Source organism: Cryptomeria japonica, chromosome 2, assembly GCF_030272615.1.
Source record: "Cryptomeria japonica chromosome 2, Sugi_1.0, whole genome shotgun sequence".
NCBI classification, from domain to species: Eukaryota; Viridiplantae; Streptophyta; class Pinopsida; order Cupressales; family Cupressaceae; genus Cryptomeria; species Cryptomeria japonica.
In genome coordinates, this window is record NC_081406.1 from 676,241,215 (window position 1) to 676,385,393 (window position 144,179).

General features: G+C 37.1%; 1 protein-coding gene across 4 annotated transcripts; it reads left to right on the forward strand.

Moving 5' to 3' along the window:
- The first annotated feature begins 1,643 nt into the window (after nt 1–1,643).
- Nucleotides 1,644–75,002, forward strand: LOC131060597 (alkylated DNA repair protein ALKBH8 homolog). Of its 4 annotated transcripts, none has more exons than XM_057993888.2 (8): nt 1,645–1,991; nt 9,146–9,494; nt 22,112–22,207; nt 22,416–22,502; nt 27,409–27,537; nt 29,658–29,990; nt 34,100–34,165; nt 74,643–75,002. In XM_057993888.2, exons 2-8 carry the CDS (start codon nt 9,180–9,182, stop codon nt 74,712–74,714), a joined length of 1,098 nt encoding a protein of 365 aa, XP_057849871.1. In that variant the 5' UTR covers nt 1,645–1,991; nt 9,146–9,179; the 3' UTR covers nt 74,715–75,002. The 4 variants fall into 4 exon arrangements, with proteins under 4 accessions (XP_057849873.1, XP_057849874.1, XP_057849871.1 ...); XM_057993889.2 differs by having other exon boundaries at nt 34,100–34,160; XM_057993890.2 differs by lacking the exon at nt 34,100–34,165 and having other exon boundaries at nt 1,644–1,991.
- Nucleotides 75,003–144,179: the final 69,177 nt, after the last annotated feature.

Here is a 144,179-nt window from a genome sequence, read left to right on the forward strand (position 1 = left end):
ATATGTTTAGTACCCACTACAAAGAAAGATGAGTGCTTAAAGATAAATACTTCCACAACAAATGCAATAAAAGTAAATTTTTTCTCATTTCAATGTTGAAAAGTGGTGTAGTTGGAGAAAACCTAGAAAGAGAAGCATGCATTAAAAAGCCAAATCAACTTCTTTGTGTGGCTTGACAAATATCTTCAAGCTACTTAATTTCAAAGTTAATAGTATTGTATCGCTTTCCATATTCATAAAACCTATTTTTTAGTTAAACAATAATATTATTTATTTATAATTTGATATAATAGATTTTTTTTGGGATGCTATAGTAACACATTTTTAATTGTATAGAGTTTCTAAAGATGTATTATAACACAAAAATGGTGTATGCAAAAATTCACAATCCATAATCTATGCAAGGTGTGTATTTATGATCATATTGATCACTTTGGATAACCTCCTAACTAATAAGAACATAATCATTAGCTCGCCCATCATTAGTTTGCACTTTATGAGGAGATTGTCTAGCAACCCAAAGAGGATAAATAACCAAGAAAATAATAATGAACGCAATAGTGTGGTTCATATCAATAATATTGTTGTCACTTGCCAAACTCCCCAAATTGAATAAGAGGGTAGCCAATTCAACTTTCCATCACTTGATAGGATTTTTCCATTAGAACATGTGAATAGTTGGATTTTGGCTACTAAGCAAAGGCATAGTAAAATGTGTTGTTTTAAGTGCATGTCATCACTTTTGGAGCAAGGTAGATTTAACACATCACGATAACAAGTGAACAATATTTGATTTAATATAAAGAAGATTATCATCCATAGTGGGTGTTTGACAAGTTGAGATAAATGATCCTTTGAGTGTGACACATTTGGTTGCTTTGAATATGAACTGATTCCTTCAAATAGTATGGAAGATCTACCATAATGTATAAATATTTTTGTGCATGAGTGATTTTTTTGGCTAAATTCAACACACACCTAAGGAGGCTACAACAAGATCCAAAAAAAGGCCAACAAGGGAAAGATAAGCCAAGGAACTTGACCCAAATAGGGACCCACACGACTCTCTCCTTAAAGATGACAAAATCATAGGTCTAGGGTGAAAAAACTAGCATAAAGCTACACATATACCATGAGGCATGCTTGAGAATGACTTTAATATCACTAGGATCAACAAATCTAAAAATGATTTTTTTTTTTAGTGAAGCTTTGGATAACATCATGATATATCCCATAAGAAGCCTAAAACTTATTAGCCTTTTCAAAGAACATGCTTTTCGAAAGAACCTTCCCAATATTAAGCAATTAAAATAAAAATTTCTTTCTATTTACAAGTACTATCAAATTTTAAAATAGACAAAACTATATTACAAACGATTTAGAAATCATATTTATTGAAATACTATCAAAACAAACTTCTAAAAACAATTTTAAAGAAGAATTTTTAAAATACATTTTTAAATAAATAACATCAACATTAACTTTTAAACATTAAAAAATGGAAATCATTTAAAAATTAACAAACAAAACTATAATATTACTTAATAAAAACAATATGAAAAATACAAATAATGAATAGCAAAACTATATTATTTCTTTAAAAAACAATATGAAAAATAAAAAATTGCAAATATAGGAAAGCCTAACACTAAACCCTAGGAGAGCTCCAGAACTCCTTACCCTCATACAACAGAATTTCAATAAAAAGGATTTTCCGCCCACGTCGAGATCGCTAAGAAATTTATCAATGTGACAAGAAAGGCTTCAGCGTCTATGGCAGTCCCACTTGTAATTTTTGACGCCAGCCAACAGTTCTGATATAGTTTCAGTTCATTTCTACATATACAAATATTTCACATAATTGAACTATATAAACCATAAAACCAGTTTTTCATTTGTTGTCGCGGGGCATCTCCCCGTCAATCGAACAAGCTGAGTATCTTTAACAAGCTGAGTATTGGCGGGTAGATACAGATGAAGCATTGGTTAAGGTGAGTTCATATTATCAAATATTTATATTATTCCAATCCAATTCAGATTCCAAAAAATACCAAATGAATGTTTTAATGAGATCAAAAGAGTAACCAAAAGCCGTTTTACTTGGGAAAATGTTGTAGGACCTGTTGCTTCAATAACACCTTAAATCTCTTTTTATTTTGAGCGAATCGATATTTCTGCATTCTGCTTCTTGTTCATTAACTGCTCAATTAAATATGTCAAGAACCTAAATTATTAGGGTTTTTAAAATGCGACAAACACGGTCAATCGATCACACGTTTTCTATCCATTTGGGAACTCAAGTCTTGCAATTTGTTCAGACAATTAGGATTTTGGGTGTTTGTAATTAGAAAAGACTTTTCGAAAAACTGTGTACAAGTTTTCAACTGTTGTTTTTGATTACATATGGTAATCTATGATCAAGAGAATAGGAAAATGTATAAATTAGTAATAGCATTGGAAGGTTTTATCAAATGGTTTGCTGGGTATAAATATTTATAGTTCTACCGTTATATAGTTATTGTCTCTAAGGTTTGGTGGAGAATGCTATAAATATTTATGTGTATTGACCATTTGATAGCACTTTTAGAAGTTGTCACTGATATTTAAAATATATCACTCTTAAAACATAAAATAAATCATAAAGTTATTTTTTTTTGTTATACACATAATTAGAATTAACAGAGTTGTATTTTTTTCTTATGGCATACACATTGGTGGGTGTATCATTAGTTCTTGAATGCATTGAAAATTTAATGCTCGTTTATTAGCACAATCCATTATTATACAATAATGTGTTATATTGTATTATATGTCTTTTTCAATTACATGCTTATCAAAGATTTATTTTCTCCAATCAAGCCTCAACAACCACGTACAAAAGTCCTACAATTTATATCTAGGTTCAACATCTAAAAAAATATAAAAAACAGTAGTAAATAGAGGGATTTGGATAAGGGAAAATATCTATTAAGGGCTTTGTCATGAAAGCCTAATCTAAATATTTAGGAAATAATTGTACAAAATAAACCAAGTTGATTAAAAAATTGTGACATGCCTTCCATAAATGCGGTATCTTCTTTCCACAAGCCTTGACATTTAAAACAAAAACATATAAATTATAGAGTTATTCTATGTAGTGCTTGGCCAATAGAGTTATAAATATTTATGTCTATTTACCCTTCGATAGTGCCTTCATATGTTGTTATTAGTTTGCAATTTTTTTTTTTATCGGTGAAATTGGCTTTAGGGAGCCATACCCTTGTATATTGATTTCAAAATTCAAGTACAATGGTTCGGCTGCTCCACAAGAGGGCCTTTACATTATCAGAAGCTTGTAGGGATAATAGTGGGGTATTAACAGTAAACAAAACAAAAAAACAACATTCACATAATACCCTTAACTATCCTTTAGCCTGAACAGTTTTCCCACCTTCTCCATACCACCATCTTTTGAATTTTCACATTTAGACAACAGATTGAATGGCCAATTGACCTCTGACATTGAGGAGACAAAAGAGCTGACATAGAGAGAAATTTGAAATTGTAATCTTTTTGGAGCTCTTGGTCCCTTAGACTGCTTGGTCTCATGGACGTCTTTAAAATTCATTCATTCATATAGCTTGTTATTTTCTTAGTTAAGTATGATAATTATAGTTAGAAAAAATGATATATAAAGGATTACAAATTATCATAGGAAGTCCTTCTAAATACTAATCTGCCTAAAGGATACATTTGAGCTCAAGCAAAGATGATTTCAAATGATTGCTTGGGTAGCCTCACCTTTTGCCATTCCTTTTTTACATTATATGAGTAAAAGCATTACACCTAGCATGCTTATTAATGTCATACTTGTTTAAGCATGCGAATCACCACATTCTACCAACTAAACATTTAAAATTAGTTCATAATTAAGGCATCCTTTCATATAGAAAGGAATATGCTTGTATAAATGCTTAACACATAGGTTTGGCCATGGAGTTTTCACCAATTGTGAGCATCCTTCTTATACTTGTCATGAAGAGTATAAATGTTTTAACCATTGGAGTGTACAAAATCAGCCAACTCATTTGTGACTACATTCTCCAAATTAGGATTTAGGAAGAGTCTAGCAAATGCTAGCTTGTACCCTTTGTTGATGTTCACATCTCTGTACAGTACTACAGTGCAACCCTCCTTGGAAAAGAAATGATATTAGTGCTATGATATTTTGGAGTCCATGCAAAGGCAAAACGATATGGTGGGATTGTCATTTTTTTCCATCACTCAACACTTGTTTGAAGAAATTTTGTTCAAGATCTTGCTCTTTCTCGTTTATGACAGTTGTCATCTTCTAATCATTGAGTAATTGTCATTATATAGCTCTCCCATGTGTGGCTTATCTATGTTAGTAAAACAAATCACGCTCAAGATGAGCTTAGTGAAACTAAAAAGATATCCACAAGATCCAACCAAGGGTGACAATCCTCTCGGGATTTATTTTGAAATGACTTTTCCAATGTTCCCCTTATTCCCTTATGTATAGTAGGCTCTTCTTGGTGTGGGGCCAAAAATAGGTGGTTCACCACCACAATTTTAGGAATAGATGGGGAAGGAAGGGGCCTTATTGCTTGAGATCCTTTCCTTGTGAAAGGATGACTTGTTCTATAGGCAATTATTTCTTTCTTGTGCTCCAAATCTAATATATTCCAACACTTTAGATGTTGACATGATTGCATCTTTCTTGCCTAGGAAAAATTTGATGTTCATTTCAGGAATACCACACGAATGGGCTTTCATCTGATTGTATGAGCTTGTATATTTCACATCGTTGATCATATCCACTGCAAACCTAAACACATTCCTCACCACTTGGAACTTGTTGCATCATGTCAACATACTTCCACAATAGTGCATTTGGAACTTTTTGAAGCAAGGTTGGTCCATGGTGCTAGAACTGGCTGCCATTGTAATCCCTTTGGCAACAAGTCTGGAAAGCAACATATTCCAAACAAATATATATATATATATATATATATATATATATATATATATATATATATATATATATAAGGAAAACAAGAGAGTTTGTTTATAAAGGAAGACATGAAGAAAAAAACCAAAAGAACTTATCTCCAATCCAAAATCCTCCTTCATGATCTCCTTGGCAGTGAATATATATATATATATATATGGGGAAAACAAGAGAGTTTGTTTATAAAGGAAGAAATGAAGAAAAAAACCAAATGAACTTATCTCCAATCCAAAAAGCTCCTTCATGATCTCCTCGGCAGTGAATGGCTTCTTGCACCCATAGGAATAGCAATCCAACAATTTTGGAATCTTCAATGATCAATCTTTAGGGTTATTTGTGCAATGACAAGCAAGAATGAAAGTTCAGCATGTGTATTTGGTATATGAGTTTTGCTTTCAAAATGAGGTAAAATGAGTTTGATTTCTTGTTTCAAAGTATATAGAGGTAAATTTTAGGGCTAGAGCTCTGGTTTTTTTTGAGCAGTCAACCTAAAGGTCAAAAAAGAAAAAGAGAAGCACTAAATACCAGAGGGTTCATCTTGGGTTGTCTGCAGGTACTGCAGAATGGCCTCAAATTTGCTTGGTCCTGTTGCAGAGTGAACCCAAATAAATCTGGATCCATTCTGCAGGGCCCTGTCTGGATCCACAGGGTATCCAGACCGGGATTGAACCACACCCAAATCTAGGATTTTTCCTAAGTGTACTGGTAACTTGGTGAATATGAATCATCGATGTCAGGAGATGCAATATGTGGTATATGGTTCTCAAAGTTAAAATCACTAGTAGCTGAAGATGGGTGTATTGTAAAATACTAAATGGGACTTAATAATGCTATGATTTATAAATATTTCTGACACAGGGTTCTGCATTAAAGCATTAATGATATTCGTTGATAGTTTTTCACATAAGGGGGCCTACATTAAAGCATCGATAATGTTCAATCAGAGTTGTTACATACTCTGAAATAAAGATTTCTTGAAGAATAAAAGAGAAGAATGTAATGTCCACTTCTCCTCAGTGACCACACGAGAGTTGATTAGCCTATTTCACGTCATTCTGATAGGCTAATTAGGAGATATAAGGGATGATATGCTGCTCACGTCATTAATTTCTATTGGTGGAGAAATAAAAGGTGGAATATTATTTAATGGGATATTATATTATTATTTGGTGAGAAAAGTTACTTAATGTTACAAAATAAAATTATAAAAGTAAAGTGACTTTATTTATAAAAATGATAATAAAGTCATAAATTGACTTTATAAGGAGTAAATAAAATAAAGTGATTTTTAATCCCATATTGAGAGTGGAAGCTCACCAACGGTTTGGGAAGTCTTGATAAAGGAGCCTCGTGCTTCTCCAAGGGGACATTATGTGATTGTTTGATACTTGATATTTCTCCTTAGTTGCTGGTGTGACAGTGACAGCCATTTCTAAGGACGAAACCCCTTGGAGATTTGTCGGTTGGACGGAAACCCAACTCTACTTGTGAGGTGGATTCATTCAGAGTTCATCATTGAGCTTATTTCCAGAATTTTGAGCAGATTTGTGGAAGTTGCAGCTAGGGTTTGGACACAATAATGGAGCCATGTTGCAGGTTGAAGGTTACATGAATTTATATGATATTTCTAGCTTGGGCAACCCCTTGTAGGGCATGTTTGGAAATTATTGCAGAATTGGGTATGTGTTGCATGTATTGTTTGTGAAATTCTGAGTAATTGCAGCATCAAATGTTATTGTAATAATTGCCAAACTTCACCATTCCAATACATGCAACACATACAAGGGTTTACAGTTCCATTGTGGAAGTTCTGTTATTTATATTTATTGCATGTTCTTATCGTTGCATGCACAAGAATATTCAAGATATGAAATAAACACCAAGCATATCTAAACAAATTCATAAATTCCATCAAAATTCAGACAATAAGATATTTCAAAGAAGAAGGTTCAACAAGCCTACAAAAGTAAGGGGGATGAGACACTCTTGAAGAGGTTGCTCTATAAAGCTCCTAGTCTGGTTGTAACGGAAAAGTAATTGAGTGAATATTCAAAACAAAGCTCATCATCACTGAATAATGACTCATTGTTGAACACAATGTACCACTGAGAGGGGGGTGAATTAGTGGTTCATAAGAAATCTTTACCTTTTAAACCAAGCTTTAAGTACCGGTTAACAACCTAAACACTAAGCAATCAAGCCGGTAAGATATGTGAGGATATCAAAAAAGGCAAACACACAAATGCACAACTCACAACACCAGATGTACGAGGAAAACCCAATATGGGAAAAACCTCGGTGAGAAATGTTGCTGGAGTCTACTGCTCCAATCCAGCCCCACAATAGAACAATAGATTACAATGATTTAGGGCACCAACCCAAGGAGCACCAACCCCTGCACCAAGCACCAACTCAGTGTAATACAATGAAATACAACTTGATACAATAATACAACCTTGTTGCAAATGAGTTTTGCAACACCTGATCAACTGATGTTTGCCGGTTACCAACCTTCTCTGTTTCACTGGTTCTTCCACTGCCGGCTATCAGATTACTCTCTCTGATCACTTACCGGTTACTCTCTGCCTTTCTTCTCTTTCTTTGAACCTCACTTTGCACAGTACTACACTTGGATGCCTTCCTAACCTTTCAATCCCTACTGGTACCCTTGATTGTTAAGACTATAACAGTTCACTGGTCACTCTGTCTCTGCCGGTTAGAACCTTTCACTGGTGCAGCCTGCTAACACTCAGACACTTTGATTTTCAGCGAGATATTTCTCAAATTGACTTCTCTCTGCTTGCTCAGACACTCACTCTTCTCACCACTGGCATTTAGCATCAATCCTCTTTAGTCTCGAGTTCATATATTTATATTTGAATGTTCCTGCCAAAAGCAACATTCAAACGGTGGCGTGCTAGGGTTTTCCTCCACCAACTCAATCCGTATCAAATCTGATCGGATCTGCTTTTCTTGAATGATGATCTGCATCACATCAATCAACACCGCCATCTCTTTGCCTTCCAATGTGCGTTTTCTATTTTTAGATGTCTGCAACATGCTTTTCGGCGTTGCTCTGTCAAACACCATTAATGGCTTAGCTGTTTCCTTCAGCAAACGAGCACAAGGATCAAATCGTCTTGCAAGATCAGTTCAATCACCTTGCCACTTTGTCTCCCTCGAGCCGCAACATCCTGCCACCGTCCCATGATTTGTGGGCTCTCCATTAATGCTGACCTACTCGTCAAGTACCACATCGATAAACACATCACTGACCTCTGCGTGCTCACCACCTGGTATCCACCTGTCATCCTTGTCGACATCCACCTATGCTCAGACTGCAAAGTCGATTTGGCATAATATTCAGATTGCTATGTCGGTTTGACGTCCTTCATCGACCAAGACTCACTACCGGTTCAACTCACCTTACCGATATAACCTACTCTTACCAATGGACCTTCATACCTGCTAACCTCTTCTCTGTCGGTGGATCAAGTTGATCTTCCATCAAACATACTGGTCCATCCACTAAGTCCATTTACCGGTTGCATTATACTTCTCTTTGTATACCGGTGATCACATCCCCGTTATCCTTTACTGGCTTACCGGTGGTCCTGGTTACCGGTAGATGCTGCACTTCAAGTGTACCGGTAATCATACCTTTTCTGTCTACTTACACACTCCATCCTTAATACCGTTTGACATCACTACTTAACTTCACCAATACCGGTCATCACTACTTACTCATCAGTGACCATGCCTTACCGGTTGACATCAATGACAACCTAATGCCAACAATAATGGTAGCTGAAATTGTGGAATTAGAAGGAAAAAATTCTTCTTCTAACCACCTTTGAAAAATCTGTGCTAAGAATTACTAAGATTTTCACCTTAAGATATCTTTGGAAAACAGCTCAGTCTAATCTATTTCTTTTTTGAATCTTAAACTTTACTTTCCTGGCCGAAGCTACACTTTCAGCTTTATGTGTTTGGTGCAAAGAAGACCTGCTCTATCTGTCATGAGTGTATTTTACTAGTTTTAGTTTTAAATCTTTGACTGAAAAATAACATATTACAATTGGGATCTGAAGTTTGAATACTGACTGTAACCATGCTTTGCAACTCTAATTGCAGTGAACTATATAATTCAAATTATCAGAGGGTATAGATGGAGATGGAGAAATTGAAGTTTGTTCGGCCTAAATGTGTAGGTGGTCAGTCGGTTCCAACCCCACACCTGTATGTTGCCAACTGTGGACCAGCTCTCGGCCTGTCTCTTGAAACTATTGCAACTGCATTTGGCATATTTGGTACTGTGGCAAGTGTAAACACAGCTGATGAAACTGGCACTCGCGTGATTGTTACATATCACGGTATAGCTCCAGCTGAGGCTGCAAAAGAATCATGGGATGGATATCCCTGCAGTTATTTTGGTGGGCGTGTTTTGCACTTACAATATTCAGTACCGTGTGCACCATGCAAGGTATGGATTTATATTTGCACCTTTTCTGATATCATTTTGCTTGTTAACATTAGTTTTCTCTTTTTGCACCAAGCTTTTCAAATTTTAAAGCAAATTTCTTTGGCTTTTTTCTTTCTTTTTCTGATATCATTTTGCTTATTAACTTTAGTGTTCTCTTTTTGCACCTAAATTTTAAAATTTAAATTTAAAATAAATTTCTTTGGTTTTTTTCTTTCTACTTTTAGTTGTCTGAAATTGAGAAAGAAAGTAACCAATAAGGCTCAGAGATTGCCCAAAGTAATCGATAGGACTGACAAGTGCATGCATGTCCAAAAGACTAAAGAGCAGTGAGGGACCTCTGAATTAGATTAATGCATGAGTATTGATGCCTTATGTTTTTTAAGTGATTTTTTATAATATTTATTTTATTTTATTTTTGGTTTCAGGTAAGTCATTTTATCAAAATAAAGTATTCAGCTTAAAAATATAATTAATTAAATACAAATTGTCCGAAAATATAAATTTATATAACTAAATTTAATTAAATCATTTTCTCTCCGAATGCTTGGACCAAAAATGGGAACATTACATACATGACCTTCATATTCCATCCCATGATTTTTCATGTTTCTTCATGATTCCTCATGTCACTCACATGTCCCTTCATTCCCTAAAGCAAGGAAACTTATTTTAAGACAAAAGAGGACAATTAGAACATTGAGGCATTCCATAATGAATGTATTATCAAAAGAGGCAATTGGAGGCTTGAGTAACTGCTTAAAGTAGGATAATTCAGCTAGTCTTTGAGCCCAACGGAGAAGTTAAGGAGCAACATTGCATCCACTTTCTGTACTTGTTCTTGACCATAAATAATATATAACTAAACAAGCAATTGCTGCTATCAAGTTGGTTGACAAAATCTTACATTTTTGTGGTGACTTCTATCTATTTCCATTATTGTGTTTCTCTGTTCGAACAATATTTGCTCCTCTTATGAACTTCCGTCTGTGTAAACAAGTAGAACAGAAATTTAACTTTCATGTAAATTCTACATAGAATTCTGAGAGTTTATGAATTAATAGTGGAGACTCAGTAATTTTTGTCTTTCAAGTGCCCGATTTCTTTATTTTGTGAGTTTTTGAGGGATTTATTATTTGCTTGGTCAGAAATTCCTATGGGAGCCTCTTGGTCTTCTTCTGTTACTTCGACCGGATATGCTTTGGTCTGTTTCTTTAAGTGGTTGTGATCTTCTGGCATCGGATTCTACCTGAATCTTGCAGGTTTAGGAGATTGATTTTCATCCTTCAATTTACCCTTAGCTAGTGGGGTCGTAAAGCATTTTGCATCCTCTGCTGGTAGTGACTGAGATAAAAAGGTTAGTCAGGTAGTATCAGCTCCAACCAAAAGTACAAATATAATTCAATTAGATGGGATTTAATTGGGGAAAGTTGATAGAATAAGAATGTTTCTTTTCCATTCAGTACCCAAACTGATTTTTTATATTTTACTTTGTAAAATTAGAATAGGGGTTTGGGGGTGGCAGTCCTGTTGTGACCTTTTCACACATCATCCCATTGCAAATGGGGAGCCCCCTGTTTTTGCTTTGCAATCGCAACTGCTAATCACCAGTCTTTTTACAATGAGGAGTTAGAGTTTTTATGTGGTTAGCAAAATCAATCAAGGAGTCAATCATCATAACAGTGTTTGGATGCCATCGAAGTACTTAGAAAGCCCAAAGGATGAAAAACACAACTGCTTAGGGTCAATTTGGACAACTTCCTATTTTTGTGGGATTTTGCTTTTTTTGGCACTTTGGGACCAATCCGGGAAGCAGCTTTTTCGCTTGCTTTTTTGCCTTTTTTCAGCTTTTTTGAAAGCTGACCTAGGATTGGGTTGCTCAGGTCATGGCAATAGGGTTCGTATATTCGAAATGAATTTTTTTTTTCTCTGATGAACTGTGAGTACCAAACTGGTACTGAGAGGGGGGGGGTGAATCAGTATAGACACAAAGACTTTTCCTGAACCGGTTTGACTGCAAACAGTGAACTTAACTGGCAATCACTAACATCGGTTAGAACCAAATTACTACTGGTTAAGCACAATGAGACTGTGAAAGATATAAACCGGAAACACTTATCTTTCCACACAACCTATTCCCTCATTTCCACATTATCCTTGTGCATAAACAGGTAATCTATCATCAGAGATATAATAACTTGCTAAATCAACATGATTCATTGCTTAAACAGGAAATAACAAAGCATCACAGGAAAGAGGCATCACACATGACACACATATTTTTCACGTGGAAACCCAACTGGGAAAAACCATGGTGGGGATGAACACCCACAAGCCGTTTTTAAACTCTTTAGAAGTCCGCTCTGTTAGGAGCCTAGTCCGGTTAAAGACTGTTACAACAGGTTCTGTTAGGAACCGATCCTGTTAGGGATCGCCCGGTTAAGGGATGGCTAGAATACCCAGTTAAGGGTTATACCTGTTAGAGGTTACCTTGTTAGAGGATTTTATGAACTCAATGGCTTTGAGTCACCCTGTTAAAGGATTTACAACAAGCCGGTTAAAGCTACCCTGTTAAGGGATTTTCCAACTGTTGAAGTGGTTAGAGATCAACAAGTATTACAATGATCTGGTAACAGCACACAATGCCAATGCAGATCCGCTTTAGTTCCTTCCTTCTGCATACACACTCTGCAGGTATCACTCTTATCTAGTCTGGCAAGAATCACGTATCTTTGCACTTAGATACACACACAACATTTGCCAACAACTTCAACATGAAACACAACATCGACCTTATAGGAAACAGATAGGTCGGTAACATAAACCCTAAACCCTAAACCTTAGGTTGAGCGATTCAGTTGGTTCAATCCTGACCATTGAACACTTTGCCTTTGAATACAACGGTCTTGAATAGATCTCAAGACATTCTCCATCGTTCGTTCTTCACCGCTTCCTGGAGGTGATAACCCATCACGCGTTCTCCACCGTTTGTAGGGACTTTGCACATTCCCGAGGTAGATAGGATCAATCCCCTTCATGCAAGATCCTTCACGCGCACGAGGCTGACGTGGCAACACGATCTAATCTCCATTACAATGCTAACTCATCACACAATGCCATCGGTTGAATCACTCAGGCTCGAAACACTTCAACCGGAAACCCTGAGGCTGGAACTACCAACCGGTAGTCATACCATATTAAACCTTGATAGAGAACATTCCATATACCGATTCACTTGGACAAACGTACTGCTTCACCTTTTGCACATATACCGGTTCATAACGTTATATCGGTTCACTTTGCCAGTTGCTTAACTTCAATAAACCGGTTCACTCTTCAACATATTACCGGTTCTTTCTTTAGCATATTGACATCAATGACAACATAATATCATCATGTCAACATACTCTGCACATATGCCAACAGTCTTGTTGTGACCTTTTCACACATCATCCCATTGCAAATGGGGAGCCCCCTGTTTTTGCTTTGCAATCGCAACTGCTAATCACCGGTCTTTTTACAATGAGGAGTTAGAGTTTTTAGGTGGTTAGCAAAATCAATCAAGGAGTCAATCATCATAACAGTGTTTGGATGCCATCGAAGTACTTAGAAAGCCCAAAGGATGAAAAACACAATTGCTTAGGGTCAATTTGGACAACTTCCTATTTTTGTGGGATTTTGCTTTTTTTGGCACTTTGGGACCAATCCGGGAAGCGGCTTTTTCGCCTGCTTTTTTGCTTTTTTTTCAGCTTTTTTTAAAGTTGACCTAGGATTGGGTTGCTCAGGTCATGGCAATAGGGTTCCTATATTCTAAATGAATTTTTTTTTTCTCCAAGTATGAAAAGCAATGGAAAATCATTGAAAAATTCATCCAAGTGCTCATGGCAGAAAAGTTTTTAAATGGAGATGGACATGTCTCAAGCCGGTTCAAAGTTTGCCATAAATAGAGATGGCTATGTCCAAGACATCATGAACTCCGCCTAGGCATAAAAGAGAGAATGTCCAAGAGAACGTCCAAGAAAATGCCCAAGAGAATGTCCAAGAAAATGTCCAAGAGACGTCCAAGAGAATGTCCAAGAGAACATCCAAGAAAATGTCTAGGAAAATGTTCAAGAGAATGTCCAAGAAAATGTCCAAGACATCTCCAAGTCCGCCATGAGGAAAATTCCTTGTGCAAATAGCAAATCCGCCCAAGGGGAGAGAAAAAATTCAGAAAATTGGTTAAGTATTGATACCTTGGAAAAAATAAAATTTGAAAATTTGGTTAGTGTCAAGGAAACATCCCAAGACAAGTGCCAACTCCGCCCAAGGAATGATGCAAAATAGCTTAACAAAGTGCAAAGTCCGCCTTGCATACAAACACATCAAGTTTGCCAAAGGGTTAGAAATGGCGTGGAAACACATAAAGTCCACTCAAGCATGGCATCACAAATCCAAAGTCTGCCCTGCAAAGAGAAAAGATGTCATAAGCTAAATGAAGTCCACTCCTTCCAAAAGATTGTCCAAGCAGCCAACAACTCCGCCCAAGACGACATAAGCTAAGTGAAGTCCGACCTAGGCATAAAGGAAAGTGGCTTGCTGATGCTAAAGTTCGCCCGATGATCAAAATGGCTCGCTGATGCTGAAGTCCGCCATGCACAATGTCCAAGACACAACGAAGTCCACCTTGGCACTTGGTCAAAACGTCTAAGCAAACATGAACTCTGCCAAGAAATGGCTGGACAATCATCAACTCCACCTCCCAAACAAGAAGTCCGCCTTGGCATTTGGTAAAACGTCTAAACAAAGATCAAGTCCACCAAGACATGGCTGGACAATCATCAACTCCACCTCCCAAACAAGAATTTGCTTGCCAATGAGGAAGTCCGCTCAAGCATAATAGAAGGATGGCCACCTTTACACTTAGATAAAATTGGCATGATGAAAGGGTAGAAAATTCGCCAAGAAGAGAGAGAAATTGACATAATGAAAGGGTAGAAAAGCTGCCAAAGAGAAATATGAAATGGCACAACACATGACGAAGTCCGCCATGAATGAAGATTTGACCAGGTTTGGAAGTCAAGGAAATTTGTCCAACACTTAGAATATTTTTCAAAATTCGCCCAACACTTAGAAAATTTCCTAAATACATGAAGAATTTAAAAAGATTCCTTGCCAAAACATGGACAAGATGAAGACAAGGTGAAGTGGCACCATGGGACAAAAATAGAAACTTTCTTTTGAGGTCTTTTGAAGGGATTAAGTTGCTATGAGAAGGAGATCAGGTTCGATGAATCCATAAAAGAAGTAAAGATGCTAAATTGATCGAACTTTTTAACCTTATATCGATGTCAACATCACATTTCACTTTCATTCTTTCTCAAGTTTGGAAATTGAAGAGCTCTCTCTCCCAAGTTCAAGGAAGGAATATTTTCAAAGACATTAAGTGGATTTTTGAGCAAAGGAAGAATTTATCAAGAATTTTACCGAGTGTTGGACAGATTTCTTCCATTTTACAGTCTGATTTTTCACAGAAATTTAATCTTATGACAGGCTGAAGGTCAAATTTTAGGACAAAAAAGGTTCAAAATCAGGGTTAAAACTTTAAAGTTTACTTGAAAGTAATGTTAATTTTCCATGTTGCTTGCAGGTAGTAGTCCAAATGAATTTTCAAGCAAATAGGAACTCCCAACCTGAATTCTGAAGGCAAATCCACAGGCAAAGTTCGTCCGAGCATGGAGATGGCCAAAATTTGGCTAGGTATTGAAAGGTCCACGTGAAGGTGTCCGTGTGATAAAATGAAATTGAATAGCCAAAATTTGGCTATGTATGGGAAATACTTCATAGAGAAAATTTCAATTCCCTCCATTGTGGTGAAGGCACAGAGGAATTCTTCTCCAAATTGAAGGCACTTGAAAGAATTTCAAGGCATCAAGAAAGAAAAGTCCTCAGACTTGGTGAAAATATAGAAAGAAATTTTGGAATTCTTGGGGGATTTCATTTACAATCCCAGACCTTTTGAAGCAATCAGGGCAACTTTTTGAAGGATTTCATCTCCTGAAGAATTAAAGACAAGCTCCCAGTTAGAATTAGATGGAGATAAGAGGAGTATTCCAACAAATTTCCATACTTAGACAATTTCTTGACACAAATTGGAGAATTCAGAGGAATAACATCAATCCGGTTCAAGTAGGAGGAATTCCAAAGCAATTAGGAAAGAAAATTTTAATAACTTCCAAGTCTAGACATTTGCTCCAAGGGGAGACTTCCAGACCTCAAAGATTCAAATGCAGGTGAGAAGAAGAGATCAAAATCTTGAAAGGAATCCTAGATCAAAACTAGGAGGAAGCAAGTGCAAAGGACAAAGTCGTCAGCAAGGAAAGATATTCTAAGGCAAGTGCGTGGAAGAAGAGCAAAGTGACCAAGGAGGACATCCAACATGCTAAGGTGGCGCCTCGTCATCTTCCAACCAATTAGATTGTTCCATGTCAACATGTCCAGGTTCAATGAACCTAACTTATCCACAGAGGCTTCTACAAGGCACATTCCATAATGCAACAACTTTCTATTTTATTATTGGTTTATATTTAGCAAGAAGGACAAATGTCTCCAAATTTAATTTTCTCATTGTGAGTGACAAACCCTAATTAGGGTTTTATTTTGTAATCTCAACCGTTGATCGTGGCCATTGAATTGTAATTGAAGAGCCTATAAATTGAGCTTGCCCCTCATTTGTAAAACATGGGAGCATGTTACAAAACATGTTGAGATAAGCAAATTGTTGTTTACAACTGCCAAAAGTAATAAGTAATGCATTGTTCAAATTGATGATGATTACTTCTCTTATTTTGGAGTTTGCATGGTTCTTATCCCTCATCATAGTTTAGATTTTATTTCATGTATGTTAGACGAATGCAAAATTTGATAAGTATTGATTTATGGTGAATCTTCCGCTCATACTTTTGATGAACAAATGTTTTTTGTTCATTGTGTAAAGTTAGTCTAAGTTTACTTTGTGAATGCTTAACTTCTGTCTAGATAAATATTGTTCGATTTGATGGTAGTTATTCATGACGTGAAAATCATAAGCACACCCCTTGAAGATTGCATCCACTTTGTGTAGTTGTCCTGGCGTGGCGAAGCAAAGCGTGGTTATTGGTTTCACCTAGTCTATACTGTCTCTTGAATTCTTAGTAATAGAATAAACTTCTAAACCCTTATCTCCTTTTCAGTCTTCTTGAAGTCCATGATCCAAGACCCAAATGATAGAGCTTCATTGTCTAGACCTTCATTGTGAATTGAACGAGCCAAGCGTAAGTCCCTTTGTGTACTACTAACATATCACAACACCCATTGAGCTTATCCACACGTCAAGACCTGACAAAAGAACCTTGGAATCACCATATGATCTTCTCGCAATCTTAGCATATGCGGTGATTTTGTTCAAGAGAGGATAGAGTGTCTTTGGACATTTTATTCTGTGTTTGGTGGATAAGAAAATGCACACCAACAAGTCCCTAGAGGGGTTAAGGGGTAGCACCCTTTGCACGTTCGTCATGGGTTCAAGGGTAAGGTCGTTGTCATGCTTCCTATTGCACTATAGGGTAGGGTCGACGATGGAGCCCTCACCACCAAGCCCAAAGTAAGTCCTTCAAGACCACACAAACTTTCATGGTGCATACCATGTTTCATAATTTTATTGATTTCAACTGAGCTCAAAGAACTCAGATGCCACACATATATCAATTTTTTTGTGTATTCAAGACAACATATTCTAGCCTACCTTTATCCACATTACCCCAACTTATCTTGTGGTTTATATGAATGTTACCACATTATGGAAGTATGTTATAATATTTCTTATATTTAGTATTGCGCGTGGGGTTTCTCTTCCATGTTTTCAGTCCTCTTTTTGAGGATTTGCAAAAACAAACTTAAGATATACTTATTTAGCTCTAAGTAGTAACTCCTATAACAAATGGAGAGTCTATGTTTACTAGCACACAAATATTGATCCCTTACTTATGTCAACAAAGAGAGCATGTGAATTCTTTCCCCACATTCCACAAGTCTTCAAAAGTGTAGATCGAAAAGCTGTCTTTGCATAAGACAAGCCTTCCTTTCATCTTCAATCTTTTGGTCATATGTTAAAAAGAAGTTATACGTTGAGATATTGGGTTCGTGGGTCTAGGTGCTCATGTCCGGATTGGGTCTGCCTAGGTTCGGGTTTGTACTTGGGTTCATAGTGGGTGCGCCCTAGGGGCCCCAGGTTCTCTGTGGGTCTGTGTTCGCGGACCCACAAAGAACTTGGGGCCCTTGGGGTGCACCTGGGCGAACCCAGTAGGCCCCTACTATTTTAAAGCGAGTGCCCCCTATCACCCTTGCGTGTAGGGTACCCAGGTGCGAACTCAAGCGAACCAAGTGCGCAACTGGGTTAAGTCACTTAAAAGTGACTTTAAAACAATAAAAAAATATTTTTTGTGCCTTTTTTCATTAAAAAATCCTAATCCCCCCTGCCCCCTTTTAATACATTTGAAACCTAAAACAATTTCATTTGCTCATTCATTCTCTCTTGCTTTCATTTTGGCATTTTGAAGGGCAGGTGATTATTTTTGAAGGAGATCGTTCGTGGAGTGCTTGATGAAGGAGGAGAGCTTGCACAAAGGAGATTTAAGCATGTAAAGTAAGCATTTAACCATATTCTTTGATCTTTTAACGATTTTTTTAAAGTTTTATTTATTTATTTTTAAATTTTTTTTAGAAAAAAGGTAAGCAAGTTCTACTATTTTTATAATTTTTTTTATACTTCCATTAGCTTTTACATTGTGTAATCTTGCATTTTTAAAAATCTTTCTAATTTTAAAATGTTTAATTTCTTATAATAGCAAAAAAAAACAAAATGGCAACAAGTTTGAGTTCAGTGGGTGGAGATTACAAGACTCAAAACCAAAACTTTAAAGTTGATAAAGGATCTCGTATATGGAATTATACACAATACTTCAACAACTTCCAGGGGGTGGGGGATATGAATGGAATTGTATTTTTTTGTAAAACCAATTATAGGTGCTTGTATTATCACGTCACTTTTGTGGCCTTGCTGGGAAAGGGATTAAAATGTGTGAAGGGCCAGATCAGCAAGGGTTGTCTGCAACACAAATAGCAAGATTCATTAGAGAACAAGAAGACTCTGATCAAGCTATAGCAAGAGAAAAACTAAGAGCTAATTCATCTGCAAGCAAAACACCAATGCCTTTACCTAAAGATCATATGCTACTAGAAAAGGCCTCCCATCATCCTTTCTTGGAGATACTTGTCATGCAAGATGAAGTTCAAGTAGAAAATCCCTTTCTTTCACGCAAAAGAGGTCCATTGGACAAAGCATTTAAAATGGAAACAAGAGACATTGTAGAGAAAAAAATTGTATGTTGCCTCTATGCCAATGGTCTTCCTTTCAACTTGGTAAGATCACTGTATTGGCGGGAGATGGTGACGACAATCAATAATGCACCTTCTGGTTTCACAAGTCCTAGGTATGAAAAGGTGTGCACCACCTTATTGGCAAGAGAGAAGAATTTTGTAAATATATCATTGAAACCGATTAGAGATTTGGGGGTTGATTCAGGTGTTTCTATTGTTTTTGATGGATGGAAAGATTGCAAAAACCATCCATTAATAAATGTTATTGCAGTGTCCCCCAAAGGCCAAAGGGGCAATGTTTTTGAGGGCAGTTGATTGTGAGGGGTAGCTTAAAGATGCAAAGTTCATTTCCAGATTCCTCTTTGATTCCATAGTTATGGTGGGACATGAAAATGTTGTCCAAGTCATTATAGACAACGCAAAGGTTTGTAGGGCTGCAGGTGCTTTGGTTGAGCAAAGATATTCACACATTTTTTGGACACCATGCATCGTACACTCCCTCAACTTGGTGATGCAAGCAATTGGCACTCAAATAGAGTGGGTGTGAAGGATATCTACCAAGAGGGTGAGGAGATCCAAATGTTTGTGAAAAACAATCATGTCACAAGCCACTTTTAGGAGTTTCTTGAGGTTGGAATTGCTGAAGGTAAATTTAAATTATCTATTTAATTTTATTTATGCCATGTTTATTTTTATTTTATATTTTTAAATGTGTTATTTACACATCTTTTACATTAACCTAGGTTGCTGAGACCTAACTTGCATCACATACAATAGTGACAAGATGACTTTTGAAGGTCAAACAAGCATTGAGTGCCATGGTTATTAGTAACAAATGGGGAGTTTGGAAACAATCATATTCAGAAAGGGCCCAAAAGGTTAAGTCATTGAAACTGGAAGACTCTTGGTGGGATCATGTGGAATATGTATTGAATTTCACCGAGCCTATCATGAGTATGATCAGGTATACTGATACAGATGCAGCATGTTTGGGGGAAGTCTATAATGGCATGGACACATGATTGAAAAAATCAAAGTCATAATAGCAAGAAAAAGAGAATGACCCCGAAGAAGTATTTTTCAAAAGGGTGGAAAAAGTCAATTCTCCATTGGTGGAACAAGATGACCATGCTATTGCACCTCCTTGCATGTGCTTTATCTCCCATGTATTATAGCAATGAAGTACTTTCTTTGCTAGGGAGAAATAAACCATATAGAGATTCTGAAGTTGCTACTAGGTACATGCAGGCATTTGCTGGACTCTTCACAGATCTTGAAGTGGTGGAAAGTCTTAGGAATGAGTTTGGTTTGTTTATCTCAGGAAGAAATCATAGTCCTTGTGCCATTAATGACCAATCCAAAATAGATGGTACTACATGGTGGTACCTCCATGGTCAAGATTATATGTTCCTCCAACCTCTTGCAATCAAGATACTATCACAACTGCAAGTAAGTTTTTTTTTCTTTTAAATTTTAACATTTGTATTGTAGACTTTAGAATTTAACATTCTTTAATTTATTTTGCATTTTTTAATTTTAAGTTTTGTTGGTTTTCTTTCCAATTTCAACAGGTTTCAAGTTCTTCCATTGCTGAACGGAATTGGAGTACATACTCCTTTATCCACTCAGTGAAACGTAACCGGTTGGCTTCAAAAAGATTAGAAGACTTGGTTTATATTCATACCAATTTGCGTCTTCTAACACATAAGGAACAACAATAAAAGGAAGGGTCAATGAAGCATTGGGATGTAACCCTTTAGTGTACCGACTTGGATGCAACTATTGATGATTTGGCTAGAGTCACTATGGATGATGATGATGAGATACCTATAGCTGATGCACCTAGTGGGAGTGGGAATGGCACTGCTTTGGGTTCAAATGATTTTGAATTTGAACTTGGAGCAAATGATGATGATCTTAATCTAGATCCTTTTGATGATTGATGAAGATAGAAGATAATTATTATTTTTGATTGTCAATTTTGTAATTGTAATGATTTTCATTTGAATCGTGAACCTGAACATACATGAATCTATGATACATTGATATATATTATATGGCATATGACATAATATGATATTATTGAAATTCTGAACTATCAATTGACATTTGACATTGATCAATGATGAAGTAGCATACTATTAAATGTATTTAGATTTATAATTTTGTATATTTCTATAAATTTTTGCATATTTGTATGTGTGTGTGTGTGTGTGCGGATGAACCCAACCCACAAACCCAAAAGGCAAATTTTTTTTTGTCCAAACCCACGAACCAAGTTTGCGTCCCTGAACCTGAACTGGTAACTTAGGTTTTATAAGGTCAAGTGTACTTTTGATTTTTACTGCTTAGTCTGAGTCTGAGTCTGAGTCCGAGTCTCTTTTTTCTTTTTTTTTTTTAAATTTCTCATTTTTACAGCTGAGTGTGACTGATGGCTGAGTCCCAGTGATGGGATTTGCCAGGTTTGACAAGTATGACCAGACTTGCCAAGTACCCAGGTCCCAATTCCGCTGGTCTTGGATGGATTAAACTGGCTTGGGTCTCACCGATTCTAGGCAAGTTTCTGCAAGTCCTGTATGCCTGATTTAAGATGACATCTCACCTTTTGTGTATCATGAGGCTTATTTTATCATAGCTGTTATTATGTATTCCTGTCAATGTAACTTTATTAGGTTTATGTTAACTTGAATAATTTTTTGTTTTTAGTCTCATTGACCTATTTACTTCACCTGTGGCCAGTCGTAATTTTTTTATGATTTTATTTTATGAGATCTTTATCTAATCCAATCCTATTGTTAAATTAGAATATAGCAGTTAGATTTGGACTATAGTTTTTGATCATTATGGCTACTTTCAGGTGGAATATATTTTATATACAATTATGACGAAGACAAAGGCAATTTATGTTTTCAATACATGTTTTGTTGGCATGAATTTTCTTCAAGGTAATTGAGAGTTCAAATTTGCAAGCATGACTAGTCCTTTGAAAGTTCTAATCATGGTGCTTTGTGGTGCTTATTTTGGACTATTGACTGCCTCTGCTTCATAAATGTTCGTTTGCAATCTCTTTGTATAACCGTTTTAAGAGTTATATCATTCTTTAAAATTTTAGATGAAGTGAAGGGTATAAAGAAATTTCATGGAATTTACTGTCTTTTTTCTTTGGTGTCAATTGAAAGATTTAATTAGGAATTGGCTATCTAACAGATGCAATTTGATTTTAGGTTGAAGGAACATTACGAGTATTTACAGTGGCTTCAGAGATGGGCATTCCTGGGCTTTATTTAATTCCTAACTTTATTTCAAAACAAGAAGAACATGTAAGTTTAGGATGTCTGTAGAATGTTTAGATTTTTGTTATTCACGACAAGAATATGAAATTACTTCACTGGATGCTATGTTGCAGCAAAAGACTGCATCCTTGAAGTTCCGTGACTTTCCTTGGTTTGATGCATCATAGCGTGTTAGATTCTCTTATAACCTCTACTACTGCTTATTGATGCTATGTACTCTAATTGATTTCTTTAGAAACTTCTTGCAGCGGTGGATGAAAGGCCCTGGCAAGGGCTTTTGAAACGGAGAGTTCAACATTATGGTTACGAGTTCATGTATAAAGTGAGACATTGGCCTTTGACTTTTTACTTTGTTAAAAAATTCCATCTTTGTTAATTTATAATGTTAATTCAAATGACACAAATATGCCCATAATGCAGATAATTGCTTGTGTCACACCCAGTATTTACCTTCTCACATTTTAGTATTGAACAGTGTTACAAGATTTGTGAGCAGCATGAAATGAGTCCCAGGGACTTGGATCTGGTTCCTGGCTAGTTTGGTCAGAATTGCTGAGTCTGCCACACATACAGGACTTGTCAATTCCCGAGCCTCAGATTCAGCCTTTAGAATAGAGGTGGAAAAACAAAAAAAACCTAAAACCTAAAACTTTAAAAAGGACCCACATCACTTCTAAATTCTATATTCATTTCATTTGCAAACACAAACAAGTAGGAAACAAGAGCATTTGAAGCTAAAATACAATCTGTTGAAGCAAAAACAAAAAATTATATTGGCACCAAACATAGTTATGGCTTAATTACTACTCTATGTGTAATGTCCCCTACCAGGTTTAGGCCTGTTTCAACCATAATTAATCTATTTCAATATACTTATGACTTGAACTAAATTGATTAGGAGACAAATCTATCTTAACATGAATCAAATCTGTGATATTCTATAGTTCAATTAATTTATCAATTTTAATAAGTAAATTATTCATCTACCATACTAGATAATTAATTTTATCATCCATAATTCTTAATGCAAAGTTCAATCCTTGTTACTACTCCAGTTTTAAGGAAGGAGGAGATGACTATGTTATTAGAATATTGTAATGTTTCTTTAAGGTCATCTTAGTCGTCTTTAGTTAGTTTCTATTTTCAGCTTTAGTTTATGATTGTTTCTTTTAGAAACATTGTCTCTTGTAAATTCTTTATATAGAGCTATCGCTCTTTTGTTTAATAACATCGAATATTTTAACATGGTATTAGAGTGGGCCAATGAAATTTCATAAAATTTGGTGATTTTTTTTCCAAAAATTTGTTTTTTCAATTTTTTATAAATCGTTGGAGGTTTTGTTGAAATCTTTGCAGAATTTCGTGGGCTCTTTTGGAGCTATAATTCGAAATTTTTGTGGGTTTGTAGACCTGTGTTCATGGGCAGTTTGGGTGCTGTGTTTGAAGATCGTGGAGGTTTTCTTCTGTTTTTTCGTGCCCACGGATTTTTTGGTTTTTGTTTGTTTGTGACTGTGGTGTTTTAGATTTGCAACCCGCATTTGTATTCTGCATCTTGCGACCTAGGGTTTCAGATCCTCTATACTTGCGGTCGAGGGCTTCGTAGAGTCGGGCCTTGTTCGATGTCTTCATCTCCCTGCAACAATGCGACTAGGGCACACAATCTAATTCAAAACTTAAAATTTATTTAAAAAAAAAACTTTAAAGTTCTTAAAAAACTTGAAAAATCTTGAAAAATTGAGAAAAATGAAGATTCACCCACCTTTGGTGGCTAAATCTGCCTTCACCAATGATTCCTAAGCCTTTGGTGTGTGTCTCACTCCTCTGTAGACTTCACCTTTCAAGAAAAATGCAGCAACCTTCAAATAAGCTTGGAGGAAAAAATGGTGAAAAATGCAAGTTTTGTGATGAAAAATGAGTGAAATGATCAAAAGGAAGGATAGATAGGGCGAAATTAGGGTAAATTTCTGAGTGCGGGACCCTTTTTTGGGCACCCATGATGTCGGGTATGCCTGGATTTCTCTGGGTACACCCCAAATTCATCCAAGGTTCGACCTGGGTGCTTGGATTTGCTGTGGGCGAAACCCACAGCGAATCCGGGTGCTCGGGCTAGACCCTAGATGAACCCGAACCTAGATCACACCCGACTTCGAACCCAACCCTCCTTGCATGAATCCAATAACACAGATATAAATAAGTGTTTAAAAATATTCTTCAACAACACTCATATTACTAAATTTGTTCAGTATATTACTAATTTCCATCATATATAAATCAAAATTATAATTTAATGCATACCATAGACCAAAAAGCAAGTTCAACTAGTCATGATTCTTTTTTGAAAACTTACCATTATGAGTGACTGAAATGTGTCTTAGTGTCATTGGGCCAATATTTTGCCTATTTGTGCCAATTCTGATTAGTCCACATAGTCAACATAAGTGCATTGGACCAACATTTTATCCATTGGATTGTCAATTGGCATTTTATACCTAATTTTTTTGAAAGTCATAACTTTGTCATATTGACTCTTGATCCAATTTTTGAGCAGTTTGAAAGCTCTTTTCAAACTTGGTAGTGGTATATTGTTTACAACATTTACAACCTACCTCGGACAGTCTTAGTTTCTCTCAAGATGGAGATGGTTCTAGGGGACCTTGTGTTGATGGGACACAATCACTAGTCATTTATATCATCTATAGAGATAGCTTTGAAGTTTAAGGGTTTATTGTGAATTGCTTGTGGGACTAAAAAGACTCCCTCTACCAAGGAAGATAAGGATGTATTTTACAACAATGTAGATCAAGATGCTAGTATTTTATTGATGCTCATTTCACTTGATCTTCATGCTTACCTCAAAGACAATGATTCCTTGAATGATATATTGTTTAGAGGCGTTTGAAAATGATATTTTTCAATCTAAAAAATTGATTGATAGGTTGGGAAATCTCAATTTAGATATTTTAGAAATGTTTGTTGAGTATTGTTTGCGTACTTTAACTACTATTGCTATTCACAATCCTTGAAATATTATTAGTGATGAGCATGCTCATGTTGATGCTAATTGGGATGATATCATGTTGAGGGTCAATTTATGGTGAAGGAAACGATGTCTTTTAACAGTCTCTTAGAATACTGGCAAAGGGGGGAAGAAGAAGAAATGTTTTCACTTTGGCAAAGGAAGGCATTATTTAACTAAGTGCTTTAGAAAGCAAGAGGAAAAGAGACACTAAGTGTTATTGTTTGTCATAAAGAAGGGTCATTGAGGGATCCAATCATTACTTGGAGGATATAGGAGGCATTGTTGTTGTCAATGCATGCAATATAGAGCATGCATAAGTTCTTGAAGATATGATCACTAGAGATTTTAAACAATTTGGCTTTATTTGTGGTGGACTTACATGGGGCCATTTGGCCCCAATCATTGATGGTCTCCTCTACTATGGATGGTCGTGGGTGCCAGGATTTTAAAATTTGGCAAGTGCTTGTGTGTTTTTGTAGTAGTTGAGTAACTTGTGCATGATTCATGACATGAATCTGCTGCAGAAACTTCGTATTATTGCACTAACTATTTGGCATTTCTTTGCAGAGACTTGCTCAGACTTGTTAAATGTGACGAGAACTTGGCTGCTGCACAAAATCCTGCATACACCCTTATTTTTTTTTTCAATTATTGGCCTTTTTATCTTAAGCAATTTGGATCCCAGCAGTGTTAGTTAATTGTTAAATGATCGGAAGGAGTTGATTGACAGTTGGTTAAAACATAAAAATGATAAAATTCTGAAAAAAAGTTTCTGCCCCTAGACCTTCCTTTGGTTTTGAAAAGCAAAAAAAATAAATTTTCCTCCATTTTTATGAATATTTCAGCATTTTTAATTTTATCAAACTCCATTTTTATTTTTTATTTGCCAAGTAAATCCTCATTCTGAGCAATGCTACTATTATCAGTAGACTTGTTCTCTATATTCGTTCTTTACGCATATCATGGATTATTTAAATTTATTTTGCGAAGTTACCAATTCGCCCTCAAATTTGCTTGGATATTGGGTTGGCCTACCTGTTGATCTGCACAAGCATGTGGATAATACACTGGATTTGTCTTGGACAAACCTGATGGAACCTGACTAAATCCATAACAAACACACATGTAAATATGGAGTTTTTATATATTTTTAATGAAAAAATCTGATTTTTGTTGCTAACGTGGGTTCAAATCTTTAGAAATTTCTGTGACCACCGATCATTCGATGTTTACTGTTGGCAGGGCATTGTATCTGCCATGTTTATTTTTTCAATCTTTGTTTCACCAAAATGTTAATAGGGTGATGACTATTTTTGTGTCCAAGAGGCCATTTTCCAGTTCACTTAACATGGTTTCCCTGGGAAACAGGCTGTAAAACACCCAACAAACAAGGCATGTGATAGATCATGGTGCTGATGTTATTCCCCCATTTATTCTTTGCCACTCATTCTTTCGAAATCTAATCTTCTACAATTAACCTTCCCTCCTATTTAACTGCATTCTCTCTTATCCTTAGTTCAAGTACGCCTCAAATCTTCTTCCTTGCATGCCATTAGGCACCTTATAAATATGTAAATTTCATCTTTATTGGTAGTCAACTTTTCATGAACTTTACCTTTGTACAAAATTCTTCAGGCCCTTGTACAATGTTTCCCGGTCAATTGTAAAGCCTTCCTAGACAACTAGTCAATTTTTATGTCTTGTGGTGATTTCGCTGATTAAATTTTTATATGATGTTATGTGGTATTCTGCACTTAATTCCTGTTTTTATTCTGCAAATATGTTTATGATTTTAATTATTTATATGTTTTTTCTATGGATGAACTTAAAATGAACCAAACACCAATTCTTTTTATATCCATGAATCAAACCTCTGAACCTGAACTCGAACCAGTAACTTAGTTGTTTTGTGTATTAATGTAATTTATTTTATTTTCTTAAATTTTTGTTCAGTCCAAATCAAACTCTTGGGCTTCCAAGTTTTAGTGAATCTGAGTTTTTGAACTATTGCGTGTGCCTATGCCACCCCAAGGAGTCAGATTTTCTTTTTATTTCATCTTATTTTAGAGAATTGTCTTGAGAGAATGTTGGAGATCATTTAGAAAAAGAAGTCTTGATGTTGGAGGTCACATCTTCATTTTTCAAGTATTTTGCACAGGGGCAATGCAAATTTTTGATGGCTTTGGTTGGCTAATTGTTTTTTCTGCAGACACGAAATGTCGATAGGGAGCAAAACTTGGGTCAGCTTCCATTGTTTTTGTCGGATTTGTTAAACAGAATCTCATCTCTTCCGGAGGTTAATCAGGCAGAGAATTATCTGCCACTTGATCAGTTAACGGTATGTGTTCTGAAATTACAACATTATTGTGACACATTCTTTTGTTATGCTCAAAAAATAATGAATTCGAGATGATTGTGATTTTTTACAGTGCATTGGCTTCTTATTTAATTTTGATGTTCAAAGATTTTATTATAATTATACAACTTGAAATCCCCATCCCTTAAATTGGAATGTGAGGGATTTATTCTACTGCAGATGTTACAATTAGTTTACTTACGCTAGCCAATCACCTAAATGTGTAAATTTTGAAGTAATTAAGTCAAGATTCATGTTTGAACTCAACCTCTGTATTTGGTCTCGTCTCTGAATGTTGATTTATTATTTACACTTATATTTTTCAATTCTGGTGTAGTCTGAGAATTGCCTCACGATTTAATGTCAAAAGTCATGTGGAAAAAAAATGGTTTATTATGCTTGGGGGTTTATCTCCATTGTCCACTTCTGGAAGTATTCATTTCTTGGAATTTATATTTGTATTACTAAATTTAGAAAACTTCCTATTATTAGAGACAGAGAAAACCAAGAAGGATGCCGTTTCATCACCACTTGTTAGTGTCAATAAACATCAGTTAACTTGCCAGACCCTCTTGTGATTTGTTTTTGAGCTAATAAACCAAAGTCTAATAAATAACAAAGAGTCAAATTAAATCAAGTTCTAAATCATAAGAGGTCTCATATAACTATATTAGAACAAATCAAAAGGCTACACACCATAGCCTAATAATGGATAATAGAGGTCATTCCAAAATGTCAGGTAAATTGAAAATGATAGGAAATAGAGTGATGATATATCTATTCAAGTTTAACCTAAAAGTAACAGGGGTTTGAATAGTCATTTGGACTTTAGAAACCTACAAGAACATGCTAAAGATCTTGGAGGGTATGTTCAGGGATATAATTTCAGTGACAAATAAGATTCTACAAGATGTCTTATCTCTGATATCTTGGAGATCACTTGGACTGCACATGCATATTCAAGCAGACGAGTAGGTTGTTTGAAGGGAGAATCAGACTGGATATGTCACTTGTTTATAATATATATAGCAGATGTTCTATTTGAAACTGGTGAAGATTTAGTTGCAGCCTTGCAGAAGTTGGTATCAGCCTTAAAATTTTATATTTATGTATGCATAGGATTTTTTGGGTGTATTTTCTTTTCATGGCGTGAGTTTTAAAATTGGCCTGTTACATGATATAACCAGTCTAAGTACAAATAAGTAGGCAGCTGTTTAAGAAGGGAAACCAGGGGTAACTGGTAAGGGAGGCATACTTGTGTATGTTTCGGGAGATTAATCTTTGTGTTAGTCTCATAGGAAATAAACTCTAGCTGGTGGTTGCCTTTAATTCATTTCTAGCATGGTTGCCGATTGCAACTGTAATGAAACACTCCAAGTCTTGAGTCCCGAGACAAGAAGGCCTCGCCGAGTCGGGTCCGAGTCTCGAGTCCCGTTTCTTTGCTTCAAAGTATCAGCAGCTCACAGGACTTGCAAAAATTGAACTAATCAAATCAAAGTGATTTAATTGGAAGAATGGACTGTGCTATAGAAAGCAAAACTTTGCTATTTAATAAAAAAATATGATTGAATTTGAAATATGAGTAGTTCTATAAGCAACTCACTCGTAGGATATTATAAGTAAATTGCATTGATTGAAATATTTTTTTGATCATTAGCAAATTTTAACTAGATCTGCTGCAACATCAGTTTGAACGGAACAATCATTTGGTCATCTTGTAATTCATTGTTTCGGCTTAAATTTTTAATGTTGTGTTTATGATTTTTCTTGTGAGAATTCATTGTTTGAGCTTACTATTGTAGTTGTTGTTTACCTACATTGAAACAATTTATTGTCTATTTTGGATTTTATCTTTTCCACATCTTTGGTTCTCTATACAATTTCATTGTTAGAACCATAGTTGACATATTCATACTTATGTCCCATATCATTCATTCAATGTTTTCTTAATGAACTTGGCTACGTGATTTTACTTCTTGCTTTGATGTTTCATCTAGTTTGTGTGCAAACTGCAAAATTAGCATCCTGCTTTACTTTGTGGATATAGTTGCTAATGAAAACTTACTTGCATTAAACATACTTATTTGGTTGAATTTGTGCAGGTAAATGAATACCCTCCTGGAGTTGGTTTGTCTCCACATATAGACACACATTCGGCATTTGATGGATGCATAATATCTCTTTCTTTGGCTGGTCCTTGCATAATGGAGTTTAGGAAGTACACAAGTGTAGGTTGGGTTTCTTCTAAAGAAAATGATGCTGATCATGGACAACTAGATGTTGATATGAGCTGTACAGAAGATAATCTTGGCAATCAATGTTCCACAAAATGTCCGAAGTTTGAGAGGATGGCCCTTTTCCTTCCTCCAAGGTCTCTACTTCTATTGTCTGAGGACGCACGCTATGCATGGCACCACTATATACCTCATCACAAGGTATTGCAATTATTCTGTAATATATAGTGTATCTATTCATTTATGTTGCATGTTGATTCCATTAATTGGAGTGTAAATAACAGATATTGTGATTCATTAGGGTTCAGCAAAAATATGTTTGGTGGAAATATATAGGTCCTATCTTAACCAGATTTATACTTGTTGCCATTTCATACTCTCAATTTCCTTTCTTGTCAACTATTCTGCTAGCTTTTATGATATTACATGTGAAAAGGTCAATGGCCTTCCGCAGCTATGGTACCATTAATTTTTATTAATTGATGTATAGAAATATGTGTCATTGTCAACTGAGGAAACTTACTTAAATATTTGAAGAAATTAGGCATTGCATCAACCGATCAACATGTGAATAAATCAAGTGTATTTTAATGACCAATTCCCAGACCAATAAATGATCAATGTGGGATATCTCCATTTTCAAAAGGTAAGCACATGTTGGAAGCAACTATTACCAATAGTTTCTTGAGTTAGGGTTAAGGGAAGTTGGCTCTAGTGTTGAATTCATGTCAGTTGAATGGAATGAAGATTAAGAATTAAATTCTTAGTTGAAGGAAATTGAGTTCTTTAGAGCAATGAACTTTTGGGGATTCCTAATTGGGAGTTTTCCCTCCATATTTTTAGAGAAAAGGAAGGCCCTAATGTAGATCCCTATTTGAAATGAAGGCCCTCATGTGGTGGGTGTCTTGTTTTAACTTCCTTTGAAGGGGATTTTGGAGCTGCTACCACAAAGTTGGAGCTAATAGTTAATGCATCCAATTTCCCAGGGAATGGTGAGGACAAATTTCATACCTGTCAAGGATTGCCTTGGTAAGTTTTTGTGGTAGACTTACTTTGCTGAACACATTTGGATTCATTAGAAATTCATTTATCATTTACTTGTCATCCTTGAGCAGGGCTACACTGCAGGTTAGCTATATCACCAGAAGTCTTGTTTCAATGCATGTATGTAGGTTTGGGGAAGGTTGCTGACATGACGATAATACTATAGATAATGAATTAAGGTAACTGATTTCTCACTTTATTTGGGTTAACTATGCATTTTGAAAGGCACTGTATGTTATTTCAGCCATAAGGCACTTGCAGCAAAAAGAGTTATTTGAACGGTAAAGGAAAACAAAGAGTTGCTGGGGGAGTGAATGTAATGCTTATTTTCAAGGGCTACAGAACAATTCCACAAAAATGCCGATTGGAGATGTTAAGAATGTGAAACATCAGATTGCAAAACAGCATTGGAAAGTTGAGTTTGATGAAAATAAATATTTCCTGTAAAGACAAGAAATGACTTCGAAGATTCTGAAAAGGGTACAGAAGAAGGATGTCTTTAAAGACATACATCTTCAGTATTAAAGCAACAGCCATAATTTGTTAAAACCATCCAGCCTATACCTTCAAGCAATGACAAGATATAAGGACAATGACTGAGTATTATGTGTATTGCTGATTCATCCTTTCTATTAAGCGCATCCATGAGTTCTACGCAATAATAAATAGTCTATTTTTCAGGAAATAAGTATTTAATAATATTCAGTGAGGCCAATTTAGCAAGTGCAAGATCAATATTTGTTGTAGAAGAATAAAGGTATAGCTAAATTAAATGCATGAATACCTAAATCAAACTGAAAGCTAAAATTGTGTACTTCAGTTAGACAGCAGCTCTAACTTGTCAGTGCTGGTCAAAGCTGCAATTTTTGGTCAATTTCTTAATAAGTTGGTCAAATACACTAGAATGCTTCCATCAAACTTGTCAGAGCTGTCAAAGAGATAAATTTATCGAGTCATCTGCTGATCAATGCTGCTGGAAACTAAAAGTTAAGGTCAGTCCAGATGTGTTCAACTAAGCAATTTTAATTAATCTGCTGTTCTCAAATGCTAGCTCTGGCCTTGCTCCTCAATTTTGTGACAGGGAATTAGAATTTCAGTGAATTGGTGAAACTAGGCCACCTATTGACCTATGAATGTATATGGAAGTTTAAAACTGGTGATTTCAGATTACTGGCCCAGTAAGTATGCTTATTAAGAAAATTTTAGAAAATTCTGATGTCAATTTCTTGCAATTAGTTGATGATTGATCAATCCGGTTTCTGACATACATGACAAAGAAACTTACGATTGTTATTTAATAGTCCTTTTTTCTCATTTCTACAGGGATTTTTTCCTGATTCATTCCCTAACCATAACCCAATTTGTTCTGACTAAACCCAAATTAATAGAAATTTGGTTTGCCAAGATATTCCTGAGAAATTTTTTTGCTTCTATGAATAGAATGATGTGCCTGATCAAAACATGTTCTACAAAAGTTGTATGGAACATCACACTTAAAAATGATCTGAACTGGATCATGCAAGTTTAAGTTCAACTAGGCCGGTAATCTTACTTTCTGATTGCCTATGACTAGGCAATGCAGATTCAAACACCTTCAATACTCTTATATGACATGTTTCAACATGAACAAAGTATGACAGAGGTCACTTAAAGGTTTTTAAGGTGATCCTGACACCATGGGGTTATACTGCAATAGAGAAGAATCAAAGAATAGTCTGCATAGGGTCAAAACTGTGCAGGGTGGAACTTATATTACCATGAGATTCTGTTTGTGTCAGGGTGGTTTTTCTAATAGAGGTGATTCATGTTGATTAATTAACTAATATATATCTATGCTAAGTATGTATCTGGATCATTGAAGGATCTTAGATTTGTTTAAAACTAAAGTGAAAAAACAGAAGTTTCCAGTAGATATGCATATTTATGTATACCAAATAAAGGCGACACAACTTGGAAGCCAAGAGAAAGAATTGCAATTTTCCAGGCATAAATGAAGAGTTCAAAGCATATAGATTCCTTGATCCAGAAAAAAGCTACATACATATGGGTTGAGATGTTACCTTTGACAAGGAACATATGGAGGAAGAAAAAATATTCTTGCTGTGCTGTTGTTTGTGAACAAAAAATATGAAGATTGTTGAAGGGAAAGGTAAGGAGAGTGTCAAAGGAGAAGGTAGTCAACTTTCTGAAGATGAGTTTTGTTAAAGATTTGAAACTGAGACAAATAACAGTTATGGAATAAAGACCACTATGCTTTGAAAGTGTTTAAAGATTTATTTATGCAACAAATATGATCAAGGGAATTCAATAAATAGCATAATGCTTCATATCAGCTTACTTCATTTGAAGAAGCTTAAATAATTCTATAGTTATACAGAAGAAATGAGTTACAATTAACTGAATTACCTTAAGATAAGAATGTTAAATTTACAATTCAGCATTGGGTTTTATGTAATGAGACTTCTGAAGTAACGCAGACATCCAGAAAACATTATCTATAATTTTTCTGCAAATGTCCAAAACCCAGAAGATATAAAAATGTGGTTTTTCAAAATATCGCTGTACAAATACAGAAGGCAGTTAAAAATCAAACAATTAGAATTCAAACAGTTACATGATAGTTGATCACATGTATGTATATGTCTTTCCATTAATATGCTTTACAGATATGAAAGAGTAATGTTTTTTGGTGGTTATTTTGTCATTGTGTCCCTTAGTTCATTGTTTACTTGAACAGCTATAATTTTAGCAATCCTTTCATGTAGTTTGTTTAGGATGGGTAAGTATCTACGAACTCAGATGGTAGTGCCATGAATTTACTCTTTTCATTTCTGTTATATTCTTTCATAAATGTTAGTTTGTTTGAACTCAAGTTGGGAATGCCAATATGTCAAATTGTTTTTTTGTATTGCCAGCTTTAAGTAATAACAGAGTTTTTGAAGTTATTCTCATGTTTTGGTCATGAGTTCTTTATAACACTTTTATTATATTAACATGGTAAATTGGCACAACTTATATAATTTTATCAATCTTTTCATGTGGTTTTCTTTGATGGCTACAATATTTATGAACTCAGATGGCAATGCTATAAATTTAATCTTTCAGTTGCAGTAATGTTTGTTGTTTGAAGTTAGTATGACTTAGCTGAAGTTGTGAAATCCAATATGTCAAATTGAATTTTTGCAATGCCAATCCCTATTGTTATTTTAATATTTTCTCTCCTTACAAGTTTATTTTAATGAAAGATTATGAGTGATGTTCTGTAGGTGGATATTGTTAATGGAGAAAGGATTCCTAGAAGTTTGAGGAGGGTATCATTTACATTTCGTAAGGTTACCTTTCAATTTCTCAAATTTTATATTTTGCTCTTAATTTGACCAAGATTACGATTTTCTGAATTCATTGCAAAAATATTTTTACAGTTGTCATGAAGTAAAATGCAATTATCTTTATACTATCTATACTTGTAATGCTAGCGAATCATATGGTATTTCCTATTCATTTATGTAGTGATATTCATGAAGAACTTTGAATGTTTGTACAGTTGGCATGGAGTAAAATGCATCAATATGTATTTATTTTTGATAAAAAAATCTAAAAGAGGGAATAAGTTTCAATATTACATTGACATATGACAAAAGTCAAATATGTGGAGAAGGAGGAAACTACCTTTTAAAACATCTGCCTATAGGCACATGCAGGAATTATGATTGTACAATGCAAAGGTAATTTTCCTGAAATTATTTCTGATACCTTGCATTTGGTAATTTCAAAGGGCATGCGCACTCCTATAGAGGCTTGCAATTTATCCATATGCAGGCATGCATGAAAAAGCATGAATAGGGCATACTCTAGAAGCATGCAATTTGTCCATATGCATACATGCATGCAACAAGTGGGTATGCTTGCAAAAAGCAACTACTATGGTTTGATCCCATTTAGTGAGATCCTTTGAGAACACAAAATCCAGGGTGAGCATAGAGAAGCGGCCTGAAATCTATTTATCTTTGCAGCAATATTATTCTTTCCTTACCTCTTTTAAGACTAGGTAAACCAGCTATATTTTTGCTTAGCTTCCAACAAGTGAAGGTCCTTGGAAAACCAACCACAAGTTTAAGTAGAAAGTTTCTTGGAGAGAGACCTCTTGATGGAGCTAGATAATAACTAATTCTTCATTGACTAACCATAGATCCTTTTGTGCCTGCCAAGATATCATCTAAGTTGCTGGTTTGGGTAGGGGAACCAAATTTCGGTATGACGTTGCAGCAATTTTTTCCTTGGGTACAGGTATGGGTATATATATAACATGTTAAAAATTTATATTTAATTATAAGAAGTAGAACAGTGGTACTCATAATGCTTATAATTGCCAATAAATAGAATATTTAAATACCTCACATTTAAAATTTTCAAAAATGAAAATACTCTCAAAATGTCATTACATGATGAAAATTCAAATTACAATCAATATTTAATAGTCTTCATATTCCTCATCAAAAACATCAAGGTCAACATTTGATTCAATTTCATTGAACCACAAATCGAACCACAATCAACTGGAAGGCCTCTCCTATTAGGTGCGTCAAGTGTAAAAGTTGCCTCATTTATAGAGACTTTGACAAGCTGTTCAATTGTAGCATCTAAATCAGCACATCCACGGGTTAGATCCCAATTCTTTGTCACACCCTCAATCTATTCAGGTTTCTTATGTGACAAGAGATGAAGGTTGGAGTGTATATAGACCAAATCCTTTTCTTTTTTTGCACCCAAACAATTGTACTTGACCAATTGGATGGAGGAGTATGTACTCCAGTTCCACTCAGCTGAAGATCTTGCAACCTGTTGAGTTTACATAAATTATAAAATTATATTATTATAAAAATAATATATAGCATAATAACTTCGAATGAAAAAGGAAAAAATAAAAAATAAATGATATATATTTGGGAGAGTATTTTAATTACAAGAGGCTGCAAGTAAATGCAACCTTGACCATGTAGATACCACTACTCATCAACACATTTCCTATATTTGTCTAGAAGAGCGGAAACATCATGATTTTTTGAAGATATTTAGTGGCCAAACTCACTCAAGGAGTCAAGACAATACTTTGGATATGTGTATTTGGAAATATCTTTCTAAATGCAGTCCTATAGCCAATAATTAACCTCCCCATCCCTATATGGTGGCACCCTCCTTAACAATTAAATGACTTTTTTGCTCTAATATTTTGATGACAAAGAAATGCTAAGAGATGTAAAGGGGTGGTCATTTTGTTCCAATGATCAATGATAATCTCTTGCATAGTTTTGAAAAATGTTTCCATTGTGTCATGTTCCTTAGCTTCTATTATTGTTCTTCTTTTCTCTACCATGGAGTCCATGCCATCAAAAATTTACCCAAACATGGGTGATCGGTATTAAGATACCTAATCCTGCTCATGATGGGCTCAGTGAAATTCAAAACATATTCCACATGAGCCCACCACCTATCATCTTGGATCAGTGATTTCATTTTTTTGGTTCTTTCTATTAAAATAATATTGTAATGTTTTTATAATGGTCATCTTGATTGGTTAAGTAAGTTTCCTTTTTTGTTGTTTACGGTTGTTTCTTTTTAAAAACATTGTCTTGTCATCTTTTATAAATAGGGCCTTTTGTTTCTATTGTTTATAAATAGGGCCTTTTGTCTCTATTGTATATAATGAATTACCATTTCATGGTGTCAGAGCGAGTTAATTTTTTTCACGAATTTTCTTAAAAAAATCGTGGGCTACTTGGAATTTTTTCCATAAGTTTTTCGAATGCTATACCTCTCTTTTGCTGAGCGAGTAAGGTCTGGAATTTGTATTTCGAGATTTCCATTGTTAGAATTGCCTGCATATCAATAGAGTGAAATATGAGTCTTTTTGCAGACCAGTAAGCATTCTCCTAATGCCTTGATACATATCCTCATTCCTAGCTTTCCATAGAGCTCATAATTTATTAGTAGTCAATATAAGCCAAAATAAGTCAAAAGATTGATTTTAAACCATTGATATGACCCAAAGCAATTTCTTGCATATTAATTTTCCCTTTATTACTCCACCCAGCCAGATCAGAAAAGAACATCAACCAAATTTCTTTAGCTTATTAGTCAATAAAAATTTGTTTGATACTTCTAGGTTGTTTGCATATAAAACAACTTATAACATCATTAGAGGAATTAGAGATAGGAATCTTTTGAATAGTAAGTAACCATTTGAAACATGCAATTTTTGGTTCTAAAATATTGCTCCATGATCTTTTAAACATTTTGGACCAAACCTTATCAGAGAAATTATGGTTCCAATAGTGATTTATAGAGTTAGTAAGGTCACAGGATGTATTCAAGGATTTATAAATGATCTTAGGAGATAGGTTACTCAACTTACTTCCATCTGACCATGATATGTTATCTAGGAATTCATCATTGCTCAAGTAACACATAGGGGACAGAACAATCTTTTCCAGGATTCTCGAACGATAGTGTAGGTCCTCCAATGCGTTGGAGTAAACTATATGCACAACTCAACTCATGCCATGATTTAAGGTGCTTATTGGATATAATGTCACTAAAGCATCTAATGTCTTTTAGGTGCCAAGCTTTTGCAGAGCAGCCCTTGAAGAAATGCAAGGGGTTTCTCTTTTTTTGTAAGGTTCCATCATATGGACCTTTCAGGAGCTAAGGAACCTGAATTGGTATATATAAACCCCCCACCTTTCACATGATCTCTTATCTTTTCCCATCCCTTCCAAATACTTTTAAAGACATTAGAGCCTACTAGTACAATTGGGAAATTGCCAAATAGGATACCATACATTGGGAGTTATTTCCAAATCTTGGTTTGTTTAGGAACAACATTTTGTATATTATTCCTTATTTGGCAACTGGAATACCAAGGTATCTCACAATTAGATAAGGTCCACCCCATTGAAACTCAAATTTCTTTAACCAATCAGAAGGATGAGTATTCAAACTAAGCATGTTGGTCTTGGCTTTGGAAATTCTGGCCCTAGATGCTTCATAGAAAAGATTAAGCTTATTCGCAAGGTATTTTACATTGTTTTTATTAAGCTCAACAAACATGGTTGTATTATCAGCAAACTGAACATTTGACAACTCATCCCCATTGGGTAGTGTTGATGTGTCTTTTGTACATGACCAAACACAGAATAAAATACCTAAAGGTACCTTATCCTCTCTTGAATAAAGCTCCCGAATGTTGAAGATATCGCAAAAGGATCAATCGGAGAAGCTTAAAGGTTTTGTTATGTAGGATCTCTACTCGTGGATAAGCTCTTCGTGGTATGATGTGATTTTGCTGGAATCACAAGGGGACGTACACTCGATGACCCGAATGTTTGATTTGTTGGAATCACAAGTCCTATTTACTAACTAGAAGACAAACAAATGGTAAAAGATGCAGGGTTCAGGAAGTCTACTCTACTACCTAGAATGCGAGAAGATGGATGAACGACTAGGTGGAGTCCTACTGGGCTGGGTCTCACCATCAGGCTTGAACAATCCGACACCAACTCAGTGCGATCTTCTAAGGGATGCTTCCAATATGTTTAAATCGTACATCATCAGACAATGATCACCATTTCAAGATAATGCATGAACAATAGAAGTGTAGCGACTTATGATTAAGCTCATTTTATGCTAGTTGACCACTCAGGGCGCACTTACAATCAGTAAGAGGCTAGTGGTATGGACTAGACGGATTCCACACAGGTGCATTCAACAATTTTCTTCATTCAATCTAATCATTTACCATCTACAATGAAGGTTCAACAAGAGACCATGCGTATTGTAAAGAAGCGAAACATTTCACCATATCTTCAATGAAAAAAGGGTTCATTTACAATCAAGGCAATAATTTCTTGCCTCCTCTTCCTACTTTACTCTAATTTCTATTCTATTCACTATCGATCATTAGCTATTCTAACCTCTATGAACTAACTCTTAACTACTAGCTTCCTTTTATCTATTAACCTCCACAAAATGAAGAGCTTGAGCCTTTTATAATGCTCTCAATACAATTCAATGGCTTAGATCAATTTGAGATCAATGGCCGAGATTTTACAATGAAAACCCTAATTAGGGTTTGTTACAACAAACTCAATTTTGGCCAATGAAATAATTGCATTATTTGGACACATGTCTTCTTTGGAATATTTGACCAATGGATAACCGGGGTAGGTACATCGAAGTTTTGTGTCATCCCCGATGAGTCAGGTCATTGAATCTGGACACGCTGAGTTGGATCAATCCAACTGGAGGAATGATGACTGGGACGCCACCTTGTCTGACACTTGTAACTTGGTTGATGTTTCAATTTGATGATGTTGAGGAGCTAACTTTAATTAACTCTTCTGAAACTATCTGCTTCTTCAACGGACCCTTGCTTTAACCTCCTTTGTTTTTGATGTGTAGGATGGATGGTGTACCTTTCCTTGAAATGCTGGCAACGCCCTTCATTGTCATCTTGTGGTTCTTTAGTGTGGCGAAGTGAAGGTTCTGGAGGTAGCTGGCGAAGTGAAGGTTCTGGAGGTAGCTGGCGAATTGGTCGTCCTTGATGATGTTGGACCGGAAGAGGTCGTCCTTGATGATGCTGGATTGGAGAAGGTCGTCCTTGATCTGCAAGACAAACCATAAGATGATTAAGGACACATAATATATTTATTCTAATATAGCATTTTATACCTTAAATCATCAACAAGAAGACATCAAAATGAAGTTTGCTCAAGATTCTTTCTAGGGACAGGCCCTATAAGAATTTTGCCCTGGACCCTTTGGAAGGGTCAGGAGCGAATTTTGCATTCCTGGCTCAAATTCTTCTCACTTTGTGACCGTACTTGCTTAGATACATGCCCAAGGATGTCCTCATTCTTAACCAACACCAAGCTTGATGTAAATTTGGGGCAAAAGAGAGGTTTTAAGAATTTCGCTCTAGACCCTTTGGAAGGGTCAGGAGCGAAATTCAAGTTTTAGGCTTGATCTGACACTTCCTTTACCTCAATTCATCCTACAAGGCAAGACTACCTCATTCCACCTTCAACCATGCCATAGGTATCAACGTTTTAACTTCACTCAAGGGAAAATGGTTGATTTGGAGAATTTCGCCCTGGACCCTTTGGAAGGGTCAGGAGCGAATTTCTCTCTTTGCTTGTTTTCCCTCACCAAGGTCCATCTTTTTTCACTTTCTATACTTGGAATTTCATCCTTGGATCCCTCTCCCATGCTTGCAACATTTCGCTTGACTTCAAAATGACCAGAAAAGAGAATCTTGCTAGAAATCATGGCCAGGGACAGGACCTATAAGGGATTTCGCCCTGGACCCTTTGGAAGGGTCAGGAGCGAATTTCTTCCTCTAGCCCAAAATCATCATTTTTGGAGACATCAATCAATTCAAGGGCAATCTCAAGGGCATCCCTCACCTTGGTCTAGGCATGGCTTGGCACAAATTTGAAAGGAATAGGTGGATTTTAGGATTTTCACTCTGGACCCTCTGGAAGGGTCAGGAGCGAAAATCTTGTTTTAGGCTTATTCCTCCATCTTTCAACTTTAACCAACTTCAAAAGGGCAAGAACACAATCGTGACACTCATCCAAGCTACAAAAACCCAAGTTTGACTTGACTTTGCTAGGAAAATAAGGGTTTTTAGGAATTTCGCTCTGGACCCTTTGGAAGGTTCAGGAGCGAATTTCCTATTTTGAGCTTGTTTTGGCTACTCTATTACCTCAATCCAATATTTAAAGGCAAGAACACATCAAAGTCCTTCTAACCATGCCATAAAACTCAAGAATTTGACCATCTCCAAGAAGAAAATATGAGTTTCCAAGAATTTCGCTCTGGACCCTTTGGAAGGGTCAGGAGCGAAATCCATATTCTTGATTGATTTCTCACCTCCTTCATCCAATCCATCTTCAAAATTGATCTAACTCAACTCTCCTCTCCACAAACAAGTCCACTCACTACCAAATTAGCTTGAAAACTTCACCTCTCAATGCCTTAGGCAAAATAAAGGGGGTAAATGAGGATTTTGCTCTGGACCCTTTGGAAGGGTCAGGAGCGAAATCCATGTTCTGAGTTGATTCCCATCTTTTCTCAAGGAAAGAACACATAAATCTACCTTTCAACACGCCTTAGAAACCAACACTTGACCAAAACTAGGAAGGAAATAAGAGCTATAGAGATTTTCGCTCTGGACCCTTTGGAAGGGTCAGGAGCGAAAATTACTTTTTAGTCTTCTTCCTTCATCCTTTCAACTGGAATCCACCTCAAAAGGGCAAGAAAACACTTCTCCTCACTCATCCAAGTTATAGAAACCCAAGTTTGACTTGATTTTGCTAGGAAAATAAGGGATCTTAGGAATTTTGCTCTGGACCCTTTGGAAGGGTCAGGAGCGAAATTCACTATTTGGCTCAATTCCTTCACTTTCAATGATTTCCTAGCACTTGAAGTCATTCCTAAGGATCTCTTTCACCTCAATTCACTTTATTCTGCAATTGCATTGGCACAATATTGGGAAAAAAGGTGGTTTTGAGAAAATTCGCTCTGGACCCTTTGGAAGGGTCAGGAGCGAATTTCTCATTCTTGACTTGATCCTCCATCTTTTCAACTCCAATCCTCTCTAGAAGGTAACGAAACATCATTCTTCACCCAACGGACAAGGTTTGTGGTCTAAGCAAGGTCAAAAAATAGGTGTGTAAGGAATTTCGCTCTGGACCCTTTGGAAGGGTCAAGAGCGAAATTCACCTTCTTGGCTAAAATCCTTCATTTTTCAATGCTTTCAAACATTTCCAAAGGCCAAACATGTCCATTCTTCCTTTCAAGATACCTTGTAGATCAAAATTTGGTCAAACAAGGAAGGGAATGAGGTCTAAGAAGGTTTTCGCTCTGGACCCTTTGGAAGGGTCAGGAGCGAAAATCTTGATTTAGGCTTTGACTGCTCATTTTTCAAACTTCAATCTTCTCTGGAGACAAACATAGATCATTTTCCGCCTAAGGAACAAGGTTTCAAGCTCAAACAATACCTAGCGAATGAGGTTTATAGTGAATTTCGCTCTGGACCCTTTGGAAGGGTCAGGAGCGTAATTCATCTCCTAGGCAAAAACTTGATCTTCTAAAGCATCCCACTCCCTCTCAGGGCAAGAACATACTAATTCCTCCTTCATCATGCCAATGCCTAGCAAAAATAAGGAAGAAAACAAGAGTTATAAGGAAGGGTTAGGAGCGAAAATCATGCTTTGACCTTGATTCTTGATTTTTCAAACTCTAATCTTCCTTGGGAGGCAAACATAGACTACTTTCCTTTCATTTCCACCTTGGTCCTGACTTTGGCTCAAGGAAAAATGAGTGTTTTCAAGAATTTCGCTCTGGACCCTTTGGAAGGGTCAGGAGCAAAAATCTTGTTTTAGGCTAAAATCCTCCATTTCCTCCACCTCTAGTCATTTCCTTAGGCAAAAATATGTTTAACACTTCCACACATGCCTTAGAAACTAGGAAATTAGTCTTGACAAGTGAGAATTTGAGGTTTATAAGGATTTTCGCTCTGGACCCTTTGGAAGGGTCAAGAGCGAAAATCTTGATTTAGGCTAATTTCCATCATTTTGTAGTCTTAAACCTTCTCTCCAAGGCAAACATGCATCCAAACCTTCTCAACTATGCCTCAAATCCAAAACTTGGCCATTTGAAAGAGAAAAATAGAAGAAAAGGTGAATTTCGCTCTGGACCCTTTGGAAGGGTCAGGAGCGAAGTTCTCAATTTGAGCTAATCTTTCACTTGCTTCCTCCTTTTCATGCCTTGGACGCACTTTGCTATGCCTCCTTCCATCTTGATCCTGCAAATCTACCCTTTAGGTCGACATTTAGCCCAAGAATTTAGTGAAAAATAGGGTTTTAGATGAATTTCGCCTTGGACCCTTTGGAAGGGTCAGGAGCAAAAATCATGTTCTAGGCTTGATTTTCCTTCAAACTTATTTGACCTTGTCTTGGACATGATCCTAGACAGATTTCCTTCCATGTCCTAGCCAAATTTCTCAACCACTCACTGACTTCCTTGAACTCAAACAAGACATAACCAACAAAACCAAGCCTAAGGAAGACCTTGAGAGAAACCCTAACTTGGATCATCCACTGACTCATCCTAGCTCAAGCAGAGCCTGCTATCCAGCGATCCCCTTGACAGAACTCATCATGCAAAGGCTAATAGACAAAACCCTAAAAGACCTAGAAAACAAACCCTAGAAAGCAAAAAGTAGGGGTCCCCATTTGCAATGGGGCGATGTGTGAATACATCACAACAGGTAGTAAGCTAGCCTTTGGTTTGGGAGAGAAGGTTGAGTCTCCAAGAATATAGAATACTGTAGTGTCCCCTATTTATAGGCTGTCAATTCCCAAAGGGAAACATACATTACTACCTACCATGTTACAGTAATTACAAATTAATGACTAGGGTTGTTCATAGTACAGTTAGGCATTGTCCTTATTCAGGCCTAAGCTTAATTCCCTTCTAATTTCTAATCCTCGATGGGAGACTTGCTTGTCTAGGGCATGATGATACCATCTCTCTAATGCAGCCCAGATTACCGGAACCTCACTCTATTCACCCTTGGGGCCCACAGCCCAGATTTAAGGATCGTGAGTTCTTTCACCCTTGGGGCTCATCTATCACAAGATAGTTTTACTCCGCCTCTCCCTAGCAGCATCACACCACTCCTCAGGAAAAAGGAATTAGAAGTGGTTAAGAGCTTGGGACTACAAATATGTCAATATCTTGTTGTATTATAAATGTATATGAAATTAAGTATGACTGGCAATAATATTACTATTAAATTCAACATAAGAACATTATCAGGTTTCATATATTAAGCATACATATTAAGCACATCCCCATGCATACCACCAAGAACAAGGATGTTACTGCTTGTAACTTAATAACAGTTCTGATCTGATCTGATCTGATCCATGGTGATGTCACTGGATGCTTTTGATTCCTTTCCTTTATATCTCTCAATGTAAGGGAGAGGTCACTCCTCTTCAGCATGTATGTCCTTTGGCAAGAGACACACCCTTTCACCATTAGCACCCTTTGAAAGAGTGTAACTCTTCATTATTTCTGCCCTTTGAAAGGGACACAACCTTTCACAATCAGATCCGCACTTCTTATTTAAATCAGATCTGCACTTTTGATTCCCAAATTATTCCCCCTTCTCCCTTTTATACCTAATATTTGGGGAAGTCACAACTTATCATTTTATGCCTTTTGACCATTCATTAACTTTAATCAAATTTTAATTATATTTAATTATATTCTTTTATATTTTAATTTAATTTTAATTTTTATTCTTTTGTATTTTAATTTTATTATTATTATTTATAATTAAATTATATTTCAAAGTGGGGACATTACAGTCCGCCCCACCTAAGATTGCTTGTCCTTAAAAAGCAATGTCAGTTTTAATTTTCTCAAACTGAGTCATCTAGTAATTTTGTGGATTCCCCAAATTAACCTTTGGGAATTTGTAATCTTTCATGTGATGTAATTAGCTTCTATAAACTCTAAGATACTTTAGGAATTGGAGGTTCTATACCAAGTGATGTTTCTTTCATTATCTTGGTTATGTCCACTTGTGCTAACATGATAGACATGTTGGAAATACATAAGCTCAAATACTGAACATACACATGAAAACACGAAGCATACACACAAATACACATGTTATTAGATTTATTGATTCATTTTTACCCTGTAGAATGGCAAGACCAAAGCTTTGATACCAATTGTAATGTCCCCTATTTATAGGCTGTCAATTCCCAAAGGGAAACATACATTACTACCTACCATGTTACAGTAATTACGAATTAATGACTAGGGTTGTTCATAGTACAGTTATGCATTGTCCTTATATAGGCCTAATCTTAATCCCCTTCTAATTTCTAATCCTGGATGGGAGACTTACTTGTCTAGGGCGTGATGATACCATCTCCCTAATGCAGCCAACCTCTGTCCATTCACCCTTGGGGCCCGCAGCCCAGATTTCAGGATCATGAGTTCTTTTACCCTTGGAGCTCATCTATCACAAGATGGTTTTACTCCACCTCTCCCTAACAACATCACACCACTCCATAGGAAAAATGAATTAGAAGTGGTTAAGAGCTGGGGACTACAAATATGTCAATATCTTGTTGAACTATAAAATTATAAATGTATATGAAATTAAGTATGACTGTCATACATATTGCAGTCTATATTGAAAAGCAAACAAACAATACTCAGAGGGGGGGATGAATCAGTATTGCAGAAATTTAACTCTTTTAAAAATCATACAGAACCACTACAAGAATAACTACAATGACAAAACACCAGATATCTCGTGGAAAACCCTTTCTGGTAAAAAACCATGGCATTAAAAGACTTACATTAACTTCAAATGGGCTCCAACCCAGATTACAAAGCATCAATTAAAAAGAGAGCTCTAATTTTACTCATAGCACCGACTATGAACAATAGAGGCTCCAACCCCAATATAAACGAGAGCACCAACTCCTTGCAATACATCAACTACAGAATCCAGAATTACAATTATTAGAAATTTTATGTCAAACATTCACCATCAGCCAATAAGAAGAAATTATTCACCCATTGATAACTCTTAGACCAGCCACTTCTCAAAAACAATACTAAAGCAATCGTCGCTTCAACTCAAAAAGAATCTCAGATATCCAAGCAAAAAAAAGCTCCACAACAAAATCGAATTACTGCAACTCTTTCTTCCTTCAAACACGACATGCCACAAAAAATACATACGCTTTCATCCACCAAGTGCCAATCGACCAAGAAAAAAACGTATATCTATTTTTCACCTTTTTAAAAATTGAATCGGGCTCACAATATATACTCAGCACAACTTCACATCCTTATTTAGAACAAGTGGATCAGAAAGCATGATGTCTACACAGAATAAAACATCGACTCTCTTTTTTGCAAAAACCGAAAGCCATTTTTAATTCAAAAACATCCCATGACGACACCTCCTAATGTCCTGGTTTTCTTGTGTTTTTTTTTACACTTGTGATACTTCCTCACCCTTTGTAGCTTTTTACGGTTTTTTTTTGGTTCTTCCAATTTGGACAAGCTAGCACAATAGCGTTTTAATGCCTAAAACCGTTTTTAGTCACCAACATTTCACTTTAAATTTGAATGCTCTTTTAAAAAGAGTGCAAAACACAAAGCACACCATAGGCATGTAAATATTCACCATGGCATCTACATTTACTTGGAAAATCGACGCTGTTACCTCTAGCATGATAGAAAGAATAGCCACGCACAAATAAGCTTATTCCCACGATCCAAAGTAATGACAAGGAAGAAATGATGCATTGAATTACCATTATGTCTTTCCAACACACATAATTTAAAACCCTAATATCCTTCATACAGATTAGAAAAACGTCCAGCGAATAAATCAACACTCCCTTATGTGGCACTCTGACAGTTCAGAAATATATTTAAAGCATTTAGATCCTTATTCAAAACAACCTTTGACAAACTTGGATAAATAAGTAATATCCGACATATCTGCTATGTGTGGCATTCCCACAAAAGTATTGCATAAACCCATTTATATGGCAGCATACTAAGCAACGTGAAGTATGGATATGACAAAGAGCATAGACTGAAACATATAATATTGTCAACAAAAGTCAACTCTTAAAAATATTCAAATGATGACATGGCAACTAAAACATAGTTTGTGACTTGGCATGAGATATGATTGAGCAGCTAATAAAAAGACAAGTAAGCAACCAACTACAAATCCTGCTAAACTAGGCAGGTGACCAAGCAGCTCAGGCTGCTCAACTAGACACACAGGGAGCTTAACCAAAATTCACAAACAACAACTTAACCCACTCAACAGGCCTTTGACATCAATGACAAATATTCCAACAAACTCCCCCTTTGTCATTGATGGCAACTCTATTTCCTTCTGCAACCTCCTGAAACCAAGAAAAACAATACATCTTCCCTTGGGATCTTGCTCCCCTTTGACATCGATGATTGATATCAATTTGCAATCAACCAACAAATTGATACAAAATTGTCATAAAACTTGCAAACACTGAAAAAGGGGCATAAAATAATAAAATACATACTCCCCCCGAGCAATGCAACACTTCAATGATGGAGTTATATCACTCCTAACTTTTGTCTCAACTTTTCGAAAACATCTCTTGGCAAGGGCTTAGTAAACACATTTGCAATTTGATCTTTAGTAGAAACATATTCAAGTTTAACCCTCTAATTATTGACTTGTTCACGCAAAAAGTAATACTTGATAGGAATATGCTTGGTTCTAGAGTGCAAAACATGATTTTAATATATGCTAATGGCACTTGTATTATCACAAAAGATAGAAATAGGATGACTGATATCTACCTTAATGTCTTTCACTGTCTGCATCATCCAAAGAACTTGTATGCAACAGGACACTACTGCAATGTATTCCGCTTCAGCTGTAGAGAGAGAAATAGATGCTTTCTTTTTACTATGCCATGAAACCAAACACTTCCCAAGGAAGAAAGCACCTCCACTTGTGCCTCTTCCTATCATCAACTGAACCACCCCAATTTGCATCTGTATAGGCTGTAAGTGAGAAATCATTTTCACTAGGATACCAGAGCCAATATTGCATAATAACTTTAAGGTATTTGAAAATTCTTTAACTGCATTAACATGTGTTTCCTTAGGGGCAGTCTGGAATCTAGCAACATATCTTATAGCCCGCATTATATCAAGTCTAGTGGCTGTAACACACAATAAACTTCCGATCATAGACTTGTAAAGAGTTTGATTAGCATCTGAAGACTCATCATCCTTACTAAGTTTGCAACTAGTCACCATAGGAGTGCTAATAGGATTACAATCTTCCATTTTAAATCTCTTCAACATCTCTCTAATGTATTTAGTCTGGGAAATAAAAATACCTTCCTTAGATTGGTGAATTTGTAGCCCAAGGAAAAAAGATAGCTCTCCCAACATTGACATTTCAAACTCCATCTTCATGTTGGTAGCAAAGACTTTACACATCTGTTCACAGTCACTACCAAAAATTAGATCATCAAAATAAACAACTATGATCAACATATGTTTACCTTCCTCTTTAACGTACAAGTTGCTGACCGCTATGCCTCTTTTGAATCCTTGTTGCTGCAAATAACAATCTAGCCTATCATACCAAGAACATGGTGCTTGTTTGAGGCCATAAAGAGCCTTCTTCAGCTTGCATACATAATCTTGATTTGCTGATAAAACAAATCCATCAGGCTGTTCTACATAAACTTCTTCATTCAAATTTCCATTCAAGAAGGCAGATTTAACATCCATTTGAAAAACTTCAAAACTTTTAATGGAAGCAAAGGCTAAGAACATTCTAATTACCTCTAAGCGAGCAACAGGTGCAAATGTTGATCGAAATCAATACCTTCAACCTGGGCATATTCCTTACACACTAAACTTGCCTTGTTTCTCACCACTTGGCCATCCTCATTCAACTTGTTCCCGAAGACCCACTTTGTGCCAATCACATTCTTGTCTTTAGGTCTTGGGACAAGTTCCCAAGTGTCACTCTTTTGGATCTGATCTAACTCTTCTTTCATAGCTGCTACTCAAGATTTTTCTTTAACTACCTCTTCAAATGTTTTAGGTTCAATCATGGACAGCAAATAAATATTATCATCTTCATAATAGTTAACTTTTCTCCTTGTTGCTTTAGGTCTGTCCTCTTGTCAGATTTGATTGATAGGATGGTTCTTTTTAAGAAATCTTGATGAAGTCTTAAGAGAAGTTATGATTGTAGATCTATTTCCATCAAGTGAGGGTGTAGGACCAACCGATGCATTCGCTGTATGTTGTGCGTTGCACACGCTCCTTGTTGCCGACAGGGTCCCCCTTCCTGTTTTTTTGAGCCTTTTGTCCTCGCCCTGTTGAGTTTCGCGCAGAGTGTCTCGCGTCCTTTCGAGCGAGTCTGCGACGGGTCCGTAAAGTGATGATGTCAAAGAAAAGAGCCGATGAATCCATCAGGCTAGTCTAGCTCTCGGGCACAAATGCCAAGAGTTTGTTTGAAGTTTTGAAAATTGCCTTGGATAGGCGTAAGGTGATAGAAATTGGCGAAGCCCACCAAGCAAGAGCTACGAGGTAGATTGCATAAGGTTTGTCTCCGCGATGTTTGTGATGATTTTCGCCTGTTGGTGAAGGAGTGAATTTCCTGGCCAAAATGTCGGAGTTGCGAAACTTGCCCAAATGCCTTTCATTCCAAAACTGATCCAAAATCCAAAATTTGTAGAATCTGGCGAAAACTAGTCTAAAGTCCGAAATTTTGATTAAGTTCCCAAAATTGCCTTATGGGCTGAATTTCGGACCCAGAGGCCAAAATATTGAAACTTCACAAGGTTGAAAATTTACTAAAATCGCCCAAGGGGCCGAATTTCGGACCCTGGGGCGAAAATTTCAAATTTTCAAAGTTTCTCAATGGTCTGAAAATGCTTTCTAAATCTTGCAAAAAGACCCTTATGGTTCGAAATTCACTTAAAACACCCAATTTCGGACCCTTGGGCGAAACTTAAAAATATGAAATGTTGCAAAAAGACCCTTATGGTCCGAAATTCCACTTAAGTCCCCAATTTCGGACCTTGGGGCTGAAATTCAAAGTTGTGCAAATTTGCAAAAGGTGGGTTTAGGTTCGAAAATGCCTCCAGTTCGCCAAAAGTTCAAAACTCTGAAAATTTGCCGAAAGGTGGCTAAGGTCCGAAGTTTTTAAATGAATTTGCAAAGCATGTTTAATGGTTCGAAATTCGTAGGAAGCGCCTTAGGGTCCGGAGTCTTCTTAAGTTGCAGAGCATGTGCTAGGTTCCGAAAACTTTTCTAATTTGCAAAGAAAAACGCTAAAACTCCAAATTTGCGAAACATGTTTAATGCTCTGAAATATCTCCAATCGCAAAAGGCGTTAAAATTCATTCAAACACTTCGAAATTTGCAAAAAGGTGGTTTAGGTCCGAAAATATCTCCAATTCGCAAAAAACGTCTAAGCGCTCTGAAATTCGCCAAAAGAGTCTAAAATCGCGAAATTCCAAAAAGTGCCAAAAGGTCCGAAAATTGCAAAAAGTGCCAAAAAAGGTCTTGCAAAAAGTGCCAAAAGGTCTGAAATTCACTTAAGTTGCAAAAAGTGCCAAAAGGTCCGAAATTGCAAAAAGTTGCAAAAAGTGCCAAAAGGTCCGAAAATTGCAAAAAGTTGCAAAAAGTGCCATAAGGTCTGAAATTCACAAAAGTTGCAAAAATGCCCATAAGGTCCGAAATTCACTTAAGTTGCAAAAAGTGCCCAAAGGGCCGAATTTGGGCCTTTAAGTGAAAATTTGAAAAGTGAAAAAGTTGCAAAAAGTGCCCAAAGGGCTGAATTTGGGCCTTCAAGTGAAAATCTGAAAAGTGAAAAGTTGGCAAAAATGCCCCAAATGGCCAAATTCGGACCTTTTAGCCAAAATGTTAAAAAGTGAAAGTTGGCAAAACACTCCAAAATCCCAAAGATTGCAAAAGTGCCCAAAATCCCGAAATTCACCATTAAGGGGTGAAATGTCAAAGTTTTAAAAAACTTTTCGAACGCCCCTCTTGCCCGAAATTGCCAGGAACAACTAAATTCATGGAAGGAGTAAAGCGTTAAAACTTGGGAAATTTTCAAATGACCCTCTAGGCGTTAAATTTTAATAATTGTTAAATTAAATTAATTAATTTTTCAAATTGATTTATTGAAATGAAATTGATTGTTCATAGGTCGCAGGACGTCATTAGAGAACCAGGAGAAAGACCTGAAACGCAAATCGAAGAAGGATCGCAATCAAGGCCAAGCGTTGAAGACTGAAAAAGAAAAAGATGTGGGAACGTGCTGTAGGAGCGCAAGAGCAACCAAACATTGGGAACCGTGCCGCTGAACAAAGATGAAGTCCACCACCGGGACCAAAGACCAAAGAACACTCTGAATGCTGCAAGTTTATGCCTTCTTGAGAAAAAGCACACAACTGGATTTAATTCCAGGAATTCAATTTCTAAAAAGCTGAAATTGTTTTATTGTAAAACTACTTGTAGGTCCCACTTAGATATTTTGAAAGAAAGGGGAAATAAGTCAGTTGTGGACAGTTATGTCCAACTACCGGATAGACTCAAATTGAAGCCAAATAGTGGCAGGTAGTTGAAATTGTGGTTGAATGGATGAGTTAGAATTTAATGGGCATGGGTTAAGGCTGCCAGCTTTTGGATGACAAGTTGCAGCCCTTGGATGCAGTCCATCCTAGCCTTCGATTCAAAATTGTAATATCTATAAAAGGCAAAGGCCTTTCTTTTGTAAAGGGTTAGATGGTTAGGTAGTTAGAGATTGTTAGATAGTTAGATTTAAGAGTTAGAATAGGTTAGATCTTAGCAGTGGCATAGAGATGTTGCAGAAATTGTTGTAATAGGCAGCTGAAATCAATATATAGACATTGAATTGGTGTTTATTGTCTTGTTTTCATTCTGTTTGCATGGTTTCTCTCAACATTTTAGATAGATCTTTCTATTTTGGGTGTGCAGGTATTTGATAGATTCAGGCTCATACCATTGAGGATATATTGATTGTGTATCCTTTTGTATGGTTAACCTGAGCCTTTAATTGTGATTAGTTCAATTGTAGGTGTCCGTTTGAGCTGCGCCATAATTGGGTGCTTAGCCGTGCGTCTCCAGTCTGAAAATCTTCCAAGTCCCTTTGAAGATTGCACCGTTCTTGCAAGGTTGTGAGCTATTCTGGTCAAGCAGAAATTGGTTATGTTGAATCCATCTACCCGCATACCCGTGTTGTTAGTTTTAGATCTCCTAACCCTTTCCTTTTGCTCTTTATTGCATAATTCGAGAATCACAACAGACCAGTTTGTTGCAAATCGTAAGTCCCCTTGTGTTTCCAGCAAAATCACATCAAACCACTGAGTAGTCCCGCAGTCAAGACCTGACAAAAGAAACCTTGAGGTTGTCCCCTTTGATCAAATATAAAAAAATAGCATTAGGGACTTCCTTATCTCAAGAGAGGATAGGATACTCAGCTGGTTATTCTATTCTGCGTTGGCCGGATGAAGTCGCAAGTTCAGCGATTTTAGACACGTCAACACTGTACTAAATTGATTGTCTACTGTTCCACCTTCAAAATGTGTACCAACATCTTCATTTTGATTGTTTTCAGGGGTATTTCTAGCATTGTTACTTGCTGTCCCAACTTGCACACTAGTAGAAGTTGACTGATCAGCACTTTTAGCTTGGCTTTCTTCACCTTTTCATCTCCTTCATAGGCATTCTTGAGTTTATCCCACACGACTTCAACAATATCACAGTGCATGACTTTAACAAATTCAGATTTTGACAATCCACACAGTATAACATTCATAGCTTTAACATTGCTTTCAAATGCTTTATTTTCGTCAGCAGTGGATGGTGGATTTTGAGGAGGTGTATAGTCTGACACCACACTGTTCTAGACATCAAGTATGCTCACATTCCGACACACCAAAAGGCGTAGTTAGAGCCATCAAACAAAGGAGCTCTATTCATTGCAAGTCTTGTAGAGCATTCATCTTGGTGTGCAAATAGGATCAACCCTCAAGCTTTTAATCTTTATCAAAAGGCACCTACAGACGCAAGAGTTATCGCTGGGCTGCAGATCCCAGTGAATCTAGCTCTGCAAATCAGCAGTTTGCTGTCCTAGCAAGTACAATTTTTACAGTTCCAGCAGTTAGAACTCCCGTTCCTATTGTAACTCAGGTAAATCAGCCACAGATGGCTCACAATCCACCCGCTCCAAATGGTGCCACTTGGTTGGTGGACAATCCATCGCCCATCATTTACCCAACGTACCATGATATGCCTAAGAGCCCGGACATATTTTGTTCCATTTTTCATGCAAATGATCCGAACAGAACAACAGAAGAACATATCAAGATATTCAAAGATGCGTTACGCAATAGACAGATTTAGTATGCAGACGTTGCATGTAGACTTTTCCCTTATTCACTGGGAGAAGACGCATTTTACTGGTTTATCCATTTGCCAATATCTTCTATTAATTATTGGGAGAAGCTGAAAACAGCTTTTACGGGAAAGTATGGTATCCCTATAACCCCGACAAAGCTATACAGGCAGTTTGTAGAGGTCAAAAGGCAAGGACATGAGCTGATCAGTTCCTTCAATAACAGGTTCCATAAAGCCTTTACCCGATTGCAAGATCCGTATGTGGTAAGTGATGCTTCGGCGAGGGAAATCTACTATTCAGCTCTGGACTACCTAACGGCTATGTTTGTTTGATAGTCACACCCCGCACTGACCACATTAACTGAAGCCTATGCTAAGGCTATGGAGATCAGCAAAGGACTAGGCCAAAACATCGCCGGACCATTGGTGCAATTAGGACCTCTTGCTATGCCCAAGAAATCAGCCAGGCTTTGGCTCACCAAACGCTTGTTATGAATCCAATTCCGCAACTGGCATATCAGCCTTAGCAGTCTACCAATCAGTTGGTGCTTCATCTAGGACCACCCATATCCCAGATCCCTCCTAAACAGCCCATATATCTGCAAAACACCACAGTGTCGTCTAGAACCCAAGAGGAGAAGGATGAAATGCGAGAGCTGACTGACCAAATGAAGAAGCTCTTCTCTGAGGTCACTTATCTACGAAATCAGAATAACCAATTGCAGAATAGTCAGAGGAACCAGCAACAAGGTCAGCACCAAGGCCAATACCAAAACCAAGGATATCAACGACCCACAATGGTGTGGAACACCCGTCCCAACAACGGAGGAGTCCCCACTCCGCTTGATAACCCGCCAGCATCAGAAAACAGGCCAACAGACAGGGTATTTTTTGGCAGAGGCAGCTCTTTCTAATTGGTGCAGGTTGCATAATACTAACCAACACTCAGAGTTGCAATGCGACGAGTTTCAGGTTGCAGCAAATATATTCCAGCGGGAAGTTGAGAACACAATGCCTCAGCCAGTACTTCCTCCCTCCGGATTTGAAATAGTGCCGTCACCAAGGTACGATACAACACTTGTCTTGGAGACCTACATTCCCTCGTTCTTCTTCCCTAACCAGGATGAAAATGAGGTGGCAGACCCAAATCAACCTGCTGATGTGAATGCATTTCAGCAGTACCAACGCGGCAATCGAGGATATTACAACAATAACAACTAGAACAGCAATAGTGGCCCTTACACTACTTCCACGCCTCCCAAGGATATCCAAGTTCCTCCAGACCAGAATGCCAACAACAACCGGAATTATCCTAAGGCATCGCAGCAGTATGTGAGCCAAGGTCAGCGGCAAAAGACGCAAGCCCCTCTGAGAATACTTACTCCACAGAATCAGCCGACTGCTACTGTAAATCAGGGCTCCAGTGATAAGCCATCTAGTAATATAGAGATTACTAAACTAGGCCAGTTGGTGGCAGATGAATTCAAGAAGATCAAGGTCAGCTTATCCCTTGCTGAACTGATGAAAGTCTCTGAAGTTAGAGACGTGGTCTTGAGCAGCCTTAGGGAACCCTCGCCAGTTCAGTCCAAAGGAACCGATGAGAACTCCGGACAGAGAGTACTGCCAGGACAACCCCAGAAGATCAGCAATGAGGTAAGAGGACCAACAAATCCTAGGGGTGCAACAATAAATTATGCTGCGCCGCCTGAGTTCTCAAATGATCAGCCTATGGAGACTGGTTTTGGAGTGCGTACACGAGGCAGAACTCAGGACATCTCAATCATGAACAATGACACCCTGCCATCAGAGCCTACTATTAGTTTGTTCATTGAAAAGCTAGAACCCCCGCCTTTCCTCCTAACTCTCAGAATCTTTGGTAAGAACTTGCACAACTGTCTGATAGACTCAGGAGCTTCAGCTAATGTTATGCCTCTATCAGTGTGCAGCTCTCTAGGCCTAACCCCCACCAAGACTAACCGAAAGGTTACTCAATTAGATAAATTTGAATTGATGGTAGTAGGGGAGTTAAACAATATACACATGCAATTGACAGCAGATCTGCATATCCAGATGTACATTGATATCCAACTAGTGGACATCCCGGGAGCAAATGGCATGCTGCTTAGCCGAGATTGGACCCGCATCCTTAACGGCTGGCTGCATGCTAGTTTCACTCATATTTGGCTACCATGGAGAGGGGTAGCAAACCAGATCCGGATTGAGTCCGAACCTAGGCTCAAATTGATGATTACGGAATATAACCAGGCCAATGAGACCTTGTTTCTAGAGTCAGACATGAGCACATACCGGGCTGATGTAAGCTCAACAAACGAAGTTTTGTTGGTACAATGCTCAAATCCAGTCCAAAATCTAGAAGGAATTGTAGAGAGTTATGATAAAGAGATCCCGTCACCAGAGGAAAGTGAGCTATTCAGCAGCTTTAGGGAGTTTTTCTGCAAATCCACGGAGCAGATGCTTCATCTCAACTGTCAAGATTCTATTAAGGATCTACTTTTGACCAGCTGGTGTAGAGTTCACAATGCCGTCCATTCAGAAATAACATGCTCATTATGTAGAACAACATTAAATCAAGTATTGAAGAGACATTTGGAGGTGCTGCAAACCCACACTCTCAGGTTAGAAGACACCGCTTTCCCTGAGATTCTTGAAAGGAGGCCTCTTGAGCAAGAAAAGTATGAAATAATAGGCCCAACAACCGCAACCGATAAGGCAGCTGGCCTGAATCAGACTTGGACTCTAAGGTTTGATGGTTCAAAGTCCAAGCGAGGAGCTGGAGCAGGGGTAGAACTGATAAGCCCTACCGGTGAAACCTATTTGGCCTCCTACCGACTGCAGTTTCATTGTACCAATAATATAGCAGAGTATGAATCTTTGATTCATGGTTTGCTGCTAGCCATCAAGAAAGGAGCTCAGATCTTGCATTGTTTCGGAGATTCCGAAGTGGTAGTCCGGCAAGTGCGAAAACAATATACCTGCCATGACAAGAGACTTAGTGTCTACCGCAACCGTGTGTGGGACATAATGGAAAGTTTTAATGCTTTCAACATCAAAGCCATATTCAGATCACAGAACCAGGTTGCTGATTCATTGGCACAGGCCGCAAGTACGCTCGAGCCTCTATCAATGCAAAGTTTAAAGAAATTTACAGTGGAGTTAACATCAGTCCCATCAGTTCCGAACAATGTTACTAATTTCCAGGTGTTCGATGATGATAACCACATCATTGACTTCATTACAAGCTCTAATGTGTTTGCAACACAAATTATTGATGAGGAAGAACCTCAAGAAGTTGAGATTGACATAGAAGGAGTCTTGAATCTCAGGACAAATACCATTCCTAGAGGTATGGTACAGCTGGAAAGGATTTTCGACTGGGACCAACTCAAGTCTCGCAAGGAAGGTGCTTTTGAGGGAGGCGCCTGCGATAGGATCAACGTTGGCACGCATGAGAATCAAAAGAACGTGCTGATTGGCAAGGTATGTACATCTCAAGAGAGATGGAATCCTCAAGAACATGAGGGAATTCCCAGATATCATTGCTTGGGGGTATGAGGATCTCAAAACTTATGACACTTCGGTAATAACTCATACCATACCCCTTAAGCCAGACTCAAAACCTTTTAGACAGAGGCAGTGGCCAGTGAATGCCCTCCTCGAGCCTTTAATCTATCAAGAAGTAAAGAAATTACTGGCTGCTCGCATCATCTTTCCAGTACGACATTCTACTTGGGTCGCTAACCTTGTTCCCGTAAGGAAGAAGAGCGGTGAAATCAGGTTGTGTGTCGACTTCCGCAATCTAAATAGAGCATCAGAAAAAGATAACTACCCGCTGCCCTCCCTTGATGAAGTCCTGCAAATGGTCAATGGATCCCAGATGATGTCTTTCCTAGATGGTTATTCTAGGTACAACCAAGTAATGGTCGAGTATGAAGACCGACTCAAGATTGCATTCACCACCAAGTGGGGAATATTTGCTTATAGAAGAATGCCTTTTGGTTTGATCAACGCAGGAGCTACATTTCAGCGCGCCATGGACATCGTATTTAAGGATCTTGTAGGCCGCTGCATCATTATTTATATGGATGATTTAACAGTTTTCTCCAAGCAAAGGGCGGATCATGTGAGTGATCTGCAGAAAGTTTTTCAGCGCCATCGTCAATTCGGGATATCTCTAAATCCCAAGAAGTGTATGTTTGGCGTGACGAAGGTAAGCTTCTTGACCATGTTATTTCAGAAAGGGGGATATCAATCGATTCTGATAGGATCAAAGCCGTACTGCAGATTAATCTCCCCGCAAGCAAAAAAGAACTTAAGTCATATTTCGGGAAGATAAATTTTGTTAGGAAATTTATAACTGGATTTGCTGAAATAGTTCGCCCTCTCAATGATATGCTAAAGAAAGACGCTAAGATAGAATGGACCCCAGTGACCAAGAAGGTGTTCGAAGAGATCAAACAAGCTATTGTCCAGGCGCTAGTTTTGGTAAGCCCCGACTACCTAAGGCCGTTTTACATATATTCCTTCGCTTCTGAACACACCTGTGCAGCAATTCTGACTCAGCGAAAGGAAGAAGAGGGAGAACACCCAATAGCATTCATGAGCACTCCGCTGAAGGAGGCTGAATTAAGATACCCGAATATTGAAAAACAAGCTTATGCGTTGGTTAGTTTGGATGGAAACTTCACCAGATGGATGTTAAGAGTGCATTTCTCAATGGTGAGTTGCAAGAAGAAGTTTATGACTCAACCTCCTGGCTTCAAAGTTCCTGGTAAGGAACATCAAGTTTGCAGATTGATAAAAGCCCTATATGGCTTGAAGCAAGCCCCTTGGGCTTGGTATTTCAAGATTGATTAGTATTTGGTTGAATATGGTTTTCACCGCAGTCCCTCTGACACTAATCTGTATGTCAAACTCTCTCGTGATGATATCCTCTTTCTTGTTGTCTACGTGGATGATTTGATCATCACTAGTAACAGGACTTGTGCCAAGCTTTGGACATGACAAATTTGGGGCTTCTCCATTATTGCGTAGGTGTCAAAGTGTGGTAGACTGATGACAATATCTTTATTTCACAGTCCAAGTATGCCTGCAGTTTGCTTGACAAGTTTCGAATGCAGGATTGTAAACCTGCTTCCACACCTATGGAGAAAGGGCTGAAGTTATCAGCCGAGTCTGATTCACCTGCAGTAGATGAAACCGAATTCAAGCAACTAGTAGGCAGCCTCATCTACCTCACTACCACTAGACCTGACATCTTTTTTGCTGTCAGCTACATCTCTCGCTTCATGACAGCCCCAAAAGCTAATCATTGGATTGCAGCAAAGCGAGTGCTGCGATATGTGAAAGGCACTTCAGATTATGGCATTCTGTATGGCAGGTGCAACGATCCAAAGCTGATTGGTTATACTGACTCAAATTGGGCAGGACCAGTGGATGACAGAAAATCCACTTTTGGGTATGTATTCAGTCAAGGCCGCATGCGAGGTAGTAAGAAGCAACAAGCCGTGGCTCTTTCCTCAACCGAAGCTGAATACCAGGGAACAGTCAAGGCCACATGTGAGGCAGTTTGGCTCCGAAGGATGCTTTCTGACATGCAGATGCCGCAAGTAGATCCCTCCCCCTTGTATACTGATAATCAAGGGGTGCTCAAATTGGCCAAAAATCCAGTCTTCCATGAACGTACCAAGCATGTCGAACTTCATTGTCACTACATCCGCAAGCTGGTAGAAGACGGATCAGTTCAATTGCAATATGTTCCGACAGCGGATATTCTCACCAAGTCTTCGAGCCTGGATAAATTTGTAAAATTCAATGGGCAACTTGGTGTTTTTGATAGATTGACCATTAAGGGAGGGTGTTAGAATAATATTTAATATTATTATTGTTAATGGTCAATAATGTAATTGGTTGTTAGACATCTTAAATGTCTACAGTAACAAGTAGTTAGAAGTAGGTAGTTAATTAATAGCTACAATATTTTGTAACTTCTTTATAATGTAATCCTTCTTACTCAGTTAAGATGAATGAAGTATTTTACCAGTGAATCTGATTTTCACACAATTTCCCTCCAATCATCTAATCATGCAACCTCCCTTTCTTTAAATTAATTAAATAATTTTGTTATTTAATTAATTGCAAATTTATAACTTTAATTAAATAATCTTTATTATTTAATTAAATTCAATTTCTAGTTTCCCACAATTGAATAATTGCTTTAAATTATTTAATTGTCTAAATTATTCTTTTCTAATGTAAATATAAAAAAAATTCAAATCTTCCGAAATTCTAATTTCAATTAATTTCAAATAAATGTGCATGTCATTTCATGATTTGGAAAATCAAAATTCAAATAAAATGGAAATTAAATGCAATTTCATGCCAATTTCCTACAACACATGTCTAAATTCCTAACTGGCACTAACTCTGAGTTCAACTATCAATCACCTTTTTTGACTAGGCAATCAAATCAGTCAACTAATCAGTTAACTTAGTTAACTCTCAATCACCTTTCTAACTCTCAATCAACTTTTTCGAACAGACTCATCTAATCAATTACCTCCCCAATCTATCCAGTTCATCGATCAATCAATTCTGTCTCAACTGATTTCAACCATTGATCGATTCAATTTTCAAATGCATCTCGACCGTCCAAATTTTCTCTCCAAATTGAGCATCAATCTCCCATTTTCAATAACCACTTTCTTTGAATTTCTTGTGTCGTTTTTATGCAGGATTTCTAGTGCAATACTTAGAGCCATACAACCACGAGAATTGATAAGAGCAATGGAAGCAGATTGATTCAACAAAGAGGGAGTTTTACTTTATTAGATTTTGTGTTGTTTTGAATTTAATCATTTTTCATTGTAATTATGGATTGATCTAATTAGAGTTTGGGTTTTTGGTGGTTAGACCTGTAATATTTGATTAGCAATGTCAATTTCCCCCATAAAACAGGCATAAGAGATTACTGCACAGCTAATAAAAAGACAAGTAAGCAACCAAATAGCTGAAGCTGACACACACCTTGCTAAACCAGGCAGGTAATCAAGCAGCTCAAGCTGCTCAACCAAGCACACAGGGAGCTCAACCAAAATTCACAAACAACATTTTAACCCACTCAACAGGCCTTTGACATCAATGACAAATATTCCAACATATATTAACATTACTATTAAATTCAGCATAAGAACATTATCAGGTTTCATATATTAAGCATACATATTAAACACATCCTCATGCATACCACCGAGAACAAGGATGTTACTGCCTGTAACTTAATAACAGTTCTGATCTGATCTGATTCATGGTGATGTCACTGGATGCTTTTGATTCCTTTCCTTTATATCTCTCAATGTGAGGGAGAGGTCACACCTTTTCATCATGTATGTCCTTTGGCAAGAGACACACCCTTTCACCATTGGCAGCCTTTGAAAGAGTGTAACTTTTCATTATTTCTACCCTTTGAAAGGACACAACCTTACACAATCAGATCTGCACTTCTGATTCCCAAATTATCCCCCCTTCAAATGAGTTCTCTTCTCCCTTTTATACCTCATATTTGGGGAAGTCACAACTTATCATTTCATGCCTTTTGACCATTCATTAACTTTAATCAAATTCTAATTATATTTAATTATGTTCTTTTATATTTTAATTTAATTTTTTATTTTTATTCTTTTGTATTTTAATTTTATTATTAAATTATATTTCAAAGTGGGGACATTACAGTCCGCCCCACCTAAGATTGCTTGTCCTTGAGCATTATCAGTTTTAATTATCTCAAACTGAGTCATCTACTAATTTGAGGATTCCCCAAATCAACCTTTGGGAATTTGTAATCTTTCATGTGATATAATTAGCTTCTTCTATACACTCTAAGATAGTTTAGGAATTGGAGGCTCTATACCAAGTGATGTTTCTTTCATTATCTTGGTTATGTCCACTTGTGCTGACATGATAGACATGTTGGAAACGCATCAGTTCAAACATAGAGCATACACATGAAAACACGAAACATACACACAAATACACATGCTGTTAGATTTATTGATTCATTTTTACCATGCAGGATGGCAGGACCAAAGCTCTGATACCAATTGTAATGTCCCCTATTTATAGGGTGTCAATTTCCAAAGGGAAACATACATTACTACCTACCATGTTACTGTAATTATGAATTAATGACTAGCATTGCTCATAGTACAGTTAGGCATTGTCCTTATTCAGGCCTAATCTTAATCCCTTTCTAATTTCTAATCCTGGATGGAAGACTTACTTGTCTAGGGCGCGATGATACCATCTCCCTAATGCAGTGAACGTCAGTCCATTCACCCTTGGGGCCTGCAGTCCAGATTTTAGGATCATGAGTTGTCTCACCCTTGGGCTCATCTATCACAAGATGGTTTTACTCCACCTCTCCCTAACAGCATCACGCCACTCCTTAGGAAAAAGGAATTAGAAGTGGTTAAGAGCTTGGGACTACAAATATGTCAATATCTTGTTGTACTATAAATTTATATGAAATTAAGTATGACTGTCATACATATTGCAGTCTATATTAATATTACTATTAAATTCAACATAAGAATATTATCAGGTTTCATATATTAAACATACATATTAAGCACATCCCTATGCATACCACCAAGAACAAGGATGTTACTGCTTGTAACTTAATAACAATTCTGATCTGATCTGATCCATGGTGATGTCACTGGATGCTTTTGATTCCTTTCCTTTATATCTCTTAATGTGAGGGAGAGGTCACACCTCTTCATCATGTATGTCCTTTGGCAAGAGACCCCCTTTCACCATTAGCACCCTTTGAAAGAATGCAACTCTTCATTATTTCTGCCCTTTGAAAGGGGCACAACCTTACACAATCAAATCTGCACTTCTTATTTAAATCAGATCTGCACTTCTGATTCCCAAATTATCCCCTCTTCAAATGGGTTCTCTTCTCCCTTTTATGCCTCATATTTGGGGAAGTCACAACTTACCATTTCATGCCTTTTGGCCATTCATTAACTTTAATCAAATTTTAATTATATTCATTTATATTTTAATTTAATTATTATTATTTATTATTAAATTATATTTCGAAGTGGGGACATTACAAATATAGCATTTGAAGGTATCACAAAGAGAGCAGAGACAAGTGGGCATCTCTGCCTAATAGACTTTTACAGAGGAAAGGGGTCAGGTAGGGAGCCATTGACATCAACCTGAGTGTAGCATCTTTCAACAATTTATTGGCCATTTGACAATATCCTTTTGGGAAGCCAAATGCTTCAAGGGTCATTGTCAAGAATGACCACTCCACTCTATCATATGCTTTTTCAAAATCAAGTAAAAAAATGCCAGTGTTTTGTTTAGAGTTCTTGGCCCATTACATAGCCTACCAGCTAGTGATGAGGTTTTGAAGGATGCATTTGCCTATAATAAAGCCAGTTCAGGTAGAATTAATGAAATTGGGCTGGATATTTACAAATCTGAGAGCAATTATTTTGGCTAAGATCTTGTATGAAACATTTAACAAAGTTATAGGTCTCCAATTTTTTATTAGAGACCTATCACCATCCTTGGGGAGTAATTTAATAATACCTTTATTAATATTAACACCCAAAGAGCCTTTGTTAATGGCTTTAAAATATATCTGAAGTAGGTCATCAGGAATCCAATTAATGCTTTCTTTGTAAAACTCAATAGGCAGTCCATCAGGTGTGGGATTTAATGTGTTTTTTTGTAATCAAAGGTCATGATTTAGTCCTTCCATGTTGTTAATCAATGGTCAACAATTATTTAGGCACATCCACATGGATCATGCCTTTATTGAGGTTTGCACTAACATAGTATAATATTATACTAGGTGAATAAAAAATGTGGGTGGATATATTTAAATAATTGGCAAAAACTATTTGAATATATCTTTGTAAGTTTGTTGGGTGATTGGTTTTGCACCTACATAGAATGTTTGGTGTTGCAATCATGTCTCCTAAAAAGTAGGATCATAATGTACTATGTAAATGTGTATATATATTTGTTTTGATGATTGAATAAAATATTCTGATCTTACATGTATTTGTATTGCAAAATCTATCATTACCCGCCTAAACTGTTGTATACAATAATTTCTTTTATTACTAGTATTCAAGTGTATGCTGTGGCTCTTCATAATTCGGTGTTCATAGCTCCTTTTGTTTTATTCTAGGTTGTCGGTTCGGGTTCGAGAGCCCGGTTCACCGGTTGGCAAAATCTGAAATGGGTTTTGGGTTTGTTAGTACAAAAACAATGTAGAAATTATATATATTGGCAAATTGCTACCTAAGGGGGTAGCTCCTTTTCCATAAAACATAAAAAAAAAATTACATAAGATCAGCAGATTGTAAACCTGGACTCCTTTGGCCTTGATGACCTCCTTGGCACGCTCAATCTGCTCTGGGGGAAACAAATTCCCATTTACACCCATCATGTATTCATAAGTTTCCGTGTTATTTCTAGTCACTCATTGCCAATACAGTGTCTGTCATATTCCCATCCTTGATGACCTCTTCAATGTTAAATGCATTTGCCACCTTTCGCTGGAAGGATTTCTTCTTAAATCTCCCTAGGGTTCCCATAGCAGGCTCACATAGGTTGGGGGTAACTAGTCGCCTGACTGCCTTCTTTGTCATCTCAGTCTCCCGTCGATTTTGGTGATGTTATACACAAATCACTCCAAAAGTTTGGCACTGTGCACATGGGATCCCTCCAGAACTTTGGTCCGGATAATCCTGCGAATGGTGTCTTCCTCCACATCGCCATTGAAGTAAAAAATTGACTTCAATTGCTCTTTTACCCATTCGGGAATGTTGATGAATTCCACTTCCCCATTGCTCGACATAGATGAACTTGCCATCAACTCAATCATCTATGCCTCCCAGTTCTGAGCATTGTGCATTTTATAGACGAAAATTATCCCTTCGACCATCATTGCATATCTAACCAAATCCCGAAGGGATCAAAACTAATCTCCAAGTGTACTGCATTCCTGCCAAGTTACTGCTCCAAATTGCCGTTCCTGCCGTTCATACTGCAATGGAGGCATCTAGAGGTGGCACATCAATTGAGAGGGTCAGTCCATTCTAGGAAGATGTGATGTTCGATATGATGGAGTTGCAGTTTCGATCAATGGTACATTTTGATAAGAAGTTTGCTTTTGTGTTCCCTTCATGAAAAAACATGTTTTATTGTATAATCCAGTTCCTCCAAAATGTCTCAGATCGCATTAAGCCACATTGTAGATTTCCAACTTGGAGTTTTTCTAGTGATAATTACTTGAATCACATTGAAGGAGTCACCTTCAATGCCAACCTATCAAAGATTTTTCTCCCTGCATAGCTTAAGGCTGCCAAGAAGAGCTGTATACTCAGCATCATTATTGGTACCATCTGGGAGTTTGACCAAACCTCCCTAGATAAAATTTGCTTTCTGATTATGAAACCGGGACTAGATGGTCCAGGTTTGCCCCTGGATGCCACATCAGGTAGAATAGTGACAATGCGTTTCCACATGCTTGGTTCTTTCATGGAAGACTGGATTCTTGGTGAGTTTGAGCACTCCCTGATTATCACAGAACAAGGGAGTAGGACCTGCCTGGGAGACATGCATATCCGCAAGCATTCGTCAAAGCCAAACCGCCTCACAAGATGCCTTAACTGCTCCCCGATACTCCGCTTTTGTCGAGGAGAGAGCCACTGCCTGTTGCTTCTTACTAGTCCATGTGACAGCACCAGATCCCAAACTAAACACATACCCTGCTGTAGACTTACGGTCATCAACCGAATCTGCCCAGTTAGAATCTGTGTAACCACTGAGTATAGGATCAGAACTCCGAGTGTACAGAAGTCCATAATCAGGAGTGCCACTCACATAACGCAGCACACGCTTCGCTGCTATCCAATGGTCAGCCTTGGGAGCTGTCATGAAGCGTGAAATGTAGCTCACTGCAAAACTGATGTCAGGTCTAGTGGCAGTAAGGTAAATGAGGCTGCCCACTAGTTGCCTGAATAGAGATTCATCCACAACTGGTGAGGATGACTGAGCTGAAAGTTTGAGCCCGGGTTCCATAGGAGTAGAGACAGGTTTGCAATCCTGCATTCTGAACCTGTCCACAAGACTTCTGGCATACTTGGACTGAGAGAGAAAGATACTGTGCTCAGTCTGCCAGACTTCAACTCCTAAGCAGTAATGAAGAAGTCCCAAATCTGTCATATCAAAGGTGCGGCACAAATCCTGTTTGATCCCAGTGATCAAATGTGCTGAACTGCCAGTAATGATTAAGTCATCCACATAGACAACTACAAACAGAATATCATTACTAGAATGCTTGATATACAAGTTTGCATCAGATGGACTCCGCTGAAAACCATGATCTGTCAGATACTTATCAATTTTCATGTACCAAGCCTGAGGAGCTTGTTTCAGACCATAGAGTGCTTTGACTAGTCTACAGACCTTCTGTTCTTGACCAGCAACCTTGAATCCTGGGGGTTGCATCATGTAGACTTCTTCCTGTAAGTCACCATTCAAAAACGCACTCTTGACGTCCATTTGATGGACTTTCCAACTGAACTGGGCTGCCAAGGCAAGAACGAGCCGTATGGTACTCATTTTAGCTGTAGGAGCAAAAGTCTCCTCATAGTCAATGCCTTCTTTTTGTGAGAACCCACGAGCAACAAGGCGAGCCTTATACTTGTCTAAGGTTCCATCAGCTTTGTATTTTACTTTGTACACCCATTTGCAGCTAATGGACTTCTTCCCTGAAGGAAGATCAGAAAGGGCCCAAGTGTGATTCTTCTGAAGACTTTAGAACTCAGCTTCCATAGCCTGTTCCCACTTAGGTATACCTTTAGCCTTTGAGTATGTCTGAGGCTCAAAAACACTGTGTATGTTAGCCATGAGAGCAAAATTGACTGTATGCTGTTGTTTGCTCTTATTACGGGAGGTTCTACTCTCAATGAGCTCAGTATCCCTGAGATCACCAATGGTCTTGGCCCACCATTTAGGCCGGAGAGTAGAAGTGCGAACATCTGGAGAAGCTGGAGGAGGCTCAGGATCAGGTACAGGAGCAGCAAGAGGAGGATTATTCTCCGGAGGGAACTCAGGTAGTGCATCATCGAAAATAGATTCTGCATCATCCCTCCCATCAGGCGAACCTAATGGAATAAGAACACTGTGAGGCTGATCCTCAGAACTCTGCTCAGAAGAAGGGGACTGAAAGAATCCTCTGTCTTCATCAAATACAACATCACGACTGAAGATAAGACGTTCAGTGTCTATATCTATCAGTCTGTAGGCCTTATGGTGATCACTGTATCCTGTCATCATGAGTTTCTGACTTTTAGAATCCAACTTGGAGCGCTTAGCATTTGGAATCCAAACATAGGCAACAGAGCCAAAAACCTTCAGGTGGCTGATCTTAGGCTTCCGACCAGACCAAACCTCTTCTGGAGTCTTCCCCTTAACAGCCTGAGTAGGAGAACGGTTAAGAAGGTAGACAGCAGTAAACACTGCTTCAGCCCAATACTTATTCGGAACACTCCTGTGTTGTAACATAGAGCGAGCCATCTCAACAACCGTACGATTGCGACGCTCGACAACACTGTTTTGCTGAGGAGTGTAGGGTGTAGTCAACTGGCGTTTGATGCCATGGGTATCACAGAAGTTGGAGAATGCAGAAGAACAAAATTCCCCCCCGTTATCTGTCCTAAGAGTAATGATACTATGTCCAGACTCTTTTTCAACAAAGGACTTAAACTTCTGAAAGATACTAAATACATCTGATTTATGTTTAAGAAAGTACACCCACATCTTTCTACTAAAATCATCTACAATAAGCAAAAAGTATTTGCAACCAGTAACAGAAGATGTATTCATAGGACCACAAATATCAGCATGAAGTAATTGAAGTACCTTAGATGCGCGCCAAGACTTGCCATGTGGGAATGAAGTCCGATGCTGTTTGCCAGTTTGACAGGCGCCACATACTCCAAGATGCTGAGTCTGAATATCAGGTAACCCTGAGACAAGTCCCTCCCGAGATAGCTGAGAGAGGTACTGAATGTTGAGATGTCCATATCTCTGATGCCACAAAGTGCTAAGAGGAGAAACACGAGCTGCCAGAGCCACTTCAGGAGAATCACCAGTGTCAAGGAGCCTATATTGGCCATGATCCTCTAGACCAACAGCAACAGTAAGACGAGTCTCCTGATCAATGATGGAGCACTTGTGAGCACTGAACACCACATCTAGTTGAGGAGAATTCCTCATAATCTGGCTGACAGAGAGCAGATTAAGTTCCATTCTAGGAACATAATACACATTCAGAAAAAGGAGAGTCCTGCCACTAGATTGTATCTGAACAGTGCCTCTGCCAACAACTGTATACTTCTCACCTCCGCCAAATACAACGGAATCACTGAAAGGTGAGAAGTTTGTAAACCAGTCACGCCGATGAGAAAAGTGACGTGATGCACCAGAGTCGATGTACCAAGCAGAAGACCTGGCATGATCTGAAGACCTCTTAGCCATAAAGGCATAAAAGGCACTCTTTCTGCTCGGAATGTTCAGCAACATGCGCCTTCTGGTGTGACCCTCCCTGCTTCTTTTGTTCAGAAGCGAGCCTCTGACGGCAATCTTTCTTCATATGGCCGTACTTGTGACAGTAATTGCACTGCACATTCTTCTTCTTAGCTCCATCCTGTGTCTGAGAAGAGCCTTTCTGCTGAGAAGACTGAGAGGATTGAAATTTGCCTTTATCCTTGTGAAAGGATTGGGTTGTGAAGGCATTTTCCGAAGAGGCTGATGTAGTACCACTACCAAATTGTTGTTTCCAGCGATCTTGCTGTAAAAGTTTGGTGCACAATTTTGATTCAGATTTTGACAGCGGATTCAGATTCTGACAGCAGATTCCTTCTGGGTTTTTCACACAAATTTGTGGGTTGTCTTTGGATTTTTCTGGGTCAGCTGAATTTTTTTTTGGGAAACGTGCAAATGGCTTCTCTCACCAATCTGATGTTAGAAGGCAGTCAATGCTTTAATGGTCACAATTACAACATCTGGAAACAGCGTATGTTGACCATTTTTGAATATAGGCGTCTTGACCAGCTTGTGTTGGGAAAAGAGCTTAGTCCTGGTACACCTGGTGCAGATCAAGATAAGTTTGATGAATGCAATCGGGAGGCAGTTATGCTTCTCAAACTCTCAGTGACTGATGATCAGTTACCGCAGATTCCTTCCGGCAAGACAGCTTCCGACATCTAGAAGCACTTGAAGGAACTGCATGAGACATCTGACAAGAGCCGAGCATTCTTTCTAAATTTTCGGCTGACCCAGAAAAATCCAAAGACAACCCACAAATTTGTGCGAAAAACCCAGAAGGAATCTGCTGTCAGAATTTGAATCCGCAGGCTCGAAAATTGAGGCACAAAAATCGAGGCACCCAGAAAAAACGGACAACTACCCAGAATAGAGTTCGAAAAACCCACCACGAATCTGCAAGAAAAAATTGGTTTTCGATAAAAACTGAAAGTTAACACCTGAATCGAAAAATGCCGTCGCCGAAGATGCAGGTTGCGGGGTGCAGATCACGCGTTTGCAGAGGGGGCGAGTTGCAGGTGGTGACACTGGAGGTGGCGACGCCGAAGCCTGCAGACGCGCACAACGCCGAAGTCTGTTGTAGGTCACGGGGGCGGTGGAGGCGACGCCGGAGTGTGTTCGAAGTCCGCGACATCGCACACAGGTCGCGACAACACGCGACGACCTTGCAGGTTGAGAACACAGGTCGCGACAACACGCGACGACCCTGCAGGTTGAGAACACAGGTCGCGGCAACACGCGACGACCCTGCAGGTCGAGAACACAGGTCGCGGGAAGAAAAAAACCGACGATACCACCCCAGAAGATAGGCAAAAAACTTTGATGAATTTTTTTTCAGAAAATAATTTCGAAAATTTCCACTAATTGGAAATTAGGATTAAAAAATTTTCGAAAAAAATTTCTCCTATAGCTCTGATACCATAAAACAATGCGAGACACGCAATGGATTTCAAAGAATTGATTCAATATCAGAATGAGCAAGACGCTCATAAATAATACAAGGATATTTACAAGAATAGCAAGTTTCTAATAAGAAACTGCTGAGAAGATCGAAGATGATCTGACTAAAATAGAATATACACTATTGAGCATTAATACTAAAATTAACATTATTTTAATATTCTATTATTGGCAAGAGTGTCACTTAGCATCTCTTCGACTCTAATTATTTTGTATCTGCTTGGGGGGAATCCAATTTGGCCAAGATTTTAAAGTCTGTTCATCCCAAATAGAATACGACTCATGCTTCATCTCTATAACTGACATTACTATACTCGCAGATGCCCACTTCAATTTCGTTTAAGATTGTTTGTAGTGAAGAAACCTTATTGTTGAAAATTCGATCATTTCTCTTCCTCCATATATGCCAACATATCATTGCAAGTATAGCAGACCATAGTCCTTCCCACACGGACCCAGAATGTAACAAAGTCCAGCTAGAGAATGAATCTTTTAATGTACTTGGTAATGGACCACTCCAGTTCAACTTAATCAAAAAATAAGCTGAACAAGCATCAACGAATTTACATTGGACAAATAAGTGATCCACATCTTCCTCCCATTCTTGACACATAGGGCCCAAATAGCCCATTTTTATCAGACAGTCTCCAGTTAGTACTTTGTTTTGACCTGCTAGCCAAAGCAAAGGCACCAACTTTTGGTAGGATGTTAGAATTCCAACATAGATGCTGCCACTCACATTGGTCCACCTCCCGAGTACACACACACACACAAACACACACTGATGCAGCCTACAAGCAATAATCAAGATTAAAATATTACATAGCATCATAGAAACAACCATAAACTTGTAATCATAGCATCATGATCATACCATCATAGCATCATATACTTCAATTTCACAATAATAATATCGAGTTCAATCATTGTTTCAACAATTGAAACTTTTACCTTTTAAGTTCTAATCATCAAATGGGTTCTCTAAATCATCAACATCATCATCATCATTTGTATCACAAGCAATGTCAATGCCACTTGCACTAATAGTGTTCTTGCTTTTTGAGTCCTCAAATGCAACTGGCTGAGAAGTGGAAGCATCCAAGTTAGTATGCTTTGGCATATACTAAGTTCTCAACGGGGAATGGTATTGGTTCTTTTTGTGATTTGTGATTGTGAAACGAATGATATTGGTCAGTTTTAGTGTTTGTAGACCTTTAAAATGCTTTTTCTTTTAAATGTTAAAAAATGTTTTCTTTTTGGTTGAAAAATGTAGTTTAGGCTTTCACTGTGGCTGGGAGTGCTTGGGCACATCGTTGGACAGCCTGGGTATGTCCTTGCTTTCCGAGGTACCCTGTGGGTATGTCTCATTCCCACTTAGTCCTGTGCCAGGTTTGATTCCTTCCGTTTGTGGTAATGCAGATCATGAAGGTTAAAAATAGAATCTGCCCTGTTATCTGCCCTGTTATGTGCAATTTTTTTTTGTTTTTGTTTTTGGACGAGTTGGGCATTCGGATTCGCCTTGGGTTTGTTCGGGTTCACCTAGAACGAGTCAGCACACCATGCGGCGCACCATAGCCAGACCCACAAGTGGACCGAACCGGGCTAAGTATCGGGTTTGAACCAGATTGTGATGCAGCCTTCCAGGGGGAGAACCCGATATCTTAGGTTTTATTCTTGCGGCAATTGATTTGAACAATGACTCATGAGTGGAGACCAAAACTCTAAAGGACCCTTGACTGAACTATAGGATTGTGCAATCTTTGCTACAAGATCAATCACCAAATCAATTACACACCCTAACCTTTAAGAGTTTTGGGTTTGAATAATCAATTTCATTGAACTTAAATCATAATTATAATAGAATTAAGATCCTAACCCTGATTAGCCCCTAACTGTAATTTTTTGTACCTTAACCCTAACCTTTGGTGAACTTAAATTGTAATTATAATAGAATTAAGATCCTAACCCTAATTAGCCCCTAATTGTAATTAAAATCTAACCTAAACAAAATCTTCAAAATCCTATTTTATATCTTCAAAATCCTATTTTATTCTCTAAATTATTTTAATTGATTGAAAATATTCAATATCTTTATCTTAAATAAAATATTAAAATGTTATTTCAATATTTTATGTGATGTCCCTATCTAAACAATCAAAATATGATAATGCCTGCTCTAAAATAGAATTTAATAATAAATATATATATATATATATATTAAATGGAATCTTAATCATAATAATATAATTTATATTTATAAAATAGTAATATTAATTTCATATTTATCAAATAATAATATAAATTTTACAATATTATATTATTGACAGAATTACAATATCAATATTATAAATACTGCAACAGATAATGAGATCAGAAATAAAGTATTAATATTCAGCCCACTGTGCATCCTGGACCCACCAGCTTGAAAACAATGGTTTAGATTGTTAGTAATTGTTCACCACCAAAATATATTATGGAATATTAAAGGTAATTTCATCCCTTAAGCCTCTGCCTTCAGCAGACAACAGACAGAGCATGTCAGAATATCAGAATAGTGTCAGTTTTGGTCCCTTAAAAACTACATCAAACAATAAGATGTTACATCAGATTTGGGAAGCCTTAGGGGTATCGAAGATTGTTTTCTTTATAGCTCTTATCCATATTTGGTTTGGTAAGAAAGATGAAGAGTAACGTGTTTATTATGGTGTGATAAATAACAAGCACAGATAATTAATTGATATAGACTGAACACGAACAGGCAGTTTGAAAGTAGTATATGCATATCTATATGGAGTAGATCTGAACTGAGTGTATCAGTGTGGTACAGAAACGTTAATAAAAGAGTAGCGATTCATTAATGACCAAGTGGCATATAGAAAATCCATTTCCATAATCGCCATACAAGGGAGGAATCAATAAGTCATATGACTTGGAATAATTAATGATGAGCATCGATATTAATCATGAAGGCAGTAAGTAAATTAATCAATATCCCTTAACTAATCCTCAGACGTTAATGACATAAAACTTAAGGGAATGAAATTACACGAACAAAGAAGGACATGTCTATTCCGGGTGAAAGGATGCCACCGCTCCATATTATGAGATATTTAATAAATAACTATACTCAAGCAAAAGGGATGGAAGTGGGGTTTTTTATTCTTGTATCCCTACATGGATCTGCACATTAGAGCATCTTTTGGTTTAAGTTCAAACAGGTTGCATACATTTCAGAATATATAATTCAAGTCAGGGAAATGGAGAGGAATCAAAGCATCCAGGAAGGTCACCATCGATCAGATCAGATCAGATCCGAACTATTATTAAGTTACAGGCAGTAGCATCTTGTCCTTGGTGACGGGCAAGGGGAACATTAACTACTCTTGATTTTTAGGAAATATATTCAATTATAATAAAATTGTATTTATTAATATATTACAGATCTAATTTAAAATTAAAATTGTTGTTTCAGGATTAAAATAAGGAAAATCCCAAATGGAGACATTACATTTTATTATTCTATTTTTCTTTTAAAATCTAAATAATTTTTAAAATTTCCAAACAAATCTTATCTTATTTTGTAATCCTAAACATAATCTTTTTTTTATTTTTAAATATTATTGTATTTTCTAGATTATTTTAATTAATCAAAAATATTAAAAATCTCTATTTTAAATAAAATTTTATTTTAATATTTTATTATCTTATTATCCAAATTCCATTTTACTTTTAAAATATAGAATAATATTTAAAATATCTTAAATAATATCTGTTGTGAACATAGATGCAGGACTCTTATATTAATTTTATTTATTATTAATGTCATAATAATAATAATAATAATAATAATAATAATACAAAAACTTAATGAAATGAAAAAGTATTTAAATTTATAATTAAAATAGTATAACATGTGGTATAAGAGCAGCATCATAACATGTAATGAGGGTAATATACATCATGTTTTTGATGTTAGAAGAAGCAAAACAAGGATGTTGACCTTTTGCTCTAACAGTCCATAGGTAACATTAACAATTGACAAAACACTTACAAACAAGACACTTCAGCATATCAAAAAACAACTTAAAAGTCTTAACAAAATACTTATAGCAATAAAAGTCTTAGCAAACTATAATAAAAGACCTAAAATATTGAAACCAGCCAACCAATAGCTATTTGAGCACATTGCTCCAATTTTCAGTGAGGAACTTAAAGAATTCCTTATAATCAGTGTTCCACGGAAATGTGTTTCCCCCGTCAGACCTGCGTTTTCAAGACGGGGACGTTTCTGGGACAGGGAGACCGGGATGTGGCGTTCCCCGCCGTCCCGCCACCGCCACCAGTGCTCAACTGGAGACGGGGAAATGTCTCCAAGGATTCGTGGGAGACATCTTGGCATCTCCAAGAATCCTTGGGAAACTCCTTGGGAGACTCCCAGGCGTTTCCAAGACTCTTTGGGAGATTTGCAGGAGTTTCCCGTTCGAACACGTCAAAAAACAATTAATTTAAAAAAAAAAAAAAATTTTGATCGATTTTTGGGGGTTGGGGGGTAACCCTAATTTGACGTGGGCCGTACCCCTTCCCCCAATGCAATACAAAACCACTAAAACTACTGATTTCATTATCATTTCTAATTCTGTTTTTTTTTACCAGCTAGTTTAAGAGGAGAAAAAACTAACTTTCTATAGTTTCATTTGAAATGTAATTCTTCGTATTTAGATTTAGTATTTCAAATTTTACTATTTTATAATTTTACTAACTTTCTATAGTTTCATTTGAAATGTAATTCTTATACTGTTATACATCTTTTGACAACTAGTTTTTTAAGTACTATAAGTATATGTATAACTATATCAGCACCACAACCCCACCACCCCCCACTGCCGTCCCCTCGCCGTCCCCTCGCCATCCCAAAACTTAGGCCCTTTGTCCTTGCGTCCCCAACGGCCGTGGAACACTGTTACAATTTCCTTCTTTTTCAGCATCTTTACCAGACACTTTCTTTTGCATCAGACACAGGGAGTGGTTGAGCTATGCATCACCTTAAGGGAGACACTATTCATCTTAATGCACCATGTTAATATACAACAAAGTAAAAGCTTATCATTATTCTTGCTTGTTTGGGATGCTGGATATTTTTTCTGTGACCCTTCAATCGCTTGCTTTAGTGTCTTTTAGATTTAATGGGTCTGTTTTTATTAAATTACTTTATGCTACTTTCCGTCAAGTAGCTGACTCATTTTGGTTTTCCAATGACCTGGCTTGTAAAATAACTATTCAAGTTTAGGTGTTTTAAACCAGGCATAGACATTTCTTTCATCCTTAAAATTTGCATGGGACCAACCATGCCACTCACATGTAAACAGAAAATCCACTTATACAGTCACATGGGACCATGTCAGTAATGTCTCATTCCTTTAGCTTGCTCACAAAACAATTTGTCTTTTGTTTATTTTCTACATTCAGCTTTAAACAGTTTGAAAAATAACCCCCTGGTCTCTAAAATTTTCATGTTCTTGATGGAATTTGGTCAACTTGTGTAGAACTTTAAAAAAAAATGATCTTTTCTAATTTAGATCCAGATACGGATTTTTGTTGGGTTGATTGCATGTCTTGGTCTTTGAGCAGGTTCGATTTGGCCCCTGCAGCTGTAGATTCCCACAGTATTGTGATTCCCAAATTCAAGTTAGGCAAGTATAACGCAATGTGAAAATAGTGGAACTAAGAAAAATTGCTAATTATATGAGACGAATTGTATCTGATGACGAGTCTTATGTTAAGGCTTGAAACATTGAGGAATTGTGTCTTTGCAACACAGGGCTTTCCAAAAGTTTTGTGTATTATTAACTGAAGAATTGTTAGGCTAATATTGAAAGTTATCAGTGTTCATTGTCTTGGAAAATGTCAAGGAATCAAATGGTTTGACAAATTACTAACACTAACATTATATTTCAAAATGGCTAAGAATCTTATAGAAAGATTTTAATCTCCTAGACATGTCATGTGGTTCACTTGTATGGTTTTGTAATAACACTTGGCAGTTTTGTGCTTTGCTTGATCTACATAATCATGCACGTAGATAGTGGTATCATGTAGTAGGTAGATACAAGATTATGCTACCAAACTTCCTGCACAAGTGAAGAGTGTTGATCTCTTGTTGCTCTATGTTATAACACAATGAGGTATTCATGGTTATATATGTTTGTGATGATTTTCCAAAACTAGATGATGTTGGATTGTTAATAGGTTGAAGATCATATCCTAAAGATGGTTTTTATTGTAGTATGGATAAAATTTTCATTGTATTTTAAACAATTTCCAATAAAAGTATAATGAGTGATGTTGTAAAGGTTGAGTTCTAATTTCAAAAGAGGGGGATTTACTTTTTCTAATTTTTCTTTTCTATCATTTTCTATTTAGTTTTCATAAATGTTGTATACAAGTTGTTATGCTATTGAAATTTCATCATATCTAAAAACTTTTAACATTCATTAGATTAATGTGGAAATTGTTTCTTATTTTCTGATGAGGATTTAGATGAGCAATCTTTTACAAAGGGATATTAGGGTCCCAAGTAGCTCATGGTATAAGCAAGTTGATTAAAAAATAGAAGGTAAATTAATGTGATTTGGTTTACAAAAAAACTAAAAATCAACTAGTAATTAGATTTGATATAAAACCCTAAAAATAAAAGAAAAAAGGGTTGGTAGGGTTTGTGACAGCAAGGTCACGCAATGTATCACAAAACAAGGAAGATAAATCCATGAAGCACAAATAGGAAAGGGAAATCAAACCTGTTGGAAATGTTGTCATTGATGTCAAAGTCATGCCAAGAAGGGTTTTGTTGTCTACCAATATCATCATTGATGCATGGATGAGATTGTTAGAAGGCTGTCAAAAGTGTATTGAAGATTGTTGGTAAGCTTATTGCAATTAGTTAATACAGGATGTTTCCTTTGAAGAATTGCCTTTCCACATGAATGGGATGCCTCTCTTCATAAGACCATGCAATGGTATAAATAGAAGATGAACTGGAAATAAAATAAGTTTTTTGCAATGAAGATTATTTGAATATAAGAAGATTAAAAGTCAGATTGATTTGAAGATAAATGAAAGCATTTTAAAATACAATCAACATAAAGAATTGTTAGCACAAAAGGTCACCTTTGGTCAAAGAGATGTCTCTTTTCCAGAAGAGGCACAAGAATTGTTAGCAGAAGTTGATAGTGAAATGTGAAGAAGATGAGTGAGCAGTGAGAAAAATTCTTTCAAATTTGAAGAACAGACCCTTGAAGAGGAATAAAAGCAAAAATATGAAGGAAATATGAAGAATATTGTAGATTTAGAAGAAAGACGTGCAGATTTGTGAAGCATTTATGGTAGAATTTTAAGAAGTCATCGCTATTCAACTGGTCATCTCCTTTAAGAATGATCTTTTCTTTTCATAAGAATATGAGACATATATTGGCATAAGAAATATCTGGAGTGTGTTGAAGAATACACATATATACATATACATACACATATATACACATATACATACATGTACATGTGTATGTATGTATACGCACATGCATACATGTGTGTCTCACAATAAATATTTTTAGATAAATAAAACATGCAAAGACATGTTTGTGTAGGAATGTTTAAGAAAATAAGGCACCACAAGAGGCACAACCATAAGCACTCAAAGAAGTATAGAAGGGAAGATTCTGATTCTGACATTGGCAGGGAAGCATTTGATTATGATGATGAATATATAAGTAATTAATATCCAAATGCAGCTGTTGAAGCAATGATAAGTAGACTTCATTTTGTGCTGATCTGATGTTGGTAATGAACTCTTTTGAGGGCCGATTCCATTAATGAGAGAAGCACTACTTTTCATAAGAAAATTAACTTAAGACAAATATACGAATGAAGCTGGCTAACTATATTGTTAATGATGAAGGTAGGAATTATTAAGACAATACAACGGGTTGTTTGGGACAGACAAGCAGTAATGAACAGTAGTGATTTGTCATTTAGAGCGATAAGTGGACCCATACAGATATTAAGATAGCAATAAGGTCGACTCTCTCTGAAAGATAAAGGCCATGAACTAGTATATAAATATAATAATTGCCCAATATAAAGAATTATGAATGATCAACGGGAAACGATAAAAATATCATGCTAACCAGTGATTTATATATTACAAAAGGGAGTAGTTAAAGAATAATATTGGCAACCATTACAGATTAAGATGCCTTCAAAGGAGGCGATGGAAATAGAGGAAAGGACGTGGTTGTTTGTAAGGATTCCTCTCTTAAGACAGGAATAAGAAGATATAAAATCACATGGAGAAATGTAATGGAAGTATGGATGCGAAGTATATTTGAGTGAGTGTGCAAAAGAAATATATATATATATATATATATATATATATATATATATATATATATATATATATATATGGATGGAAAAATAAATAAGAAAGCACATTTGTGAAGGGTTACTTTTATTGGTGAAGAGGTATGTTGGAATAGTATATGAAGAGATGAGTGAGAAGTGTGTGTTGTGTGGAATACACACAAATATACATATACACTCATACACATATACACATACAAGGGTTACTTTTATTGGTGGAGGTATGTTGGAATAGTATATGAAGAGATGAGTGAGAAGTGTGTTTTGTGGAATACACACAAATATACATATACACTCATACACACACACATATACATATGTACACGTATATACACCAGATTGGAGGTCAATTTATAAGAAATTATTAGTAGATTTATGATGATTTTGTGAAGGGATTTATGCACAATTCATAAACAGATTTCATGTAGAGATAAAGAAAACTTTGGGGCAACATCATGAAGCATATTGAAGAAAGCTTTGTGAGAAGTAGTATGATAGGTTTATAAGAGTTTTATGAGGAGATTCAGCTTTGTGGCAGATTTATTGTCATCATAATAACAGTTTGAAGAGAGAGTTTGTGGAAGAAAAGATTATCCATCATCCACTATAGAAGTACCATTGATAAGGTGGAAAGATGAATGAGGGATTGGTGCCTCTAGTGAGTTTGTGTTCATTTGGTGCTCATAGATAGAATGAGGTGTTGGTGCCTCTAGTGGGAAAGTTCTCACAAATTGAATGAGGGGTTGGTGCCTCTAGTAGGTTGAACCTTCAAACTTTGTAAAAGAAGATTTTATATAAAAGCATTACTTTTTTGTGGTTTTCTCCCATTAGGGTTTTCACATATGTCTTGTGTTCTATTTGTGTTACATGATAGTTAGATCTCATGCGAATGCTAATTTGCAATGAATATTCTTTGAGATTAAAGTATATGCTTATAACATTGAGTTGAAAAATTAAAAGTCTATTGTTATATTGATTCACTCCCACCATCCTCCCCCCTCCCTCGCCTCCCCTATTAGTATAATTGTGTTCTCAACAATTGCCTCTTGGGAAGATATAAAGAGAGCATTGCATGCGAGATGGAAAGTGTGGATTGAACAAAGAGTGATATCATCTATACATCAGTAGATCTAGATATATGAAGTGTAGACTTTTAAGAAGTATATATGCATAATTTATGTGCAATATTATATAATATTTTATAAGTAGACTTATAAGAGTTTATAAGTGCATTTATTGAAGATTATATGAGCGGATCTATGAGATTATGTGAGCAAATTTATGGAAAATTATAAGAGAAGATCAAGGGGAGAATTTGAGGACATTTTACAACAAATTTTTGAGGAGCATATGAAGGATTATTTGTGTGCATGAAGGTCGGGATTAAGAAGAGATTATGACCAATATATTTATGAAATACATGAGTAGTTTTATGAGATTCTTTTGATCTCATTTTGTGAAGACATTTAAATGAACTTGTGCATGATTTGTGAAAGAGGATTTCAACAAGGGTATGAGCAGATCTGCGGAGGAAATTTAAAGAGGAAATTTGCATACATCTATCTTATTGTACTTTGAAGATTGGATCCCTCTATTCTAAGAGATCAGTAGGTTGTTGCCTACAATTTCAAAAGTGTTTGTTAGTGCTTCTAGTGGGTTGGTGCCTCTAGCGGGTTTGGCTCACAAATTAAAGGAGGGGTTTGAGCCTCTAGTAGGATGGTGCCTACAAAGTTTGTAAAAAGATTTTGATATATAAAGCAATATTTTGTGGTGGTTTTCTCCCATAAGGATTTCCATGTAAATCATGCGTTCTATTTGTGCAATTGTTGCATCTTATTTTGTTGTTAGTGTACAATTGATATGCTTATGGTATTAAGTTTGAAAAGGTAAAAGATTGTTGTTATTATGATTCAAACCTTTCTCGGTATAACCGCATTATCATCAAAACCACAATGAGATGAAACTACAATAAAGCATACAAAAATTCAAACTCGAAAACCCCCCAATTTAGAACCCGCCAATCCTCAAGGTGAAGCCTTAGACTATGTAAGATAAATTGGGTTAACAAAATAATGTAAATGAAAAATAAATGTTTTCACTAAAGTTTTCTTAGGACAAGTAATCAAATGGTAATAAAAGCTTAAGTTTTATGATATGATATTGATAATTAAATTTACTAAAATTAAATGTAGAATTGAATCAAAATTTGGGACATTGTAGTAAAGGAGTTAATCAACTCAAGAGAATATCATAGCAAGTAAATTAACTTGAATTAATAAGCTCTAAGATCTTAAAAAAAAAGAGCAATATGTATTGGTGGTGAATATGAAGTTCCAGACAATGCATGCTTGATAAAGCCCTTTACTATGCCTTTCATTTGAAAGTTTTATGATGCCAAATATTGGTTTAGTAGTTAGCATCGATTTGTAATTATATGACTTGATTTGTAAATAATGTGGATATTCCACTGCTCGTCTTATCAACATAAATATGTTTATTCCAATTACAATTTTTTTATTGATAAAGTTGATGATCCATTAAGCGCTATCCTTGAAATTTAGCACCATTGTAATGTGACTAAAGATAAACACTATTGGTTTAGTAGCTAGCATCGATTTGTAATTATATGACTTGATTTGTAAATAATGTGGATATTCCACTACTTGTCTTATCAACATAAATATGTTCATTCCAATTACAATTTTTTTTTGATAAACTTGATGATCCATAAAATGTTGTCCTTGAAATTTAGCAGCATCTTAATGTGACTAAAGATGAACACAATTTTTAAGGTTGTTGGTGAAGGTCAAATTGGTACATGCGGCTTCTCTGTATTTCTTTTGGTAGTTAAGAATTATTGAAAAATGTGAAGTTTCTATTTTTTATGCAAACCATTGGGCTTGCACATGCAATAGTTTTTCATTGATTAGTAATGGTTTTCTAAGAGAATGGTCTTGCAAGAAATGAAGAAGCGTGTCAATAGTTTTGCAAGTTGTCTACTCAATTTAGAGAAATGTAGATCTCATCCATATTGTTAGAGTACTTAGAAGAAGATTAGATAATACATATTTTGAAGGCTAAGCTTTAAAGGTCCGCATGACATATCTTTTATATATCTTGTTGTAATTGAGACTGGTGTCTCATAATCTGACTTGGTGCTCAGTTCTTTGAATTGGGGAATTGGTGTCTCCTATAGGTTGGTGCGTGGAAATCTTATTGGGGATAGGTGTCTCCTCTCGGGTTGTAATTCTTGTGGGTTGGTGCTTAGAAAATATTGTAAGTTCTTTATCATAATTGTGAGGCTAGATTTGGGTAGTAGATCCAAGCAACTATTTTCACCATGGTTTTCCCTTCTAGGTTTCCATGTATATCTAGTGTCCTCATTCATTGATGTGTGATTGTGTTTATCATTTGCATAGTTGCTTCAATGATAATGTGTGATGTGGTAATGGCTTTAATATTATATTGGATTTAAAGTTGAATTTGGCATACTAGTTCACAACCCCTCTCAATATATTTGTGCGCTTAACAATTGGTATAAGAGTTAAGTTCCTTGAAGAAGTTTAACAACTTGAGGTAGATTCAAGATGACACACGAAGTCACTCAAGAAGGTCTTTTTTCAAATGAGGCACCACTATTTGATGGATCCAATTATACGTTTTGGAGTGTAAGGATGAAATCCTAATTAATGGCTTCAAGGTTTGATTTTTAGCAGGAAATTGTGGATGTCTACGAGATTCCAAAAAATCCTTTAAGAGATTAGGGTGTCAAGAAAGATTGTGAGAATGCTAGGGAAAGAAATGCATTGGAGGATATCAAAGGAAGTTAGGGATGGGTTGAATAATATTTATGAAGAAGATGAAAAAATCAAGAAGGCAAAGCTTCAGACCTATAGAGGTCGATTTGAGAGTCTAAAGATGGAGGAAGAAGAATATGTTGCAACATTCCTACTCTGGGTTGATGAAATTGTTAACACCATTAGAGGACTTGGTGAAGAGATGAAATAATCCATGATTGTGAAAAAGGTACTCAGATCCCTTCCCCCATGGTTTGTCTCAAAAGTTTCAATAGTTAAAAAAGCTAAAGATTTGAATACTTTGATTATGGATGAGTTACATGAAATTCTAACTGCATATGTGATGAGGATTCTAAATGATAAATCTTTAAGGAAAGAGACAACATTTAAGGCATTTTAGAAGATTAAAGAATCTAATTCCAATGATGAATCAAATTTGGAAGAAGCTAACTTTGTAAGGAAGTTGCAGAGAGGTTTTGAGAATTATATAGGTAAGTTACCTTTCAAATGTTTCAATTATGTTGAAGTAAGTTATTTTATGGCCAAGTGTCCATATAGAGCAAGACATGATGAAGAAAAGGAATATCAAAGGAACTATAAGAAGTTAAAGCTTAAGAAAAAGAATTTTTCAAAAGAATAAGAAAAGTCTCTACTCTAATGAAGATAACTACTCATCCAATGAGGATGATCAATGTCCCTCCAGAAGTGAATGTGAAAAGGAAATTGCCCTATTCATGACATTGGAGACTTTAGAGGGTAATACAAAAAATGTGAATTTTAGAAATGAAAGCCAAAGATATTTTATCATAAAATCTTGAAAGAGCTGAGAAGTTGGTCATATATCTGAAAATATAGATAGAAGAAGCAAAGAGGATAGAAAATGTCATGATAGATAGGTTAAACACTAGGGATAAGGATTATGAAAAGATTAAAGTATAAGTGATATCCTTGAGAAAGGAATTGGAGAAAGTAAATAGTCAATTATGCTTGAAGTTTGGAAAAAGAACCAAGATCCTAGATGAGACCATAAGCAACCATTGATCACCACACATCAAGATAGGCATTGGATTTGATGGAAGTTAGAACAATAAGGTGACTGAGCAGTTCATGAAGACGATTACAAAGAATCTAGATAGGAATGGCTCTGAAAAATTCAAGATTTGAGCAAACCAAGGTGACTGTTGATAGCAAAAGGGAAGTTGATGGTTTCATTTAGGTTGACAAACAAAAGAGAAGATACATAAGGAAGAATTCAAGAGGATAAGTATATAATCATAGGTTCAATTATTCTTTTTTTGGCTACTATTTTAAAGGCAACCAATTTGGTCGTAAGCCAATAGATTGTAGAAAGTTTCCTACAAGAAGAAATATCTTTTTAAGCATACATACATTTGCACCTTTGTTTGATTTCAAATTTGTTATAAGTGCAACAATTTTGGACATATTGCCAAGGAAACATAGGGACGCGTTCCCCCCACCCCCCAACCCCTACGTTTTCAGGACAAGGATGTCTCTAGGTTGCAAGGACAAGGACAGGGTGTCCCCGCCTTCTCGCCACTATTCCGTCACCGCTACTGTCCTGTCACTGCCACTAGGACATTTAGAGATGTTGGGGATGTCTAGACATCTAACACCTTGTGCAACTTATCCTTGCTACCCCTCAAACCCATTAGCGTCTCCACTCCCAATTTCCCACTTGTTAGTGGGACTTACCTTAGATGCCTTCATAGGAGGGATGCATGCTCCTCTAAACCATATGCTTCTAGTTATTATTTTGATCTTTGTTTGGAACAATTGATGACATGGATTTCAGATTCCATGAGTTTTGTCAACCTCGACGAGTCCGAGTCTTGATTGAAGGAGTGAAAAGAGATAGATTGAGTGATTTTGCTATTTTACTAATTTGCCAAAGTTTCATTTGAAATGTAATTCTTATACATCTATTCTTAAGTAGATTTTCAAGTACTATATGTATATTAACATTGCTCGTCGAGTCGGAGTCTTGATTGAAGGAGTGAAAATAGATAGATTGAGTGATTTTGCTATTTTATTAATTTGCCAAAGTTTCATTTGAAATGTAAATTTTATAGATCTATTCATAAGTAGTTTTTCAAGTACTGTATGTATATCACCGTCACCCCCCCCACCACCCCCTTACCACCACCTTGTCACCATCCCCCATGTTGTCCCCAAACTTAGACCCCTTGTTCCCTCGCCCTCAAAATGCATCCTCATGTCCCCTCGTCTTGAACCTTTGTAGAACACTGCATATTGCAAGACATTGTAAAAGTGCTTTTGTGAATCCTCGTACGCTGGATATAAAGGATAACAATTCAAAAGATTAGAAGGATGAAGTTGAGAAAGTGTGGAAAAGGAAACAAAAGGAACAAAGGTGAAAAAGTTCAATGGTTGCATTGGTTGCACTTCATCCACATAAGGAGAAGAACTTGTGGATAATTGATAGCAGATATTCTAGTCACATGACCAGAGATAAAAGCAAGTTCAGGAGCTTGAAAAAGTTTGATGGTGGAGCAGTAACTCTTAGTAACAGTTCAATTATAAAGACTTCCAAAAAAAGGTATATTGTGATGGACTTGAAAAGCACTGAGAGGGCAGGGTGAATCAGTGCCACCAAAACACACACTACTTTAAACACTAACCGGTAGATGAAATTAACCAAGCAGTTAAACAAAATACATGCTATCCAAAATGAAATAACAACATCCACATAAAGTAGAACATCCACCATAACACAAGTGTTTATACGTGGAAAACCCAAATAGGTAAAAACCACAGTGAGATGGAACTCACAAGTTAACTATCCGCAGTAATAGAAAACTGATTGGTTGAGGTCTTACAAAGAGCTCTGCTAGGAGCAAATCTTGTTAGAGATCTCAAGCTTGATTAGAAGCTTATACCTTGTTAAGAGTACTACCCTGTTAAGAGTAACCTTGCTGGAGGATTTTAGAATCCAAACTAATGGATCACCTTGTTAGAGCTTACTCGGTTAGGGGATTTAGTTTTGTTGTAATGATTACAAAACAACAAGAAAGATTTGATCTATTGTGAGTAGCACAGACTTGCTTGATCAGATCATTCTAAGTACATTCAACACTGCTCTCCATCTAAACACTTATCGCTCTTCAATAAAAGTATTCACATAGATCCCCTCTACTATATTTGTTCTCTCTTTTTCATCTGTCATGAAATGCTTCACTAAGATGTCTTTAAATAGGCATTCAGACCTTATGTTGGCCATAGGAACACAATTTCCTAGGTGCAGTGTATCTAGACATTTAAACATAACTCCTCACAAAAATGACCACCAAACAAACGGTGCTGGTAACACATCACAAAATTAGATACCGGTTAGAGCAGTCAATAGCGGTTGGAATAAAACTAGTGAATCGTTGTCCAGGAGTCTTCCACTTGATCTTCACCTTCAACTTCATCTTCACTGTGATGCCGACTTAGTGTTACCACAGGTTATCTCTTAGGCACATACTGGTTGACACAAAGTACCAGTTAGAGATAGACCTTGAACATACCGGTGGGTAGTAAAAACCAATTGAAGTTATACCGGTAGTCAATGTAATCATATATGTGTGTGAGAGTGTTTCATCAATGACAACAAGTGATGAATACATTACAATTATCATCAAGCCAACAATCTCCCCCTTTGGCATTGATGGCAACACTTAGAAATTTTTGAGTAATACAATACCGCCAAGTGTGCATACACAAGATATTTACATTTTTACTCATATTCCCCTTTTAATGCCATACTCCCCCTTAATGCATGCATAAATACAAAATTTTCAAAAAACACATACATATTATTACTCCCCCTTTGACAACAATGTCAAAATGATAAAGTAAAATATATACATATATATATATATATATATATATATAGAAAATCTGTATCAAAGTGTTCATCATTTATTACAATTTTAAACAAGTTCATGCATTGGATGTTCTCATAAAAATATTATTGAAATTCTGCTGCATCTGGGATAGAGAATTCTTCCATGATTCCAGTATGTTGTCCGTATACTCAGAGGTAGACATTAGTTGAGAATCGAATTCTTCCATTGAATGTAGCGTGCAAGTTTCAGGAGTAGCAAGAATAGCTTCTGCACTGGAGTAGGCTCTCTGAAGAATGTCAATCTGTGAAGTGAGTTGACTCTTGAGCTCTCTTAGAGATTGGAATCTCTTAGCTCTCTCATGATCATAGCTATTTAGTTTGTCATGTAGTTCATCTATAGACCGGTTAAAGGCATGAATAGAGTCCTGGATCGGGATATATGCCTTGCATAACATTTCTATTTCCTGCTCAGTCTCAACTTGATTCTTAGAAATATTAGAATAAAAGAAAGTTATATTGGAGGTAGAGGCAAGATACTTTCCTCTAGATTCAATAGCTTTCTTTAACAGACCGCCATTATGAGATAAAGTCATTTGGCTATTTTCAATGTGCTTAGCCAATTTATCTCCATATAACTTCATGTGGCTCTTCTCAATAGATATTTGAGCAGCATCTTCAAGTGATTTGATTTGATTAGATGCATCTCCAAGTAACTGACCAAGTTTGCTGATAGGAGTAGGAAGATGTGCGACAAAGGTTTCCGGTAGTAATCTAGACAAAATTTCTACAACATTCTAGATTGTCTCTGCCTCAATTCTTTTCTCTTTCAACCTCTTCTTGTGTGCACACGATTGCATAACATTAGCAATCTTCATCATTTCAGATGCACTCAAGGTATTCATGTCAATAGGTCCTACAATACTTAAAGAGTCTTCATCATCATCATCAAGTAGTTCTTGCTTTGTCGGTTCAGTGGGTGTACTCTTAATGATGGCTCTTTCTGTGTTCTTCTCTGTTGCATCTTCTGTTTGTTGAGTAATAACTTCCTCAGTGGAATCCTTTTGAGTAGTCTCAATGACCGGTGGAGATTGGGGTTTCTCCAGTTGCTTAGTTGCCGGTTCACTGACCTCTTTTAGTTGATTACCGGGTTGATCACCTGATGTAACCTGTACTTCTGTGATTGAAGGAGGATCCATATCTGGTGCAGTTATGTCTCCAGATAGGTCTACTATATCCTAAATATCTTCATCAACAAGAATAATGGAATCATCCTTCTTCTTGGTTGGATAGACAATGTCAACTTGAACAATTTCCTCTTCATCCATTTCTGGTCGAGGAACATCTTTTGTGGTATCATCCTTATTGCTTGAGTGGATGACATCTTCCCTCTTTTTGATTATACAGGCTAGCTGACGTGTCTCGGACTCAACAATTGACCTTTTTCCATTTAGAAGCTTCAGTCTTCTTACTTTAAAATCAAAATATGCTTTGTATTCCTCAGTTAAAGTACTAATTTCATTTGATGATAGATTGGGAAAATACTGTACAAATACTTCATCAAAAATCTTCTTTTCTATTTGAGTGGCTTCTTCCCATTTATCTAACAAAGTATTATACAAAGAGACCGAAATATCTTTCTTCAATTCATGTGGAGATCTACTGTAATGACCCAAGTAGGTTAGTACCCGTTGAAGTACTTTCTTCTGCTCATCTTCAGTAAAAGAATCGTAATGTTCTTTGACATTGTCAAACTTGTTTCTTCCCAATGACTTCATTGTTCTTGCAAATGTTGTATCAAGTTTGTAGGTGGCAATGTCTATAGGTGTAGTTGCCTTCGGCACTACCTTTACCTTCTTAGGTGTTTTGTCGGTTGCCTTTTCCTTTTTAGGTTCTTCTTCAGAATCTATACCCTCAGACTCTGGTTGCAAAATCAGTTTCCTATTCCTCTTCTTTGGTACACTCACCTTCTCAGAAATTTTAGGTGCTGGTTCCTTCTTGGTTAGGACACTCCAAGTCACTCTTGTAGTCTTCTTCACAGGAGATTTTTCATCACATTTCTTTTGCTTTCCTTTTGCTTTTGCTACAGGTGCAGTACTGGTTTCAGTTGGTGCAACTTGGACTGCTAAGATGTCCAATTTTGCCTTCTTTTTGTCTTTGGGCGATGCTAACAAAGTAATAGCATAGCCAACCAGTAAGTCATGATTGACCTCGTAGCTCATATCTTCTATCTCTTCCTCCCTTGGTTCAATTGCTTGCATCAAGCAAAAGTCAGTGGTAACCGTGAAGATTGTCTTTTTCAAAGTGTTTTACCACATCTTCAGGTAACCTCATTCTCAAGCTCATCTTCTTTTGGAATTCAATAAAGTACCTATTCGTGGTAGCTGAAAAGGTATTCTTCATAGCCTTAATGCTGTTCTTGATCTGTGCATTGATCGGTTGTTCTTTGGACCATTCAATGTCACCTATACCCGGTAGAAAGTTCTGAAAGCAGAAAAATAACCCAGCTAACAGCTGACCAAATTTGAACTTCTGAGTATTGTCCTTCTTAATGGATTTCAAATTTTGGAATAGCTGGAGTCTGATAGCTTCACAAATATCATAGTCTACATTTTCAATTATCATTTCATGTGCTGTATGAATTGCTGCGGATGGAACACTGTTAAGTATACTAGAGTAGAACACTCAGTAGCCTATCACCATTGCTGCAAGTTTCACCGCAGGGTCCCTAATATTGTTGATAGAAGAAGCATGCCTATCGGATGTAGAATCAGTTAACTTGAAGACAATATCTTTTGAAATTCTTCTCAACTCAGGAACTTTACTGGTTGAGCAATAACCCGTTGCAGCCCTAATAGCCTCCTTAGTTATTGTGTGAGTCCTCTCCAGATACATATTTTCACCGTGGACTCGACTCAAAATTATTCTTATGTGTTCATCCTCAAAGTCTTCAAGAAAGTAGGCGACATTATGAAACCCTTTTTCAAAAACCCTAGCACATTTAGCTTCAATATTTCCATCCTTATTACAGAGTGATTTCAGCTGAGTATAGATGTGAAGAGTTCCCAAATCTTCAATTTTGCAATCTATATAGCTAGACAAATCACCTTTGACCACGACACCACTCGGGACTTGCGACAATGCATTATAAGACATAATTTCATCTGCCTTTAGAGCTTCCTCAAGCTCAGTAGTGATCATCAACCTCCCTACAAACTTAGAAGTAGATGCCATTCTAGATAAACAAGTTTCGAGGCGGTATACAAGGAAATACCTATAATCTTGCACGTCGCTTCGTTTCCCGGTTAGACTGATCAAATGCACCCTCGTTCGCTTCTCTGTAGCTTCCGATTCAACTTGATTTCTCTTAATCACAAAGCAATTTGCCAATTCGCACCAAGACAATCTTGCTCTACTCTACAATCGCTTCAATTTCTTTTTTTTTTCGAAAGAGTTAGGGTAAAAATGATAAGGTAAAACTTGTTTTTATCCTTTTTACCAACTGTAATAAATGTTCATACTTTTAGGTTACAAACCCTAATTTCACCACTTAAGTGAAATACCGGTTAATAACACGTCAACAAAAATCACCAAAATTCAAAAAATTCTTTCCCGCTTATTTTACAAAAGGGGTTAGGAATTGTTTTACTGTTACACTCCCCTTAGTCGTATTTAGACAAGCTTAAGTCATCAGTGCTAGATTCTCTTCACTAGGTGAAGGACTGATTTCATCTACATGCAATTCTTCACTTTTCTTCTTCCATGTCCGGTTCATATCTTCTCTTGTTTCCTCAACATCAATTTTCTGTTTGCCTTTCTGATCCTTGAAAGAGTTGACTGGTTTACTATTCCTTGATCTGCAAAACTTTGCTAGGTGCCTCGGTTTGTTGCAGTGGTAACAGACCATACCAGATGATCTCCAGGGTCCTATATTTCCTTTTCCTGTTCTTTTTTTGCAGTTCATAGCCACATGGCCAAGGTTATTACAAAAGGTACAAACAACATTTGTTCCCTTTTCCATTTCGAATGGACTAAACCGGTTGCCATAGGATCTTTGCTAGTTCCTGTTTACTCGGTTATCAAAATTCCTTGTTCGTTCACCATATGGTCTAAGATGCATGTGTGGTACAGGATTGTTTGATCCATATCTGCACTCAATATGTTTATGCCCATAAATTCCACAAGTGTAGCAATGTCCTTCAAACTTTCTAGACATATACCTAGCATTAATATTGTAACTTGCATTCTTGTTAGGTTTGTTCCTACAAACATTTGCAGTATGACCAGGCTTATGGCAAAAAAAGCAGACAGGTTTGAAAGCCTTCTTACCGGTAGTCTTATTGACTTTAGAAGTAGTTTTGTTATTTGGATTGTTGCTCTTTGAGCCAGAGGATTCACCTTTTTCAGTTGTATGAAAACCAAGTCCAGAGATATCACCCTTCATTCTCTGTGATTGAATTTGCTCTTCCAGCATGGTAGAAATAATAACGAACTTCTCTAATTTCTCATTGGCTTCAGTAAGCTTTTTGACAAGATCTTCATTATGCTTAGACAAGTTCTCTTGCATAGACGATGCCAACTCAAGATCTAGCTTTAGGTTTTCCTTTTCTTCTGTTTCAGCTATTAAGTCCTCATGCATAGTATCTTTTTCCCGTTTGATCTTTATGATTTCCCGATCTCTTACCTTGATAAGATCTTCAACAGTTCTTTTGGCTTCTAGTTCTTGACTCATGCAGATAGTGAGACCTTCCATCTCTCTTCTTAAATTCAGTTTCTCACCTTGCAACTTTTCAACTTCTTTTGATAAAGCATCAATATTAGCTTCGTCTGAAGAACTATTGTTAGATATTTCTAATAGTTTTTCAGATAGCTCTCTCCTCTTGACTTGAGAAGCTTTCAGTTTGCCCCTAAGGGATTCAACTTCATTTCTACTAGCTTCTAGCTCTCTAGCCATCTCGAAGTAGCTTCTGTCCCCCATGGTAGTTTCAAGATTCCCTTCTAAGTGGTTAGGCTTCAAAGAAGTTAGGCTCTGATACCAATTGATGGACTTGAAAGGCACTAAGAGGGGAGGGGGGAATCAGTGCCACCAAAACACACACTACTTTAAACACTAATCGATAGATGAACTTAACCAAGCAGTTAAACAAAATACATGCTATCCAAAATGAAATAACAACATCCACATAAAGTAGAACATCCACCATAACACAAGTGTTTATACGTGGAAAACCCAAATAGGTAAAAACCACAGTGAGATGGAACTCACAAGTTAACTATCTGCAGTAATAGAAAACTGACCGGTTGAGGTCTTACAAAGAGCTCTGCTAGGAGCGAATCTTGTTAGAGATCTCAAGCTTATACCCTGTTAAGAGTACTACCTTGTTAAGAGTAACCTTGCTAGAGGATTTTAGAATCCAAACTAATGGATCACCTTGTTAGAGGATTTGTACAATGAAGCTTGTTAGAGCTTACCCGGTTAGGGGATTTAGTTCTGTTGTAATGATTAGAAAACAACAAAAAAGATTTGATCTATTCTGAGTAGCACAAACTTGCTTGATCAGATCATTCTAAGTACATTCAACACTGCTCTCCATCTAAACACTTATCGCTCTTCAACAAAAGTATTCGCATAGATCACCTCTACTATATCTGTTCTCTCTTTTTCATCTCTCATGAAATGCTTCACTAAGATGTCTTTAAATAGGCATTTAGACCTTATGTCAGCAATAGGAACACAATTTCCTAGGTGCAATGTATCTAGACATTCAAACATAACTCCTCACAAAAATGACTGCCATACAAATGGTGCTGGTAACGCATCACAAAATCAGATACCAGTTAGAACAGTCAATACTAGTTGGAATAAAACTAGTGAATCGTTGTCCAGGAGTCTTTCACTTGATCTTCACCTTCAATTTCATCTTCACTTTGATGCCTACTTAGTGTTACCACAGGTTATCTCTTAGGCACATACCGGTTGACACAAAGTACCGTTTAGAGATAGACCTTGAACATACCGGTGGGTAGTAAAAACCAATTGAAGTTATACCGGTAGTCAATGTAATCATATATGTGTGTGAGAGTGTTTCATCAATGAAAACAAGTGATGAATACATTACAATTATCATCAAGCCAACATATTGAGCCTTGATGGTGGAAAAACTAAGACATATGATGTCCTATATGTGGAATGTTTGAAATATAATATTCTGAGGGTAAGTCAAATGTGTGACAACTGTTATAGTCTTCCATTCAATGCCAATGGTTGTGAGATTAGAAAAACAAGTATTGGTAAGTTGATTGCAAAAGGAAGCAAGACAAAAGGTGGTGTATATAATTTTAGTGATGCCAATGGAAAGACCTACTATGCAATACATAAAGAATAAATTTAGCTATGATGCGGAAGGTTGGGTCACTTCAATTTTGATCATCTTGTGAAGATAAATTCAATGAGAGTGGTAGGAGACATTCCTAAGATCACAAAGCCTTCATGCACTATCTACAAGCTATGTCATGAAGGAAAGAAGACAAGAGTTAAAGTTTCCAACAAGGTAGTATTCAACTACAACACCATTGGATCTTGTTCATATAAATCTATGTAGACCAAAGAGGACAAATAAAATAAATTGAAATTTCAATGCTTGATGAGTTATCTTTTTTTCCTCATTTACAAATCTCTCATTTAGATAAATGAATATTCATTTCACAAACCAAGTATTTAAAAGTAATGTTGAACATGTTTAAGATGAAATATTACAAACCGGTTATCACATCTATGATTATTGAGTGTAAATTGAGTAAAGACGAGTCTTCTCTAGCAAATTAGACTTTTGTATAAGTCAATGATAGGAAGTTTATTATATATGACTGCTTTTAGATTGGCTATAATGCAAGTAGTAGGTATGGTGGCAAGGTTTCAAGCAAGACCTAAGGAAACTCACATAAAGGTAGTAAAAATAATATTTAGATATTTGAAGGCTACATTGGATTTTGGTCTATGGTATCCCAAGAGTATGAATTCCAGTTTGAAAGCATATACATATGTAGATTGGGCTAGAAGTAGTGATGAAAATAAGAGCACAAGTGACAAAGCATTCTTTCTTAATGATGGTCTTGTGTCATGATTGAGAAAAAAAAACGATTCAATATCCATGTCTACAACAGAGGTGGAGTATGTTGCAACAGTTTCTTATTGCACTCAAGTACCATGGATGAAACAAACCCCAAAGGAGATTAAAAATTGAGTTTGATGAGCCCATTCTTATTCTTTGTGACAATACAAGGATGAAATACAAACCTATGTCACACTTTAGGCCAACTAAATATTTTCAACCGAAAGGTTTTCAGCCATATCTTTTCGGCCAAGACAATTTCGTTCAAAACCACATGGCACATTTGTGACAATACTTTTTTGGCCAAAACCTAATCAACCAAAAAGCTTTTGACCTATTGCTTGAAATATAAATATGAAAAAAATTGTAGGCATGAATATTTTTCTCGAGACCTGCCAAGTAAGATTTTCAGTTGACAACCCCTACCAACCTCTCACTTGCCAACCCAACCAATTTTTTCATCTTCTAGGTATTCTTATGGGAATTTTCTTGTGTTTATATCTTTGCCCTTTGCATTCTTTAAAATAATTTAAATTGTTTGTAGAGTTTGCATTATTTTTGTTTTTGAGAAGTATGTCATAGTTGAAACTATTGTGTAAAATGCATGGTGTAACATTGTTAATGCTTTTTTGAAATTGACTATTTCTAGCAAACACAAAAATACAAAAATCGTGTTTAAGGCATTGAAATAAATTCCTAGCTCTGGAGGGATAGAGAGACCCTTTAACATGAAATCTTTTTAGCTAAAGAATGAATAGCTTAGGCTTGTGCAACTAGAGAGGCACTCTTGATACTACATTAATCTTCAAGAATGTATGCTTTATTTTTGAAAGAATAATTTTTATGATTGGAACTTTTACACATCTCCTATAACCTCCATGTTTATTTTGAGAGTGATTGAGACATTTTGGACAAATAATTTAGAAGCACCTTGGAGTAGCATGATCTATAATGTGAGTTCTTTTAACATGGCCTCTTTAAGGGGTATAATAACTTGTCAATGCTACATCTATATGTGGGGGAGGTTGAAATGATAGGGTTCATTTCCATCCTTAGAAACTATGTAATATGGATTTTTCTATGAAAGAATATTGATTGTACATTATTCTCTCTAATGTCCTTTGTCATTGAGATTATGATGAACTTCTTTTATAATGTTTGAAGTTAAAGTTGAAATTTCTCTCTTTAGGAAACACATTCTAGTTCTTGTGGAGGTCATTTCCATGTTAAGGAACTATATTGGTATCCTTATTTACCTTCTTTAGTTATGAATTTTAATTCGAAGAAGAGATATCATCTAATGCCTTACCTTTATCACTCATTTTGAACATATATTCCTTTGTGAAATGTATTTTTTTCATAGTTCCAACACAACACTTCAATTTTTTTTTTAAGATTTAAATATTCTTTCTCTTCTTTTCCCCTCTACTTCTCACAAAAATAGCATCCTTCATCATATCATCCACAAACTTCTAGCTCACTTCTTATATGACATTAAGGTTGTAAAAACCTCTTGCAACTTTTTATTTATGAAGTTACTATTAATTGTCATAATTAAAAGTTCCCATGAATTAGCGATATAGCGTAATGAGGTTATGTACTTATCTTTGTCAATTTTTTTTTTATATTTATGGAGGCTAATTACCATACCATTTTACATTATAATTATTTATACATATTCAATTTTACTAAATTGTCACCACTCATTCTAAGAGAATACTACTTGTTTAAGAACATTTTAGTTACAAGAGACTTGTTTTATACAATGTTTGACTAGTTTTACTTACCTACTGGAAGTGTCTTCACATGACACCTTCATCAATGAATTAGAACTTGGTAAATCTAATTATGTTACTTACATTTATATGATGTTTTTCCTAATCATCAACCACTGTTTCAACATAAAATATAGACCCATGATTAGAACTTATGTTAAGAAAGTTAACCTCAATGTGACAGAATAAGAAAGAAAACATAACAAATGAGATATAGTCATTTACATGTACAAATAAAAGAAAATGTACCCATACATTTACATAACACTATGTGATATATAGTCATTCATATCATTTATATCATATAGGTTTTGCATTCATTTTCTCAGGTCACATTCTTTGTATTCATATGTCATAGTTTTCATTCCTCTCTTTTTTTTTCTTCCAAACCAATGAACGCAAATTTATTTTATGTGAAAATTCTTGTTTAAATTGTGAATAATATTGAATTATCATGTAGACCCATTTGTATGAAGATAATTTACATATAGATATAGTTCAATGTTTTACTATGTTTCTAATGTTTATCTAATTAGATAAATGTAGACACCTAAACTTGTCCTAGCCTAATTAAATAAATATTTTATTTATTTAATTATTTTATCCTAAGCCTTCTATTTTTTTTTTTTGATCGATAACATATAATAATATATTGCTTTGAAAGAGAAGTATTACATTCGAGGGGCAAAAAGACAATCTGCAAATCCAAGGGGTCATGCCCCTACTACAAAAAACCCAAGCATCTACCTACTAAGACCCATAGTCACAAAAAGGGTCACTTACGAATACAAAAAGGACCACACCACTAACCCCAGCTAGCCTAGCCTAACTACGAAACCATCCCAGAGCTTCCTCTCTTGAGAAATTGGGAATACCCCTGCTGGAACCAACCACTTGCTGCTCACTCCCACCACCTGGCACTGTACCAGGCCTTCCTCCACACAACGACCTACGCTCCACCACCTTCTTTGGTTTCTTTGGGAGATGATGCCGAACCAGAGGCCTCCCATTCTCGTCCAGGGGAGCCTCAGACCGAATGGGAGTCACCTTCCCATGGATGTTGAAACGCTCAGTTGACCCCAACTGGTGAACAAAGTTCACAATCTCCACCCAGCCATTTCTTGCATCCTCCACCTGCGCAACAACTGGCCGAGAAGCAGACCAAACTACAAAAGGTTGCAATTCCCAAACATCCACCCCAATCCTCCTGCTTGGGCCCTCTGCCATCCTCAACCCCACACCAATGTCAGAACGGGCCACCACATCCTGCAAGCCTCCTGACCATTTGGGTCGTAAAACCAGTGAAGCGATTCGCTGCACTTCCTCCTTTGACTTCCCCACCTGCAAGGCCAAAGTAGTAAATAGAGACGAGATGCCAAGATTTGTTCTGGGTCACCAGTCTTGAGAAAGAAGTTCCTCTCCCAACAGGAGCCGCATTGCCCTCCAGAAGACATCTCCATCCACTCTGAAAACGTTCAAAATCCTGATGCTCGAAATTGGCCCTTGAAAAGCAGGCAGTTGTCCGTCTGACTCCAGCGAAAAATTCGCCTGCATTCTATCTCTCCGCTACACAGAAAACAACCCTGAGCACTCCATCAAAAACCAAGCTTTCCCACAAAATGCCAGGAATCAACACACAAGGGACTTAAAGGCTGCCTCCATCTCTTGTCATGAAAGCTTCACACGCTTCACATTAATCCCAACATCATCGCTAGTCACTCCCTTCGCACACCTCCATCATCAACCAACACTTTGAGGCCACTTGCAACAAGATTGAAGAACACACACCACGAGGGACTTAAATTCCCACAGTGCTAAGGTTGCGAGTGGTCACAACAATTCGAACTTGGGTTCACTTTTCCAAAGCCATCAACTCGAGTCTTACTCAAGAAGACTACAATCTCTAAAGTCCTCAAACATGCTAAACAAATTTTCCAAGGAACCATTTGCTCCCACATTAGAAAGTTTGTCAGCTTCCAAATTAGCCTCCCTCAGGACACGGGTAATTTTAAAATCTTTGTGAGATTTTGCCAAGATCAAGAGCTCAATGAAATGTACAAAATAGAGACACAATATAGAACAAGAATAAGCTGTATTCTCATCAATAGAAAATGATCAATAATATCAAATTGCATACAATGTAGATGAGCCTGCTTATATAGGCAAGGCTAGGGATATGTGAGCACACAAACATGACATGTGGCTCAATAAGAAACAAGGGTAGGTAGGAAATAGGTGTGATTAGGTAGGAGAAATAATATAATAGTCCACATGAGGTGGATCACCCACTGAATGTGGAGTGTAACAACAAGATCAACACCATAAAAGGTGAAATTTCTCCTACACACACTATCCCAATATGGCACAAACACCCAAGTGTCTCATACCCAAACTACTATGAAATGCATTTCCCAAGTAAACTTAAGTAAGTGTAATAATATCCATGATGAATAATTATTTGCACCAACACCCCCCCTTAAGTGCAACTTAGGGGAATGCACTTAAGTCTACAATGCAACTAAGCAATGCAAGATGGGTCCCGGCTACTAGGCCATGTTAGGTACCCATGTACAAATGCAAATGCATGAAAACCAATGCAATGAAATCTCTCACAAAGTAGGGAAAGAGAGAAAAACCCAATGGGAAAAAACCCTTTCCCAAAAGAGAGATGAAAAACATACAAGAGAACTCTCATAGAAGAATGTGAGGAACAAAACCCCATGTGAGGAAAAAGTCCCCCCCATATGAGAGAAGAAGAGAAGCTAGGAAGCCCCCCCTCAAAGTGGAATCTGCACCAATGATAGAAGATCGATGTATGAAGAAACTGCTCCACGAATGTCAAACAACATTCCTCCCCTTAGGAAGAAACAAAACCAAAGGTGTATCCATGAAGTCTCCCCAATCATGAAGGGAAAATGTATGAAGAAAACTCATGATGAAAGGAACCTCTGAAAACTGCTCAAGTGTCCCCATGTCGATGCTAAAAGATACCCCCTCCAAAGGTGGTAAACTATGCCACACTGCTGAAAAAGGCACTCCAAGATCTAGTGGAGATGGATGTAGAACATGTCCCAAAGACTCACATGTCTCCTCGAAAAATAAAGAGACCTCCTCCAACTGCTGTACATAAGTATCCACAATCATGTCAACCTCGAAAGAATGATCATGTAGAGAATGAACAAGAGGGTCAGAGTGTGCCCTTGCAACAATCAAAGAAGGATCACCTTCATCAAAGAGAAGATGAATGTCATCAATGATGTCTCCCAAATCTGCAATGTAGGATTCCACAAACAAACCTGCAATGTCTGTCAAGTAATCATCCTATGAATCTGAAGCTGGAAGACAATGAATATCCTGCTACATTGAATCACATGAAGGCAAAACTATCGCACTATCCGCATCAGCAGGTGCAATAGGTGATGTGATATCAATATGAGGAGATGAAATACAAGGCTCAAGAATGTGGTCACATGTGAGAATCCCCATGTTCAAGTGCCCAAAGTTCTCCTCAAAATCTGAACTATCACAAGAAGTGTGATCATCATGTGTAGAATCATCAAATGTGAAATCATCATCATCAACAAAATCTGAAAAGGAGTATAACCGAGATGCATGATCAACCACCCCAGTCGCAATGATAGCTCTAGTCTCCAAGTCTCTAATGAAAACTGAGTCAGGTGTGAACTCCACAACTCTCTTAGTTGCGCCATGTGTGATTTGATAGATAGAAAGGAGATTGTTTGTCAAGTGAGGTACACACAACACATCATTGAAGGAGTTATCCCCAATGTCAATAGATCCTTTCCCAATCATATCCATGTATGTATGATTGCCCATCAAAATCTGTGGCATGGTGCAAGGCTCAAATGTAGAGAACATAGATTGTGAAGATGCCATATGATGAGAAGCCCCTAAATCTAGAAGCCATCTCTCTGAATTATGACTAATAGTAGCACATAGAGCTTTTCCTTTTCTTGTTCCAAAAGAGTGAGTCTTCCCACTTGTAGAAGTCATGAATGCTTGCCCTTTTCCTTTTGAATGTGAGGAAGTGGAAGTTGATGAATCATCCTTCTTGTAGACTTTAGGCAAATCGATGTTATGCTTTTTGATGATATGTGTGAGCTCATCAATCTTCTTAGAATGGCAACGATGCTCCTCATGACCAACCTTTTTACAATAGGCACAAGTAGGTCTCTCCCTCTTTGGTGAATTATCTCTCTTGGAAGAGGATGAATCTCCTTGTTGTGGAGAAGATGGTGCTTTTTCCTTAGGCTTTGATTGCCATTTCTTCTTGTTTGAGTTGTCCTTTCCTTGATTTCCTTTGTTCCCTTGATTTGCCACTAATGCTTGAGACTTAGAAGCCTTAAGAATGCCCATGCTTATCAACTTAGTTTGTTCCATCATCAACATTTCATTGAAAGCATCAAATGTAGGCATTGTGTAGTTTGAACCCATTGTCATCCTATGGGTTTGGAAACTAGAAACAAATGCTGCATATTCTTGTGGAAGTTTGCCTATCAAGTTGAATATCAACTGAGTATCCTTCTTATCAATGCCACAATCTTTGAGTTGTGCCCTCAACTCATTTGCCTTAGTGACATAATCTCTTATAGTATCAAAGTTCTTGGGATTGAACATGGTGAGATCACTATCAATTTAATATCCCCTAATCTCATCAACTTGACCATACAAGTCTTGAAACTTTTGCCAAGCATCCTTGATTAGAGTACACTTCTCAATATGAAAAATGAGATCCTTTGATACATACTTTCTTAAGGTACCAATTGCCATGATATTTTTAGTGAGCCAATCCAAGTGACCAACTGGATCAACCTTAGGATCAGCGGGAGCAACAATAGTTCCATCAATGTAATGAGTGAGTCCTTTTTCCATAAGTTTACTCCATGCATCAATTTTCCAAGTAGCATAATTATGAGGAGTTACGAGAGGAAACTTAGAAGAACTCATAGCAGCAAAAAGGAAGGAACACAATAGCACAAAAGCACAATAGACACCCCCCAAAATTCACTCAATCAAAGTACCCCCCCAAAAATGATGATTTTGGTACTTTATATGTAGTGCGTGTACAATAGGCCACTTGCAAACAATGGCAAGGTGGACTTCTGATTTTGTTTTACAACTGCCCCAATATGCTAAGAACTACAAAGCAAAAGATCAGAAAGATAGATCTATGCAATACAAATGCCAAATTGGCCAAATAAGACCATATGATGAAAGTACAATTTCTACCCACAATTTCTGCAAACTGATAGCATATTCTGAGAGTAGGCAAAAAATAACACACTTTCAAAAAAAATAACACTTGAAAAGGAGTTCGTATGAGCCCGAACGGAGACTCGGAAGTTGCAGAAACAAGGATTGGACAGGTACAGTCACCAAAAACTGAGAATTCTGAAAAATCTATCCATCAAAATTAGAAAATAATTTCACCACGTGAAAGTACACAAAATTCTAGCCCATTTCAAAAAAAATTGCACCCAAAAAGGAGCAAAAATGAGCAAGTTATGGCCATTTGAAGTTGAATTGCAAAATCAAAAAGCTCAATGAGAGGGGCTTGCAAAATTTTTGGAAAATGATGACTTCAGAAAAATACGGGGTTAAATTTGATGACCGTATGACCGTCGCAAAAACTTCACCTCCCTGTTGACTGGGCGTCCGTACAGTACGATCTGATGATGTGGCAGAGTGTGGTTGGCCTAAAAGATGATGTGGCAGCCCGAAAAATCCGATGTGGCAGATGACAAGATTGTACGATGCGCTAATGTGTCGATGGCGTGGTGTCACGCATGGTAAGGTGAGTGGGCAGGTACGACCTACTGATGTGGCCAAATTCAGTTCTACTGTGTTTGCGGGATGATTTGGCACACTAACGTGGTAGACAGGTGTTAAGCAGAGAAGGCCGCGTGGCAGAATGTCGCATATGGGGTCTCCAGTTGGCGACGTTGGGAATTAATGGGAAGAGACAAGCGGAGCAGGTGGGAAGCAGTGACAGGGAGACCGCGGGAAGCCGGAAGCAGGTGGGTTGACGGATCAGGCAGCGGCGGGGTCATGGGACTACGGCCAGAGGATGCAGCGGTCGCCGAGAGTTGTGCTGGAAGTCTGCGTGGTCGTTGGGAAAGTTGTCGACCAAGCAGGGCCACTGGTGAGGGTTGGGCAATGTCGTCGGGAGCATGGGCCGAGCAAGTGGTTGAAGATGGAAGTCTGTAGTGGCGGCGGGTACAACCCTGCAAAAATACAATCGACGTAGGGTACGGAGAGCACGGGGGGTCTGCAGACCCCCAAAACAAACTTGATTTTTTTTTTTGACGAAATTTTTTCTTCGAATTTTTTTTTTTGATAAATTTTTCCGAAATTTTTTTTGATTTTTATTTTTTGGAAAATATAATTTTTTTTCGAAATTCATACAATAATTGCAAAATTGGCGAAATTTTTTTTTCTCACCAAAATAGGCCGACTTTATAACCAAAATTCATGGAAACAACCTTCTGGACGCAATGGCAGGGTCAGATCTGGTCTAGGATGCCTCCAAAAGATGCTGCTCCTTAGATTTACCTCTTGACGTCGCAATAATGCCTCTTCAAGACGAATCAATGAAGCCCCAATAGCTCTGATACCATGTGAGATTTTGCCAAGATCAAGAGCTCAATGAAATGTACAAAATAGAGACACAATATAGGACAAGAATAAGCTATATTCTCATCAATAGAAAATGATCAATAATATCAAATTGCATACAATGTAGATGAGCTTGCTTATATAGGCAAGGCTAGGGATATGTGAGTACACAAACATGACATGTGGCTCAATAAGAAACAAGGGTAGGTAGGAAATAGGTGTGGGTAGGTAGGAGAAATAATATAATAGTCCACATGAGGTGGATCACCCACTGAATGTGGAGTGTAACAACAAGATCAACACTATTAAAGGTGGAATTTCTCCTACACACACTATCCCAATATGGCACAAACACCCAAGTGTCTCATACCCAAACTACTATAAAATGCATTTCCTAAGTAAACTTAAGGAAGTGTAATAATATCCATGATGAATAATTATTTGCACCAACAATCTTCAAAATTGTTCAGCAGCAATTGCATCCTACACACCTTCTTATCTAGAAACCACGCTTCCAATCGCCCTCGTGCAATCCCATTCACCACTACCTAAGAATCACCTTCTAAATGAAGTTTCTTGACTCCCAACTTCCCAGCCATAAGTATAGCTTCCACCGCAGCTAGACATTCGGCAACATTGTTCGATCCATCCACCAATCGCTTGGCCGCAATGGCCAGATTGTTACCATGGTCATCTTGAGCAATCACCCCAGCACCTGAGGGCCCTGGATTGCCCCTTGATGCTCCATCAAAATTAATCTTAATCCATCCCTTCTCAGGTGGAGTCCACTTCGGGGTTAGATTGCCCTTACTCTGAAGATTAGCCCTCAACAGCCCATTAACAGGCCTGAATTTGACCAGAGGCCAATTCAACAAAAATTTAGCATCTGCTTGTGAGAAACGAGTCTTGGCTAGGTTCACATTAGAGGAAGTATTCCTAACCAATTCCGAGATGGCCCTCTCTAGTCTAGTCAAAAACCGCTCACAATTTTCCACTCTACCATCAAACACTCTCCGGTTTCGCTCCTTCCAGAGTTCCCATAACACGGTAGAGGGCAAGATCTTCCAAATAGTAGCAAAGATGGAATTTTTACCCAAACTCAGCCAAGATTCTAGCCATTCACACAATTTCCCGGCCATGGGGCCCATCCAATTCAATCTTTGCAACTCAAAAAGCCATGCCTTCTGAGCAAATTCGCAATTTAGCAAAAGATGATCCACATCCTCCTCAGCCTTTTCACATAGAACACAACGAAAAGGACCTGCAAACCCCATTTTCTTCAGGCGATCTCCAAAAAGAATCTGCTTATTGCTAGCCAACCACGCAAAGGCTCCAGCTTTCGGAAGGCACACATTGTTCCAACAAATCTTAGATTCCCATTCCTTCGTCTTGGCATCTCTTTCCAAAAGAGTGATTCCCACTTTCACCAAGTAATAGCCATTCTTCGAACCGCACCAAATAATTTCATCCTCCTCCTTTGAGAACGAAACCTCACAGTTACCCATGATCTTGCGTAGATACCTTTCCTCCACTTCCCCCAAATTTAAATCCCTAGGGTCTATCCAGTTCCTTCTCTGCCCGGGCAAGGGCGTATCATTCGACAAAAAATCGTACACCTTAGAGCCCCAAACCTGTCTAGTCTTTAAAACTGTAAGATGGATGTCCATCCCAGGAATCCTGCCAAAAGTTTGCCTTACGCCCATCAACAATACGCCAAGAAATGTGATTTGTTATTAGGCTTCTACAACTCACCAAAAAATTCCACAAAGCTAACCCTCTTGGGGGATCTCTCACTGTTAGGATCCTTTCCTTTTCCCTGCTATCCAAATACTTAGCTTGTTAAATTCTGACCCATCTCTGTTCCGGTTTACTATACATTTGCCAAACCAACTTCGCCCCCATGGCCTCATTGATAATCTTCCAATCACAAAGTCCTGCCCCTCCCCCACCTTTGGGTTTACAAACTCTATCCCAAGCCATGAGAGGAACTTTATCCTGATCCTGACTACCATTCCACAAAAAATTCCTCATCTTCTGCTGCATATTCTTGATGATAGAGGCTGGTAGTTTGAAGCAAGCCATTGGGAAAATAGGCATAGCCGAAACAACTGTCTTCAGCATAAGGATGCACCCAGCCAAAGAAAGCCACTTACTCTTCCAGCCCTCCATCTTAGCTTTACAAACATCAAGCAACCCTTTCCACATTTCCGACTTTCTTGCTCCAGCAAAGAGCGACATGCCAAGGAGCTTACTAGGGAGTTGACCAATCTTTATCCCGAACACTCTAGCAATAGCTCTCTGTGACCAACCTTCTGTATGAAAGAAAAAAACCTCTGATTTGAGCCAGTTTATCTCCTAACCAGTCGCCCCTGTGAATCTGTCCAAGACTTTCTTCATGACCGAGGCCTCATGCATAGAAGCAACACCGAACAGATAGGTGTCGTCCGCAAACTAAGAATGAGTTGTGGGGACAACCCCTTGAGCAATCTCAATACCCTTCCACAACCCTTGATCTCTCTTACCAACAATTGATCGTCCAAGAACTTCAGCCATCAAAATGAAGAGAAAGGGGGATATTGGATCCCCTTGCCGAATACCCCTAGACGTTGAAAAGAAGCCATGAGGGCTGCCATTAACTAAAACCGAAGCTGAGAACTGCATAATCATACTGGAAATCCACTTAATCCAGGACTTACCAAAACCAAATCTTTCCAACACAGCCACAAGAAAAGACCTATCCACCCTATCATAGGCTTTCCAGATATCAAGCTTTAAAATCATTCTCCTCTGTCTACCCTTCATCGCCGTATGAATAGCTTCATGGGCCACAATCACCCCATCCACAATATTCCTTCCAGGGGTAAAACCACTTTGCTCACAGGAGATCAACTTATCAAGAATTAACTTAAGCCCATTGGCAGCAACTTTTGAAATGATTTTGTAGATGGTGTTGCACAATGAAATAGGACGAAACTCCTCCATCCCAGTCGGCTTGGCCTTTTTAGGAATGAGCACCACCATCGTACAGTTGAATTCCTTCAAAACAAAGCCTCTGGATCTAGACTCTTCTACCACTGCAAGCAGCTCCTCTCCAAGCACCTCCCAGAAGGATTGGAAAAAGAACGTTTGAAACCCATCTGGGCGTGGTGCCTTCTCCCCACCCAACCCAAACACTGCGACTTTAACTTCCTTTAGAGAAACAGGCTCCTCCAACATGGAATTGTCCTCCCTGGAAACTAAAGGAGGGATCAGCTCCAGAAGCTCCACCCGAACCCCCAACTGGGCTATCCCATTCTTCTTCCACAAATTTTCAAAGAAACTCACAGCCTTTCCCTATTTATATAATTATTTTTATTTATTTAAATTATCCTCTCCCTAAATTAAGTAAATATTTTATTTATTTAATTGGCCCCACCTCTTCTATTAACTAAATACATTTTCATTTATTTAATTAATTCATTAGCTCTTTCCCTCCATTACACTTGTCATTCAACTCTTAATTTAGCTTTAACCACCTCTCTAATATTTTCCTATTTTCTATACCTACCCTCTAATCCTAGCCGACCATTTATCCTTCCACCTCTTAATAATATCCCTTTGTTTCTAGGGTTCTCTCCATAAAAGAGGATCCTTTCATCCTTATCAATCCCCAATACCCTAATGTGAATCATAATCCTAATGCTCGTGCAAATCCTCATAGCGATCAAGCATCTACACAACCACAATCCATTCTTTATTGAGTTTTTGTGCACACATAAAATCTGAGAGCACAAAACATATCAAAGCAAGGTCAATAAAGCTAGGAAACAATGGAAATCAAACCCTAATGAGCATGTGAATGGTATAATCTTTCATATTTGTTGTTTGCATATTTTTAGGGTCTTCATTGGTGTATGGTGGATTGCATTATAGAACTAGGGTTTTATGTGGTTGAATCTTATTTAGTTTTACAATGTTTTGAATTTTCAATTTCATCGTACACATGTTGTCCTTCCATCCTTATCAATCCCTAATACCCTAATGCGAATCATAATCCTAATGCTCGTGTGAATCCTCATAGCGATCAAGTGTCTACACAACCATAATTCGTTCTTTATTGAGCTCTTGTGCACATATAAAATATGAGAGAAACCAACATATCAAAACAACATCAATAAAGATAGGAAACAATGGAGATCGAACCTTAATGAGCATGTAAATGGTATGATCTTTCATATTTGTTGTTTTGCATTTTTTTAGGTTCTTCATTGGTGTATGGTGGATTTCATTGCAAAACTAGGGTTTTATGTGGTTGAATCTTATTTAGTTTTACAATATTTTGAATTCCCAATTTCACCATACACATTTTGGCATGCCTAGTGGGACCTAGTCCCTAATTTTCTAACATTTTAGTGTTGTTTAGTGTTTTTAGATTTGTAGGCCCTACATTTGCGACGATTTTGATTCTTATTGTGTCTACAGTTCATCCCATCACATTTACATATTTTTGTCGTATTTTTTATTTTGGGTTTTTGCAAGTTTTATCTTGGCACGTCTACAATCATTCCTATCACATTTTTTATTCATCCTATTGCGTCTTTGGTTTCTGATTTTTTCTGCATTATCTACTTCTAGCATGTCGTGGATCATATTAATACGTTTTTGTTAAATCTTACTACATTTTTTTATTATTGTTACTACATTTGCGGTCTGTCCTATTGCGTTTCTAGATCTTTTTTTTTTTTTTTTGTTTTGCAGGGTCTTTTCATTTTTGTTAGTTTCTGTCGTGTTTGTGGTTTGTCCTACCATGTCTAGGGTTTAGGTGATTTTGCATTTTTGCTAACTTTTAAGGCATTTTTGGTCTATTCTATCACGTTTTTGTCATGCAGGTTTGATTAAAGATTGAAAATCTTAAAAATTGTTTGTCGGAGGCCCCTCTTGATTTTATCTTGTTATCTAATCTTTGTGGTTGCAAGTTGGGGTAAATTTTAAAAATACTAATACATTTGTGCTTGCGGGGGTAATTTAGGAGTGTGCTTATTTTTATTAGTTTAGAAAAAACTTCCATTGGTGCACTAAAAAGAACAATTGTTTGAAATGTTTGGGGTCTTTCCCAATCTGTTGTAAAACCCTAAGGTGTTTAATGAAAGTATCCTCTCCCCTCACCTTTGCGGATCTTCGGTGTAAGAGAAATCATTAAGCATCTATTTTTTTTTGTAGAGGGTATGTCTCTTGGAGCATTCATGTAAATGAGAGGGAATGCCCCAAGCAGTACTTTCCTTTGGTCTGCTATATAAATAATGCGGGTGTGACGAAAGTCATCATCCACTTGGTGCCATTCCTCTAAACTGATGGATGTTTCCCCCAGTATCCTTGTGATGCCTAGAACCCCTTTATTTCAAATGGTTGGTAAGCCTCTTAATTGAGTGAACCACCACATGTATAGACACCAGTATACCCCAAATTGTGACTAAAAACCTTAAGTAGTGGCCCACCCTATTTTTGTATGAATATCATGATAGCTTCAGTGCAAGGGGATAGTTGGGTTTCCCCTCAAGATACTCACCATAAGGCTCTCTTGAGATTAGACAAAAATCGTCATCTTAGCATAAGCTACTTGTAGCTTTTCGTGGAAAGGGTGATTAGGTCATCCTTCCAGTCCTAGAGGCCCCTAGCTATCCTCTCATGCAAAGACAAAATAGTGTATACACCCATTAATGTGTCCCTACATTTGAGTTGATAGAGATTCCAAGATGTGGGCTAGAGTTATTGCCATGAGATCTTGACCTTAGGGATAAGAAGTGTTTGAAGTGTATTTGATTGTGTTAAGACCCGTGAAAATTGGGATGTTTCGACCTATTGAACATACACATTGCGCTCATATTTTGGACAACAACACCTTCAGACATTGTGTCTTCTTATTTTTTGTGTTTTCTTGCCACAAAACATCAACATTAAGATTTGGTCACTTTTCAACAACTTTAAAATTTGGACAGAATTGAGATTTTGCTAGAAATGCATCTATGTTCACTTCCAGTGTGTATAAGATTAATCTGGTCATGTTTGTGTTTATTTCCAGTGCATTTTTGAGTCATCTTGTCATGTATATGCAATTTCCTAGTGTGTTTATAGACAAAATTGAAACAACATTATCAACTAGGAAAATGCATTTTTGATTCATATTGGCGCGTCACTTTTTGGCGCATTTTTGGAACATTATACTGCATTTTTGGACAAACTGAGATTTACACTACAACTATGAAATTGTATTTTTGGACTTTGAAATTCTGCATTTGAGACATTCTATTGCATCTGTGGATTCATATTGCATATGTGCATATGAGATTCTAAGAGCTTCTTTGGTAGATTCCATAGGATTCCATTTAGTCAACCATCATCTTTTCATGACTTTTTCATTCACTTTCAGACATTTTCAAAATTCTCATTCACATACTTCAACTAGAGTCAAAAGATTGTTTATTAGTCCTTATCTTATCTTGCAAACACATCACATACATTTCTTGGTGGTTCTCGCATCAAATTTATCATCTTGAGTTAAGGTCAACTTACCCCATAGGATTTTCTCATATCCTAGGAAGCCACACCTTGCTTAGATCATCACATTTATCTAAAACAACATTTTGGGACATTGCAAGACAACCCTAGATTCATTTTCCACTTCATAAGCCTCCTTATCTTTCACAGTCTTCATATTCTTGCATACTCCATTTTAGCCAAGGTCTTTTCATGGTTGAAAACTAATCCCAAAGGTCTAGAAGACAAGCTAAAGAAGCTCAAAGTTCTTGAAACATGGAAACACATTAGTTTGATGAGGAATAATTTTACAAGACACAAACCTTTGAAAATCATAGTAACACACAAGAATTTGACTATGAGTCATTTACTACCACATTGATTCAATATCACGTGTCCAATGAATGATTTAATAGATTGGTTGAAACAATTATGAGAAGAGACCGCCAACGCCTTTTACACAAAATGGTGCAAGATTACCCCATGAATTTGATGTGACGAATTTTGGAAGAGGATCCCAATCAAGTTAATGATAATGATGGTGGACATATACGTGAGCGTATTGTGCCTTAGTCACCTTCATCTCTATTCCAAAAACTTGAGGTTCCCCATACTCATGCTTATACTAATGATGCTAGACACACTCATGAACAACCTCATGCACATACTTTCCAAGGATGAAGGAATACCAATGCTTATACTCAACAAAAAGAGAATGTTCAAGATCATGGAAATACTTATACAAGGAGAGAACATGTTAGATTTGATGGCCATACCCAAGATCATGCTTACCATACCAATTATGCACATGGTCATGACACATACAATCACCCTAGGCCTAGTGTACCCCATCATAATACCATACTAGGTGGTTCATACAATAACTACATTCCTCCACCACCCAAACACATATATGATCAATATCATTATTACATGAAATATATCCCCCCTCCTCCTCCTGATGGCTCGGACATGGGAATACCTCAAAGAGACAAAGCGCACTTATTAGCGATTTGAAACAATAGATTAAGGAATTGCAACAACAAATTGCAGGTATGCAAACACCAACAAAGGATTACATGATTCTTGACATATGTCCTTATCTGTTTGACAAAAGCATACCCACACCTCCTTTTCCTCCACATTTCATGGTACCTAAGTTTGAAAAGTATAGAGGAAAAGGAGATCCCAAGGAACACATTAGAGAATTCTTCATGGCTGGTATAGAGTTGGCAAGATAAGACTCTTGATGAGATTATTTCCACACAGTCTAGGTGGACAAGCCATGGAATGGTTTTCACAACTTGTGCCTGAGATCAAGTCATGGGGTGAATTGACATAGACATTTATACAACATTTCTCATAAACCATTGAATTTGAAGTATCAATGACCACTTTATGTTATACAAAACAAAAAAAATGGAGAATCTTTTGTGTCATTTTTATAATGATGGAGAAGTTTGGCTAGTCGATGCCCTTGTCAAATTACACAAAAACAAATGGTTTTGATGTTTACCCAAAATGTGAACAAAGAAATTAGATATGAACATCATTGAAAAAGGTCTATCAGTTGAGAAGGTCCTCATTGAGCAAGGCACCATCAAGTTATTCAAAGAAAAGAAAGATGATTCTAATGGGAAAGACAAACCCCGATTTTGGAATAAGAACAAGAATACCATCAGTGATGGGGTTGTGGATGCTAATATGGTAAAACCAAAGATAACTTTTCTCGGGTGCTAGTTCATCTAACAATCAACTGAATACACAAAGAGCACCAAAACCTCCAAGACCTCTAAGGAAGTGCACACCTTTGGGAGAACCAATTGAAAGCACATTGAAGAAGTTGGTTGCCAACGAGCTCATTACATTACCAGATAATCAATCATTTGAACCAAGGGTAAAACCTTCATGGCGGAATGACAATATTTTTGCGAATATCACAAGAGCAAGAGCCATAAGACTAGTAATTGTCACAAATTGAAGAATCTCATCCAAGATCTTATTGATAATGGCACAATAGAAGTTGATGGTCATACTTCCAATGAGGAGCATGTGATGCTCAAGGAACCATTCCCAAAACATGACAAGGGAAAGGCCCCTAAGACAAACAATAATGCCAATTACACTAATGCAGCCTATGATTACACTATCAACCACATTACTGAAATGGACAATCATGTGTCTACTATAACCATAAAGGGAAAATAACCTGAATTCAATGTCACTAATTTACAAGGTAAATTTACGTTACAAGGTGCTACATCTAAGATGACCTCATCATCCAAAAGCCAATATGACCTTGTAGATCAATTAAGAAAGATGCCTGCTCTTATTTAGATCCTTGAACTTTTGCATATTTCACCTTCATACAAAGCTATTTTGGACAAAATATTGCAAGTGAAAACCATTCCAATTGATCTAATGTGGACCATTTTCAAAACATGGTGGTACATATTTCTACCTCTCATTGCCTTACATTTACCAAAGCAAATGACACATCTCCACAAAAACGACACAATGCACCACTTTACATTGAAGCTTTCCTCCATAAACACCGCATAAAATGAATCTTGATAGATGGAGGAGCATGTCTCAATATTTGTACATTGAAAGTCGTCTTAGCATTAGGATTCTCTAAAGATGTTGTGGATTCTAAGAAAAAGATCATTATAAAGACATATGATGATGAAGAACACTCCTCAAAAGGAACAATCACTCTACCTCTAAGAGTTGGGCCAATAACAAAGGATGTGGTTTGTCAAGTCCTTGATCTTGATCTCACATATGATATACTTTTGCGATGAGCTTGGATCCATGCAATGAGAGAAGTGCCTTCAACTTACCATCAATTTATCAAGTTCCCACACAATGGAATCAAAATTACAGTCAAAGGTGATCCAAATCCATACATATATTGCAACAATCTTCACCCAAGACCTGAAACGTAGTCCCAATCAATCAAGAGTCTAGTCCATCTTTAGCATATGTTGATCCAAAATCGTTAGAGGCTTCCACTTCAAAGGAAGCAAAACTCAAAGGGAAATTTAAAGACAAAGGCATGGGATAATACAATCTTAACCAAACCATGTATCTAAGGTAATTGAGGGATTCTCCCAAGACTTATGACAGATCACATCCTTCAAAGTAGATATCAACAATCATTATAAAATGGGATCCCACCACCTTCAAAAATTGGGGTGAAATGGAAGAAGAGGATATCTACAAGATGCTTTACAAAGAAATAGAAGAACAACCTAATCAAGAGCACAACACAATACCAGTTGAAAATTATAGAAAAGGCTTCAAGTTTCTACAAAAGATGGATATGATGGAAAAGGTCCTCTCAGCATACGAAAAAAGGTATTGTAGAATAATTACAACCCAAATTAGTACTAAGGAAACAAAAGACAAAAGGAGTTGGTTTTGCACCATTGAGATTACGTGGTCATGATTCCCAAGCAACGTTGTAAATTACTTATCCCACTTCCACCAATGACCAATGAAAAGAAAGACGTTATTCCATAGATTAAAATGAATGGGAATGTGGTTCCGACTAATCATCTAGCGATTATGAGCTTGCAGAAACTTTCAAAGAGCTTGGTGAACCCACTGAAGAAGAAAAAATTAGATAACTATTCAAAGTTGGTCAACAATCATCAAATTCTACATCTCAAGATAAGCAAGATAGTAGTGAAGAATGGATAAAGACTTTTTGGGATCCCGAACCCTCTACATCTCAAGGCTCTAGGCAAAAAACCATGAAAAGTGAGAACACTCGTTGCTGAGTGTCCTTCTAGTGATGTCAATTTAGATTCTTTTACGATCAAGACTGATGGGGAGAGTACCAATGATGACCCCGATGACTTTATTGACATATCCAAAAATTCTTGTGTCTTTACCCTTACACCTATCAACTTTGAACATACTGATGGCCTTCCCCTCATTCACCCTCAACTCATTGATTGGGACCAACAAGGAACTCTGCAACTTGACACATTCTAAAATGATGAGGCCTTGATTGATTACCTTGGCATAAGAGATGATCTCCCCCTTGGGGAACATAAAGAAGGATACACCATTGAACTCAATAGCGTGGCATACTTTGGAGAGGGTGCCAAACCTTCTAGTCGCAAAAATATTAAAATAAAAACAAATAATGGTCTTTTAGTGAAAACTGCATTGCGGTGCTTTTTGACCCCAAATAAGTTAAAATAAGAATGGAAGGTTTGACACCCTCCCCATGTTATCATATGAAGAGAAGTCTTCTATCTTGGTTGAAGAGACCATAAAAACAAACACTGAGACAGAAGAAGTACCATAGTACATTTTCCTTGCACAATCATTAACATAAATTGAGCTGCCAAATTTCACAAAGTTCTTCATAGAGAGATAGATAATTTTTTCATAGTCGTACACAGATATGCCTTGACTAGATCTTGAATTAGTTATGTATCACTTGATAGTTACTCCAAGCACCAAACCAATCAAATAGAAATTGTGAGAGATGCATCCATAGGTGGCATATTATTGATAGTTGAGCTTGAAAAGTTGTTGGATGTTGGCTTCATTAGACCAACTGACTATCCCAAATGGATTTCCAATCATGTATGCATCAACAAACCAAATGGTAACATAAGGATATGTACTGATTTCAGAGACATAAACAAGGCTTGTCCCAAGGATGACTTCCCATTACCAAACATCCATTTGATTGTCGATCTCACAATAGGCATACATAATGTTATTACTTATGGATGGATTCTCCGGATACAATCAGATCAAGATAGCACTTGAAGACCAACACAAGACAACATTCACATTTTCATGGGGTACTTTTTGTTGGAACATCTTGCCCTTTGGATTGAAGAACACAGGTGACACATATCAGAGAGCCATGATAGCAATATTCCATGACATCATGCATATTACCATGGAGGACTATGTTGATGATCTTTTAGGAAAAGCAGTTACAAGGGAAGAACATTTGGATGTCTTGGTAGTTTTTTTGATCACTTGGAGAAGTATAATGTTAGATTGAATCCCAAGAAATGTGTCACCTATGGGAAACTCCTAGGATACATAGTTTCATAATGAGGTATTGAGGTTGATCCAACAAAAGTCAAAGCAATCTTAGAGATGCCTCCTCCCAAGGATGTTTGTCAACTCAGATCATTGCAAGGAAAACTCCAATCAATTGATAGATTGATAGCGCATCTCATAGACAAATGCTATCTGTTCCAACATTTTCTTCACAAGAACATCAAGTTTAAGTGGGATGACAAATTCCATCAAGCTTTTCAATTTCTTATGGACTATCTCTTGAATCCACTAGTGCTTATGCTACCAATTCAAGGAAAATCATTGCCACTCTACATAGAAAAATCAACAACACTTGGGGCACTTTTGGCATAACAAGACCATGAGGGTAAAAAACATGCCATCTACTACATCAGTTGCATATTGGTTGGATATGAACTTAATTACACCCCAATTGAGTGCGCATGTCTTTCTATAATTTTTTCCTCGTAGAAGTTGTGTCTTTACTTGCTAACTCATAAAACAAAGCTCGTAGCAATAATTGATCCACTAAAATATCTAATCAACAAAGAAACTCTCACGAGTAGGCTGACTAGGTGGGTCATGATGTTAAGTGAATTCAACATTGAATATGTTGATAGAAAAGCTATCAAAGGATAGGTCATTGCAGATCAACTCGTAGATGCACTGATGATTGACGATTCTCCTCTTGTATCAATTTTTTTGTATGAATCCATCTTCACAGTAACCAAGTCAAGATTATGGCAACTATACTTTGATATATCTTTTACACAACATGGAGCAGGAACACGCATACTATTTATCCCACCTGAAGGGGATTCTATTCCTAAGTCATATCGGTTATCTTTATGTTCCACAAACAATATTGCAGAATATGAAGCATTGACAATAGGTCTACGAATTGTAGTCTAGTGGAGAATCTAGGAACTTCATGTTTTTGGGGACTCTCAATTTGTGATTCATCAAACAAACGATGATTATCAAACCAAGGATGAAAAGTTAATTTATTACAAGAAAATGGTGGATAAATTCAAGAAGTATTTCACAAAGATAGTCTTTGAGAAAATACCAAGAGAAAAAAATCATGTTACAGATGCGATGACTACTATTTCCTCCTTGATCGACATACCAAAGAACATGACCCACTGTGAGTTCTCAATGGATAATATTTTGGTCCTTTCATATGAGATCATTCCATCTAAATTAATATGCATTATTGATCTCGATTCCCCTTGGTACGACAACATCTTCACTTACCTCCATGATAATACCCTTCCACCTGACCTTTGAAATAATCAATGTCATACCTTCATCCACCAAACCTCTCATTACGTCATCATAATTGACACACTTTACTGATGGGATCTTGATGGTACTCTTCTTAGATGTTTAGAAAGCAAGGAAGCTCAAATTGCATTATGTAAAGTCCACAAAGGTATATGTGGGGCTCACTCTAGTGGTCCAACCTTAGCTAATAAACTTATTATGACTAGTTATTACTGGCCTACAATGGAAAAAGATGCATACTAGTTTGTCAAGAAATGCAAGCAATGTTAGATTCATGGAGAGATAATATATGCACCAACACAAGAACTTCAACCGATCGCTACTCCATAGCCCTTTTGTCTATTGGAATCAAGGAACACTGAGAGGGGGGTGAATCAATGTTCTGCAAACTTTAACTTTATTAATTTGTTGATTCAACCACTTAGTACTTTGATCCAAAAGAGAGATTCAAGAACACAAAGCAATCAACCACAAGACCATAACACAAAAATTTTATACGTGGAAAACCCGGTTAAGGGAAAAAACCATGGTAGGGGTGAGACCTACAATATGAGTATACTCAAATATAAAGTTTTACAATGAGAATGCACATGCATTGAACATACACACTTTCTAGAGCTCACTGCCTACAAATGAATTACAACAAATCACTGAAGTACATGAACTAAATAATAGCATCTATAAATGCCTGATTATAGTTCTGGTTAAGCACATTTCACAAACATTTTCATACTCTGTCTTACACTTCTCCGATCCACTGTTCTCTAATAATCTAGAGCATAAATATCTAACCCGCACACGTGAAACTGTGCACAATCGATCACCAACACCTTTCACATACCCATCGATATCCAAAATGATCATAACAATTCATCTTATATATGTGCAACAAAAAATCACATCCATTGCTAGTCGGCTCAAGAACACTTAGAACATTATTGAAACGTGTCCACTTAGTCAGCTCAATCTGAACTCAAATACCAATGCGGATCAAAACAATTATCCACACTTTCACAACTCTTGAACAAAATACCTTGATCACAAAAACCATCACCAAAATCAATCCACATAATCTGCATAAGGATTATCAACACAAGACTGTCATTCTGCACTGCCAAATTGAAAAACGATAGACAAAAGCTTCTAACATGTACAAAAATTATCACCGGAGGCTAAAAATTTGGAATAAAGTAATCCTGACATCCAAAAACCTTCCCTGAAATCCACAACACAAGATATCAACCCGAAAAAAAATACCTATCAAAATACTGAACTCTGTCGGATGCTTTGTTCTAGGCTTGTCAGACTTGAACCAATCTTCAATCTGACTTCCAATATGAGAAAATCATAAAATACAGATGGGATAAATGACTTGGGTTGCCATCAATGACAACACCAGATGACATGCACAGTGTCTCTTTCCAACATTGTCAGTGGGGACTTGATCTCATAGGAAAGATTCACCCTCCATCATCCAAGAGTCATAAATTCATTATCACCACCATTGAGTATTTCAAAAAGTGGATTGAGGCCATCTCTCTCATCCAAATCACCAATAAGCAGATTGCAACTTTTATCCTCAATTACATCATTTGTAGATATGGTGTTCCCATTTCCATCATTACGAACAATGGACATCCCTTCAAAAATTAGCATGTTCAAGAGCTTTGTGACCTATTCCACATGCACCATTGCTTTTCCACTCCTTACTATCCCCAAGGTAACAATCAAGTTGAGGCATCAAGCAAAACTATTCTTAGAATCCTTAAAAAGACAGTCGATGACGCTGGCCACAACCGGCACATCCAACTTAATCCCACACTATGGGCTTATTGCACAAGTCTGCGCACTCCTACGAGAGCTACTCCCTATTCCCTTATCTATGGTGTTGAATCCATCTTTCCCATTGAGGCCGAGTTACCATCTTTACGAGTCTCTTTATGCAATCTTATAAGTGATGAAGACTATCGGGTCTCCTTCTTGCAAGACTTGGAATTGCTAGATGAGTGTAGATAATTTGCATTCAATCACCTAAAATCATATCAACAATACATGAGCCGTAGTTACAATAATAGGGAAAAAATTTCACATTTGAGGTGGGTGACTTTATCCTAAGAGAAAACCCCAAAAATCAGTAGGATAAAGAGAAAAGGGGAAGGTTTGCATTGAACTGGCTTGGGCCTTATGTCATCATAGCAATTTATGGCTAAGGTGCATATTAATTAGCAACACGAGAAGGAGAACCATTAGATGATCCTATCAAAAACATGCACCTTTGCAGGTTCTACACATAGCTTTTTAGATAATCCTAATAAAAAATCCAAAAAAATCCAAAAAAAAAAAACAATTTAAAAAAAAAAAATTGTCACTTTGGTGAAAAGCTGGCCTAAGCAAATACCATAGTGAAAATCGGGTTACCGACGCCATGTGTAGGGACTTTTTCTCCTCCCTCCTTCAAAACTCAGTTTCACCCTTTCACTTTTCAGACACTCACAAATAGTCATTCCATAATAAATGTGTCCATCCTCATCATGACTTGTTATTGATCTACCTAATATTGGTTTGCCATCCATAATAAACCCTTTCCACTCTTTCTTTTCATCCATAATAAATTAAGTCCTATCTATAACTGGGGGCATATCCTAAACCTAGTGATGGAAGTGGATCCTTGGCATCACATGTTTTGAGGAGCATTGTATTTTTATTCCTTCCTTCTTTTCATACACAATATGTAATAAAAGATCACTTGCATCGCCAATCTGCAATAAATGTTTTGTTCTTCTCCATAATAAAATATCAATTTCATGGAGTAAGTCATTTTCGGATGAGACACAAGCAACATCAAGATTTCAACAAATCAATCTTTTGGTAGACTTTGACTACAATAGGAATTTTCAACATTATCTATCCCTTATCAAGATGACAATATTGTGACCAGATCAAACATGTTAACTATTGGTTAACAAATTTTGTTCCCTTTGAAGATATAACAATATGGCTCTTAACCCATACAAGAGAACAAACTATTAATAACATGTTAGTACTCAAATCAACAGATTGGAAAATTTTATGAGTATGCCTTGCTCGATGATCAAATCTTCCAATTGATTTGGCCAACTAATAGAGTGAACCTTTTGAGGTTTCTAACTCCCTCACTTCAGGCTTTGTAGAACCTAAGCGGGTGTACCTACTCACCAATTGATCTTCTTACTTGGTGCTTTTTATAGCAGATTTCACACTGTATCTTCTACTTCTAGTTTTATCTCAAAGCGACATATATCTTTAGGATAAATTATCTTATTTTTCTGATTAACTCTTACTTTAATAGATTTATGTTATCTTTACTTCTTACTCCTATTCTCTACTTCTTCTTTCTACTAACATAAAAATAAAACTGAAAATGATTTGATTGATCTTGAATTGAATTTTACATGCAATTATACTAGTGCCTTATTTCTTTTGGGAAGTAGAGTCATTCACTTGCAAACCCTATGTATAACTTTGAAAGACAATTTTTAAATCCTCCCTTGGATGGATCTATCAATTACCTAACCCTCAATGTTACAATTAGATGTCTTCAATTACAGTTAGTCTGATTGAATTTGACTCTCACAGAAAGACCAATTATAATAAAATGCAAATAGCCACCTTTTGTCTCATATGCACTCTATATTTTCCTAACTTGCAATTACAATGAAATCTTCACACAAGGATTTAAGATAACAACCACTTTCTTCAAATGGCTATCATAGAGAACTGAGCTAAATAGAAATTTATAACAACACAATAGAGAAGAAAGGAACTCTGACTGTATTTTATTTATTTCTATCTTGATGATATTTTACAAATCCGTTTTTTATACATTACAACCAATTCCCTTTTCTCTTGTAATGTTTTACATATAAATATTATATATTAGTGTTACATTACTTCACTTCATCCATCACATCTCTTAGTTTGGCACCTTTCTGACAATTTAGTCGCTGTTAGAAACTGTCTATCATTCACGTCATTTAGGGAGAGGTTATACTGATAAGTAACCACTAGCTTGATTTTGATCTTCGGGTTACCTATGCCGAATGCATCTTGGATGGTTCTTATCGGGATTGTTTTGACTGTCGGCATACCAAAAAATGGTATGCCCAACTTCACAAGTTATCCTGATGAAGATTTTCACCTTCGATTCTGCCTTTCACTGTAAGTTATTCTGATAGAGGGATTCAGTTGAAAGCTCGCTGTCGGGGTAGCTATTCTGATGTTACTTCATATACTTGTTTTTGGAAAAGGTTGTACTATTAGATTGTAGATAATCTATTATTTTGATTTCATTAGTTATACCAATAGAGGTATCATCTTCATTTTCCTTTATAGCCATAGGTTTTACTGATATCATTTCCTCGATCATAAGTGCATAATCGGGATAGTTCCCCCGATATCATTCTATTTATCCATCATCGAGATAGTTTTAGTAATCAGAATCTTGTTGACATGCTATTCCGACTTCATAAGTTATTCTGATGGACCTGCATAATGCATTCTCTTGTATTTTTTTGTTGTTGGGATAACTTGCATCATCTAGATAACCTTTTGAACTTACCCCGATCTCATAAACTATTCCAACAAGACTTGTATCAACATGATGTATCCCAAAATGTGTGTGTGTTGGGATAGCTTACTCTTGTTGGCCATATGATGGAATTGATTATGTGTTGCATTGATGTTTTATCATTGATGTCAACACTTGTTGATATGGTTGTTTACCGGTTTCTGGTAGGTGGATTGGATTGGGAAGACTATCAGTTGATTGCCACAGGTATGATCTAGTTGATGGAACAATTTGTATGGATGGTTCATATGCTTCTGAAGTATGTTTTAGTCAGTTGGTATTGACTTGATGATCGAATGCTATCTTATGTTCTAGTAAGATTTCCTTATTGGTCTGGTAAGGCACCGATAGAGCTTTATTACAGATCTTTGATGTAATGCACAAGTAGTGTTGGTGCAACTTCTAGAAGGGATTCAGGATGTTGATGGTGATTGTGTTTGTTCCTCGACTGATTGGTGTCATTGCTTTGGCGTGTGTGGATCTAATTTAGGTCCAATGCTATCTAGGTTATGATGAATCAATGATGAATAGTTAGTACCAAACCGGTACTGAGAGGGGGGGTGAATCAGTATAGACAAAAACACTTTTCCTTGAACCGGTTTGACTGAAAACACTGTACTTGACTGGCAAGCAATAACACCAATCTAAATAGACTACTACTGGTTAAACACAGTAAGAATGTGAAAGATATAAATCGGTAACTCTTAGCTTTCCACACAATCTAACATCTTATTTCCACTTCACCCATATGCATACACTAGTAATACATCAACAGAAATGTAAAGATTTATTGGTTCAACATGCTTTACCGCTTGAGAAAAAATAACAAAGCATCACATGAAAAAGCATCACACATAACACACATATTTTTTCATGTGGAAACCCAACTGGGAAAAACCATGGTGGGGATGAATACCGACGAGCTGTTCTTTGAACTCTTTTGAAGTCCGCTCTATTAGGATCCTAGTCCGGTTAAAGACTTGACAATAGGTTCTGTTAGGAACCAATCCTGCTAGGGATCACCTGGTTAAGGGATGACTAAAATACCTGGTTAAGGGTTAAACCCTGTTAAAGGTTACCTTGTTAGAGGATTTTAAGAACTCAAAGATTTTGAGTCACCCTGTTAAAGGATTTACAACAAGCCAATTAAAGCTACCCTATTAAGGGATTTTCCATCTGTTTAAGTGGTCAGAGGTCAACAGGTATTACAATGATCTAGTAACAGTACTTCAATACCAATGCAGATATGCTTTAGTTCCTTCCTTCTACAATCACACTCTGTAGGTATCTATTCTCTTATCTGGTCTGGCAAGAATCACGTATCTCTGCACTTAGATACACACACAACATTTTTCAACAAACTCAACATGAAAAACAACATCGACGTTATAGGAAATAGATAGGTCGGTAGCATAAACCCTAAACCCTAAACATTTAGGTTAGGCAATTCAATCGGTTCAATCCTAACTGTTGAACATATTGCATTGATTACAACAGTCTTGAACAGATCTCAAGACGTTCTCCAACGTTCATTCTTCACCGCTTCTTGGAGGCTAATAACCCATCACACATTCTCCACTGTTTATAGAGACTCCGCACATTCCTGAGGTAGATAGGATCGATCTCCTTCATGCAAGATCCTTCACGCTCACAAGGCTGACGTGACAACACAATCTGTTCTTCATTACAATGCTAACTCATCACACGATGTCATCAGTTGAATCACACAGGCTTGGAACACTTGAACTAGAAACCCTGAAGCTAAGACTACCAACCGGTAGTCATACCATATGAAACCTTGATACAAAACATTCCATATACCAGTTCTCATACCAACATGTCGATTCACCTTGAACAAACATACCGCTTCACTTTTTCACAAATACCGGTTTACATCATCATACCGGTTCTCTTGCCAGTTTGCTTACTACACCATACCGGTTCATACTTCAACATATTGACATCAATGACAACATACAATATCATCATGTCATCATACTCTGCACATATGCCAACAATCTCCCCCTTTGGCATTGATGGCAATATACAAAGATATCTTTCTACTTCTGCTTCACATCTTCTCCCCCTTTGACAACAATGCCAAAGTGGAGGCAAAGACAACTTTGTCCCACTATGCTGCTCCCCCTAAGGAGTAGCATCCTTCAACACACCAATCCTAAAAAGATATATCAATGTAATTCCTGACTGATGTGGAGCACACAGCTTTAGTTCACCTCTTGAAGGGGCAATACCCCTAATTCACCTCTCAAATAGGTAAAGGTAGCCTTTGGTAAAGGCTTGGTGAATATGTTTTCTAACTGCTCCTTACTGGAAACATGTTCCAGTACAACTTCTTTGTTCCGAACCTTCTCCCTCAAGAAATGATACTTGAGCTCGAAGTTCTTGGTTCTAGCATGTAAAACTAGATTCTTGGAGATGTTAATCGCAATTGTGTTATCACAAAATATACTTACCAGTTCAGATATAGGAACTTTGAAGCCATTTAATACATGCTTCATCCAAATTGTTTGAGTGCAGTTCATAAAAGCTGCAACATACTCTGCTTCTGCTGTAGACTGAGAGATATAACTCTGCTTCTTACTCATCCGTGAGACTAGTCTACCACCAAGAAAGAATGTACCACCAAGAAAGAATGCACCACCGGTTGTGCTCTTCCGGTCATCCACATTACCAGCCCAATCAACATCTGTAAACACTTTCAGGTTGAAATCATTACTATATGGATACCATAATCCATAGTCAATAGTTCCCTTCAGATATCTTAGAATCCGCTTGACTGCTACCAAGTGGGATTCTCTTTGGCTTTTCTGGAACCGTGCAGTAATGCCCACTGTATGTGCAATGTTCGGTCTGCTATGTACTACATAGTGTAATTTACCAATCATTGATCAGTATTCTTTCTCATTTACCAACCTTGAGTCATCCTCTTTTGATAATTTACAACCGGTCACCATCGGTGTACCAACCGGTTTGCTGTCTTCCATGCCAAAAATCTTCAACACCTCTTTGACATACTTGGACTGAGTGATAAAGATTTCATCTTTCATTTGTTGAATCTGTAGTCCAATGAAGAACTTAATCTCCCCTATAAGTGACATCTCAAACTCCTTTTTCATCTCATCTGCAAAATCATGACTCATCTTGTCATCTCCTCCAAAAATAATGTCATCAACAAATACCTCACAGATTAGAATCTAATCTCCTTCTGACTTCAGATAGATATTTCTATCTTCACTTGTTCTCTCAAATCCAATCTTCACAAGATGGGAGTGCAAGTGTTCATACCATGCGCTAGGTGCCTGCTTTAGTCCATACAAGGCTTTATGTAGCCTACACACCATGTAACTGTCTTCTGATAGGGAAAACCCATCTGGTTGCTTTATTTACACCTCCTCTTCTAGTATTCCATTCAGGAATGCATATTTTACATCCATTTTATATACTTTGAATCCCTTGAATGCTACATATGCAAGAAGCATACGAACTCCTTCCAATCTGGCTACTGGAGCAAAGGTTTCTCCATAGTCTTCTCCTTCTTCTTGAGAATATCCTTTGCACACCAGTCTAGCTTTGTTTCTTACCATTTTGCCATCTTCATTCAGCTTATTTCTGGAAACCCATTTGGTGCCTATGACATTTTTATGCTCAGGTCTGGGTACCAAAGACCATGTACCTTTCTTTTCTATCTGGTCAAGTTCCTCTTCCATTGCCTTGATCCAATCTTCATCTTTATGTTCCTCTTTGAATGTTTTTGGCTCAAATTTAGAGATCATGCAAGAGTTTTCCCTGACCTTTCTTCTTGTAAGAATTCCTGCATCCTTGTCTCTTATGATATGCTTTGGATCATGATTCAACTTTACATACCTAGGAATGATCTTAGTTGTTTCCTCTTTCTTTTCTTCTTCATCCTCATCTTCATCATCATCAGCATCTACCGGTGTAGGAGCACTGTTACTAGTGCTAGGCTATTTTGCAACCGGTTCCCAGAAGGTTACTACTAGTTCATCTCCTACTTGCTCACTGCCGGTTTCCTCAAATTTCTTAGAGGTTTCATCAACTCTAACATTGATGCTTTCAACAATTCTTTGAGTCCTATTGTTGAAACATTTGAGAGCTTTACTCTTGGTGGAATACCCTAGGAATATTCCTTCATCACATTTAGCATCAAAATTGCTCTGATGTTCACTTCTCTTGATATAACATTTGCTACCAAACACTCTAAAGTAGCTTACCACTAGTGTCTTACTGGTCCAATACTCATAAGGTGTTTTATCCTTACCCTTTTTTATGAGTACCCGATTCATTGTGTAGATTGCAGTGCTCACCACTTCTCTCCAAAAGGTGTGAGCAATCTTTCCTTGGATCAACATAGTTCTAGCTGCTTCAACCACAGTTCGGTTGTTCCTCTTTGCTAGGCCATTCTGCTATGGAGTCCAAGGGGCAGACAGTTGCCTCTTGATGTCATTCTCTTCACAGTATTTGTTGGATTTACCGGAAGTGAATTCTCCTCCTTGATTAGTTCTTAAGCACTTAATCCTCTTACCACTTTCTTTTTCAACCAATGCCTTTAAGGCTTTGAACTTTCCAAAAACTTCAATTTTGTCCTTAAATAATGTGACCCACATCATTCTTGAGCAATCATCAGTAAGAATCATAAAATACCTATCTCCCTGCACACTCCTAGTTTTCATAGGACCACACAAATCAGTATGCACAAGATCAAGTAAACTGTCTACAATGAAAGATTTACCTTTGAAGGTTGAGGAAGACATTTCCCCCAGTTGACACTCTCTGCACAAAGGATTTTCTGGTTTGCTTAGCACAGGCAATCCTCTAACTGCCTTGATCTTACTGGCTTTCACAATGTTGTCAAAATTTACATGGAAAAGTCTCCTATGCCATATCCAACTATCATCAAACTTAGCCATAAGACATGTACTGATATTTGCATTCAACTGAAATAGGTTACCTTTGGTCTGCATACCGGTGGCCATTTGTTCACAATTCTTTCCTTTGATTTTGCACACTCCATTTTTGAACTCCAGAGTGAGTCCATTATCATTCAGTTGAGAAACACTCAAAGGGTTGTGTCTGAGACCTTCTACCAAATACACATTATCAGCACTACTTCCATTCAGAGAGATAAACCCTCTACCTTTTACCATACATGGTGCATCATTACCAAAACAGACCACACCACCATCATACTCTTCCAGAGATAGAAACTTACTCCAGTCACCAGTCATATGGTGAGAACAACCACTGCCAATAATCCACTCATTTGAATTATCAAAGCGGGAGACAAGAGCCTTCTTGTTTGACACATCTTCCTTGACTGCTACAAACACAATATCTTGACTTTCTTCATCTTCTGATTCCTCATTTGTGACACCTTCATCAACTACTACAAAAAAGTTTCTCTGGTTTCCTCCTTTGAACTTCTTGAACTTTTCCAATTTGTCCTTATTATCACCATTAGGACAATTTACAACAATGTGTCCTATTTGGTTACAAGAAAAGCATTTCAAAGGGATACTACCTCTATATTTACCAGTTCCCTTAGGAAGTCTCTTAGCAAGAAGAGCTTCAAATTCCATCAAGATCTCCTCATCATCCATTTCTTTTCTTTGTCTTGGTTCAACACTGGTACTAGCTTCTTTGCCCTTTCTAGATGGTGCTGCAGATGCTCTAAAGGCTGATTCAGTCCTCTGAATACTGCCATCATAATTATTTAGCTCATATGCGGTTAACTTTGCAATGATGGAGTCCACGGATACCTTTGTCTTGTCTACAAACCTCAACTCCTGAATAGTAGCAACCCTTATTGCGTAGACTAGTAATAAGGATCTCAAAACTTTGCTAACAATAGTGGAATCTTCTATTTTACCACCTGCACTCTTGATATCTCCAACAACAATTTTGATTCTTATTCCACACTGTTGAATGGTCTCTCCTTCAATCATCTGCATGTCTTCAAACTTTCCCCTAAGGCTTTCTTCCTGAGCTTGTTTCACATGCTCATCACTGCCATAGATATTCTCAAGAGCATCCCATACTTCTTTGGGATTCTCTTTATCCTGAACATCAATAAGCTCAATGTTAGATAAACTGTTGATTAGGGATTCCATGACTTGCCCATTCTCCGGAATCTCTCTCTTTTCATCATCGATGAGAGTACTGGTAGGGCTAACATAAGCATTCTCAACATAGCTCCAATGTTGAGCACCCACGCTTCTGATTTATATCTTCATTTTGTCCTTCCATATTTTAAAGTTGTCTCTGTTGAACTTTGGACCTTCCCTCTTCATCATTAGAGTAGGATCTTTACCTCAAGCGGTTAAGCTTACAACACAGAGGACCTAGAAGATGCTTTGATACCAATTGATGAATCAATGATGAACAGTTAGTACCAAACCGATACTGAGGGGGGGGGGTGAATTAGTACAGACAAAAACACTTTTTCTTGAACCGGTTTGACTGAAAACACTGCACTTGACTGGCAAGCAATAACACCGGTCTAAACTAGACTACTGCCAGTTAAACAGAATAAGAATGTGAAAGACATAAACCGGTAACTCTTAGCTTTCCACACAATCTAACATCTTATTTCCACTTCACCCATATGCATACACTAGTAATACATCAACAGAAATGTAAAGACTTACTGGTTCAACATGCTTTACCGCTTGATAGAAAATAACAAAGCATCACACATAACACACATATTTTTTCACGTGGAAACCCAACTGGGAAAAGCCACAGTGGGGATGAATACCCATGAGTTGTTCTTTGAACTCTTTTGAAGTCCACTCTATTAGGAGCTTAGTCCAGTTAAAGACTTTACAATAGGTTCTATTAGGAACCGATCCTGCTAGGGATCACTCGGTTAAGGGTTAAACCCTGTTAAAGGTTACCTTGTTAGAGGATTTTAAGAACTCAAAGACTTTGAGTCACCTTATTAAAGGATTTACAGCAAGCTGGTTAAAGCTACCTTGTTAAGGGATTTTCCAACTATTGAAGTGGTTAGAGGTTAACAGGTATTACAATGATCTGGTAACAACACTTCAATGCCAATGCAGATCCGCTTTAGTTCCTTGCTTCTACAATCACACTCTGCAGGTATCTATTCTCTTTTCTAGTTTGACAAGAATCACATATCTCTGCACTTAGATACACACACAACATTTGCCAACAGACTCAACATGAAAAACAACATCGACCTTATAGGAAACATATAGGTCGGTAGCATAAACCCTAAACCCTAAACATTTAGGTTAAGCAATTCAGTCGATTCAATCCTAACCGTTGAACATATTACATTGATTACAATAGTCTTGAACAGATCTCAAGATGTTCTCCAACATTTGTTCTTCACCGCTTCTTGGAGGCTGATAACCCATCATGTGTTCTCCACTATTTACAAAGACTTCGCACATTCCCGAGGTAGATAGGATCAATCTCCTTCATGCAAGATCCTTCATGCGCACAAGGCTGACGTGGCAACATAATCTGTTCTTCATTACAATGCTAACTCATCACACGATGTCATCAGTTGAATCACACAGGCTTGGAACACTTGAACCAGAAACCATGAAGCTAAGACTACCAATCGGTAGTCATACCATATGAAACCTTGATACAAAACATTCCATATACCGGTTCTCATACCAACATGTCAGTTCACCTTGAACAAACATACCGCTTCACTTTTTCACAAATACCGGTTTACATCATCATACCGGTTCTCTTGCCAGTTTGCTTACTACACCATACCGGTTCATACTTCAACATAATGACATCAATGACAACATACAATATCATCATGTCATCATAGTCTGCACATATGCCAACAGGTTATGGGTTGGTTTGCATGAAACATGTTGGTGGATCCACCGATGCACTTCTAGGATATTTCATTGATTGGATGTTGTTTGTTTGGCCTTAGGCCAACATGTGTTATGATTTTATTTCAAGTTTATGGAATGGATCTATTGTATTATCATTTGTGTGGCCAACCTAATTGGTTAGATCCTGGGTTGGTATAAATGTATGTAAGATCTCATTGTAGATCAAGTGTGGATATAAGGATATGGGAAATGAGCGAATAATGTAATAATCATTTGTGCAGAGGATTTGGTCGATCATTATTGATCGAGTTGGGTTTATGTAAGAGGTTTTAGGCCTTTGGTATTGAGCTGAACCGGAACTGTAATCTGGCATGTTTGATGCTATCACCGATAGTTCTTCTCTCTAGATTGTAGTCCAAACATCTTGAGGTGGTTGACATCTCTGTAGTCAGTGAGACTCCATTGTGATGAGTAGTGCACTCTAGGTAGTGTGTCTTCCTGCATGTGCAGGCCCCTATTGTAATCATCTACTTGCTGCAGAAGTATCGTCTGACTATGGGTAGGCTTCCCAGCGTGGTTTTTACTCATTGAGGTTTTCCACGTAAAAATCATGGTATTATGTGTTGTGGTTGCATGGTATTGATTCTCTGGTTTTCATTTATGCTTTAATGCTTAATCAGTTATACCGGTATAAGGTTTTAAGTTCTTTAATTCACATAATCTGTTAACAACTGATTCACACCCCCCCCCCCTCTTAGTTGTTCACTGGTTATCCTAACAATTGGTATCAAAGCTTGGTCCTCTTTTTGCAGAAGCTTAACCACTTGAGGAAGATCCTATGGCAACTTATAGTTCAACTCATGTTTTCCGGAAGGACAACTCTAGGCTTGATGGAACAAACTATGGAGTATGGAAGATTCAGATGGAGACTCATTTAAGATGCATTGGAAAGGAAATTTGGGAAATAACTCAGAATGGTTACACTCATCATAATCTGACATTTGGCATTCCTGCACTGACAGAATTGGATAAGAACATCGAGAATGATTGTAGAGCTAGAGAAGCCCTCTTAAGTTCTCTATCAGATCAGTAAATCATGGGACTATTAGACAAATCATCGACAAAAGCTATGTGGGACAAGTTGGAGACTTTGAATGAAGGTGATTTTATTGTTAAAATTATAAAACTTGAATGTTACGAGGTAAGATATGAAATCTTGAAGATGGAAGAAGATGAAAGTATTTCTGAATTCATGGAAAGGGTTAATCAAATTGTATTCGGAATTTAGTGTTGTGGTGGATCTCTGAGCGATGAAGAGATTGTTTCAAAAGTGTTAAGGGTTTTGCCACCGGCATATAAGATGAAGGTAACTACAATTAATGAGCTAAGAACCATGCCTAATTCTTATGTCAATAGAGATACTCTTGTTGGGAAGATATCTTCTTTTGAGCTTGAAGAATTTGGTCCTCCTGGAGCTACAAAGGTTGATACTACATTTAAGGCATCTACAACATCAACCAGCAAGCAAGATTGAAAAATTTTGTATGCAAAGGAATTGGAAGAGATTAGGAAAGAAGATGAAGAGCTTGAGCAACTTGAAGCCCTATTTCCTAGAAGGATACCTAGAGGTCCGTCAGGAAGTAAGTATGAAGGAAAATCTCCTTTCAAATGTTTTGCATGTAATAAGATAGGTCATTTTGCATCTAGATGTCTTGAAAGGAATTCAAAATTGGAAGAAAGAGTGAGAAGATCTTTTAAGCCTAACCCTGAATATCAGATCAAGCATAAGGACAAGAAATACAAAAACAAATCATGCTACTATACTGATGAGGAAGGAGTAACAGATGACTCAAAAGAAGAACCGACAGGAGATTCAGCTAGTGGATCCGACAATGGAAAAGACTAGGTATTTTATGCTATGAAGGAAGATGATTTGGATCCAATTATCAAGAATGAGGAAAAGGCCCTTGCAGAAAAATTTGAAGACACAAATGAATGGGTAATAGACAATGGATGTTCTCATCATATGACAAGTGACAAATGAAAGTTTCTAACCCTGCAAGAATTTGATGGTGGTCAAGTCAAATTTGGTAATAACAAGGCATGCATGATCAAAGGAAGAGGAACCATTTCATTGGATGGTAAGAATAACAATGATAATGTTTATTATGTTGATGGTCTAAAGCATAATCTTTTGAGTGCAGGACAATTGGTAGACAAAGGATTTCAATTAGAATTCAAGGATGGAAAGTGTAGAATCATTAGCAAATCAGATTTGGAGATTGCAACCGATACACAGACAAAAGGTAACTTCTTTCATTTGAACTCCGGTGAAAAGACATATTTGATTGCACATATTGATGAAAGTTAGCTATGGAATAAGAGGTTATGTCATGTAAGTTTTGATTGCATTGTAAAGATCAGTTCAAGTAAGGCAGTTAGAGATTTACCTATGATTTTGAAGCCTCATAATTCGGTATGTAAAGAATGTCAAATGGGTAATCAAATCAGAACTTCTTTTACAAGCATACCTGATAAATCTAATGATCTTGATTTGATTCATACTGGCCTATGTGGTCCTGCTAATACAAGAAGCTTTCAAGGTGATAGATATTTCATGTTAATCATTGATGACTATTCTAGAATGATGTGGGTTGCTTTTCTAAGGGAGAAATCTGAAGCCTTTGAAAAATTCAAGATCTTTAAAGCTATGGTTGAGATAGAGACAGGAATGAAAATCAAGTGTTTGAGATCAAATCAAGGTGGTGAATTCACATCCGATGAGTTCAACAACTATTGTGAGAAAAATGGTATTAGGAGACAGTTATCGGCACCCCATACACCTCAACAAAATGACATTGTGGAAAGAAAGAACATAACCATTTTGGATGCAGCCAAAAGCATGATGATGGAAGCTAATTGCCTCATATCTACTAGAGAGAAGAAGTAAGTACATTAGTTTATACATTCAAGAGACTTCATATCAAAGGAGATACCGATAAGACACCTTGTGAATTATGGTTTGGTCATTCTCCTAATCTTAAATATTTCAGAATCTTTGGAAGTAAGTGTTATATCAAAATAGATGATTCCATTGGAAAGTTTGATCCTAGATGTGATGAAGGAATATTTCTTGGTTATTCAACTAAAAGAAAAGCATATAGATGTTATAACAAAAGATTGCAGAGAATTGTGGAGAGCGCTAATGTGAAAGTGGATGAGTAGTACAAAGACCAAGCTAAATCTTATGACAGTGAACTAGAAGTGGAAATGATCATAACTGAACTAGTAGTGTATGTATCAGAATAGAATACTGAACCATTTACCCCGACATCATCAGAAAACTCAATTGTAACTGAAGAGTAGCACAGAGAACCTAAAAATCAGAAAACACTAAGGTATGCAAGTCTAAATCATTTTGAAAATTAGATCATTGGAGACAAAAACATGGGAGTTATGACAAGGAGAAGATTGGAAAATCAAGAGGTATGTTTCATTTCTCAAATTGAACCAATATTAGTAGTTGAAGCTTGCAAAGATGAATGTTGGATGAAAGCCATGGAAGATGAATTAGATCATATAGAAAAGAACAATACTTGGACTTTAGTTCCCCGACCTAAAAATAAGAATGTTATTGGAACTAAATGGTTTTTTAGAAACAAATTGAATGAGGATGGACAAGTTGTAAGAAACAAGGCTAGATTGGTTTGCAAAGGATTTTCTCAGAAGGAAGAAATTGATTATAGTGAAACTTTTGCATGGGTAGCTAGAATTGAAGCAGTTAGACTATTTATTGCTTATGCAGCCTATAAGAACTACAAGGTCTATCAGATGGATGTTAAGTGTGCATTTCTGGAGAAGAAGTCTTTATTGAGAAACCATATGGATTTTTACTGACAGATGACAAAAATATGGTTTGCAGATTAAGGAAAGCCCTATATGGATTAAAACAGGCTCCTAAAGCTTGGTATGCAAGGTTGGATAAGTACCTTTTGAAGCTTGATTTTATAAAAGGTAATGCTGACAGTAACCTATATTATAAGATCACTAATGATGATATTTTGATTATTGAAGTATTTTTTGATGATATCATTTTTGGAGGCGAAGAAAAATTGTGCATGGAATTTTCTGATAATATGCAGAGTGAATTTGAAATGTCTATGACTAGAGAAATAAGATTTTTTCTAGGTTTGTAGATTACTCAGATTGACAAAGGTTTCTTTATCTGTCAAACTAAGTATCTAAGGGAATTGTTGAATAAATTTGGTATGGAAAATTCTAAACCAGTTAGTACTCCTATGGTTACAAGTGAAAAATTGTCAATTAAGGATGTATCCCCTTCAATAAATTCTACAAGATATAAATTCATGATTGGTGGTTTGCTATATCTAACTCAAACTAGACCAAATATAATGAATGTAGTCAGTATTGTATCAATATTTCAAAGTAATCTAAGAGAAAATCATGAAAGTGCAATAAAAAGGATATTTCGGTATTTGCAAGGAACAACTAAATATGGTTTATGGTACCCTAAAGATGATGACTTTACTTTATGTGCATATACAGATGCAGATTGGGCAGGTGATGTTGATGACCAGAAGAGAACATTTGGTAGAGCATTCTTCCTTGGGAAGAAGTTGGTTTCATGGATCAGCAAGAAGCAGTTATGCATTTCTTTATCTATTGCTGAAGTTGAATATGTTGCAGCCGCAACCAATTGTAGTCAAGTTCTATGGATGAAGCAGATATTGAAGGATATACAAGTGAGTTGTAATAATCTGGTAGTTATCCATTGTGATAACTCTGCAACTATTGACATATCAAAGAATCCAATATTTCACTCCAAGACTAAGCACATATCAATCAAGTATAACTTTTTGAAGGAAATGGTGGAAGCAAAAGAAGTCAGATTGGTTTATGTGAACACTAAAGAGAAGATACCAGACATCTTCACTAAACCTTTGTCCCAGGAATCATTTGAGTATTTGAGAGACATATTGGGGGTTTCTACCCCTCCTGTAGAGACTTAATTGATGCAATTATGCATAGTCTAGTATGCATTATTAGAGCTACCTCTGCTCCGGATTGATGAATTTATGCTACTACTCAGGGGGAGTAGTTAGCCTTGAGTTTTAGAGTTTTTATATTCTGTTTGATTCTTTGGCATTGCTATCAAAGGGGGAGGAATATATGTGAAAAACCATTATTATTTATTGATTGCACTCCTTAGGGGGAGTTTGGCGGTATTTGGTCCTTTTGTTTCAGTTTTGGTTCAAAGCTTCATTGCTATATCATTTCATGGGAGATTGTTGGCGATCTTCCATTGGGGGGAGAGTTGTTTGGCATTTTCTTGTCACTTGGATATTTTTCACATCTAGTGTTGCCATCAATGCCAAAGGGAGAGATTGTTTGCCATATGATGGAATTGATTATGTGTTGCATTGATGTTTTGTCATTGATGTCAACACTTGCTGTTATGATTGTTTACCAATTTCCGGTACGTGGATTGGATTGGGAAGACTATCAGCTGATTGCCACCGGTATGATCTAGTTGATGGAAAAATTTATATGGATGGTTTATATGCTTCTGAAGTATATTTCAGTCAGTTGGTATTGATGATTGGATTCTATCTTATGTTCTAGTAATCTTGCCTTATTGGTTCGGTAAGGGTTTCACCGACATAGCTTTATTGAAGATATTTTATGTAATGCACAAGTGGTGTTGGTGTAGCTTCTAGAAGGGATTCAGGATGCTAATGGTGATTGTGTTCATGCCTTGATTGATTGGTGTCATTGCTTTGGCATGTGTGGATCTAATTTAGGTCCGATGCTATCTAGGTTATGGACTGGTTTGCATGAAACGTGTTGGTGGATCCTCCAATGTGCTTCCGAGATGTTTCATTGATTGGATGTTGTTTGTTTGGCCTTAGGCTGACATGTGTTATGATTTTATTTTAGGATTATGTAATGGATCTATTGTATTATCATTTGTGTGGCCGACCTAATTGGTTGGGTCTCGAGTTGGTATAAATGTATGTAAGATCTCATTGCAGATCAAGTGTGGATATATGGATATGGGCAAGGAGCAAATAATGCAATAATCATTTGTACAAAGGATTTGGTCGATCATAGGTGATTGAGTTGGGTTTATGTAAGAGGTTTTAGACCTTCGGTATTAAGCTTAACCGAAACTGTAATCTGGCATGTTTGATGCTATCACCGATAATTCTTCTCTCTAGATTGTAGTCCAAACATCTTGAGGTGGTTGACATCTTTGTATTCAGTGAGATTGCATTGTGATGACCAATGTGCTCTAGGCAATGTGCCTTCCTTCATGTGCAGACCCCTATTGTAATCATATACTTGCTGCAGAAGTATCATCTGACTGTGGGTAGGCTTCCCATCGTGGTTTTTCCTCATTGAGGTTTTCCACGTACAAATCATGGCATTATGTGTTGTGGTTGCATGGTATTGATTCTCTGGTTTTCATTTATACTTTAATACTTAATCAGTTATACTGATATAAGGTTTTAAGTGCTTTAATTCATATAATCTATAAGCAATTGATTCACCCCCCCTCTCAGTTGTTCACTAGTTATTCTAACAACTCTATCGACATTACAGAATACTATTACTCTGCCTTTATTATTTATTCTAATGGGCAATCAAGACTTCATGTTTGACATTGCTATCCCGATGTCCATGTTCAACACTGATTTATTGGATCGGGTTAGCTATCTCGATATCGGTTTTTAACATCAATTTATCAAATTAGAATAGCTATTCCGATATAGTCATGAAATGTTTGCTTAGTGAGGTTATCTTACTGATCTTTCTTGGATTTATCAATAATATAATTAGGGCATAATGGAGACAATATGTTGGATTCTATGTTAGGTAAAAGAAAACTTTTGTAGCTTTAACATTTCACAACTTTAAGCAGAAAAGATTGGTGATCATGTCAAGGGTATTGTTATGAAAATTTAGGGTTCCAACACAACAATTGGATAAGATGCAACTATTGGCATTACTGATATTGGCATAACCGGTTAATGCAGTGAACCAATATATTAGCTGAGATTTGTCATTGATGACTAACACTAACCAGTGGAGTGGTGTATCTCAGTAGTAAAGGTGATGGCTTGCAAACAACATGGAAGCAACATCAGAGACAAATGATCAAGGTTCAATCGGTTCAAGGGAAGATAGAATAAGCCAACCGGTCTATCATTCAAGAAGATCGGTGTTAAGGTCAGATCTTCAAGTTTGCAATTCTGATGATACTGTAGTTTCAAAAGGTGAACTAGGCAAGAAGGCTTGAAGTCCTAAGCAAACTAGAACCTCATTGGCAAACAGGAAAAGAGGCTTGATTGAAATACTACAAATCGGTAGCAAAGGATGAATCGGTAGTGAAGAGCGTAGTGGTGTACTGGTAGGCCGACAAAGCAGAAGGACCAATAGTGAAGAGCGTAGTGGTATACCAGTAGGACAGTGAAGAAGAAGGAAGATAGGTGGTCACCGTAAATCTAGGAGCGGTGATTAGGTACAAAGTTGCGATGGCAAAAGGTGAGCTGGCTAGTTTGTGATAACGCCAAACTAAAGGTTGGTGAAGTCAACCTCAATCATCATGCAATTAAGCCATGATTTCTTGCAGATTTTCTGGTTCGCATTTAAAATACTTAACTTGACCCAGAAGTCGCTATTTTTGGGGGATGCAGTGGCATATTTGGATGAGTAGTTGGTGGAATTGTTGCAGGGTACACAGAGAAAGAGCGGGAAGATTTGAATTGGAAATCTATTGAGATCTGTGATTGCATTGATTAAGGAAACACCTGAAGGTGATGATAGAAGGAGTATAAAGTGTTTTGAGTTCATGCAAAACATTTTGATCAAAAAATTTGCAAAGTGCAAATACTGTGAGAGGCGATCCAAAGTGCAAAGTGATTTAGTAGAGTAGAGTGTGTGTGAAGTAGTCCGGCAAAGTGCAGAGCCGAGGGTAGGAGCATAGGACTGGAAAAGTGCAAAGATGAGGGTATGAGTAGAGAACTAGTGTAGTGTTGAGCAGGCACAACCGGTGCAGACAGAGTATGAGGTTCATTATGATTTAATCAAGCTATCAGTAGCTATTCGAGCAGATCAACTTCATGTTTCTTTCTAACCATTGTAACTCAAAATCCCTTAACCGGGTGGACTAAAACAAGTCGCTTTGTAAAATCCCTTAACTGGGTGACATATTAATTGATGATCCTAAGTGCTTTAACAAGGCTACCTCTAACAGGGTAAAGGCACTAACATGCCTTAAAGAAAATCCCTTAACCGGGTGACACCTAACAATGTCTTTGTAATCTATTAACATGGATGGATCCTCATCGGGCGTACTCCAGAAGAGTGCATATTTTGTGAGTTTATACTCACACCGTGGTTTTCTCCCATTTGGGTTTCCACAAGATAAATCTTGGTGTTCTTGTGTGAATGGTCATGTGTGTGCATGTAGTTTGTTAATGCTACTTATTCTGATAAGTTTTAAGTTTGAATAGAAAACTTGATTAAGATTAAATCTAATATAATTGTTAAAGTGTTGATTCACCCCTCCCCTCTTAGCATAGGTTGGGACTAACAATTGGTATCAGAGCATTGGTCCTTAGATTTAGAAGAGCCTAATAGATTAAGGAAAAATCCAAGATGATGCGAAAGGAGGGCCCTAAGTTCTCTAAGGAGAATTACAATTTATGATGTGGTAGAATGAAGCTCTACCTAAGAACCCTAGGAGATCAATATTGGAATCATGTGAGCATAGAGTACAATGAACCTACAGGGGTTCTCATTGCAGATTAGATCAAAGAAAGGGAAGAAAACATTGCAACTATGAATGTGATTGCTAGCACTCTATTTGATAATGGGTATGCTGAAGTTCAAGATCTGAAAACAACCTATGAGACGTGGAATAAGCTGAAGAATGTTTATGGAGGAGATCCTCATGTACAAAAGGCTAAGGCAGACAACTCAAGAGGCAAATTTGATGAGATGAGGATGCAAGAAGGAGAAAATATAGAACAATATAGCAAAAGAATAAAGGATGCGATAAATTCCATCAGAAGTGCTAGAGGAAAGCTTGAAGAAGATGATGTGGTCAGCAAAATCTTAAGAACCTTGCTACCACAATATGCCATAAGGGTTTCTGCAATCCAGGAACTCAGATCCTTGGGAACAGTTAGTGTTTCATTTGACTCACTGATCGATAAGTTAACTGCCTTTGAACTAAGCAACTATGATAACAATATGCCAAATATTGATGTTGCCTTCAAAGCTTCCATGATACCTGCACCAACAAGGAGAAGAAAATAAATCGAAAACAGTTCTACTACAAGAATTGGTCATTCTCATGAACGTGACAACTTGTTATCCGAAGAACAAGAACAAGATGAGATTGAAGCTCTATTAGCAAGAAGGCTGCCAAGAGGAAAAGGAAAGTATAAAGGTAAACTTTCCTTGAAGTGTTTCTCTTGCAATAGAATAGGTCACATTGCATCCAGATGTCCTGACAATGATATGAAGGATAATTTTAGAAGCTACAAAGACAAGATCAAGAATGTGTGCTATCTTGCAGAAGAAGGAGTTACCGATGAAGAATTAGAAGGATCTTATGGAGATGGAATTGTATTTGTAGTGGTAAAGGAAGATAACACAGAGGAAAGTGATATGGCACTGATCTCTAGTTCAAACCAGTGTGGAGACTGGGTAATTGGAAGTGGTTGCACTTATCACATGACCGGTGACAAAAAAAATTTCTCGACATGGAGGACGGTAATGGAGGAACAATGAGATTTGGCAATAATGCTCCTTGTGCAGTAAAAGGTAAGGGATCTATAGCCCTAAATGATAAAACAAATTTTGAAGATGTTTATTGGGTAGAAGGGCTAAAATATAGTCTATTAAGTGTTGCACAACTTAACAATAAGGGTTACTGGTTATAATTTGATGATGGAATATGGAAAATAAGTGATAAATTAGGAGGTCTGATTGCTACTAGTAAACAAACTAGAGGAAATCTGTTCTGCCTAGACTCCACTGTAGGAAGTTGCCTAATGGCAAAGGTAGAAGATAGTTTGCTCTGGCACAAAGTGTCATGTAAATTTTGATAGTATAGAAAAGGTTAGTAAAATGAAGTCTGTCAGAGGTATGCTTGACATTATGAAACCTGAGAATGCTATGTGTAAAGAATGTCAACTAGGAAAGTTGACCGAATCTAGCTTCAATAGAAAATCTTATTCATCTAAGAATGTACTAGACATAGTGCATACAAATTTGTGTGGTACTATGAGAAATAAGTTTCTATGGGGACCGATACTTCATGCTATTTGTAGATGATTTCTCAAGAATGATGTGGGCTGTGTTCTTGAAAGAAAAATCAGAAGCATTTCACATGTTTAAGGTATTCAAGGCTTGAGTGGAGAGAGGAATCTATAAGAGTCTGAAATGTTTGAGATCAGGCAGTGGAGGAGAGTTCACCTCTCAAGAGTTCATAAATTACTGTGAAGAATAGGGGATTATGAGATAGATGTCTGCACCTAAAACACCTCAGCAGAATGGGGTTGCTGAAAGAAGAAACAAAACTCTGATTGACTGGGCAAGGACTGTGATGATACAAAAGGATATTCCACATATCTTCTAGAGAAATTAGTAAGTACTGTCGTGTATACCTTGAATAAGATGCAGGTGAAGAAGGGGATAAATAAGACTCCCTATAAATTATGGTGTGGATACTCACCCAATATGAGCTATTTCAAGGTATTTGGAAACCAATGCTATATTAGGAGGGATGAGTATTCTGGAAAGTTTGATCCCAAGGGTGATGAAGGAACCTTCTTAGGTTACTCCACAAAGAGTAAATCATATCAGTGTTTGAACAAAAGGACCGGTAAGATTGTGGAGAGTGCCAATGTCAGAGTAGATGAGTTCTCTGAGAAAAATTAACAGGATAGAAAGAGTGAACCAAAGGATTATCAAGGATTCGAGTACATTGTACTGTTTGAACCCGCTGAAGAGAATCTTGTTGTAGCGGCAAATGAGGAAGCATGTGAAGTAGAACCTGCACAACCAGTAGAAGAAGCTCCAAGAAACAAATTGGTACTAGCAAGGTATGTCAGAAACAATCACTCTGCTGACAATATCATTGGTGACAAAGATGTTGGAGTATTGACTAGAAGAAGAGGAAGAGAGAATACTTGTCTACCCTCCAAAATTGAGCCCAAAACAACAAAGGAGGCTCTAAAAGATGAAGACTGGATCAAAGACATGGAAGAAGAACTAGAGAAGATTGAGAAAAATGAAACTTGGACTCTTGTGCCCAGACTGAAGAACAAAAACGTGATAGGCACCAAATGGGTGTTTAGAAACAAAATGGATGAAACTGATCAAGTAGAAAGAAACAAAGCAAGGTTAGTTTACAAAGGGTATGCTCAGGAAGAAGGTTTGGATTATGGAGAAACCTTTGAATTGGTGGCCAGGCTGGAAGGGGTCAAAATATTGCTTGCTTATGCTGCTTACAAGAAGTTCAAATTTTACCAAATGGATGTCAAAATGGCATTCTTGAATGGTATTTTAGAGGAAGAAGTGTACACTGAGCAACCATAAGGATTTGTATCATAATATGGAAGAGACATGGTATGCAAGATGAAGAAGGCTCTATATGGGCTAAAACAAGCACCAAGAGCTTGGTATGAGAGGTTGCACTCATATCTGATGAGTATAGGGTTCATGAGAATTAGTGACAACAACAACTTGAATTTGAAAACTGGAGAAAAAGAAAAACATCTGATTGCAGAGATTTTTGTATATGACATCATCTTTGGGGGAGATGATGAGATGAGCAAAATTTTGTAGATGAAATGAAGTGAGAATTTGAAATGTCCATGATCGGTGAAATAAAATTCTTCATCGGTTTGCAAGTATCTCAGCTAAAGAATGGTATATTCATTATCTAGACCAAGTACATAAGGGAAATATTGAAGACTTTTGGAATGGAAGATTCCAAACCTGTTGGAACTCCAATGGTTATAGGTTGCAAGCTCTCCAAAAATGACGAGGCTAATGAAGTGAATGAGACACTTTACCGATCCATGATTGGTAAGTTGCAGTATGCAGTACACAGTAGACTGGATATAGCACAAGCAGTTGGCTTGGTTGCTAGATTTGCTGCAAATCCAAAAGAGACTCATATGGTGGCGGTTAAGAGAATATTTAGATACCATAAGGGGACTGATGAGTATGGTCTTTGGTATCCACATAAGGGATATTTCAACTTAAGTGTCTTCACTGATGCAGATTGGGAAGGGAACATTCATGACATAAAGAGCACTAGCGGAGGTGCATTCTTTCTTGGAGACAGGATTGTGTCATGGTCAAGCAAGAAACAAAATTACATCTCTCAATCCACAGCTGAGGTAGAGTATGTGGCTACTGCAATCAACTGTACACAGGTAGTATGGATCAAGCAGATATTGGAAGGTATCCAAGAAAAGGTGACTGAACCTATGGTGATTCACTGTGACAACACCAATGCTATCAATATATCCAATAATCCGGTGATGCATTCCAAGAGAAAGCATATAGCTATCAAATACCACTACCTCAGGGAACAGGTTCAAGACAAAGAAGTAAGATTGGAGTATATAACAACAAAAGAATAGGTGGCTGATATCTTCACCAAGCCACTACCGAAGGACACCTTTGAATATGTCAGAGGTAAGATAGGGGTGATACCCCTACCTACATTAAATTAAGTGAAGAAGGGCTCTACATAAATCTGGTATGCTTTCTTTATGAAAAATTTCTAAGACTAGAATGATAAGTGTGGACTACTCCGGTTAGGGGGAGCAGTCTTGTTAGTGTATTAAAATATATCTTTGGCATTGTTGTCAAAGGGGGAGATTATTATAGTGTTTGAGTATTGTTGAGTAGTGGGAAAAATGTGTGCAGTAGTGTTGAGCAGCGGGTTGCTGAAGCATAGGGTTTCTAGAAGTGGTTAGAGTGGTATGATGAAAACATAGTATTCTCAGTGTTAGGGGGAGATACTCATTACTCAGAGCAAAAGTAATGGCCGGTACATAAATAAAGAAAGAAATGAAGAAAGTACATGTAGGAGCAACTAATAAGACAGATTCTGAAGTGTTTCCATCAATGCCAAAGGGGGAGATTGTTGGCTTTACTGATATTGACATAACCAGTTAATGCAGTGAACCGACATATTAGCTGAGATTTGTCATTGATGACTAACACTGACTAGTGGAGTGGTACCGATAGAGTGGTGTATCTCAATAGAAAAGGTGATGGCTTGCAAACAACATGAAAGCAACATCAGAGACAGATGATCAAGGTTCAATCAGTTCAAGGGAAGATAAAATAAGCCAACCGGTCTGTCATTCAAGAAGATCGGTGTTAAGGTCAGATCTTCAAGTTGGCGATTTTGATGATAATGTAGTCACAGAAGGTGACTTAGGCAAGAAGGCTTGAGGTCCTATGAAAACTGAAACCTCATTGGCAAACAGAAAAAGAGGCTTGATTGAAATACTGCAAATTGGTAGCAAAGGATGAACCAGTAGTGAAGAGCGTAGTGGTATACCAGTAGGCCAGTGAAGTAGAAGGACTGGTAGTGAAGAGCATAGTGGTATACTGGTAGGACAGTGAAGCAGAAGGAAGATAGGTGTGATGGTATGATGAAAGAATAAGTATCTGGTAGAATACTAAGAGGGGGGGTGAATCAGTATATTGAAAAACTGATACAAAGTTCCTAAACTCAAACTCAGTCAAACAAAGTAAACATATCTCAGTCAAGATCAATATTCATAAGAATACTTGACATCAACTGGTTTAACTGTTATGACAACTTTAGCGGTAAACAACTTCAATCTTGTGAACATCAAGAATGCTTAATCATAACTCAACATATTAAACTCTCAATGCTTCTACTTAACATGCCTTATTAGAAATTAACCAAATCAACAAATAAGATCACAGCCATAAAAGTATTCACCACTTGACAAAAATGTTTATACGTGGAAACCCCAAATAGGTAAAAACCACGGCGAGATGAGACTCATAAGGATAGCTATCTGAACTCTTCAGAAGTTCTCACTGTTAGGAGCCAAGCCTGTTAAAGCTTTATAATAAGTCCTGTTAAGAACTAATTCCGGTTAGGAATCACTTGGTTAAGGGATTTACAAATATGCCTTGATGTAAAGCACAATACCCTGTTAGGAGTAACCTCGCTGGAGGATTTAAGAATCCAAGCTAATGGACCACCTTGTTAGAGGATTTAATGAGTAACCAAGCTTGTTAGAGCTTACCCGGTTAAAGGATTTTACTTCTACTGTAATTGTTAGTTTATTGATCTGTCTGAGTAGCACTACATTTGATTGATCAAATCCTTCTAAGCTTCAATCTGCCTTCACTCAAAGTGCAGATCCATTCACTGGTTGGGCAACTGCACACTCAACAGGTTTTCTACCAATATTGCCAACCACATTTACAAACAACTTCATAAACCTTAAATAGAAATCAATTAGGTCAGTAACACAACAAAAACCTAATTCTCATCATCGAGATTACAAACAAGTTGGTACAATCTTGACCATTAGAAATCATGACAATCTCTTCACATTATTCAAGAAAATTCCAACCGCTCCATGATCACCGCTTCATAGGACTTTGTAACTCATCTCACGCTGTGCATTAAATGCAATCCACTTTGCTCCTTCCCTATCTAAGAGCAAACACACCAAAACAATTTGAACATATCCTCATTCAATGATCACACGTGTGTCCATAATTATCACTTATCCGATAATAAACCATCAAACTTGATCGGTTAGGGTTTAACAACTGATAGGGTTTACTGGTTACAATGCATAGAAAGGTTTAACCCTTTACACCGATTCACCGATTTATCTCATAAACTTAACATACTGGTTTACAACATCTTCCACAAAGCTCTCTTTACCGGTTACTAGCCAATATAAAAAACAACAATATCAACAATAATATAAATACCATTTACCGGTTCAATTGACATCAATGACAACATATCATTAATGCAATCTCTATGCAAAATACCAACATACTCAAAATTCCAACAATCTCCCCCTTTGGCATTGATGGCAATACAAATATCAACACCTCTGATTGCTGTTGAAATTGGTGAATAGGAATCCTGGTTTACATTACCAAGTATTTACCTTGCTCTGTCCTGTCTTCAGCCTGCCGCTGGTTCACCTAATCAGACACATAATTCTTCTCCTCAATCACATAATTCTTCTCTCCCTTTGACAACAATGTCAAAGTGAAAGTAAAACATGTAATTCTTCTCTTACTGTGCATCAACAAAATTCTGCAACTTGATGCTCCCCTTGTGGAATACATCCACTTCTTCATCAATCCATGTAAAATTTTGCAAGTGCTTTAGGGACTGATACAATCAACATCATGCTCAACTAACATCATGAAGAGGGACAACCCCCAATTGGCTTCTAAGATACTTGAAAGTGGTCTTAGGTAGAGGTTTGGTAAAGATATCTACAAGGTGCTCCTTGGTAGAAACATGCTCCAAGATAACATCTTTACTTTGAACTTTTTCCCTCAAGAAGTCATATTTCAATTCAATGTGCTTAGTACTAGCGTGCAAAACAAGATTTTTAGAAATGTTTATTGCACTTGTATTATCACACAAAATATTTATTGGTTCTAAGATTTCCATCTTCAAACCTTCCAAAATGTGCCTCATCCACATAGCTTGTGTGCAATTCATATAAGCTCCTACATATTTAGCTTCAGCAGTAGATTGTGAAGTGCAACTCTGCTTTTTGCTACTCCAAGAGACTAGCCTTCCTCCTCCACTGGTAGTACTCTTCTGATCATCAATATTTCCTACCCAATCAGCATCTGTGTATGCTTTCAAATCAAAATTTCCACCATATGGATACCATAACCCATAGTCAACAGTACCTTTCAGATATCTAAAAATTCTCTTGGTTGCCATCTAATGTGCCTCCTTTGGATTCTTCTAAAATCTAGCAACAATACTAACTGCATGGGCAATATCCGGTCGACTGTGAACAACATAGTGTAATTTGCCAATCATTGACCTATATTCCTTTTCATCTACAGACTTAAATGCATCTTCATTGGACAATTTACAACCTGTAACCATTGGGGCTCCAACTGGTTTACAGTCACTCATACTGAAAGTCTTCAAAACCTCTTTCACATACTTGGATTGAGTAATGAAAATACCATTCTTCATCTACTGTATTTGTAAGCCTATGAATTTTTTAATTTCCCATACTAATGACATCTCAAATTCATTCTTCATTTCATCTGCAAAACAATTACTCATGTCATCATTACCTCCAAATATAATGTCATCCACAAACACTTCACTGATCAGTATATCATCTCCTTCAAACTTGAGATAAATGTTGCTGTCATCACTAGTTCTAGTAAAGCCTATCTTTATCAGATGAGTACGAAGCCATTCATACCATGCTCTGGGTGCCTTTTTTAATCCATAAAAAGCTTTATGCAATTTGCATACCATGTCTTCCTTATTTGTCAATGCATAACCATCAGGACGTTCTATATAAACCTCTTCTTCCAGTATTCCATTCAAGAATGCAGACTTAACATCCATCTGCTATACCTTAAACTTCTTATAAGCTGCAAATGCAAGCAATGTTCTGACACCTTCCAGTCTTGCTATTGGTGCAAAAGTTTCTCCATAATCCTCTCCTTCTTCTTACGCAATTTGTTTCTAAACACCCATTCAGTACCTATAACATTCTTGTTTACCGGTCGGGGTACCAAGGTCCAAGTGTTGTTCTTCTCAATTTGATCTAACTCCTCCTCCACAACTTTCACCCAATGATCATCACCAAATGCCTCCTTAGCACTTCTAGGTTCAAAGGTGGATATCATGCAAGAGTTCTCTTTAATTCTCCTTCTAGTTAGTACTCCAACATCCTTATCCCCAATTATCTATTCAGGACTGTGATTCAGTCTCACATACCTAGGAATAACATGATCATTCTCTTTAGGTTCAACTTCTTCATTATCATCTTCCTCTGAATTTATTTGTTCTGGTTGAACAAGTACATTAGGATTTGCTTTACCGGTTTCTGATTTAACAGTTTCAGGTTCCAAAAGCAAAATGCAAGGATCTTCATCCTTCTTCTCATAACTGGTTCCTTCTAAAATTTCAGGACATTCATCTACACGAACATCAACACTTTCAACAATTTTATGTGTCCGGTTGTTGAAGCATTTATAAGCCTTACTCTTGGTGGAATAGCCAAGAAACATGCCTTCATCACTCTTAACTTCAAACTTGCTTATGTAATCACCTCTTTTAATAAAACATTTGCTTCCAAATATCTTAAAATAGCTAACATCAGGTGATCTCCCATACTAGTACTCATATGGGGTCTTGTCCTTACCTCTTTTTACCATAACTCGATTCATTGTGTACATAGTTGTACTTATAGCTTCTTTTCAAAATGTTTTTAATACACATCCTTGTATCAACATAGTCCTAGCTGCTTCAACCACTAACCGGTTGTTTCTCTCTACTATACCATTCTGATGTGGTGTCCTTGGTGCAGAGAGCTGCTGCTTTATACCATTATCATCACAATATTTAGTGAACTCTGCAGAAGTGAATTCGCTGCCTTGATCTGTTCTTAGACATTTAATCTTTTTTCCACTCTCTTTCTCAAGTAAGGCTTTGAATGTCTTGAATTTACCAAAAGCTTCATTCTTATCCTTCAAGAATGTGACCCACATCATCCTTGAACAATCATCAGTGAAGATCATGAAGTATTTGTCACCTAATGCTTCTTGTTCTTATTGGTCCACATAGATCTGTATGAACCAATTCTAACAAGTACTCTGTTGGGAAGGACTTGCTCTTAAAAGTTGAAGAAGTCATCTTTCCTACTTGACATTATTTACAAAGAGCATTAACCAGTTTGTCTAGCTGAGGCATACCTCTTACTTTAACTATATTGTCAAAATTTATATGAAAAAATCTTCTATACCAAAGCCAGCTATCATCTATTTTTGCAATCAAACAATTGCTAACTTTAGGATTGAGATGAAATAGATTACCTCTGGCCAGTTTCCCGGTTACAATCAATTCACCTTTGTTGTCAAAGATTTTGCACATTCCATTTCCGAACTCCAGTGGG

Excerpts from the sequence above, each read along its gene's own strand:
- LOC131060597 (XM_057993888.2), top strand. The coding sequence starts at position 9,180 with ATGGAGATGGAGAAATTGAAGTTTGTTCGGCCTAAATGTGTAGGTGGT. Across the intron at positions 27,538-29,657 it reads TGCCACTTGATCAGTTAACG|GTAAATGAATACCCTCCTGG; the intron begins GTATGTGTTCTG and ends GAATTTGTGCAG. Across the intron at positions 34,166-74,642 it reads TATCATTTACATTTCGTAAG|GTTCGATTTGGCCCCTGCAG; the intron begins GTTACCTTTCAA and ends GTCTTTGAGCAG.